The 144179-nt window shown below is 38.6% G+C and overlaps 5 protein-coding genes across 10 annotated transcripts; 2 read left to right on the forward strand and 3 right to left on the reverse strand.

The window, feature by feature from the left end:
• Positions 1–6016: 6016 nt before the first annotated feature.
• On the forward strand, positions 6017–10120 carry LOC132092556 (creatine kinase B-type). Its single transcript, XM_059498837.1, has 7 exons — positions 6017–6257; positions 7650–7804; positions 7887–8019; positions 8163–8334; positions 9237–9360; positions 9455–9644; positions 9722–10120. Exons 1-7 carry the CDS (start codon positions 6065–6067, stop codon positions 9898–9900), a joined length of 1146 nt encoding a protein of 381 aa, XP_059354820.1. The 5' UTR covers positions 6017–6064; the 3' UTR covers positions 9901–10120.
• Positions 10121–11760: 1640 nt separating this feature from the next.
• On the reverse strand, positions 11761–63795 carry LOC132092559 (apoptosis-stimulating of p53 protein 1-like). 3 transcript variants are annotated; one of them, XM_059498839.1, is made up of 19 exons: positions 63443–63795; positions 62840–62927; positions 41890–42037; positions 39815–39934; positions 38462–38532; positions 26258–26359; positions 23507–23681; positions 22648–22844; positions 22157–22297; positions 21782–21971; positions 19364–19513; positions 17673–17797; positions 17118–17598; positions 15507–16243; positions 14206–14343; positions 13979–14112; positions 13716–13882; positions 12621–12820; positions 11761–12428 (listed from the first exon to the last, which is right to left on the reverse strand). In XM_059498839.1, exons 2-19 carry the CDS (start codon positions 62846–62848, stop codon positions 12387–12389), a joined length of 3327 nt encoding a protein of 1108 aa, XP_059354822.1. In that variant the 5' UTR covers positions 62849–62927; positions 63443–63795; the 3' UTR covers positions 11761–12386. The 3 variants fall into 3 exon arrangements, with proteins under 3 accessions (XP_059354822.1, XP_059354821.1, XP_059354823.1); XM_059498838.1 differs by having other exon boundaries at positions 22133–22297; positions 63443–63794; XM_059498840.1 differs by lacking the exon at positions 19364–19513 and having other exon boundaries at positions 22133–22297; positions 63443–63791.
• A 3126-nt stretch (positions 63796–66921) lies between these two features.
• LOC132092560 (protein RD3-like) lies at positions 66922–71857 on the reverse strand. Of its 3 annotated transcripts, none has more exons than XR_009422235.1 (4): positions 71056–71856; positions 69727–69999; positions 68109–68817; positions 66922–67424 (listed from the first exon to the last, which is right to left on the reverse strand). XR_009422235.1 is itself a non-coding variant. In XM_059498842.1 (4 exons), the coding sequence occupies exons 1-4, from the start codon at positions 71097–71099 to the stop codon at positions 67387–67389; spliced, it is 522 nt and encodes a 173-aa protein (XP_059354825.1). In that variant the 5' UTR covers positions 71100–71857; the 3' UTR covers positions 66922–67386. The 3 variants fall into 3 exon arrangements, 2 of the variants coding, with proteins under 2 accessions (XP_059354825.1, XP_059354824.1); XM_059498842.1 differs by having other exon boundaries at positions 68651–68817; positions 71056–71857; XM_059498841.1 differs by lacking the exon at positions 66922–67424 and having other exon boundaries at positions 67952–68817.
• Positions 71858–85453: 13596 nt separating this feature from the next.
• Positions 85454–118941, reverse strand: LOC132092561 (reticulon-1-A-like). 2 transcript variants are annotated; one of them, XM_059498843.1, is made up of 9 exons: positions 118481–118941; positions 102806–103525; positions 101203–102003; positions 88014–88221; positions 87807–87945; positions 87121–87190; positions 86947–86993; positions 86788–86846; positions 85454–86360 (listed from the first exon to the last, which is right to left on the reverse strand). In XM_059498843.1, exons 1-9 carry the CDS (start codon positions 118692–118694, stop codon positions 86318–86320), a joined length of 2301 nt encoding a protein of 766 aa, XP_059354826.1. In that variant the 5' UTR covers positions 118695–118941; the 3' UTR covers positions 85454–86317. The 2 variants fall into 2 exon arrangements, with proteins under 2 accessions (XP_059354826.1, XP_059354827.1); XM_059498844.1 differs by lacking the exons at positions 101203–102003; positions 102806–103525; positions 118481–118941 and adding an exon at positions 95264–95464.
• A 5503-nt stretch (positions 118942–124444) lies between these two features.
• LOC132092562 (protein phosphatase 1A-like) lies at positions 124445–128262 on the forward strand. Its single transcript, XM_059498845.1, has 3 exons — positions 124445–124789; positions 125238–126107; positions 126717–128262. The coding sequence occupies exons 2-3, from the start codon at positions 125250–125252 to the stop codon at positions 126858–126860; spliced, it is 1002 nt and encodes a 333-aa protein (XP_059354828.1). The 5' UTR covers positions 124445–124789; positions 125238–125249; the 3' UTR covers positions 126861–128262.
• Positions 128263–144179: the final 15917 nt, after the last annotated feature.

The raw sequence follows: 144179 nt of genomic DNA on the forward strand, positions 1-144179 counted from the left end.
ATGTTTTAATGCATATGAAAGAAGTCCCTTACGCTCAAGGCTGTTTGTTTGATAAAAAATACAGTAAACAGTAATATTGTAAAATATTACAATTTAAAATAGCTGTTTTCTATTTGAATATATTTTAAAATTTAATTTATTCCTGTGATGGCAAAATAAATGTTACTTACTCTTTAGTATCCTTTGGTAATCTTTCTAATTTGCTGATTTAGTGCTCAGAAAACATTTATTATTATTATAAGTGTTGCAAATAGCTGTGCTGCTTAACATTTTTGTGGAAACCATGATACATTTCTTTTTTCAGGATTCTTTGATGAATAGAGAGTTCCAAAACATATTTTGTAACAAATGGCTTTAATGTGTTATTGCTGTATAAAATAATTATTTAAAAATCTTACTGATCCCAAACTTTTGAATGGTAGTGTAAATAAGCTACGCACTGAGGTGTGATAATATTAAAATCACTTTGCAAAAGAGTTTTGAACGAGTAATAGATTTGATTACATTTGAATAAGTTTTGGTTTTCTATCTGCGCTCATTAAATAGTGCTTATTTGGCCTCTACACAGAGCTTCAAAAAGGCAATTGAGGAGGAGGGGAGAAAGAAAGGATTAAATGCTCCCAAGAGCATTTGTGAACTTCTCAATGTGACAATTAGCATTACATGCTGTTATAGCTGCTGCTTTTTTCTGGTTTGGCATACATGCAGTGCTGTTTTTATCCATCAGTATTCTGCCCAATGTTTTGTATCTATAAAAACGAGTGAGCTAAAGGCAAAATATTCTGCCCTAGGACCTCTATGACATCAGCGTTTGTCTCACCCTGTCAAAATGTGATTGGTGCACACTACGTTGCACTCCTTGAACAGGGGAGAAAAAAAAGAAAGTATGCAGGGTTGAGGGGGAAAAACACCCCCATCATGATACTCATCAGATGCATACTCAGGCTTTATTCGGAAAACGAGTTCTCTCTTATCTCAAATCATTTTGTGTAAAAGAATTTGTAAAATATTTAAACATTTATACTTAAATATTTATACCGGTTATTCAATGTGAAAACATACCGGTTGTTACGCTAATGCTAATGCTAAACTGAACACAAAACATCATGCAAAATCTGTGTTGTACCTTCAATGAGAGTCAATCAATCACAAAAAAGGGTTCGGTCGGGCTGAGCCTTCTGAGATACTAGAGAGAAACAGAAAGATACAGGTTAGCATGACACAAACAGCATTACGTTATGTGATTTCTGACAAAGCAAGAGGTAGAGGCAGCACAAACAGCATTGAAGAACACTAGAAGTCAAGCAGTGTGGAGATGACATTATCTTCTCCTTGAGCCCAAAGTTAAGCTCCAAGGTGAGCTTACTGTACACAGAAGACTACAGTTAAAGCTGTGTTTCTAGTAAAAACATAGCTCAGACTAACAACGGAAACAACCTCACACTTACAGGAGCAGTATATCATTTCCTTCACAGCAGGTGGTCCCTTAAATCCAGAAGGTTATCATTAGCAATATATAGAGAAGACTGTCTAAAACAAGCTGCAAAGGTCCAAATTCTGGTAACATCTTCATGCTAAATTCTTACACAATACTACAGCTATACGGCAGATAACAAAGTGTGGGATCAGTATGATTTTTTTATGTTTTTGAAAGAAGTAGTTATAGAAATAATTATACTTGTTAAATACAAAATACCAAAAGTAAAGAGAGTACATTCGGTGGACAAGTGAAGTAGCAGACATACCATTGTTACATTTCTGGACAGCAGAATGAACATCAGTTCCCAGCATTAAAGGTCTGATTAGTGATAATATTCCCTAGGAACAAAGACCATAGTCAATGTAAACAATTTTAAATCATAATGAACTGGGGTGCGTTCTCCGAAACTACCTTAACGCTACGTCGTTCTTAAGTTGTACCTTAAGAAGTACCTTATCGTTAATACGTGGTTTCCGAAACCTTCTTAGTTAAGTATACCTTCTGTAAGTCATGCGTTCGTAAGGTTGGTCTGGAGCGCTCTTAGCTATACCTTATCGCTGCTTACGGTTCATACCGCTAGTGGCCACCACTACGCAAAAAGATTTTTTACATCGCAGTTTAATTACACATAGAAAATTTTATATGAACATTTAATATAAAATCTGATTTAGTATTAAAATTATATTTTTACTTTACTTTAAAATTATACACATAAAATACTTAAGTTGTTATAGCCTACACCCAGTGTATGGAAGTGTTTTCATTAATAAAGTTTCCATACACTAATGGTTGTTAGCTTTTTTATTTACTATCCTAAGGCACATCAGCTGGCGAACCATTTGACAGAAAAGGCTTAGGAGTCTATATAAAGAAAGATGAGTTTACACAAACTTTATAGCTATGGCAGCGAGACAGCGAGTACTTGTTTTAAATCAAAGACGGCGGCGTCCGCGGAGCCAGTTAGTGTATGTCAACTACTTTATAAGAGAACATTTTAGTTTACAAGAGACCATTGTAAAAAAAAAATTGCCTGCCACGGGAGCAAATACTGCAGCTCTTGCATCTTGTTGGCCCAGATTTGTCAAGACAAACTCGACGGAGCTACCCCCTCAGCCCCGAAATTCAGCTGCTGGCGGCTCTTCGTTTTTATGCCTTGGGGAGTTTTCTGGAGGTTGTTGGGGATGGATATGGGCTGAGTAAGACCTCAGTGTGGCTGGGCGATCTCTTTTTGCTGACTTTTTTCCCCGACATAGTGAATGTCGGTATGTCTCTCATGTTTGCGCTTTTATTGAGGAAATCATCCAATTACAGAAATGAGCGATTTACGGCAATAATGTGATACGGCTGGTGGATAATCAGCATACGTTGTGGAGAACATTAACACACTTATGGCCGTGAGGGTTTGGGATTGTACACTTGCTAAATTATAAACACATACTCATATTTATTTCTGCATGTACTTATTTCAATAAGCCCCGAAAAATGCAGTTTGTACTATTTCTAAAACGCTTCTTTATAAAGAACATTGTTTTCTCAATACTTTACCTATACCCCTGTGAAGGAAAGAGCGCACAATCGATCATCGAGGCGTCGATATCAACCTATTCAGCACCTCCACCATGGACAGCAACTGCTAAGGTCGAACTTAAGAAGGTTTACCTTAAGCAACATCCTAAGGTATAGTTCGGAGAACACACGTAGCAAAGGTATACCTGTAGTTAAGGTGTGTTCTCCGATAACGTTGTCTCTTAGCGCGCTACGAATACTCAAAAGGTACACCTTAACTACAGGTATACCTTTGCTACGTGTGTTCTCCGAACTATACCTTAGGATGTAGCTTAAGGTAAACCTTCTTAAGTTCGACCTTAGCAGTTGCTGTCCATGGTGGAGGTGCTGAATAGGTTGATATCGACGCCTCGATGATCGATTGTGCGCTCTTTCCTTCACAGCGGTATAGGTAAAGTATTGAGAAAACAATGTTCTTTATAAAGAAGCGTTTTAGAAATAGTACAAACTGCATTTATCGGGCTTATTGAAATACGTACATGCAGAAATAAATATGAGTATGTGTTTATAATTTAGCAAGTGTACAATCCCAAACCCTCACGGCCATAAGTGTGTTAATGTTCTCCACAACGTATGCTGATTATCCACCAGCCGTATCACATTATTGGCGTAAATCGCTCATTTGTGTAATTGGATGATTTCCTCAATAAAAGCGCAAACATGAGAGACATACCGACATTCACTATGTCGGGGAAAAAAGTCCGCAAAAAGAGATCGCCCAGCCACACTGAGGTCTTACTCAGCCCATATCCATCCCCAACAACCTCCAGAAAACTCCCCACAGCATAAAAACGAAGAGCCGCCAGCAGCTGAATTTCGGGGCTGAGGGGGTAGCTCCGTCGAGTTTGTCTTGACAAATCTGGGCCAACAAGATGCAAGAGCTGCAGAATTTGCTCCCGTGGCAGGCAAAATTTTTTTACAATGGTCTCTTCTGACATGGTAGTCAGTGGACTAAAATGTTCTCTTATAAAGTAGTTGACATACACTAACTGGCTCCGCGGACGCCGCCGTCTTTGATTTAAAACAAGTACTCGCTGTCTCGCTGCCATAGCTATAAAGTTTGTGTAAACTCATCTTTCTTTATATAGACTCCTAAGCCTTTTCTGTCAAATGGTTCGCCAGCTGATGTGCCTTAGGATAGTAATTAAAAAAGCTAACAACCATTAGTGTATGGAAACTTTATTAATGAAAACACTTCCATACACTGGGTGTAGGCTATAACAACTTAAGTATTTTATGTGTATAATTTTAAAGTAAAGTAAAAATGTAATTTTAATTCTAAATCAGATTTTATATTAAAAGTTCATATAAAATTTTCTATGTGTAATTAAACTGCGATGTAAAAAATCTTTTTGCGTAGTGGTGGCCACTAGCGGTATGAACCGTAAGCAGCGATAAGGTATAGCTAAGAGCGCTCCAGACCAACCTTACGAACGCATGACTTACAGAAGGTATACTTAACTAAGAAGGTTTCGGAAACCACGTATTAACGATAAGGTACTTCTTAAGGTACAACTTAAGAACGACGTAGCGTTAAGGTAGTTTCGGAGAACGCACCCCAGAACATTATGTTACTGAAAGATTTGATTTAGGGTTGAGTTACACTTAAATCTAAAGCATAGCAGATTTCTTTACTTTGTTTAAAGACTGAAGCATTTTGTTAATTCATATTCATTTGTATATGGATACTGCCAAATGTATCACATAACAGAGCAAAGAGATTGCTTTAAAAGAGTAAAAAGAAACATTTGCATAAACAGTGTTTTGTTTCACAAGGCAATCTACAGGAAGACAAAATTAAGCCAGAAATAAATGAATAATACATTTTTCGGATTCGCATTATTCGGCCAGAACAATAAGCCATAGCTTATGGGGGTCTTACTGGGGTCTTAAATCTTACTGACTTATTCTTGTTTAGTTCAGGTTGGTGCTAGACAAGAGTCCGATAAATGCATGTGATCGAATTCCACATTGTTAAATTTTGTTGTCAATCATGACAAGGAGAGCCGTCAAGGAAAAAAAGATTATGTGATCAATGTAAGCAAATGCTGGATGTTGTGGATGTGATGCGACGCCCTGTCCAATAGAATGAATGGACTCAAATAGCGTCCAATCAGAGGAGGGCTCGGGCTTGATATAAAAACCCCAAACAAAGCCGCTTATTTCTGGACACCATTATCAGTCTTTTGTGTGAGTTCTGGTGGACTTTAGGAAGGATTAATTCCGCTTTCCCAAAGAAAATCAGTAGGCTATAAGGTATGGATTTTGTTTGAGATTATTAGATCAAGCCTTTATTATTATAATAGTCAGAAAATATCATCTCATGACACTACCAGATCAATTTACAAAAACATACATTTGTGCGGTGTATTAATGATTAAAGTATGATCAGGAATGCATCGACATTCAAACATAAATTGCGTATTTAAACTCCGATGGCAATCTGCAATGCGTTGTTTATGTTTACCTGAACTATCTAAACGTGTCGAGCTTATGTCAATACAAAGACATTTAAACGCTTTAAATGATATGCTGGCCAAAAAATCGCGGATTCGTGCATGACAAGGTGCTTTGGTCCCAAACATCAGCAACGACCTTCCAGTCAGCCTCCTCTTCTGCAAGGTCTTCGGAGAGGTTGCGCATTACGCATTCGCATGCTTCAGAGATTAATAAATGATTCCCATACAAGACCTTGTGTAACGTGCATAATAATCTGCATGCATCTGAATGCATTTTGCAATGACGCGTCATTTATCGGACGCGCGCTCCACATTCCATCATCTTTACTGCCAGTATGACATCATCGAGAACATGTCGTCATACCATGACCGTTTAGTTTGTCGCTGTAACGGATCAAGCGAAATTATGAATTCCTCCGCTGTGGAAAAGTAGCTTTAACGTTGTTACGTCATTTTTAATGCAGCTGAGGGGCTGGCTTTGTCCTCGTGCTTGAATCGGATTTGAACTTGCCTTTAACGTGTCCTTGTTTGCAAAAATCTGCACCAGGTTGTCTCAATCATGCCTTTCGGTAACACTCACAATCAGCTGAAGATGAACTACACTGCTGAGCAGGAGTATCCCGACCTCAGCAAGCACAACAACCACATGGCGAAGGTGCTGACGCTCGAGATGTACGAAAACCTGCGGGACAAACAGACTCCGAGCGGATTTACCGTGGATGACGTCATTCAGACCGGAGTAGACAACCCAGGTAAGTGACCGATGTTCAGGGTGCAGGGTGATCAAGTATCCAAGGATTTGATTTGCAAATTTGAGCTCTTCTAAATGCTAGTTTACTTTTGAATGTCAGTAAAGGCGCTTAGCAGAAAGTGTCCAAATGACTCATCCTGCACTAGCCTACTCTGTATTTTTGACCAATCATATGCGCTTTAGAACGAGAATGCCCCTCCCCCTAATACCACCTGCAGCCACCTACCAAGGTCTACCATAAAATAAAGAACAAATGCACATTTTCAGACTCCAATAGTGGAAATAATTGGCACGTTTACGAATTCTAAAACAAATTGCATGTTGACAGTAAATTAAAAAGAATGGCACAAGTTGAATGAATTTCTAGTTGGCTGGTCTTTGGAAAAATAAATTGAGCAAGTAAAATCATGGTTACTGGCTGTGCTGTAATAAAGCAGTTTGCCAATAATAAGCAACTCTGTGGGTCTCTAAACACTTTGCTAGTAACATATTAAATAATGTGTAATGGATGCAGTTTTTAAATGACCGCAATCATGCCCATGTGATAAGTGTAGATTAATTGGATGTTAAAAAGACAAAATAAGCTTGTCTCCATTCTGCATCTCTACTATGGAGTATGGGGACTCTTGCACTGTGCTTCCAAAAAGCGTGCATTGACCGTTCTAAGCATTTTTGGGCCTGATGTGTGCAAATTGAGGCCCTGAACCTAATTGCACTCTGCCTCTGAATTCTGATTTGCATCCATGATTTGCATCACTTGCACAGTGCTGCTTCCTCATGCCTGCTGATGTAATTTTGCTGGATAATACATGTGATGCAGGCGACGTCTAAAAAATTGGCATCGTATGATGTCTACAGTGAAACATTGAGATGGACGATGACATCGCGGTGGGTGGGGGGGGATTTTGTGCTGGGTGAATGTTGAGGCCGAGCGACTCAAGTAGCTGACACTGCGCATATGTCGAGCCTGTCTGTCCGTGCTCAACATTGTGATGTCTGTCAGCCATCGGTTATGAACTATGGCATCGTCTACTGGCCCAACCCCATTACACACCATTTTCCCTCATGCATTTGACTCTGCAAAAACTGAGAGAAAGTTGCAACGACAATCTAAGGTGTAATATTGGTGAAGCCCAACAGAGGAGGAATTGTGTTCTTGAATCTCATGATTACTGCAAGACCAACCATGCGATAAACATGACATGTGGCTATATTAAGCAGTTGCTTGTGACCATCTGTTTTCCATGAATGAATCATTTATATAGTGCTTTGTGTATTTCTGTACACCCAAAGCTCTTTACAATCTTGAGGGCCATTAGCGTTAAAGTTTCCAAATTCTTTGTATTGTCACCACCATGGCATATTGAAGAACTGCTGATCTTTTGTGTTCTAGGTCATCCTTTCATCATGACAGTGGGCTGTGTTGCTGGAGATGAGGAGACGTATGAGGTGTTCAAAGATCTTCTGGACCCCATCATTGAGGACCGCCATGGGGGATACAAACCCACAGACAAACACAAGACCGACCTGAACCCAGACAACCTCCAGGTACACCGCGACTGTTTGGTGCATCTAATTGGGTTTAACCTTTTAAAATGGTCTGCTGTTAATTTGGTGGTGTTTTTAATAGGGCGGAGATGACCTTGACCCCAACTACGTTTTGAGCTCCAGAGTGCGAACTGGCAGGAGCATCCGTGGTTTCTGCCTGCCTCCTCACTGCAGCCGTGGAGAGAGACGGGCCATCGAGGGTCTGTCTGTTGAGGGTACGCTCATATAGGCCCTTGTTTTCATAGGATGTACATGATTCATGATTGGTCGTTCAAGAGGAGTGGGTGGAAACGAGTGATTGAAGCATCCACTCTGTAATGATGCAGTTGTGTTGTGATCTATCCTGTGGTTTTCACAGCTTTGGGAGCCCTTGATGGTGATCTTAAAGGAAAGTACTATGCCCTCAAGGACATGACAGAGGAGGAGCAGCAGCAGCTTATTGATGACCACTTCCTGTTTGATAAGCCTGTGTCCCCACTGCTGCTGGCTTCTGGGATGGCACGTGACTGGCCCGATGCCAGAGGGATCTGGTGAGTGAGAGCAGCCTTTTGGGTCAATTATTCTTCTCTTCATATAAAGATATGTGTTTTTTTACTCTATGGATATCATTATTTTAATGGGCAATTCCAACTTGAAATGAAAAGTCATGTTTTTTGTGTATTCATTTGTTGCCATCTTTAATATTAAAGAATATCTTATCAATTTATTTATCCTGTATGAAGATTTGGTATTACAACTTTATATGAAAATAGCCATGTTGATGCTACTTTATAGATTTGTATTTTATTACAAAGTGGATCCATTGGGTGCCATCACAACTAATATTGGTTTATTATACTTTATATCCAGTGTGTAGGGAGGGTGGGTGGGATTTTTATTTTTTTTTAATCCGAGAGCTTTCTTACCATGCATAGTAAAAATTTGTCCATGTGACATCAGTGGTTCAACTGTAATTTTATGAAGCCATAAGATTACTTTTTGTGTGCAAAGAAAACAAAAGTGACTTTATTCAACAATTTCTTCTCTTCAGTGTCTGTCAATGCACATTCACAAGAGGTGTTCTGACATGGAACCCCTTGTTTGCAAGGAGAGGAATGCACATGTGTTTTGTGGTACTGTTGTGAGACTGACACAGGAACGACAAAATTGTTCTCGTAGCTTAAAATGAATGTTGAACCACTGATGTTGCATGTCTTATTTTAACAATGTCTTTACTACCTTTCTGTACCTTGAACGTGGTATGTCCCTTTGTATATGTAGGGTGAGAAAGCTTTCGGATTTAATCTTAATTTGCGTTCTGAAGATGAACGAAGGTCTTATGCCTTGGAATGACATGAGGGGAAGTAATGTCAAATTTTCCTTTTTTGGTGAACTATCCCTTTTAAATGTTTGTTTATTCCCCTCCCCCTCCTCGTCTTGATACTCTTAATAGGCACAACGACAACAAGACATTCCTGGTCTGGGTGAATGAGGAAGACCACCTTCGTGTTATTTCCATGCAGAAAGGTGGCAACATGAAGGAAGTCTTCACTCGCTTCTGCACAGGCCTCACAAAGGTCTTTTATTTTCAAAAAGCAATCTGATACCTTCCACATTGCCAGTAGCTCCAGTGTTGGCACACCGTTAAATCCAAACCTGCTTGTCTTTCAGATTGAGGAGTTGTTCAAAGAGAAGAGCCATGAGTTCATGTGGAACGAGCACTTGGGCTATGTCCTAACCTGCCCCTCCAACCTTGGCACAGGGTTGCGTGGTGGCGTTCATGTCAAACTTCCTAACCTCAGCAAGCATGAGAAGTTTGGCGAGGTCCTCAAGCGACTGAGGCTCCAAAAGCGTGGAACAGGTATATATTCACCAGAGCCATAACTTGTTATCTGTACAGAATGTAATCTCAAATCCTAAACTTGCTCACGTGTCCAGGTGGAGTTGACACCGCTGCAGTAGGCGGTGTCTTTGACATCTCCAACGCAGACCGTCTGGGCTTCTCTGAGGTTGAGCTGGTTCAGATGGTGGTGGATGGAGTTAAGCTGCTTGTAGAAATGGAGAAACGCTTGGAGGCAGGCCAGTCAATCAATGACCTTATGCCTGAGCAGAAGTGAACACTTCATGACTCCTAACTTAACTCCGTCCCTGCCTCCACCAGTCCTCCCTGCCTCCAGTACCAATAATCTACATCAAGGAACATGCACTCCACCCAAACGGTAGTGGCACTAAAGTTATTCGAGTCTTCCATCAGTGTGAAGGATTTTGTATCTCAAACGTCCTGCAATGTTGAAGATGGAGCTTAACACCAGAAATAAAGTCTCTTTGGCCCATGGATTTTCCTGTGTGCATGTTATTTCTAAAAGGTCAACTAAATTTGTTTGCTGTAGTCTTGAATAACTTCATTTACTACTGTTCAGCATGTGACCTTTCTGATGTCTTTGATTTGGTGTTTGTAACCTGTAGGATAATTCCTGTGTTTGAAGATTATTTTATAGGTGGACAAACAAGGTCATTACTTGCTATCTCAAGGGCTCTTTTTTTTTTCAAGAGACTGTACTGTACGTCTAACCGGTTTTGAGTAAACTGACAAATCGGTCTTTATACTGCCACCTAGTGGCCATAATTATATTTACCTCCAAAAGAACTGTTCTTGCATATTATATGCGCTTGTTTTGAACGCTTTTGCTTTAATCCTGGAAACCATGAATTAAACTTTCCTTACAGACATCAACTGCAGTAGTTTACAGGTGTTTAGCCAAACGCTGAACTTGTAGGAAATTCAGTATTTGTCTCAGACGTTAGTACAACGAAGATGAACTCTTTTAGCCATTTTAATTGCATGTATATTTTAAGCAAAAAGGTAACACTTCCAACATTGAAACATCCCAACAAACTCTAAAATGAACTCTTATCCAGTAATAACAAACGACTGTAATTGGTCAAGCCCGACAGCCCAGAGAAAAGTAACGCACACCATGTGACCACATCTTCGGGCCCCATCATTAATTTTTTTTTCTTTCTGAATAACAAAATCTTTGGTTATTCAATTTGAAATTCACTATTAAGAAGCTATATATTATAACTTCGACCCTCAAATTCTGTAAGAGAGATTTAGAGCAAAGATTAATCTTATCTATTTAGAAATGGAAATCTATTCTCTATGTAATTATAATAGTTAGAACTGGAGTGCAAGGCTGAATTTGATGTGCCCCAGGTACAGTGCTTTGCCTTTCCCTTTAGAACTTTTATCTAATCTTCCTTCAATATAATTTATCAGCTATCAGTTGGTTTTGTTGTCAACTGGCTTTTTTAGGCCTCTAAAAAAAAGACATCGAACCAAATGAAAAAATGTATTTAGCAAAAACAGAGGGAGAGACTGAGCAATAAGCATAACACAAAGGAGACATGATTTCTTGCTACGACTCATTTCTTTTTATTGTGCACATGTAAAGAACACAAGGTGCGAGTCACTGTATTTCACAGAAGCCCACACGGGCAGTTTAGTCTAACAGCATCGAGTCAAGCATGTCTCCTCTCCCGTCCTCATCACAGTATTTACAAGGTTAAACTCCACAATAAAGCTCTTCACTGCCTCAACGGCAGAATATAAAAGTCATTTCACATGGACTAAAAACTGGAGTGGAGAGGAATGGGCTGGTATAATAAAGAAACATGAAAAAAAAAAGTGTAAAATATATGTTGATGCAGAGAAAATTTTCAACTGGATTCATCAGAGTCATGGCACTCCAGCCAACAGACTGACAAAAACGTCAAGCATCAGTCCCTGTAGGCTAAATACTTAATGATGCTTCTGATGGTTCATCTTAATCTCTCCACACACTTCATACACTCTCTTCAAAACACTCTTATGCTATGAAAAACACTTCTCAGCACTTCACACTTCTTCATGATGCTCACTGCAGTTTAAAAGAAAAATCACACTCATACATAAATCCCACACGCAACACATACGCTCTCACTTATATGCGCCTTTATGAATTATATACATGCCCATCAGTATATGGGATTTCTCAGTCATAGACCAGAATAATCGTTTTATGCAAACTATGTATATTTTGTTCTCTGCTCTCAGATACTTCCAGTTTATACACTCGTTTTGTAGAAGAACTATAAAATACAAGCACAAGTCTTTTGTTTTAAACTGACATAACGGTTCTCATTCATCCAGTTTGATTTAAAGTATATAGAATCTCTCTCTGACAAAGAGCACTGTCTGCCCTGGTCTTCTAGGCAAAGCATCATGGGTAAGCAACTACAAATAAAGAGAAGCTCATCAAAGCGATTGATCCCCAAGGTGTGATGTACAGCTATAATACATTTGAGATGATACAAGAGAGCGTGTGAGGAGTGGAGTGGGAGATCCGGAGGCCTGGGAGCAGAGCTGATGGGGGCAGACCGAGAAACCTGAGGCTGCTTGTTTGGCCTGGTGTTCACTGGAGAGTGTGTAGTGCGGGGTAATTGTGCCTCCAGGTTCAGGGTTTAGCAGCTTCACCCCTTCTATGGTCCAAGTGGCACAAAGAGGTGAAAAATGGAGGTTCAACCCTCGAGACATCAGTTCAGGCGGTCACCCACGAGAGCGTTACGCCAGAGACCTCTGACGTGGTTTTATTCTGGGGTAAAGCTACAGAGAAACAAAAACACACAACTATTAACACATCATTTCTTCAATATGCACAACTTTTCAAATGTTTTTTTTTTGTAAGAAATTAGCACTTTTATTCAAGAAAGATGAATTAAACTGATCGAATGTGAAATATTTATAATGTTTGGAAGGAATTAGGACTCTGCTGTTATATTCTGTGTGTGCACCTACCCCTAATAGGTTACGTGGCACATAGCCCTCTTTGTCATTGAGTTTACTCCACCACCACTCGGTCTCGGTGTCGTCCTTCCTGTGTAGGACAGTAATGGCGTCACCCTCCTGAAAAGAAAGCTCATCTGCGCTCTGAGCCTCATACTCCCACAGTGTGTACACGACTCCCTTATTCATCACTCCCAGCTTCTCCTGCACTCCTGTAAACACACAGAGAGAAAATGCTCTTTAGGCGTGGAAATATCGCATTTGGTATGATATTATGGGATTAACATGAGCAACACACAAAAATAGTTGCATTTTATTATATTGGTGAGTGTTGAGTAATACTATTGATTAACGTACATTACTGTTTAAATGTTTGGGTCAGTACGATTTTTTATATATTTATACAAAAGTATCTTATCCTCACCAAGTCTGCATTTATCCAATCACAAATATAGAAAAAACAGTAATATAGTGAAATATTGAATTGACTGCTTTCTATCTTAATGTATTTTTAAAAGTAATTAATTCCCGCAATGGTAAATTTTAATCGTAAAAATGTTAGTCTTCAGAGTCACATGATCCCTCAGAAATCATTCTAATACGCTGATTTGCTGCTTAAGGAACATTTTTTATCATCAGTGAAAACAGTTGTGCTGCTAAATATTCATACTTATACTCTTTTCAGAATATAAAGTCCAAAGGAGCAGCATTCATCTGAAATGGAAATCTTTTGTAATATTATGTCTTCACGGTCACTTTTTATACATTGAATGTGTCCTTGCTGAATAAGAGTATCTATTTCTTAAAAAAATAAAATAATTCATACGTATCTTACTGACCCAAAACTTTTGAATGGTAGTTAATGGGACTTCTGGAGAATTCTTACACCGATTATGCCTAAAAGCCCGACAATGTGTATGTAGTGATGGTAGAAGTGATTCGTTTCTAAGAGCTCTAAACTCTGTATTTTGAGGACATCTGCTGGTTAAAGCAGTGCACATGCAATGAAAACTCAGAAAAAAACGTTCATTCAATGACATTTTCTAACAAGAGATCTATAACTTATAATATTCTGAGCCCCACAGAGGAAAAGAAAGGCACTCTTACCATAGAGAAACTGTGAGCACTGTATGTAACCCTCCTCCATCTGCTCACATTTGTCTGCTGCCGTCTCCACATCACTGATAGTGGTGGCAAAGATGGCAGCACCAGACTCCACCAGCAGCTTACACAGGTGCACGCTGTTACAGGAGGCGGCACAATGCAAGGGTGTCCTACACACACAAACACACGTCAGCTGGTCCGTCTGCTCAACACCTGTTAGACTGAATATATCTTTCACACTGACAGAGCCAACAAAGTGTCCTCACCAGCCATCACTGTCTGCTGCATTCACATTAACACCAAAGTCCAGCAGGAACTTGACGATGTGATGGTGCCCGGCACAGACTGCGTTATGGAGAGGTGTGATGCCCTCATCATTAGGGGTGCTGGGATTGTCAACCTACAAAACGAGATGAATTAAATAAGAATTCGTTAATGAAAATGTGTGTAAGTGTGTAAAGTGTTCTCATGGCATAAATGTTATCATACACACCTCATAGATTATCCTTTGTACAAGGTCAAACTCGCCCTCCAGTGAGGCATCCAGCAGCAGAGCGAGTGGGTTGAACTTCACTCTAAGGCCGTGACCCGTCCGCTCTGAGTCGGGTTTCTTTAGGTTAGTGCGTTTGCCCTGTTGAGGACATGGACCATTAGCACACAATCTGATTTGCTTTTCAGATCTGCTGTTTAGGACTGATTGTCCGCACTGTTGCAAGCTACATGTATATAATCTGACTGCTTTGTTCAGTCGATATCTGATGTAAACGCATTAAAAATGTCAACTTAATGTGACTTTCCAATATAGCAAATGAGAGCAGTTGTCAGTTTAAGAGGAGACGGAAACTAGAATTGAAAATGTGAAACATTTCATATATTTATACTGCTGTATTTGGACAGATGATGTTGCACACTTATACCACGTTCAAAAGTATAGGGTGAATTCATTCCTGTTTTTGAAAGAAGGCTTATGATAACCAAGGCTGTATTTATTTGATCAAAAATACAGTACTACAGTGAAATATTACAATTTAAATTTTATTTCAAATATAATTTATTCCTGTGATGGCAAAGCTGAATTTTCTGAAATTAATTATAATATGCTGATTTGATGCTCAAGTATTATTTCTTATTACTATCATTCCTTATTATAGTTTTGCTGCTTAATATTGTGAAAACCATTTTTATTTCAGGATTCTTTGATTAAAAAAGTTGAAAAGAGCAACATTTATTTGAAAAAGAAATATGCTGACCCCAGACTTTTGAATAGTGTAGTTTGTGCATTACCTATGCACTGTTACCCAAGATATGAGAAAACTACTCAAGAATGTGACTGAAATAAACATGAATAAATCTCAATGAAATATCTGTTTAATCAAATATGTTGTCTTTTGTAATATTGTTTTTTCCCCTTCTTTTTTTGCTTTTCAGAGTACAAAAGAAAAATTTACTGAAGTCATAACTGCTGACATTTGAGATATGAAATGAGATATGAAAGCTCACCAGTTGGTGCAATTAATAACTAATCTTTTATTGCAAATGGATAATTTATTGTCTAATTACATATTATAATACAACCTAAAAATATATAATATTAAACTTTTTGACTATTGTAACATACTATCTAAATTACAATATATTAATTTCTAATAACATATTGATGTTGATGATAATGGTTATATTCAAAACAGTAAAATACTAGGTAACAACTGCAGTGCTGGAAATGAAACCTAAATGGATTGGGATCTAAAAAATGATTCATATACAAGGCTTGAGTTTGTGTATCAGTAGACTGACCGTGGGCTGGGATGAGGGACAGGTGTCTGCTTCTTCAGGTGTGCTGGCCTCAGCTACAGGGCTCTGCAAAATCGCTAATGGTTCTGCAAGATTATTGTTACGGTCTTCTGCCGGTTCTGGTTCTGGAGGGGTCAATGCCTCAGCTGCTTGCTCTGGGGGCTCATTATCATTGGCATCACTTTGCGGGACATCATCCTCAGCAACAGCACCCCCCGAGGGCACGATGGATGTTTCTGAAGGTGCATTCCCATTGTCTGCATCAAAGAGAATTTCACCTGTGGCCACGGATGGCTGGTAGAATGGAGGCACACCTCCACTTCCACTCACACTGCCCATTCCTCCTTCCATCCCTCCAGCCAGGGTGTTGAACCGCTGATAGAGAAGTTTCTGGATGTTGGGCCCATTAGGACCCTCTGGTTCTGTAATCGAGCTGCGTTTTTTAAGCGGTCGTGGAGCATTGGCCAGTTTTTTGCGCAAGGTCTCCAGCTCAGCATCGCTCTGGTAGCGCATAGGGGAGTGCACCATGGGTGTGAGTTTAGTGGGGCTGAGAGGTCGCGGGATGTGGTCCACGTTGGGTGGGGGTGGCTCAGGAACACCCATGATTTGACCGTCAAGGTCCAGCTCATAATCCAACATGTCTCCTCCTAGACCCTGCAGGGCAGGAAAGGCGCCAGAGCCCCCGAAAGGTAAGGGAGAAGGTGGCATAGAGCTGGGAGGCAAGACTGGCTTACCATATACTACAGAGAAAAAGAAGAAAATACTCAATTATACTGTACTAATAAAACAATCAAGAAATAAACCACATGATTCACAAATGCATCGGTCTGTTTTTTAAATAATTTTTCTAAGTGCTAAAAGGACATTTGTTGACTGCAATGTTTCTAGCTGTTTTTCAGTCAAGTTAAAAAGCACAGTGAGGCACCAGCATTCTGTTGCACTGTATCTTGCCGTTTTTAAAAACAAGAAGCATCCTGTACAAACATGGACTATAAAGATTTTTAGAATCCCAAGAGCGATCTTTTATTCTATGCACATTTTTTTTATGGCACATCCAAACTTTTTTCTACACTATAGTTTTCATGGGTGTTTACTAAGTGCTCATTAATTTCTAATGTTATAATATATTTACAGATTATTATAATAACAGTTTTAAACAAAATTACATTTAAAGCTGACTTCAGCTGGTATTACTTTCATAATAATAAAAAACTGCATTACACGCGATAAAATAATTGCCAGCATTAATCAATGAATGCGTTAACGTGATAACGTGTTAACTTTTAACTAACTAAAAAGCATACATATACATATACATACATATATATATATATATATAAATAAATAAAACACAATTATATATTTTTAATGATACATATAAGTATATAATTTTAAAATATTTTAATATATAAATAAAAATATTTTACAATATTCATTTTATTCATATATTTTTTATAGTTTGCCTTTAAAATTGTACACACTTAGATCAGCATCAATACACGAACCTGATGTGAACACCTCGTAACAAATGTTAAAAGACTGTCCAATAGGGGAGCACAAACTGCCAGTGTAAGTAGTAAATTGTTGAAGTTTAATATTGTTTCTGATGTGTACCTGCTTTGACGGCGGGCTTGACGTTCAGAGGGTAGTTCTTGGGGGCTGCTTGTTGTAGGTACATATGGTAGATGGAGCTTGAGTTCATGGTGGCTGGGCCTTTTCTGGGTGACTGCGGTCTGGAGCCCTTATCGGGGATGAACGGCCTTACCGCCACAGCCAGAGGAGGGTCTGGCCTCTCACCGGGAGGGAAAAAGTGTGGGCTGGGCTGGAAGGTGGGACTGGGGGGCACAGAGATGCGCTGCTGGATCTGCTGAGAGGAAGAGCCGGTGGGTGCTGGGGGGACACGGGGCCAGGCCGGCTGTGGCGGTGGGTTCGTAGGTAAGCTGGGCGCCAGCCGGAGAGGAACATCCTTGCGTCGGTCCAAAGAGCTGGTAGAACCCGAGTGGACAGATGAGAGGGGGTGGTTGCTGGTATGGGTTCCGTATGGGGGGGGATGGGGCTTACTGAGAGGAGGAGCTGAGCCCATTTTACTGGAATCCTGAATTTAAAAAGGATATTGTAAAATAAAAGGACTGCAAATCATTTGTGAGCACAGCTGTAAGACAGAAATACCTTATCTCCAGGAGTTCCTGCAGGTGATGCCGTTTTACTGGTCGTGTCCGTTCCAGACTCCTTCCAGTCAGATTGTTTAACTGATGTGTTGCTCTTGTTAAGGGTAGGCCAACTGGTGTCATTTGCTGAAAATGGAAGAAAGGGAGCATAAGTACAAGATCAGATATGACAGAACCCCTCACAAGCACATTCATTATTAGAACAGTATGACAAACTGCATTGCTAATATACTAGACATGACTTCTAAAGATGTCTAGGTATGTTCTTGAGTTAGGAGACATGGAGCATAATGGAAAAGAGAGGGGGGCTCCTCACATCTACAAGAACAGCTCAGATGACCCAAAAATTTCAAGAAAATGCTGTTCTGCAAAGAGTTTACAAATGTAGTCAACTGCATGATATCTTGACATCTCCAACAGAGCTTAAAGGTCAGTCCTTATGAAACTCAAGCCAAATAAAGAGGAAAACTGATTTAAGTTAGAAAAAGCAAACTGACAGAGCCACCACTCTTACATACTTAACTTTTCTGTCTATTATGCATGTATAAGTAGCTGAATGTTAGAGAATGGTGAAATGGAGCCAGCAATTTAGTGAACTTAAAAGTAGAGAGGAAGAGAGCCCAGTGAACCTTATCAGGGTAGAGTTTCACATCCCAGCCAGCACAGACACTCACTTTCTCTCATGAGTCCTCACACAAATCTATTCTTATACACACATACTCCCAAAAGACAGGATTAGCAGCTTTCGACCCATACTAAATTGCAGTAAAGAGCAAATAAACAAGGGCAAATTTAATTGAGCAGACAGAGGGATCTAGTATATCATTAAGGTACTGATGCTCATGAAAAACTTGTGAAAAACAACAATGTGTTGTTGCCATGTTTTGTCTGGAAAATTGCACCTCTGCAGTTTTTAAAAGTGGATCTGAAATTGAGATACAGTGGAGTCCAAAATCTGAGATCAGTGGAAAGCTGAGCAGTAGTGTAATGGAAAAAATTAAATTCTCAAATTAATTCAAAGTTTTTTTTTAATTTTTTTTTTTTTTAAGAAATTCATATTAATTCAGCAAGCATATATTACACTGAAAAAGGGACAGTAAAGACGTTTATAATATCACAAAAGATTTTCATTTCAAATATATGCTGTTCTTTTGTACTTTAAATTCATCAATGAAACCTGGAAAAAGTATGATTTCCACAAAAATATTACAAATATTATAAGTTAATAATAATATTTCTTGAGCACCATACCAGCATTTTAGAATGATTTCTGAAGGATCATGTAAGACTGGAGTAATGGCTGCTGAAAATTCAGCTTTGCCACAGAAATAAATTACATTTGGAAAAAAAAAAATTAATAGAAAACGGTTATATAAATGTTGAATATTTTACAATATTACTTTTGTTTTGTTGTTTGCCACATGGGTAAGCATTCAAATTTTATTACATTTTTATTTTTTAAGTATCTTTATAAAATCTTACCAAACCAAAATTCTGAACAGTAGTCCCTTTTCTAAGCTTAACAATGGAGTAAAATTTATAAAAAAAAAAATAGTATTCGGTTTGTCCAAATACTTGGTTTGTGTGTAACAAGTCTCTAAGACTTGGTCGACTGCTTTGATCCTGCTAACTACACTGAATAAGGTTCATAGGCCATTCTTCCTGCCCTCTATCAGACACCTTCCCACTCACGAGAAGCGCCGTCCGACCCTGCCGCAGAGCAGGTGACTGGGGGTGGAGCCCCAGGGCCTGGGCAGGACTCTGGAGGGGGCGGAGCAATCTGGTCCACTATGATGTCTAAATCAGAGACCTTCCACAGGACAGGAGGCTTTCTCAATCCATCTAATCTCCCCACAAATCCCACAAGATCAAAGTACAGGGAAACCAAAGAGAAAAGAGAAACACTCACATAAACATATGCACAACACAGAGCAGAAACGACACAAGAGGTTAGAAGTGAAGAAATGAAAAATCAACTTCATAAACAAACAGTAATTGAAGAGAGGGAACTAAAGGAAGGAAGTGATCGGATACATGCTGTGGGGTCTCTAAAAGAAGTACCAAACCACTTTATTTACATTTACACATTCAGCGTATGCTTTTATCCCAAGCAGCTTTCTTTCTAGCTATATATTTAATTAGGTTATAGATTCCCTGGGAATCAAAACCATGACCTCGGCATTGCTAGCAGCATTCCCTACTGTTTGAGCTACAGGAATGCTGTAGAACTTAATGTTAGAGCTAGTTTCAGCCTTATTTAGTCCAAAGAATACTTTGGTTTTAAATCATACACCAGGGAGAGCATATGATGTAAATATCGTTTGGTCCACAAGGTGGCAACACTAGCCCTGGCCGTCGTTTCACAGTCGAAACAGAAACTAAAGAATCAGGACAACAGCAGAGTACAAAGACATTTTCTCAGGCAATACTTCTAGAGAGACAAAGGGCAGACAAAGGACAAAGATGAAACTCACTAGTGTGCATGTGTCGAGTGCCTATGTTTTTCCAAGCTATCAAATGGAGTATACTTTGAAAGGGTATGTGTTGGGCTGTATGCATACACTAGGTGTTAAGGTCAAAGCTTAAGTACACTTTAGGCTTTAGTCACAAATCACGCTTTCAAACTGATCTACTGGCTGCTACACAGTCCATCACAAAACAAGTCATGTTGACATGGGACCAGTAGATGAAAAAAATTATTTTAGCAATAACTGGTTGTTGAATTTGTCAAAGTTCGAAAGATCATCAGGGGCCGGATTCACGAAAACCTTCTTAAGAAATAAATGAGACATTTCTTCAGATAAATTGAACAAAGTTCATAAGAATGTTCTTAAGTGCAATTCTTGAACAATTCTTAAGAAGTTCTCAAATATATTCTTAAGAACATCTAAACTTTTTTCTTAAGAAGAAAATAACAGCTGTTATCTGAATGAATACATTACGCACTGCTAAACTCAAACGATTGTCTTCTTGCGCTTCCGGTAGATTACCCTTATAATCATAATAAGCATGCACCACAGACTGTATATTTTCATTGCAACTTTGACTGGCGCTCAGCTTCACGGTTTTTAATGCAGCCTGTTTTTGAACAGTTACTTTTAAAATAGCCTGTCTCAAGCTGCAGCGAAAGGTTTCATTCATTTTTGTGCCGTGTTTTTGCGCTCTCGTCTGAGTGAACTATTCCAGTATGTGAGTCTGCGCTTCTACAGCAAATGCGTCCTGCGCATTCATATGTGCTGAATACTGCCAAAGATGATGTATTTATAAGCTCAAATTAACGGCGTTCATTTAAAGCTCCCTATCTGAATGGTTTTAGAGTTGCTAATGAGTTTTGGAGAAAAAAAAAGCAGCGTCACACACAGGCTAATCATGAGCGATCATGTTTACATGAACAGTTATCGCTGTCCCTTCAGAAAACTCGTGCACATCCCTAGTCGTCCTATGTATTATATGTAGCTGTTGTTGCAATGCTTAAATATAACAATTCATTAATTCATTAATCATCAATAATTATTATGGTTTAGGATTTAAGACAAGTCTGGGGCTGTCCTAAATTTAAGAAGTTATTTACGATGATTTTTAAGAAGATTCTTTTCAAGAATTTGAATTCTTCTTAGGTTTTGTCTTAAGAATAATCTTAAGAAAAAAGATAAGAATATTTGGGAATACAAAATATTCTTAACTTTTTTCTAAAGTTAAAAAATTAGAAGAAATTTCTTCTTAAGAATGTTTTGTGAATCCAGCCCCTGATCCTCCAAAAAGTGTTTTGTTTGAGGCAAATGAAGGCAGTGAAGTAGATATACATAATTATTGTTTTATGAGTGGTGTCTGTCAAATAACTGATGCTTATTACTTTTAGGTGGTCAAATGCTCTAAGATATTGTTGCATCATTATTGAAAACACTTCATTGATCAAAAACTACCACTGATCAAAACTGACCAAAGCAGTGATCATTTTCAATCCCATGCGGATAAAGAGTTCATATTGTGTGCTGATTCACAATGTACTATTCAAATACACAGACAAAAATGGTACCCTTTTTTTGGCACCATTTCATTCCAAATAAAGGTTTGAAGTTATCATGCAGATGTTGGTGTTTAAGGACTGACCTGATTTGGAGCGGGCAGGGTTGGCTGGGGTGTTTACACCCAGTGACTGAGGTTTGAGAGGTTCAGGGGGCACTACATAACCCTCCTGTCTGCCTGGCACCGGGACCTGGATGTAGGGTCCCACAGCTGCCACACGGCCAGTGTTTCCTGAAGCCGGCTGCGGAGAGGGAGGACCATTTATTCTATTCAGCTGCAGGAAGGGGAAAAGGGAAAAAAAGTATTTAGCTTGGTTGAAATTCGAAATCTTTCACAAGCTCCAGATTTGGTCTCTAGATGTCAGAATGGTTTCTGAACAAGATCGCTAAATAAATTAAACTCAGAAGCATGAGTGATGCACACTCCTGGCCTTACTGGAAGATTTTCTTTTTGACGTGCCTCAGCTTTTCTCTTGTACAGTCGATCTCTGAGCTCATTGATACGCTTGTCCATCAGTGTTACCTCCATGTTTCTCTTATTCAACAGCTCTTTCTGCTGCTGAAGTTTACTATTCTGCTCCTGATTCAGCTTATTGCGTATCTGATTGGGAAAAAAAACAGCAAAGTAATGACCATTATTATCACTGATAGAAATGACAGGGACATACACAGAATATGATCGATGGATATGGCAGATTCCATGTTTCTATACAACTAATGTCATAAACTCAACAACTGTGGATTGATATACAAATAACTGTAATAAAAGCAGAAATACATTTTCACACCCTATTTGTGGAAAGTGCCCGATTATCAAAACCAGCAAATTTTGTTGCAATATACAACATATTAAAAAAACTGCATTATTAAAGGTGGTCAGTGTTCTTTTATGGTCAAAAATCATAACAATTCGTGAAACAACGCAAACTTAATTCGAGTGTGTTCTCGTACCTGTAACTCCTGGTAGAGTTTGCGGAGCTCCAGGGCAGCGGTGCCGGTGACGTGACCCCCGAGGGTCTGCAGGCCGTTTAGTTTGCCTCTCCTCAGGTCCTCCAGTTGCTGGCTGAGCTGATCCACCCTCAAGACGGCTGCTTGCAGCTCTGCCTGCTTCTCCTGGAACAGCCCGCTGATGTGCTCGATCTCTGAGGCTAACAGACCACAGCAGAGTAACACGCATGCAAACTTGCGTGCAAACACAGGCATACATGAGGCGACATACTTTCTCCATTACTATAGGATTATTATTTAATGTTCAATAAAAATTTAATGTCATGCACATGTTGTATAGGAGCTATTGCAAAATGCGAAACTAGCAGGCTGAACAGATCTATTCTATTCAGTAAAATCGACTTTTATTGTTCTCACAGTTTTTCAACAATACAATATATCCTAAATGCTTGCACAACACGAGCAAACCACCCAGCTGAGGGTTAAAACTGAAGGAAAAGGTTAAAGTGCTGATAACAATCTACAAAAATATAATTTTAAACTCCTAAAAAGACTCATCTCCAGCAGAAAGGACAATCCCATCTGGAGTTGCGTGTGTGGGAAAATTTGGCATTATGTGAGATCATTACAATTTACAAACTGGCACAGTCCAAATTCTGACCTTATGGCATGTGTTTTTATGTGTGCATGTGATCACAGTTGCAGTTGGAAGCTCAGTGCCCTCTCACGCAACAGCTTACATGAAGCAATCTGGCTTAATACAGCCATGCAAAAAAGTGGCATCACAATCGCCAGCAGTTAGCGATGGTGTTCGTACTTGGATGAATGCAGAAGTCTGTGGTCAAACAAGTACTGTACATACACAGGTTGCCATTGATGACTTTGCTGTAATCCACTTGGCCCCTCATGGCACGAATCTTCTTGAGTTTGGTTTCCTGACTCTCCACCCTCTCCTTTAACCTCTGTAGTTTCTCGGTCTCAGACACAGCCTGCTGCTGCCGTCGCTCCTGCTGCTTCAAATAGCGCAACCGTTGCTCCTACAGACAGAATACATACATGAGCATGCAATAGGAACTTGGGAAAACAAATAAAACAATAACAGTAAATTGTCAGGGACATTTCAAGTATCTACTGGACCACTAAGCCTTGTTGTCATTCGCCACTTTTTGTCCATCAAACTTTCGAAACACAAAAAACCTCCTTTTTGGCAAATTCCCAACATTATGGTAAGACAGTGTTTCTATGGTACATGTATTTTCAACCGTAGGGATCCAAAGAGGCTAGTCAATGGAGTTTTGTTTGTTCTGTTTTCAAAACCAGCAGCAATCTTGAAAAATGTAAGCATTAGATAAGCAGATCAGATGATCACATGAACACGCTTGCAAATGTTGAATGATCGTCCACAAGCAAAAAAAATAAAATCTCTACACCTGCACAGAGCAAAGGAAAAGTAGAATAAAGTATGCTGGAACATTTTAGAAAGGCTGTTTCTTTATGACACTTTTCATTTTACACATGCGTTGTCTCCATTAACGAAGGAAAACGTTTTTGCATTTAATGTCTATATATATATACACATACACACATATATGGGGGGGGGGGGGGGGGGGTAAAGTCATTGCCACCAGATTCCCAGTTCATCCTACTGGGCTTATGTATAAAGGGCCTTTAGGAGCAGTGCCATTATATGAAGCACGACCTGTTTAAGCCTAGAGCATGTGCAGTACCCCAAACAGAGCAAAGTGTGTTCAGGACAACATGAAACAATCCTGTCTTTTAGCTGAAATACAGACCTTAAACAAGATACACAACCTAGTGATTTACTGTCAAATGTCAGGCATTGAGGCATTTGCTATTTAGAACAACCATATTACCTTTGGGAAAAGATGCTGCTTCCAGTGCTGACTTATTGAGTAACTAAGTGAAAATAAAAGCAATTAGTCTCTTCTTTTAAATCATTTCTTTCTCTATCTTCAGGGAACACAAACAGATGCAGTGAAATGGAAACAGTGTCCGAGTTAGTGATAAAACTAAAAATAGCACATGGTGGACTTTCAATGACTGGAGGCTTAGAGTCATCAGAGCACACTGAATCACAGCAATATCAATCCAAATAACTCAGAGATCAGTGTTCTCGTTGGGTCTGATCCTGGAACAGTCTGTAAGTGTAGCCACTTCTAGATTCCACACTTTGTTGAAGACAGAAACAAAGCTAGTATGCATGGAAAATGCCTTTCATGGCATACAAAGCATGTCAGAGTTGTCTGCTACATAATTGGCAAATTTTGGTTTCATTCAGCTTCCCGGCTCAGCCTGTGGTTCCCGTGACTAACACCCCTATAATGGTCAGAACAACATGCTGTAATGACCTATAAATGGCGCTGAGGAAAACAAAAATGAGGTCAGTAACTTTAAACCACTAATAACAACACTGCACAATGATAATAAAGAGCTTAAGCTGCTTCGTAAACAAAGTTGGAGGTCACCCAACAAGCAGCTGTGTTTTGAATAATTACAGGGATACTAAACCCATTAATACCCAACTTTTTTTTTTCTCAGAAAATGACTTAATTACAGTTATTTGCATAACATATGAACAAATAGTGCAGTTTCCTTGCAATGCTGAAGTGTTTTATTTTTCCCACATAAAGGTAATTTACATTGGGCTAGGTAAAGTAAACTGTAAGAAATAAGAAAATGAGTGTTTTTCTCAGGTGCAATTATGAGTAAACACCCAGAAATTGCAATATGACTTAAATCAATTGTTTTTATAACACCTAGAGTCACGTTCACAGAATGACCAATGGAAGACCCTTCCGCATCTTCAGTTGCCTGCAGGCTTAAACTTACCGTAAACCATTTTAACAGCAAAAAGAAGCATGCTATCTGAAAAACAACATTTATGGTACTCAAGCGCATTTCCTAAAGATACAACCCTTGGTTCTAGCAAGGACAAATGTAGATTGTTAAATAAAAAAACTCAAAATTATTTGCCAATTTTGGGTAAATGCTACCATGCAATGATCGTCGGCTTAGAGGCTAAAGAAAATGATGCTCAACATCCACAATGTTAGGTACATCATGCCAAAAAAAAAAAAAAAATGGACAAAACAGTGGAGTATAAAAGCCTGAGACCACCAGTGAAAATGATTTTGCAACATTTTCTAATAGTAATAATAATAATAATAATAATAATAAATAAACCAACTTTTCTATCTGAAAAATAAAGCCAAATGCGTACAATTACACATGGTACTCAAGAGCCTTTTTCCAAAGATATGATCCTACCGTTCACCATTGCACAACTGCAAGTTCAGTTCTATCCATGATAAATGTAGACCACTGAACAATGAAATTAAAAAGTTACATTTATCTGCCAGTTTCTGGTAAATGCCACCACATAGTCAAAACGAATAGGCATGGAAAACATCCATAATAGCAATAAAATCTAAACAGAAACCATGCCATTTCAAAGTCAGTGAATTATTTATCACCAATCTTTGATTCAGCAGCAAATTCTAACTGAAGGAAATACTTGTGTCTAGTCCCCACACAGATGAAAACAATGATCATGAAAAAGACACCCATCAAAGGACACATCTGAGCGTGTTACCTTTGCGACAAGCATCTGTTGCTGGGCCTCAATTTGCTGCTGCTGACGAGTGGCCATCTCCTGCAGCTCTGAGAGAGTGAGCTCCACGCGAGGGTTTCCCACCTACACATGGAGAGAGAGAGAGAGAGAGAGAGAGAGAGAGAGAGAGAGAGAGAGAGAGAGAGGGGGAGAGAGTGAGAGTGAGAGAGAGAGGTAGAGAAAAAAAAAAAGGAGGGGCAGTCAGACCAAAAATGAAATATATGCACACAAACAAGGATTCAAAGATGACTGGTTTAAATCTACAGCCATAAATGACACCGCAGACTTGAGAAACAGACACAACTGTGTATCTGCAGGGCTCATTGTAGGGAGAGCGGAGTGTGAAATGACCCGTGGCAAAGTAAACACTCGGAGCTTAATTATAACAGGAGCCCTAATCTTAGCGTAGGCCTGCTGAGCTCATTGAGAAGAGGAATGATGACGCTTTTAGCCGAAAGGGTCTAAAACAGGCCTGTGCAAGAAACGCATCCCAGAATCCAACTTTGTCACTCTGCATTCTGGAAGATAAGAGCAAGTTGTCCCTCACTGCGGATGTTGCCAGGGTGTCACCATGGCAGCAGAGCAGAACTGTCGTGCAGCGAAGATTAAAGGCACTAAAGCACTCAGATGGCAACTGTGGTGATAGACTGCCATTTAGAGCAATAAAGCAGAGCTGAGGTCAATTCAAGGCAGCACAGTACATGAACATAGTTCTGAAATAAAGAGAAGCCGTGTAAGATGACTCACATAAACCTGAAGCAGAACACCATTAACAACCTGGTTCATGCTGTGCAAAAGTTCCCCTTGAAATTCAAATCTTCTATTGTCTGTGGCAATACAGCAATCCTTCCATTTCCTAAAAAGCCAGCAGTCTGTTTTGACTCTGGGCTGTCCTAAGCGAAAGCCATACAAGTGCACTCGCACTGTGTTTCAGGTTGAAGCTGGGTCAGTCATTAAGGTTATGTAAGGACTAGGGGCAATCAGGCATATCAGTTGGAGTTAAATACATTCATCAATTCTGCCAACTTGTTAACTATTACACGTCAAAAGTTACATTGGCTGACATTTAATTAGCAACCTAGAAACCTAAATATTTCAAGTTTAAGAATTACACTATTAATTCCCTTTTTCCCCCCAAAATAATGGTCTTCCATGAATTTCTTTTATTTAAAAAAACACTATGCACTATTTTCCAAAAGTTTAGTGTCAGTAAGAATTTTGTTAATGTTTTTAAAAATCTATTATGCTCACGGAGGCTAATTATTTAATCAGAAATACAAAACAGTAACAATGTAAAATAAAAATTATATTTCACATTGTAATTTATTCCTGTGATGGCAAAGGTCATTACACCGGTCTTCAGCGTCATGTGATCCTTCAGAAATCATTCGAATATGCAGATTTGCTTTTCATTATTATCTACATTGAAAACAGTTGCACAGTTGGAAACCATGCTACATTTTTTCTGGATCCTTCGATGCATAGAAAGTTTAACAGAACAGTAAAAAGTTTGCTACAGCAACACTATGTCTTCAATAGCTAGCTTTTCTCACTGACAAAATTTGCTACCCACATCGATACATCATGGAACAGAATTCAATGACCATCTATCAACATTAATACTAATATTAATATGAATGAGCACACAGCATGAGAAAGATACTGTGGCGATGTTTGTGTCGTGGTATTGCCAGGTCACCTACAGCCTATGGCTACATCTATTCTTATCCAAGTTAATACCATGATCTATTTCCATAATTCATGGGTAGTATTTTTCCGACCACGATGTGATGGATTAAAACATGTCTGTAATTATCTCATAGTCCATCAATGCTCATGTCTCACAATTTCTTGTTTTTGTTGATCTCCAGGCTTTAAATCACTACATGTGAAAATTGCTTTCTAAATCAACCTGTGTTTTTACAGTCACATATAAACACAAAAAGGATTAAGATAATAGTGGTTTTAGCTAGAGGTTAGAAAAAGCAGAAAAAAATAGTGTAAATACAGTAACATCTGACATCACAAAAAACGTTTACGTTCTCTTCTTGGAACATTATTTTTTTCTCAAGCTCACCTGCTTTTGTACACAGAACCCGTTTCCACATAACAGACATAATACCATGTACAAATACATATTTAACAACAGAGATTGATAATAATAATAATAATTATTATTATTATTATTTTAATAATATAATATAATATAATATAATATATTTCTGATTTCTGAAGGACTGTAGGATCACATGACACTTAAGAATAAAGTAACAGCTGCTAAAAATTTAGTTTTGCTATTACAGGAATAAATTAAATTTGAACAGAAAACAGTTCTTTTTAATTTAAATGTTTTCTAATAAAATATTTTTACTGTTTTTATTTAACCAAATAATAATGCTCGCAAATATTATGCACATAAAATATTTGATGTATTTAATAGATAAAACACTTTTAAATGGTAACACATATATTTATATTTGTCTGTTGTATTTTGCCATGTTTACCTTTGGCTTTGTAATTACATGCTTTTTAATCTCACAAAATAAAAGGCAAACTAATGTCACTGTGTCACTGGAAGTGTTCCCCTCTTTCAAATTCAGAGATTGTGCTCATGCTCAGTGTTAATACAAAACTGTTCTTTCCATTCAATTAATTATTAGCAACTGCTGAGAAAAAAAGTGGGCTTTGCCTGGAGCAGAAGGCCAAATCACACCTGGATCAACTCATTTCACATCAGAATGAGGGAATTAACTTTTTCCCAACTGCCATCGCTTTTCTTGATGAAAAAAACAGGCTATATGTCAAACACACTTAACAGTACAAACAATGGCTATACTTACAGTTCAAATGTGATTGAAGACACCAGTTTAGAAACAGCATCATTTCAGTACTTTAAACGATCAACTCAAAAATAGCTCTTTATAACAAGAAAGCATTACATATCTTAGCTCAACACCGCGTTATTTATTTTTAATTTTTTCAGTTCAGCTTCCGTTAGCACAGAATACTCCAGACTTGATCAATAACGATGCAGAATTTTGTGCAGTTCTCATAAGCACGAGCTCCATTAAAGTTGAAATGACTTGACTCAGTTTGCTAGGGAATGATTCATGGCTTAAAGGCCAATTGTGTCAGGCTCTGTTTACCCACACAGGCTCCGTATGGCCACATCACATGGGTTATAAAGAGCCCATCTCAATGGCAATGTGGCACAAGGAGTGACATACAACAGACTGATTTGATTATCAGTTTCTGAGGTGGTACAGTGGAGGGAAAAAAACTGTTCAGTTTCCTCTGACATTCAGCAGAGGGAGTTGTCGGCCACCATTCAGACCCCACAGCATGAGCTTTCCTGCTCTTATCCTTTTGTATAATTTTTTTACCAGGCACAGTTGTACAAATATGGCCGTGGATCTCTAAAGAAGGTGTAAGAGATCATTCAACTGTGTGGCGAAACTCAAATGATTGTTAAAACAATCGGCCCTGAGAGGTCAATTAAGTAAAGATGGATTTTATTTAAAGAGCAGGCTTAATATTTCCTGGGGCCAAGCTGAAGAAGAGGAGGCAGTTTCTTTATTTCTCTGATAAATTATTACCAAGAGAGCAAAACTGAAGACTTTGACCGCTGTTTTCTTGCTTTGAAGGTAGGCAGAACAACAATTTCTATGAAGCAGTTCATTCAGTACAAGACAAAAGAAGCAGGTCAGTGGGTAATAACTTGGGACTCTAGGGCCTTGTACTATAGATCATGAGCTAAAAAGCTGCTACAGCTCGTATCTTCCAGACATTTTAAATTCTGGAGTGATGGAAGCCTGGGACAGTCCCTTTTTCTTTTTGTTAACTTAAACCCCACACTGGTCTCTTCAATATATGCCTGCATAAAAACATCAGAAATCCAGAAAAGCGCTAAATAAATGCCAAGCACAGAATGTTTCTGCTGGACACTTTTTTTTTTATTATTGTTGTTGCAGTGACTAGGGTTTTTACAGAAGAAGGTGTATTTTCCATTTCGGTGGTGCCTGTCATGCTTTAGGGACATTTTATGCATGCTTAAAAAAAAAAAAAACGCTGTTGCTGTTGCTGAGATTCCATACACCCCAAACTAGAATCGCAGGACAAACTCTGGCATTAAAAACTGCATCTCTGCAGGGCAGCATTTCCCAATCAAAGCAGATTTGGACGCAATGTTCCAAACTGCCAAAGCACATTAGCCAAAGCTGGCTGATGAAATATCACAAAGTTAAGCTTGTCTTTTGACAGAAATATTATTTTGATATGATTGTATGGTGCACAACCAAAGAGTTTTATATCAAGTCAAGCGATATAAGTATCCATCCTTCATCACTTCACAGACTGCACCCATATGGACAGCATGTTGAGCTGTGACTCTTGGCATGGAGGAAACACAATGTGTTTTCCACACTAAGATTTAGACCGGCGCTCATTTATTGGCACTGGCCTGAAAGCTGAACTTAGAGAGGATGTAAAAGTCATTCAAACAATGTTAACTTTCTAACTTTGTACATTATAAACATTAATAACAAACGGGGCCCAAATTATACAATAATTTATTTAACAGATACAATAAATCAGATAAAAATTGACAAATTTTATTTGTTTTGATTTTAGGATGAAATATGGGATAACCGTTTGAGAGTTCTTAAAAGATTCACTTGAGGATGACTGACTTGTGGCGCAGTTTTTACATTTTGGAAAAAAAGTTTAAAAAAACAACCTTTACACCATAATACATGATGGTTTCAACAGAATAAAAATGAGGTAGAAAATACAAGATCAGCAGACTATTTTAAATACTTAAATTCATGACGTAAAGCATGAAAGGGAGTGAAGAAACAGCAAAACCTGGAACATGTGAAGCCCTGGAGAGAGCCTCTACCCACACACAGGAACAGCTTCAACTTTATAAAACATGATCTGCCCACACAGTTCAGTGTTCTGGAGCTCATAACTCTGCATTCGTGATGGACAGACACGGTCTTCCTCTAGAAGCAGCAGCTCTAGCGCCAATATATACCATAGAGCAGCCTATTACACACTTAATCTATAAAAAAGACTCAAAAGACTGACAGCTCTTATTACTTTTCAAGTACAATGGACCACACACACTGAGTCAACAACAGCTGGTTTAAACCATTAACAGCCTATGAATGTTCAGAAATGTATCATTGAAAAGAGATCTTGCGTAGGATGGTCACATTCTGCATGGAGAGCAGAGGCAGCCTTACCTTTTAGACTCTCCCTGGGGGCACAAAGTCAATCCCGGCCGTGTAGATGAACGAAGTGTGCAGGGATGGTGTGATGGGATGAAAGAGGAGACAAAATGATGGACAAAAAGGACTAATGATGCACTGCAACGCTTCACTGTAGACAGGGCTAGGTTGACCCTCTGACAAACGTTTAGAAAGGAGACTCTCGCTTATGAAAACAGATGAAGTAACAGCGAGAGGAATTGAGAGAAAGGGGGCCACCCACCATTACATTAGGAGAAAAATGTTCCCTTTTACAGGCTGGCCACACATTCAGGGATTAACCCTACTGTGAACGCTGGGCGTGGTTGTGTGTATGTGTGTGTTTATGTGTGTGTGTGAGAGAGAAACATCCTTCAGAGAGACAGAGAAGTCAAAGCAGAGAAAAGGGCCCTGCTTTAAAACCACAGGGATAATAGTCTTAAAAGCGGTTATGTCACGAAACGGGGTGTAATCCACAAAATAATATAGACATAACAGAAGAACAACACAACAGAACTTGTTATGAGGGTTCAAAGAAAATTACTTTGACACACACACGCATACAGATGTCATGCTGCTGAATCAGCACAGTGTTTGTGTGCCTGTAATGACTTGCCTAGAATCCTGGGTAGGGAGAGATATTACTTTAAGTACAGGGATGGTCTTCTTCTTTGGGATTGTTCATGTCTAGAAGTAAACAGGCTAAGATGAGGCCAGAAGGAGAAATCCGATTAAACAACAGGACGTCATCACATACGAGGAGAGTTATCTGACATTAGCTATGCACAACAGGTACCACATACTATGCAAAATGACCCAGCAAAAGTGGATCTTTATTTATGCTTTGATGCTAATTTACAAATCTCCACCCAAAAATAAGTCACTGCCAAATCAAGAGGCTTGTTATAGGTTGGTGCTACAATTTTTGAATGTATAAGTTCACCAACTTTCGCAAAATTCGCATAGGGAAATTTCTTTGCAACAGGAAGTCCATTAGGCGAAATTCTTCAGTGCACTGATTGCCTTTGAAATAACTGGATTTATTTTGCAAAATTTCATCCAGCAACGTAAATCTGACCCCACCTTAACTTTAAAACACAGGAACTTTCCAAACTGCCAATATACAAAAAGTGTTCATATCACGCCGTGAACAGCATCTATATATCTATCTATCTATCTATCCATCTAGCCATCTATCTATCTATCTATATACACACACACACACACACACAAAGTCTTTATAGCAGGGGTCACCAACACGGTGCCCGCGGGCACCAGGTCGACCCCAAGGACCACATGAGTCGCCCGCAGGCCTGTTCTAAAAATAGCAGTTGGGAGCTGCGTCTTAAATTAAAATTGAATCTGTTGCTATTTTTTTTTAATCACACTTGCATTTATATATATTTAAAAATGAAAATATCTTAAAAATATGTTCATTATACATGAGTTTAGATAAGTTTAGGTGAACTCTGACCTACTCTAGTTCAAAAATATTTTGCGTGAGACAAAACCAGTGCTGAGGGTGCGGGCGCGACGAAGATGGTAGCTGAAAAACATGGCAGAAAAAAGGAAGAAAACTTATCACTTTCACAACGAATGGGAGGAGGAATTCTTTTTTACGACTGTGAAAGAAACCTGCGTGTGTCTCATTTGCGGGGCCACTGTGGCGACGGCAAAGCGGCACAATGTGGAGAGACACTTCACTACGTGTCACAAAAGCTACCATGCTAACTATCCACCGGGAAGTGCACTACGGACAGAAAAAGCCCGTGAGCTAAAGGCAGCTTTGGGTAAGCAACAGTCTTTTTTCACGAGGCCGATGAAAAAGTCACAAAAAGCAACCGAAGCCTCGTTTAGAGCTACACATTTTCTGATCAAGAAGAAAAAGGCATTTTCAGACGGAGAAGTTTTCAAAGAAGCAATGAGAGGAATTTTTTTTTTGTCCCTTGTTGACACCGAGAAGTACAGTGGAGTATGCACAGCAGCTATGAAGGTTGCTAGCCTGTTTGGTTCAACCTATCTCTGTGAATCAGCCTTTTCTGACATGAACTTCATCAAGAACAAACACAGAACACGCCTCACTGATGCACATCTGAAAGACTCACTCACAGTTGCAGTGTCAAGTTACACACCAGATTACAATACACTGGTGAACAGCATGCAATGCCAGTCTTCCCACTAAAAAAGAAACGGATACCAGATGTTGTCAGTGGCAACATGGCAGTGCCATGGCGAAGATTAAAATAAGGAAGAATTGTGTTCAATTTAAAAGTGTGTTAAAAAAATGCTGATTTGGTCCTTAGTTCAAAATGTGACAATTTATTTAAAAATATGTAAGTAGATTTTTCTAACATTAATAATTGATAACTATTTGAAACAACATAGTTCATGATTTGTTACAAGGGTTTGTCAGTGGATAGTGAATATGGGACATTTTTCCCTTTTAAAATATTGAAGAATTGTGTTCAATTTAAAAAGTGTTTTAAAAAATGCCACAGATTTGGTCATTAGTTCAAAATGTGACAAGATTTATTTCAAAATATGTAAGTTGATTTTTCTAACATTACATAATTGATAACTTTTTGAAACAACATAGTTCATGATTTGTTAAAAGGGTTTGTCAGTGGCTAGTGAAAATGGGACATTTTTCCTATGAAATGTGGTGATGTAAGTGATCATCTAAAAATTTAACAATTACTGATATTAAAGTGCTGAATATTGATATCTGTTTCCCTCCTTAATGTTATTGTTGCTAATTATTGTGAGAAATCATTTACGTGATTAGTGTCTTCACATTGATGATTATTATTAATAATGTATAACTAAAGGCAAACTGAGCAAATTTGTTATTTCAGAAGAGCGTATCAAACTGGTAGCCCTTCATATGACTCCGTAACCATGAAGTAGCTCTCAGTTTTATAGACTAAAGTGCCGGTTACAATACACTTTCCAGCCCATTGATTTCCATTCATATGTATGTGAATGCGGGAGAGCGGAAACATTTCACATTTTGCTAGAAGATCAGCATGAGCTCTTAGCTGAATTAATGTTCTTATAAAAGACACTGCCGAACGTGACGTCATATCATGACCATTGCAGCATCTGAAGAAATCAAATGTCAGAAATCAGATGATCTCAGAGTATAGTAGCCTACGATAGTGGCTTTAAGTCTTAATTTCCTCAACTTCCATCAACTGTCAATTATCCAATTCCTTATTCATCTCTTTATTACAAGAGTCACAGTACAAGGGTTAAAATGAAATTTATGAATATACTTTAACATAAGCATTTCTGCCTGTGCAAGCTTATGGTGGGCCGTTATCGGCGTTAACGTGCTGCGTTAACGGGAGCCTCTTATTGGGCGATAAAAAAAATATCGCCGTTAATCTATTCTCAAAGTTGGGTTGGGAGCTGGGTCTATACTAAGCAAGCTATGATGAATTTCACCTTGATATTTTATATAACTGACTGGCTGAGGCCAGCCTAAAAAGATGCTCAGGACAGTTGACAGGCCACTGCTGCGCATCGTCACGAAAGCTTATCTTTTTCACGTGTTTTTAAGCCTTACCGCTTGTCGATTTAAACATTAAAGCATCCAAAAACAAGATGCGGAAAAGCTGAACAGAGTAGCTGGTTACTCGCGCACTGTGATCGGTGCGCACGAGAGAGAGAGCCGCATATCACGGACAGCGACACTGAACCGAGCTCTCTTCTGCGAAGTTCTCCTCGAAGTCCCTCCTGCACCTGAACGAACATATACAAATCGTTGTTTGAACAAACAAAAAGATGTGCAAGAGCCCAATTCAGTACTCGCGGTGTTCTGGTGTTCAGGGCTCACGCAGAAAAAAGCGTCTCAAAACGCTTGAACAACGAATTTGCTTATTTTTGCTCTTGTGCCGGCGAATACATACAAAATATGTCAAAATATCCACCTTGTAGGGGTGTAACGGTACGCAAAAATCACGGTTCGGTAGGTACCTCGGTTTTAAAGTCACGGTTCGGTTCATTTCCGGTACAGTAAGGGAAAGAAATGCAAACATTAAACTGCAGGTTGTTTATTACTATAAACTTTTTTTTTACAATTTGTTTACACTTTTTTATAAAATACTTTTAAATAAAATATATATAAAATAAAAAAGAATAAGAAATAAAATACTGCTGCAAAGTTCTCCACTAAATAAAATACTCTCAGTCTCAAACCAATATCTTATAATAAAACATAATGAAAAATATAAATAAGTAACTATGATTACAGTGCAGCACTACCAATCCCAGCTTGTAGGCCTGCTCATATTTAAAATATATATAACTTTTCCAAAGTGTAAAGTGCAGCATCAACAGTTTCAGTTTTTAGACCTGCTCAGAATTCGTTATTGCGTTGGACCGATCGGAATTAAGAGCAAAGGTCTGTTTAAATGCCGACGGGAGCTGCGTTTGAATTACAATCGTTTTTTTCCTAGTTGTAGTGATGTTCACACTCGCGTGATGCCTTTTGAAAACACACACTGGCATATTGCACCTGTCAAACATAGTTTATGTTGCCGTCAATACTGTTGACGGTGTCCTTTAACAGTAGGCTTTATATTTATGCTCATCATGATATTGTTGTCGTGAAGACAAGATCCTGGTCTGTCGGCGCCCTCCCTCTATGTCACCTACAGTAGCAGCAGCGCGCCAGCTCTGAGTCAGACAGGATTCTGGTGTGTAAAGACAAAGAAAACGCGAGGCAGCCACCACGCAACTGACACGCAGCAGAAACGCCACGCTACGCAGCCAGTGTGTCACCGCAGGGAGGGATTTGCGCTGAACGCAGAGACTTCTGCCACTTAATAGGATCGTTTGGAAACACGAAAATGTACCCATGTTCCACACACAAAATATTGCATTCGTGCACCGTACCGAAAGCCCTGTACCGTTACACCCCTACCACCTTGGAAATTATGCTAGAAAAAACTGTCAGTTATTTCTTAAGTGAAAGTAAATATTTGAGAAAAAAAAATGGGATGTGTATAATATTGGATGCGTTCATTGTCTCTTAAAGTGACCGCGCCTAATTTAGCTATAGCTGCTGTAATGTTAATCCAAGAAAATTAAAATTAAAATCACTCACTGCTCTTGACTGAATTACTTTGTAGTTTTGACAGTCAAACCAAAAATTGTTCAGACACCAGATATAATTTTTAATAAATGTAGGTTTGATTGAATATTTCATTTTTACATTGAAGACTATCCAGTGCTATTTTACATTTAATTATTTGGTTTCTGTACCTTGACACCAACAAATTTGAAAAAAAATTAAACATTGTGTAAATAGCACAAATAAATAAAAATAAACGAACATACAAATTAAACAATTTCAAACAGGGCCCACTGGTACAACCTTCACCGGGGCCCCGCTGACCCCAGCTACGGCCCTGCTCACGCCTGTTTCACACATACTCCGTCTGCAGTGCGTATGCAGTCCGTGTGCGTTACGTATGTGGTGCAGCACGGACTCGATGTGCTTTTACACAGGACGCGTTTGCAGTCCTCTACTCGGTACGTAAACGATCACTGCACTGCTGCAGATGCAACGCTCCTGGAACGCAACTGGTATACGTTAACATGGGTGCCTAAAAAAATATGCAATGCATACGCACTGCAGACGGAGTATGTGTGAAACAGGCGTAAGGTTGTTTTGAACCTTGTGCAATGTGGAATTAGTTTACAGCTTTTTCAAGCACTTTGAAGCACCTGGCTTGATAAACCCCTTCTCAAAGACTTACTGTTTGTCAATTTTATTTGGGTAGCACACATATTCTGAATGCCTTCGGCAGAATTTGAATGAGCCATTTTAATCTAGATTAATCTAAATTAATTTCAAGATCACAGTGTGATTAATCTAGATTAAAAAAAAATTAATCTATGCCCACCACTAGTTATTACACTCCAAAATGTGTCTGAACATAAATGATAACGGGACGCAAGCATTGTCAAGTTCTCAATCATTATATTTTACAGTCAGTCATCTCTTTCAGTCCAACTACTATAATGGCAGAGCAATTCTCATTCTGTCCTCAACCTCTGTTTCTTCAGTACAGATTGCAAATTAATCCTCAGTGTCAAACTAAACCATTTAATCAAACTATTCCGAGAGCACTCAGGATCATGGGCCAAACTAGCCATTGCCATAGCTATATAAGTTAACCCTCTTGATTCCCCTTCAGAGATTCACAATCAGAGAGTAAAAATGAGAGATATATGGCTACCTGACAAGACGGGCAGACAGCTGTAACAGTCTGTTGTGTAACAGTCCCTACAGTAAGACAGCACCTGTCAGAAATAAGTGTGCGCTAAGCACAGTGAGACTGGAAAGACTTCATGATTGGGTAGCAAACAGCATCACGAATCAGCTCCCACACCAACCAACTACCTGTGCCTTTACTCCATCTCTGAAGACTGGGATGGCAGTACCCAAAAAGAAAAATATGTTCCATATGCTGGTGGTCTACAGTCATCTTTCTCCCTAAAGGTGGAATTAGTTGCGCTTTCTGGAGCCTGGCTTTTCCCCTGTTGGAGTCTGGGCCAGATAGTTGGAGGAGACGAGCGCAGTGGACCACTCTTTGCAGTAACAGATCACAAAAAGAATGAGTGATGTGACAAATGCTTATATGAAAGAAAATGGTGAGTGACTCAGTGACGTGACAGGTCTGGCTGCGTTTGGCTCGGGTTAAGAGAGAAGAACTGAATAACATGATGTGTTTGAAACGCTTCGGTACTGAAGAGTGTCAATTTCAGCCAGAACTTTGCAGCTGCTACTTTGCATTACAGTTATCAAGAAAGCACAAGCTAAAATGACCATGTGGAATTCAACCCCCTAGGATGCATTTGGAATAACCACAATGCTAAGATTAGAAAAGGCGGCACACATTTTGATGAGGATGTGATATGAACTAACCCCATTCTCGTTGTGCGTGTCTGAGCTGCTTCCTCCACTCCTGCTGGGCTGCTCCTGAGACTGCTGGCTCCCTAAGAGCGAAGAAATAAAATATAATGAGTCCGTCAACAAAAAGCACATTCTTTTGTGAAACATAATCATGAATGAACACAAAAAGCATCTATATACACACACTGCAGAACTTTAATAAACCAAACGTGGTTGGCTGAACGGAGGGAGAATCATCACAAGACTGTGGAGGAAAAGTTTAAAGGCCCATTTGTTATTCCCATGTGACACACTGGGAACAGAATTTATGCTTTTAGTGGATTACTGCCAATTTTTCCCCTCCCACACATAGGGGTTTCAGGTTTATACCTTAATCCATGCAGACACTCACTATAAGCTAATCCTGTCTATGATTAGTGATAGGACAAACCTCACTGGGATGTGAACAGAAAGGGTGAAAACAAACAAATGATAGGATAAAGAAAGGGAGAAAAGACTAGCAGTGCTGAAACGGATCACGTACATGAGGCAGCATTACACTGTGTTCAGTGGTGATGCAAGCAACCCAAAATTTCAGCTATACACAACTGTACAATAAGGTTTTATCTGTCTAACATCGTGGCAAAAAAAAGTTTTACCAGTTAATGCTTTTTAATCTGTCCTTCTGTTTTAGTGGATAAACATATAAAAAGAAAACTTTTTAAAATGTATTTATATTTTAACCAATGCACAACAGCATAACCTGCATTCATCTATCTATTTTTGGTCATTTTTTTATCCAATTATTCAAATAAATTGGCAGATTATCAAAAATAAGCTTGAAATATTATGCAATAAACATTACCATTTTGCAATAGTTTCACTATTTTATAACAGTCTCAATTTGAAAGCAGTCACATGACAAGCTGTTAATGTCCAGTAAAGGCAAGTGTAAACGAGCATGGAGCTTGATTATATAACCAGTAACATACTTGATCACCGCAGCAGTAATGCCAAGGTTGTGTTTTTTTGTAGCCTTAACTTACATGCTCATTTTGCTTCCAGTAATATCCCTTCATCTTAAATTTTGACATTAATTTCCTGTGGTAGTCTTTCCTCAAGTCACAATGCCTTGCTCACTGTAATTTTAATGCTCTTGACACTTTCAAAGCTACTTTGAGAGCATTAATTTTGTGTAAAGCACAACAGAACTGAATCAGGAACAGAACCCTGTATTGTTCGGTCTGGATGTGCTTGTCTCTTCTTTTCACATGTTGGAGGCCACTGAAAAGGGAATGCAAAACATTCAGCCACTGTCAGCCAATGAGAGGGGAGTGGTAGTGGGCGAGACATGGCATGTAGCCAGTCAAGTGGGAGCGTTCTCACCCTGATCGCTGCTTTCAGTGGGCGAGTCTTCGTGGCGCAAGTAGAACTTCACCTCCTGCTTTCTGGGGCCCCATTTCTGCAGGTGCTCATACATCATGTGGTCAAAAGGTATGGCTCGCTCTGGACAGGGGAAACCATAAGACATGGCATTAAAACAACAACAACCCATTACATTTTAAAAAGCTCACAAACATAATTTTTTGTTCCTCAGGAAAAAAAAGAAAGTAGGTATAAAGATAGAGATAATATGTTCACACCAAAAAGAGAGCAGGAGATAGATCCTCTCATGCTGAGGAGCATTTCATTCCAATGTTACACACTTAAACCCACACCTGAAGAGAAAGAAACGAGGAACAGACACAGTGGGATCAAAAGAACAAAGACGACGTGAAATTGAATCCAACGTGGCGTCCAGCCAGAGGAATGTGGTGGGGCTGGTTGAGCAACAAAGTATTGGATGTGGTAAAACAACATTTTGGACATTGCTAACAGGTGGAGGGACATCTGGAAGTCAGACGACACGGAAAAACAGAAGAAAATATGAAAGTGGGAGAATAACAGAAAAGCACACAGGCTCAGGGATGTTAAGAAAAAAAAAGTGAGAGCAGACAAATTTAACCTAAAAAAAAACCTGGAGCCAGAAGCTTTAGCAAAATGTTAGAACATACACTCTCTCTCACACAAATATACAAGAACGTTTTATTCAGTTTCACAATCAGCCTTTTAAAACATGAACTACTTTAGTAGAAGATTTTTTTTGACTCCGCAATGATGCTAGGATGGTGTGGGTGGTTGTTCCAAAACAGCTAAGGTGGTTGTTAACGATTCCTGGAGCCGGATGCATAAAATGTTAAGACTAGTCTTAAAAGTTAGTCAGCTAATTTTTTCTTTAAGATAGGTCAGATTGTTTTTTTATTCAGATAAATAAAAGCGTAGATTAGTCCAAGTTGAATCCAAAAATAAGGTTGATTTCCCTTTGGCAAACTGCTAGCTGGTTAAACTTGTACTTAAGACACTGATTTAACATAGAGGCTAAGTTTTTTTGTTGTTGTTGTTGTTGTTTTTTACAAGACGAGAACACTTTTTCTGTGCAAAGAAAAACGAAAAACAACAACTTCACTCAACAATCCGTCTCCTCTACGTCAGCATAGCGCCATTTTGGAGAATATCTGCTCGATATAGCGTACTTTGTTCTGTGTCAGCCGTGCCACAAGGATACGCTGTTTTCATTCAAATCAAAGCATGGACAATGAATCCTTGTTTCTTTCCACAAAAAAAGTGTTCTGGCAAATGGACTATTCTGACGACATCTTTCATACTTTTCTGGACCTTGACAGTGTATTTATCTCGGCAGTAAATGGGACGGTCACAAGCCTCCTGGTTTTCATCCAAAATATCTTAAATTGTGTTCCGAAGATAAACAAATCTTTTGCAAGTTTGGAACGAAATGGGGGTTAGCGATTAATGACAAAATTTTAATTCTGGGCGGAGTAACCCTTTAATAATCAGACACTAATGACGCATCTTGTGCGATCCATCACCTGCTGTAAAATAACTGGGCTCATCACGATTTCAAAGACAAATGCACTTCAAGATGAAAGGACGCAGTGCTTATGGAAGACCGTTTGAAAGGAGGCTCCAAAAGCAAAGATAACATTTCTGGCACACAGCTGTTCATACAAATCACTATCACCAAAGGAAATGGAAAAATGAAAAGAACAAATATTGACCCATCTGTCAGAACATAAGTAGCATTTATGTCTGCAAGGACTAAGTGAGTGTGTTTTTCATTGCAGCAAGATTCTTCAAAGTAGGGAGCGAGAGCGTCTTTAAGAGGATAAAAGCACTGAATGTTTTTATTGAAAGAAAGGGCTAGGTTGGGAAGGTGAGAAAACTAGAGGATATCTCTACAAATGGTTTCAAGTAAAGCGGAGTGCTTTCTCATTGTCAATATTTTTTACATTCAAATTCTGCGACAGGCATTACCTACAATTACTCTGCCTTCACTTGCCATAAACGGCAAGAGGGATGGGGTTACAGACATTTTTGTTATGTGGCAACTCAGAGAATCTCACCATTTCCACGCCAAACCTCGGCCAGGTGGCAGCCGCTCTCTCCTGGCTCCTTACAGAACTCCACCACATCACGACACGTCGTCTCTGGAGTGATGGGCACCTCCGTCAGCGCCTGCTCCCCATCACTCAAATACACCGTTAGAATCATCTGAGAGAGAAAATGAAACATTATTTTAAATATTTTATACCAAAGATGGAAAAGCAGGCATTCCCACTCACCCACGAGACCACTAGGGGGCAGTGTCATTGCTCAAAAACAACTCTAACTACATTAGTAATGGTTTAATTTGCTATTCAGATTTTACCACACAACATCATACTGTGTGTCTTCATTTAAAACATTGTTTTTAAGAGCTTTACCTCTTAAGTAGTTGCATACAGGAAGACAAAGCACAACAATACAGCACAGTATGTTGATGAAATTTCTAGCCTCACCCCTCAAGCTATAACTCACTCTGAATGAGGGAGTAGTCTGGGCCTGTCAGCTTGTCAGTGACTGACAGCTGCGGTGAGCCGGTTAGTGCTGCTCTAAGTGCAGTGTGACACAGGAGAGATGGGTGGTTTGGTGCAAAACAGAGAGAGAGTGCGATAAATACAGAGAGGAGGACCAAAAGAAGTGGTGATGTAAACATTACCTCCCTAACAAGGAGATGAGAGCATGATTGTCTACATGGTACTGCACTGACACTTTCTTGTAAGTATTTAAACAAGAACACCATTCCAAAAAGTGTCCTTTTACCATCCTTGATATTAGGAGTATGGAGTAAAAAAAAGGATACTTCATGAAACGTGTCACTGTGCAGCTTAGCAGAGAGTAGAAAACTAATTCTTTACGTCAGCCATCACGCAATCATCCTGACTGGTCACAACAGAGGTCTGTGATATTTATCAAGGTTGACATTTATCAGGATTACGTAGCTGGGGAAACCTTTATATCTGTTACATAAGTCCCAAGTATCACATTACTCGACATAATTCCAAATGAGAAGTAAGCCTGACCTTTGTGTGGTGCAGAGTCTTAAGAGAGAAGCAAGTATGCCCGAGACAACTTTGGACAAAATAAATTGGTGTTTTTTTTTCATTATGGGAACTGTTAACCCTGAGGATTGGAAGTAGTGTGAGAGTGAAAAATGTGTTTTAAGGGAGTTTACTTTATTCTAGGGATGCACTGATACTAATTAAAAAAATTGTAAAATTCTGCATATCGGCTGATACCGATACGATACCAGCGCAGGTTTTTTTTTTTTTCTTTTTCTTTTTTTAATCAATCAATATAAAATTTCTATACCTGTGCAATGACCTGATCATCACTTTTTTGTGTTAGACTCAACTACTAGAAAAATAACAAATAAAAAAATATATAATCATAACCTATGACGAAAACACTATTAGAAACTAGATTAGTGGATAATTCATCAGCAAAAGTTATTCTAGAAAAATCATGAATGACAAAAAAAAAAAAAAACTTTTTGAGTGGAGAGTGAATAAGTGTAGGACTAAACCTGGTAAAAATGTTACACATTTTTCCTCTGTAATGTTGTAAAATACATTTAGGAAAAACAAGTAAATATTTATTTTATATATAAATATACTATAAAATTAAAAAGCACTTCTTTCAAATGTATAGCTCAGTAATGAGGCAGCAACATATGACAGATAGGATTGAACAAGAAAGGCTATTAATAATCTTTCATTGCGCAAAAGTATTATAATATAAAAGGCTCCAATACAGAGCGGCACAAAGCGCTCCGCATAGAACAGTTCAAAGCACAAAGCAAAGAGATGCATAGTGTATAGGTATGCTGTGCTTTATGCATTTGTCCACTCCTATATTTATGTCATTTTCACTATGTGCTGTGTGTAAAATGAGTGTTACCCTTGCTTTATTTGGAAAAATATGATTCCCAATGCACACAAGCTTCCCAGAATACTGAATGCCCTGTTGGTTACAGTGTTTACTTCCTTTTTAATTACCTTTTGATTAAATATTTATTTATTACTGGAAAATACAAGTATGTTTATTTTACACATTTATTTTTTAATCCATTGTCAAATGATTTCAAATATTAATTCAAATAAAATACAAAATTATATTGGCTTTGTATATCAGCATATTAGATTGATCATGCAACACTGAAGACATTGAAAATTGAGCTTTGCCATTACAGGAAAAAATACATTCAAATATTACAATTAAAAAGTTTTAAATAATTTAATCATAATTAAATTTTAATATTATTTAATATCATTACCGTTTTTGACTACTTCTGATTAAATGAATGCAGTCTTGGTAAACTCAAGACTATTCATTCATAAACATCCTTCTTTTGAACACTAATGTGCATAAATGTCAGTTGAAAAGCAAAACAAATTAAGCCATTGTGACTGTATTAATATGAGCTTCATACAACAGACTAAATGTCTTTAACAAGAAAGTTAAGACATGAAAGTGCCTGACGTAAATCAGTCTGAGGTTTTGCATGTCAACTGACTTGTCAAGCTGAATTTGCAGTGTCAACTGGCAGAGCATCACTTAACATTTAATCAAATTTCTCTAAAATCCCAAACAAACATCAATCCTCAATTGCAGTACAATAAAGCACACATTTTTCTATGGCTCACACAAACACACATGCAAATATACATCAAGACTAGACTCAGAAGTTTGATTTAGTCTCAATGATTGCTAGTTGGGTGGGATAAAAACACTCCTAGCAGTATTAGTGCACTAATGAATACTCCAATACGTCATACCCAATTCTTACAAAACCCATGTAAATGCCCTCTTCCCTTAAAGCATCCAGGAAGGCCAAACCTGCATTATTTTCTCTTGAATGGAGGGCAGTTCAAAACACAGGTGTGTAGGAGAAGAAAGAGCTCTTACGCTGAAGCAAACTTGTCAAATGTAGTAACACCATACTGACATTCTTTTGTGCATGGAGTTGAAAGCAACAATTGGATCAGGTCAGTTTCAATGAACTCTGTGTGAAGCAACACTAGGACAGAAATATTTAGGCCACACAAGGTTTTTCGAAACACCAAAATGACTCTTTGGTGCATTCACCCAACAACGGATTTTGTGTGCAGCAACACTAGAATGGAAATATGTAGGCTGTGCACAAAGAATGTGTGTGTGAAGGACAAAGAGAGGTGCAAACTAAAACTGCAGGGAGAACAAAACACACAAGTGCAAGTGGGTCCAAGTGACCAGCTGAAAAGCTGGATAATCTGAGGAAAGTCCCTCCGAGAAGATTTAAAACAATGCAAACACAAACAGGGAACATGGATATTGGGTTCACAAGAAAAAGTCAAACAGGACTACTACTTTAAGACCTAACTATCTTTAAACACAAACCAAAAACAATTTAAGCCACAAATCTACAAAGAAAATGTCTAACTTGGTCTAAACAGTACTCACCACTCAGTGAATATACTGCTTTTTATTTTTATTTCTAGACTCAATGTTTGTGTCAAATGACTGTCACAAATTGGCACAAAGACAAATACATGACCACTGCATTTTTCTCACTGACTGCATGCAAAAAAACAACCAAAAAAACCCCCAACATACTAGCATCTGATTCAAAGTGCTTAAATGCTGCTTTTTTTTAATAAATTGGTCGGAAAATCTAACAAACTCAAGTGGATGTCAACTCATTTATCAAATTTATTTAATAAATGGCGCATATATATATATATATATATATATATATATATATATATATATATATATATATATATATATATATAAACAAACAATAAATTAATAAACATATAAACATCCAGATTAATAAAGTACACAGTAAATGACCAATAGGAGAAAGAGGGTGCAGGTGCTAGAAAAACAATTCTGTAGAAAACACCTGTCAGCAATGAGTCTGCATTACAAAAGCTTGTGTGGGAGAGAAACACACTTTTGTTCAGCTTATTTATAAATTCACCATGCCTGACAGATAATGTAAGGTTTGTCATTATGTCAAGGTCTCAAGCAGTGCAGAGAAGCACAAGAGACAAACATGCAGGGTTGCATTTTTGTATTCAGCGTATGCATTGCAATGTCACTGCATCAAACAGAACGACATTTATCTGAGCCCAAGCCCCGATCGCAGCTAACTTCTGCTGAAGTTACACACACACAGAGTGCTCAATTCTCAATGAGTTATATTGTCATGTGAGAAAGATATGAAAAGTAGGTTTTGAGGTTTGTTTGTTCTTCTAAATTCCACAGTCCTCTGATCTAAAGTAATGCCATTAAGAAAAAAAAATAATTAGCTATTTATGAGGATGAAGACAATTAAAGAAAGAAATAAGTCATGATGGAATGGATAAGATTCAGGAAGCTATAGCAAAAAAAACAGCAGATTTCCGCAGAATTTAAATGAACACAATTTTCTACACATTCCCCATTCCACATGCGTCTATTAAATATTTATTTGGTCCAATACAGACAATAGTGTAGCACTCAATCAACTTTTACTTGACCTTTTTATATAAAAGAGATCATCGTAACAAAAGAATATCTTATAAGTTTCAGAACTGAAAACATCCTTCTTACTTAAAAGCTTTTATTGATACCAGGACCAGCGAACGTCAGATCCTGGAATGTGCCCAAGACGTAATAGATAGGCTAAACACTGCCTACACACAAGAATATCAATGCCCCGCCCACTGATTCGCACATGACATAGTAGGGAAATAACATAAGTGGCGCTAAACCGGATCGAACAATCAAGCAATAAACAAGACACTGAAGATCACAAAATACTGTGTAGTGCCTGGTTGTGAAAGAACACAGTCACTGCATAACCTTCCTTTGGATTAAAATATTATTACTCATGAGTAAAACACTGAGCGTTTGTTCGCTTCATTTCAGAGTGAACTCCTCTGTAAACAAGACACAGGTCGACACTAGATTTGCAGAGAAAATGAGATTGAAAAGCAATTCTGTGCCATCTATATCGGATCCGACAGGAATGGCCCAGCACACTTATGGGAGTAAAAAATATTTTCACTATAGACCAATTCAGAGTAGACGTCACAGTTATGTCACTTGCAGCTGCGCATACATAGTGGTTGTAGAAAAACACTGGGAACAAGTGGAGGTAAATGGGTTAAATCCATGGAATAAGAGAAAAAAATGTTTTTGTGCCTTTTAAATGTCAAGATTGGAATGCTAATAATTTATATAGAATGCTGTCATCAAAGGTGCCATTCGAAACTAAACTCAGCCAGAAGAGCTGAGGAGGAAAGAGAGAATGAGGAGTTGTTGTTTTCTTATTAGAATTGTGAGATATAATTTCAGAACTGCAAAAATAGTCACCATGCCACCCAAAAAACCATCATCCCTGTTTAAGATCTGTAAGACTATCCCACTTTCTAACGTCAATTTCATTGAACAATTGTGCTTATCGCTGGGTGACAAGATCTTGTAATATGTGGAGAAACATTTTCAAAATTACATCCAATCAATATTAATCTGTAATCTTTTTAAACCTAACTATTCTGTACCATATCCATGTAATTCTCTATCCATAAAACTATCTCTCCCGCGTTTTCTGCAACCATGATGCACGCACATCCTCAATGTTTACAAACCTATAATTGGTCTATTGCCTTGTTTGACATCGCTTGATATGTCCCGATTATGTTTACGTGTCTAACCAAAGTCACAGAAGGCTCCAACTATGAAGGACGCAGCTTGTCATACAGACACAAAGAAAGTTAGTTTACTACGCAAAACTATTATCCAATCACAGCAGTGGGCATTTACTTCCAAGTCTTCAATGCGGCACACCCATAAAAACAGAGTGTTTCTCGAGCGGCCTCAAAACCAGGGTAGAAAATATGATTTTGATGTTTTTGAATGTTAAAAACCATGCAAACATCATAAATGGACCTCAGACAATAGTATAAAATAATTTTAAAAAGCCAGTTCATGACCCCTTTAAATCCTAAAATTACCTTAGAATTAGAATAGTACTGACAAAAGACAGACAAGGGGAAAAGGGATATGAATTTCTGGATACTGAGCACAAAACCGGCAGAATCTGGAAGGACTACAGTAGAAGTATGAAAACCACAAAATAGCCCAGCTTGAAGAAATGAACAGATGTCCAATATGAATATGACTGTGGATGAAGATACGAAATTTCATTGAAGGACTGAAATCATGATTAGAATATTAAAGGGATTGTTCACCCAAAAAATGAAAATTCTGTCATCATTTACCTTCATACTTACCTGGTTGCCATTGACTTCCATAATAGGAAACAAAAATACTATGGAAGTCAATGCCAACCACCAACTATTTGATTGCCAGCAATCTTCAAAATATATAAATATTAAAGATTAAGTTCAACATAAGAAAGCAACTCATAGAGGTTTGGAAAGACATGAGGGTGAGTAAATGATGAGAGAATTTTCCTTTTTTAGGTGAAATATCCCTTTAAAGTGATGTGGTTTTCTATTAAAAATAACAATCAGTTGAGTTTTGAAATCTGATCTTCCCAGCTAAGTGATCTGTTACCCAGTTAAGATCAATAGAGATGCAGAAACCCCCATCTCAGTCAGTGTGAAGAATAGCATCAGTTCTTGGATGTTGACTGTATGACACACAAAAGAAAGTTTTTCTTTTCATCATAGGGGGAAAAACTTGTCTACTTCTTGATCTTACTGCTTTTACAGGATTACTCCCGCTCTAAATTCTGTAACCGTTCGCACCTCACAGAAAATAAATGGTGTCCTAGAAGGTCGAAGTGATATCACAACAGAAATGGGAAAAGTGTTAATACCCAGTCAGAGAATTATGGCATATTGTTTTGTCACACAGCAAACCATGCTTAATTTTAAAGGAAGATGATTTTTCTCCAAAAAGCATGAAATATACACGGACTTAGCAGCATCCAAATGTAAAAATCCTCTTGGTGCCACCAAGTGATCAAAACCTTAAATCAGAGAAATGCGGCGAGATATGCACCAAAGTACATTTGAGGTCATTTTTGTAAAAAACATTAACATGGACCATCATAAATATACTTTAAGCTATGCATAGTACATCAACTTTTAAGCTCCAGGCTACATCTAAACTATCTATCTTCAAACCCTTCATCTGTGAGTATCTGTAAGAACCAAGTCCTGCAACATTATCGTCAGCTGCCTTTTTTGCAATTGTGAAATGGAGAGATCTGCCTGAGTAAACATCAGTTTTAGAGCTCAAAATTTGAATACATTTTATATGAGATTTGAAACCAGTATCTCATATAAAATGTCTTCAAATGTTGAATGCTAAAGCTGATTTCACCTGAAATACTTAAGCAGGTAAAAAATATCACAACACTTCAGCACTCCAGCAAATAAAGCGAAAACGAAAAAAACCTGCATGTCACAGTTCATAATTTCAATCTCTTGAAAAGTTAATAATTGTTACCTCAGAAAACTGAATTCTTCCTTTCAGCAAAGGAAAGGGGCATAAATAATTCAGATGTCCAGACAGTCAACTCTGACTTGATTAATCACCGCTTCTGGCAGCTGAGATGAGAACATCTAGAGAACATCCCCAAATCTTTGCAGGCCCCACAACTCCCCTCCCTTGTTGCTATCTTAATATATCCAATCAAGATCCATAATACTAAAGCAATTCTATTAAAGGGCAATATGACAATGCCTAGCAGACAGAGATGGAGAACTGAATCCAATGACTGTCTTGGCACAGGGTGTATGAAACCATGCAAGAGATTGGTTATTTTTTGGCAGAAGAACTAGACTACATTTTATGATTAGAGTTATAGTCTCATTGAAAGGCTGTACTATATACACTTTACAATACGGTCAGCAACAATTTTGGATTAATAAAGTAGCTCATATGGTCATCACTTCTGAGAAGAATAAACAAATTGCTCACTAAATTAATATATAGACAATGCAATGTGAAATGTTACTAGCACTGGCTTACTACCTGAACTACTTGTGATGAAAATTTCATGAAAACACCAAAAAGAGTTTTCTGTCCAGCCGTAATAGAGTGGCACAGGTTAGTATTGTCATGCTCCGCCTCTCATCTCTAAGCAGGACATCTATTTGCATCACCTTTCCCCACTTAGATGCCGTCCATCGTCTCCTGGCCTCTCTCTTCAGCTGCCGGGCATGCTCCTTCCTCCAGGTTTTATCTTCAGGTTTGATAGACAAGCTGACCAGGCCTCGAAGAACAATAGTCACAAACTTCTTCATGTTGCAGTAATCGCTCGTAGCGCTACAGCAAACACATCCTTTGAATGGGTCTCATTTGAACCCACTCAGCAAACAGCAGCAGGCAAAGGTCCTGCAGCGAAAAGCCTTCAGTAGTCAAGCAAGCTGTGTGACTGCTGAGAGCAAGAGAGCGTGTGAGTGAGAGAAAAAGAAAATCAGAGGAAGCCAAAGGAGGGAGGGTGCTTCTCTCCTCAGAATCGTGAAGGGTGCGTCACCAAGTCCCCTCCAGAATAAGGCTCCCTTGAGAAAGCGGATGGCTGCACCCCAGACCAGAGCCAGCTGATGTGTGCATGAGGTAAAGGATGGGACAAATATCAGATTACCATGCTCTGTACATTACAAAGGTTTTTTTTTTATTATCATGACCTTTAAGAACCATGAGTGAGAGAATCAACAAAACAGCTTAGAACACACATAATTCCGTGACTAAACTAAAGAGATTTTGTGGGAGTTTTTAAGAGATTACAATTGCCCAGTTTGATAAAGTTTGAGCCAATTATAAAATTGCCAAACTCAATTATACTGCAAGAAAAAAAATGTTATGAACACACTTAAAGTCTTCTTAAAATTGGACCACTGTGTGTTTCACTGACACAACCTTCTACTCCCAAAAACGGGGGGAAAAAAAGTTGCATTTATGTATTATTGATGCTGCCATATTAAAAGGCCAAGAAAAGATGGAATACTTGAATCATTAAGATAAAAATAATGGAAATCGAATGAGAGACGAATTTTAATAATACATGATAAAGTGGATTTTAGTACCTGGAATTATCCTCTTTTGAGAATAAAATCAGTGAAACTCAAAAGCCATTTGAAGCCCTCGAAAGACAGACCCTAAAAAGACTGGCTTAACTTAATTTTTATACTGGCAGAGAACTGACATCATACATTCACTGTGATTATTTCCCTTTATGTTTTAGGTGTGACTATAAATTTTAATCAGCAGACCTTACATTAAATGTGTGGGGACCCTCACTATGACATCACAGTTACCATGTTCACTGCAAAAATATAACCGTAAATTGTGTAACATGAGACCCAAATGGAGTGCTGTATTCAACCCATTATGGATAGGGTTGTGTGGACTAAAGTCTTGGATGTTTGTCGACATCAATGATGTATGATACTCTGGGTAACTAAAAATCCCTCACTGTAAATATACGACCTAAAACTGATAAAAAAAATACTTACAATTATGATGTTCCTGCAAGACAACTTTGTCCAAAAGCTGAAATACCAAGTGCTTCCATGAAAGGCCCCGATATACTTCAAACGAGGTTAGTTTTCGTTCTTCGTTAGGGGGCAAAAAGAAGTTTGAAAAGGGTCGTCCACACCAACCTTCATTGCAATTTCTTGCTAGGAATTAAATGCTTTCTCTGAATTTTTAAAGTCTGTCCGCAAGCGATCGTACAGGTGCGGATATATTTGTGCAAGCTAGGGCTGCACAATAAATCGAATGCAATTAATTGCGATTGTCATGCACATTTTGTCAGTAAAGCCGGTTCTGTGATTAGCAGTAAATCTCCGTCACCTGTTTTCAGGTGGAGCAGCATTTACTAGACGGGGCCGTAGTTCTCTGACAAGCTATGCAAAATCGCATTCATAATCGCAGACAATATAATCGTAGTATTATGAAATCGATTTGCGTTGTTTGCGTATCTTCTCAGTGAACTATGGCTCTGTTTAGTAATGCTGCTCCATCGAGAGCATGTGAAAATACCACATTTAAAATAAATAAATCCTTCTGTGAGATGATGTGGCTTCTTAAACAGAATAATTAAGGCAAACAATATTTAAAGGGATCATATGATGCGATTTAAATTTTTCCTTTCTCTTTGGAGTGTTACAAGCTCTTGGTGCATAAAGAAGGTCTATAAAGTTGCAAAGACTAAAGTCTCAAATCCAAAGAGATATTCTTTATAAAAGTTAAGTGTCAACCACACCAACCTTAAATGGCTCATTGTAACACGCCCCGACATCTCTACATCACTATGTGGGAAGATTTGCATTACTGCACCCAAATGTTCACGCAAAGAAAGAAGGCGTAACTTTTATTCTCTCTGTTACCGCTGCTGCCATGTCGTGGAGTTGCTGTGTGTTTCGTTGTGAAAGTGAAACTACGTGTTTGGCCTTCCCAAAGATGGCACAACTAGAAATCAGTGGATAAGTTGTATTTCAACACTGTTCCAGAACACTCCAACCTAAATATTTAGATGTGTGCTGCGCATTTTATGGAGGATGAGGACTGTTTCCTGAACCAGTAGCCTGCACTGCGTCTGTGGCACAAGAGCTGTTTCTATAAAGTTGGCCAGTTCAAACGTTGCAGGGACAGTCTGGAGCATCTGACTCACAGCCTGTAAGTACGTTATTTATATTTAAATAATATGCCAATGCATAATTCAAATGTGAGTTTTAAGCAGTGTAGAGTAGGCTTGTTTGTTGTTTCTTTACACAACGCGCATATATATATATATATATATATATATATATATATATACACATACACACACACACACACACACACGCTGGCATCTCGATTTTTGCTTTGTAAAAATCGACGCGTTTCAGGCATAGAGGAGGAACAATTATGTGCATTATATGGAAAATAATGTGTTTTTTAACCTTAAACCTCAAACACATTGCATTACACCAAATACACAAAATTATGTTCTTTTTAGCAGCATCATATGATCCCTTTAAATGTATTCTAAGCATTGATAATGGCTATGTCGATTAGCATTTAATTACAGATATACTTTATTATGATGAAAATTATAATAATAAGAACTCCGATAAACCATATACTGCCAATTTCTTCTTCAGGGCATATCTGTATTTTCAGCACAAGACTGCTCTCTGGCTTACGAATGGAGATATACTGCTGATCACAGAACTGTGTTTCACTGAAAGATACGCACGACAATCGCAGCTTCTGCCTAATCACGATTTATTGCCTTTGCTATTTAATTTCGATTAATTGTGCAGCCCTAATGCCAGCTCAGCTATTCGACATAGTGTATTCAGGAGATGTTGTTCTATGCTCTGACCGTCGTAGAATGAGAAACGAACCTGGGGAAAATTAAATCAATAAAAATCGCATGTCAAAGAAGTTTCAGAACACATCCACCGATTAAATAAACGCCACAGACCAATGGAAGCTCATTTAAAATTTAATGCCTGCTACAGGTCTCAAAAAAGTTGGCACGGGGGCAACAAATGGCTAAAAAAGCAAGCAGTTTTGAAAAGATTCAGCTGGGAGAACATCTAGTGATTAATTAAGTTAATTGATATCAGGTCTGTAACATGATTAGCTATAAAAGCTTTGTATCAGAGAAGCAGAGTCTCTCAGAAGTAAAGATGGGCAGAGGCTCTCCAATCTGTGAAAGACTGCATAAAAAAAATTGTGGAAAACTTTAAAAACAATGTTCCTCAATGTCAAATTGCAAAGGCTTTGCAAATCTCATCATCTACAGTGCATAACATCATCAAAAAATTCAGAGAAACTGGAGAAATCTCTGTGCGTAAGGGACAAGGCCGGAGACCTTTATTGGATGCCGTGGTCTTCAGGCTCTCAGACGACACTGCATCACTCATCGGCATGATTGTGTCAATGACATTACTAAATGGGCCCAGGAATACTTTCAGAAACCACTGTCGGTAAACACAATCCGCCGTGCCATCAGCAGATGCCAACTAAAGCTCTATCATGCAAAAAGGAACCCATATGTGAACATGGTCCAGAAGCGCCGTCGTGTCCTGTGGGCCAAGGCTCATTTAAAATGGACTATTTCAAAGTGGAATAGTGTTTTATGGTCAGACGAGTCCAAATTTGACATTCTTGTTGGAAATCAACCTCCGGGCTAAAGAGGAGGGAGACCTTCCAGCATGTTATCAGCGTTCAGTTCAAAAGCCAGCATCTCTGATGGTATGGGGGTGCATAAGTGCATACGGTATGGGCAGCTTGCATGTTTTGGAAGGCTCTGTGAATGCTGAAAGGTATATAAAGGTTTTAGAGCAACATATGCTTCCCTCCAAACAACGTCTATTTCAGGGAAGGCCTTGTTTATTTCAGCAGGACAATGCAAAACCACATACTGCAGCTATAACAACAGCATGGCTTCGTCGTAGAAGAGTCCGGGTGCTAACCTGGCCTGCCTGCAGTCCAGATCTTTCACCTATAGAGAACATTTGGCGCATCATTAAACGAAAAATACGTCAAAGACGACCACGAACTCTTCAGCAGCTGGAAATCTATATAAGGCAAGAATGGGACCAAATTCCAACAGCAAAACTCCAGCAACTCATAGCCTCAATGCCCAGACGTCTTCAAACTGTTTTGAAAAGAAAAGGAGATGCTACACCATGGTAAACATGCCCCGTCCCAACTATTTTGAGACCTGTAGCAGAAATCAAAATTGAAATGAGCTCATTTTGTGCATAAAATTGTAAACTTTCTCAGTTTAAACATTTGCTATGTTATCTATGTTCTATTGTGAATAAAATATTGGCTCATGTGATTTGAAAGTCTTTTAGTTTTCATTTTATTAAAATTTAAAAAACGTCCCAACTTTACCGGAATTCGGGTTGTAATTATACTTAATTCAAGTTTTTTTTTTACTTAAGTAATTAAAGTAAGTGTATTGTCTGGTGCATATCTTAACATAGAAAAAAAGATATTTCATTTTATGCAAGATGAAATGGGTTCTATGAGAGCTTTAAGAAAGTCAGCCTCTAGAGAAAGTGCTTGATAAATCATAGACAGTCCCCTAAAAAAAAAAAAAAGTATCTTTAAAAGCACAGGAGTGTAGTAGGTTTTTCTTCAAGAGGTTTAAGTAGGACTGTCTCGATATAGTACCTAGCTCCTCAGTCCTCCCGGATTCAAACCCTTTGTGACAGACACCATTCATATTTCAGGAGCTTCTCTATGCAAAGTATGACAGTTAAGCAGGAAACATCAAGGAAAAAAGTGCATTTGTAATGCGTTTAATGGCAAGACAAGAGGGAGTAGGAAGAGAGACAAAAAAAGGATGACATGAAACAGCAACAACAGCTTTTGAATAATTACAGACTGATTGTTTTATCTTGTTTTTAAAGCCAGACCGGTCAAGTTCCACACAGTATGTCAGGCCTAGGCACCTGTAGCCAAATTAATGCTAACATTGAAATGAACTGATTTTAAAAGAACCGTTTCATTTCTATACATAGTTTAGTTGTTAACGAAAAATTTTTTGGATTTAAAACAGTTTGTAAATGTAAAATGTAAAACGTAAAAATAAAAATTAGAAGAAAAAAAAAAGTAGAAATGCTTCCCTGAAATAAAACAAGTTTGAGTTGAAACACTAAAATGACTAAACCTAAAACTGAAGTAAAATTAAAGATAAACAAAAATATTTCAAATAAAACTACAAACACACATAAAATTACTAAAGTTAAAAGCAAAATTAAAATAAATATGAATTCAAACTATTACAAATTACTACAAAAGCATATAAATAATTCTAAAATATCATCAACATGTAACAGGAACTGAAGGATCAGTCCACCAATGAGAAAAAACAAAGACATTTCTGGAAACCAGAAGATGATTGTAAAAAAGCGCTATAAAACAGCATTAGAACAAATGCTTTACATAGTCAACTTAGAAGAACGGCTTATTTGATATGACATTTCATAACTCAAAACATTAGTGTAAGTGCACAGTTTCCTGCATTTCTAAAACATTCAACACATGATTCTGGGGGTTAATCAATGCTCTTAGCTCACACTTGTCTTTCAAAAAATAAAGTGAAAAACTACAGAAAAGAGAGCGGAAGATGAGGCTGTGTCTACTAGTTCAAATTGCCCCAACACCAGCGTGTTAGCAGCTCAATACACTGGTCTTCATTGGCTGCCTGAGTCACACCCACAGAGAGGATGAAATGAGACGAGAAGGGCACGCTCTCTCGCTTACAGAGGATGGGACACTGATGCCATTACAGAGCTGTGGGGCAACCCGACATGCAGGGTAACCTCACATTTCTGACAACACATTCATGTGCCACTAACACAAAAGCTTATAAAAGGACAGTTCCTCTGTTTGATCAGCACTGGTTACTCCAGCTCAGGGAAAAGTCTAGAAATATAAACATGAATGTGTCCACATGTCCCAACAGAAAGTGTCAAAACAATTCTAAGAGCCTCTAAAGACCAGATTTAATAAGACACTATATATCAACTACTGGTATCAACTACTAGATACCAGAACACAAAACCCAATTTCAAAAAGAAACTAGTGGGTGATAATGTAATATGACCAAATGGCACAATATTCATAATCATTATAATGACTATGATCAGAATTCATTTTACAGCTTGGAAACTCCCAGTTCAAAGTTAAAAGAAAACGAACAGCTGCATCTGAGAGCACTAAATGAGAATGCAGAGGGGCAGGACCGGGATCATGATCAACATGCCCTAATTAAAGCAGACACCTACTGTGTGAAACACTCCAGATTAGATGTCAAACCCCCAGTAAACACACATCCAGGACATGTGCATACACACACGGGCAGAATGGCAGACTGAGGAACTGTGGATCAGCCCAATGCTTTGAATTCATAGTGAGTAGAGCACTGAGGTGACGCGTTATGAATCTTTCTCCAAACAGGAATGCTATCTAGCACAACAGACACATTGGGTTCAGCTGAGGTTTGTCCACTCTAAAAAAAAAAAACACTGTTTTTTTTTTTTTTTTTTTAAACCCAATAGCTGGGTTGAGCCTGTTGGGTTGTTTCTTCCAGTGCTGGAAAGTTTTTATTTTATCCAGCCGTTGGGTTAGTGGCTGGGTCAAGCTCACTGACAGCTGAAACTATACATTTTTTATTTCTAAAATGCTTGTTAAATGAGTTTAAATGTATGTAATATTTGTAAACTGCTGTATTCACCATAATGAATTCAATTTGTCTTATATTTGTGTCCATGGGTGTTCTTGCTCATTAATAAACGTTCATATTTTCCTTATTGCTGTTGCATCTAGTAATGCGGTGTGTGATTTTTAATTTCCAGCCAGCAATATAATAATTTTTAAACAACAGTTGAGTTAAAGTAAACAACCCAGCATGTTGGGTAACATTTAACCCAAACAGCTGGGACAAAATAACCCAGCATGTGTTCAGTCCAACATTTACCTAGCACTGGGTTGCCAAATAACCAAGCAAATCAGATTTTTAACCCAGCATTTTTTAGAGTGTTTGTGAGTTTAAGCCATAGGTATAACTGACAAAAACAACACAGAAAAACCAAGGACTTCAAAACCCTATTTAAAAAAAGGTGAGCAATAAGCAGCAGTCTTGCAAACAAACTTCTAAGTCTGCTTATGTTAGTTATTTCCTCATGCTAGTGGGGAGCTCAACACTACAAATGATCAAAATAAGCCCTTAAAATTGCTGTCCTTAATTAAATTAAACTATAAATAAAATAATGTTTATGGGGCTGGAAAAAATACATACTTTAAATATTAAAAATAAACTTATAATAAACTGAGAAACAGGTTTATAAACAAAGTGTTCATTTATTTAGAAATCATTTAATACTGTTTGTAACCTATTTTTTTCATAAAAGAATTTCCTCTGCAGAGGGTGTTCGGTCATACCTGAAAGAATAGAGATGAGTGCAGGATGACATTTAAGGATTTTATCTTTGATTATGCAACAAACTGCTGCAATAACAGACTATCCTCATTCCTTTCCTTTCAGACACACCCATTTACACTCCCTTATGTTTAACAATACTGTACATACTATTTAAAGTAATTGTGAGTGTAACTGACAGAAGAAAAAAATTCCGGGGCATTTTTTTGTATACTTATATGTATAAAAGTATGTGTCATCTTATGTCAAATTCTTAAATGTATTGTTACATCACATTAAAATAATAAGACATTATAGGAACGTTACCTATCAAATGATACCATAGCCAACAAAAGACAGATTTGTACTGCATCTGAAATGTCATTTAGAAGCATTTTATCTGTTTAATGCAGCTCAGAGGTCCTTAAATAATACTGAGAGAAGTTTTAAAAATTTTGAATAATAAAATACTGAATGATATTTTTAAAGATGAAACTAAATCTTCCAGCAAACAGTGGCATGTTTCTGTCATAATGAGTGAGTCATTGAATCATTCATTCTAATGATTCATTCAAATCAGGTGACTCATTCAGAAATTAAGTGTGACTGTCTTGATGAATGGTTCATTGAATCATTCACTCAATGATTTGTTCAAAACTGCAGATTCATTCAGTAACAAAACACAGCTTTGTGTTGCGCTGAGATGCACAATGGTTCTGTTTCTCTTTATTTGGAACTGTTTTCACAGGCAGTGACAATGTCCTCTCACGCATCATTAAAACAATTACAATATTATCGCAGACTATCACACACCCCTAATTGACAACAAAATCAATGAGCACTATTAAGTGTTCAAAATGGTGCTACTGATCTGCACTCTCTCTTTCTCTCTGAAAATCCCTCTACCAAACCTTATATCATCGAACTAAAGCATCAGAGCTGCTGTGTGTGTGTGTGTGTTCGCTATATTAATATCTAGCACTGCACCGATGTATCAGAGCTTGCTAAATTTACCCACAGGAGTTATTAACTTGCGTGGCAGGTAAAGGGAGTAAACAAACTCATCACTTATCCACAAGGCCAACCAGCACTCTTAGACAATCCAAAGAGACTGTGGCGCAGGTTCTGAATGCATCAGTGACCCTGTTTTCAGCGCACCAGTGTATGGCACTCTTCAGTAAACAGTAGACAAATTAAGCACTTTATTATACACCACAGGAGCGTGTGGGGATGTGTCTCTAGAGTCTGTGTGTCTTTGACCTCTACTGAGGTTTGATGAAGTATGCTCTTAGATCTTCTCATCTACTCAGATTCTTGGCTTACACGTTGCTCTAGTTCTCAGATACAAATAGCCACTAGGCAGTACATATGTAGGCATTTCCCATCATGCATCTGCATTCCAAGCAGGATACAGTAATCTAGGTCATGGAGGAGGTCTCTTGTGATCTAAACGACATGTAGGCTCTTCATCACAGTCTCAAACTAAGAGTCCTTTACAGTTTCTAAGAGGCTGACTATGGAAAAAACTGCTTTCTCATAGTTCATTTATGCAGACTGAAGATGTCTTTAGTATTCTAGAGAAACTAAAGAATAAAAACACATTCCATTCTTCATCACTCATTCGGTGTAGCAGTTATATGCACACCTGTGTAGCCCCTGAGGTGCAATCTAGATGGTTTTACAAAAAGTACATTTACATAATATAGGACCATAATATAATGCACAGCTCTAACCTTATGTTGAACTCAACCACACCCTGCTGTGAGTTTGCCGTTTACCCCTCGTTTGGTTGTTTCCATGGCTCTCAGCCAATTGCAGCACAGGCAGCTTAGAGGCTGTAGCTACACTTTTACATTGCCAACATCAGCAAAGGGAGAAGGTGCAGGGGCTTCAGCAAACTGGAAAACAGGAAACTGAACCTAACATACTTTGTTTGAAAGCTGCTGCCGATAATCAACAGTCAACAATTAAGCCTATAGTTTGAATGGTGTTGTAAAAGCAGTTTTGCAATTAAGCTATTAAGCTAAAAGCAAACAAATCAAACATTCTAACAACTAGCTTGTAAAAAGTCAATTTAGACCATCAACAGTTGACTTAGTATGTTACATTGTTAAGGCGGAGTCACGTTTACCATCCTGTTTTTTTACAAAATCCTGCCATTTCATTAGGAATCCTCCCAAATGGGAGTTTTGAGTAAGGATGCGAGTAAAATACCCCCACTTATATTTTACATCAGGTTCAAGTTTGTTATGTGAACTCGCTGTGCTGCTTGGTTTGAAAGTGACTTCTGTGTGTTTCTTGCATCACTACAATAATGAAAATGGACCTTTCTTGCCCGCAAAATTTTGTCCAAATTGATGCAACCTCACCTTTATATTGTTGCAACTTGCATCTTTCCCTTTTAAACATCTTGGAAAACATGTGCAGTTCAAGAACATCACAATAGTTGCAAAAACTAAACTTCTGGCTAAAACAATGTTATAAACTCAAACCACCCACAAAAGAACAGTGTTACTGTCCCTGAAGACCAAAGACTTTTCCACATTCTGCTCCAGATTGCAGACAGTCCGAGTTCCACGTACAGCCCCAATTTTTGGGTAAGCAACTGAAAAGAATGGTCCACTAGAATAGATCATCCATATGTTGTCACAGTCAGAATGTACTTTGAAAGGCTTGCATGCTCAATTGAGACATAACATGAAAAATGAAGTATACGGTACCTCATAGTCCTCCTACCTGCTGCCTACTGCTGAATAAAAAGTGTGTACTCTTTTCACTTTATAGACAGGAAAGATACCGAAATTAGGCTCTCATCCAACAACAATGACAATAATAAAAAAACAATTTTATTTATTTTTTTAACCTACAAGTGTGGAACTGGACTTTTTCTCAATAATCCATATTAGTACAATCACATTTTACTCTATTCATTTACAACCAATCAGATCCCTTCAACACTACAGCAAAACAGGATATTAATCAGATGTCATCAAAGGACGGTAATCATGACTAAAAATCTGCTTTCTGCTGATAAATTCAGTTTGGGGACACATTAGAATCGTATTACAGAAGAAAACTGAAATATGAGAATACATATAGAATTTGACAAGGTGATTGGGTTACTAGGTTCTTGTAATGATTTTATATTAATTTATCAGTGAATTAAAGGGGGGGGGGGTACAATGGTGTTTGGTGTATTCAGAGTTGTTCACATTGTTAAAGAGATGGATTCTCATGCTAAACATGGTCAAAATTAAAAAAAATAATAATTTGGAAGAATGACAGAGAATTTTTGTGCCGAGAATTTTACTTCCGGGTTGGTACAAGTTTCGGCAGTTTTTTTCCATCGTAGATTTAATGATGTAGATGATGGTGGAACTCCTTATATGAGCATTTCTCCCGGAAAAGCGCGCCCGCGTGTTCAGTTTACCGTGTTCAGCTTCCCCAAGAACCCAGTGTTACATGAACAGTGGATGCAGTTTGTTTTTCCGGGGCAGCAACGGAGTGTATCAATGCCTTTGTGTGCTCTGGTCATTTGAGTGACGAATGTTTTACGAGTGACGAAGGCCCAAGTTGACACTGGATTTGCACATTGTTTTACTATTAAAACATGGAGCCATCATCAAGTACAACTGCATCAGATTTCTGTATTTTGTTGGAAATCAGCACATAAGTGAATATATGTTAATGGAAAACAACACGAAACATCAGTATTATAGCTCCGCTTTTCCCAGAGAGAATCAGAAAGCTGTATTTTTCTTTTATAAATATGATAAAACTAAAGGCTTTTTTGATATATGAAGGATGCAGTACTACTCTATAGGTACTCAAGATTAACATGAGATTAGGTGAAACTCTATGTTATGTACCCTTTAAAAAAGAAAAACGGTAGGGGCTGCTAAAGCCCTCCAAAACTTGACACGGTTTACCCCAATTACACATACAAGATTTGCCTTGCACCTGAATACCACGAGGATTCTTCTAGTTAAGGTTTGCATGGTAGGTAGTGATTAATTCCACTGTGATAACCGAATAATTACTCAGATGATCCACATCTGCAGAGAAGGCAGTAAAAGACTATTTTATTGATAAATGTAAAATTCTGTTAGTTAAATGTGCGCAATAATGTTAATGTTTAATCATACAAAGCGTCCTTTAGAGTTAATGTGTGATCTCAGAACAGTTCACCTGCAGAGTCTCTTAGTACTCATGACAACACACTAATTTTCTGTTAAAAAAAAAATTCTTAAAAGCACAAAACTAATAAAAAAAAAAGACCTGATGTACTGAAGTTTTTGCAAACAATTGTTTACTCAAAAAAGGTTGCCTTAAAACAATTCTCATATATTTAGATGGATGTGCATCCTTCCCTTCTTTAGTTCCTACAAAAATGGAATGGTGTTCAAAACTGAAAAAAAAAGAGCAATAAAAACATGAACGCATTTGTATGTTTTCCGTGTTGCCAAGCATCAAATACCAAAACCCTTTGAGATCTGAGGGAGGGACACAAAGCTGTCAATAATGATTTAGCATTACTGAAACTATTAAGCCATTAGGCGGAAGAAAAAAACACTCTCTTAACAAGCAGAAGCACATTAGCATCATAAATCTAACAGTTTGACATTAGTGCATGGAGAAAAAAGGAGCTCTTCAACAGAGGATTGACAAAAGACTTGTCACACAATAACGTTCTGTTTTGATACTGTTCTGTAATGAAAACTGGTTGTTTGCCATCTCAAACAGACGTATTGTACTTAAAATCAGTGAAACCACAAACAGCACAGCATGAGGTACAGACAGTGTATCTGCACTCTGGATATCCCATCCACAGCTTTCCGAAAATTAACCCCATTATGGATCCCCCGCAAGGATCTAGGCAGCCCACAATACCTCTCTCTCAGAAATGAACAAATCAAAGACTTTCACACTAGTGTGAAACCAAACCAAGATACTGTGTACTTTCCAAATGAGTACGTTGTTTATAAATACATATAAATACTATAATCACACAGAAATTTATAAGAATCAAACTGATGCATAACTATGTGAGCAATAAAGACACAATAGGCATTGTTTTGGCTCGAATGAATACTTACAGGCATCATTTTTGCTTGTGTCAGAGGAACATCTGGTCTTCAGCTTCACTTTTTGCCTTTCACGACATCCACGCGAGATCACAGCCCTCTGTACATCAGGAAGACAACTTCATTTGCTCAATCACTGACACATGAAATAAATGTCCACAACACCTACAAACACAGGCCCAATCAGGCCACGACTCCGTGAATCCTGTTCTTTTACTGTAAAAAAAACGCTTTATCGTTACAAGCAACGTGTCCTTTAGTTGACCACAATTAAAGAGAAGCTTTAAAAGACTCGCTAAACTGGAATAACAACTGTCTGTGAAATGGCAGATGTTGGATGTTTCTAAACACCCGCTGAGATGCCGTAACTCATTCTCTCCTCACTATAAATCGCTTATATACATCGTGTTTTGAATCCAAACTGAGAGCTTTAAACGTTTGTCACATTTAAAGCCGTTGGTTTTAACATCTATCCGCCCTGTTCGTTTCAACACGACTCTCACATCAGTTAGCCAGTTAGCACGAACAGAAAAACATATATCTCTTTGCAGTAACGTAAATGTTAACAAACATTGAGACTACACATCGTCGATGGATAAAACTACTTATACTCACTTGTCACGTGTAGATATATGCCATAATGTTTTAGAAAAGACACATGAGGTATTCCTCGTATCCTTGTGTAGTGAAAGCAGCGGAGTATCGATTAACTCGCCAGATAGCTAAATGAGTTAGCCTGCTAGCCGAAGCCTGGTGAAACACTACGATACACGAAGCGAATGGGAGAAAACGAAATCAGAACTCGCGTATTCCTCTAAATGTAGTAGGATATTGGTGTAATAGCTTTTAAAGCACCAAAATAAAAGCGATACAAGTATAGCGAAACAGCCCGATCTGGCTGAGGCGAATTCTTGTGTTGTGTTTGATGGCAGGCGCAGACCTGGAATGACAGGAATGTGGAGCTTAGTGGCTTATGGATGTTTGCATGTGTAGTCATTAAAGTCTCGAAGTTATGAAAATCAGCTAGGTATTACGCCATTAGTTTGACGATGAATCACATTATTTCTTACTAGGAAGCTTTAAAGTATTTATATTTTAGGAATGGCGTTACTTGCAGGTGTTCAATGATGGCAACATGGACTATTACACGCTTATATTTCAGATGTTCAACATTGCGACACTTTCACGCAGTAGTTTCCAGTAATATATATATATATATATATATAGTTTTGTATTATTTCAATTTGTATGTTTAGAGCTTTTAAGTATTTCTAAAAGAGTTAAATCTAAAGGACAGTTCTTCAACACCCACTACTGATCAATAACATGAACTGCATGCAATTAAGCATAAAATTTGTCTAGAATAAAAATCAATCAATCAATCAATCAAATCAAATGAACATTTGGAGTATAAATTTAACATCCACTCAGAAAAAAACACTGATTTGTGTCCTATAAACGATTGTATCTGATATTCAAGTACTGAAGGAATTTGAACACTTTTGGCAGGACTGCTTTAATAGTTTAATTCCATAAGTTAATATGAAACAGTTTCATGTTAGCTGATATGAATTTCCTGCAAGACAGCATGAAAGACTACAAAGCAGTGAATTTTCCATAGTGTGATTCAAATCAAGCAGTTTATTGCTCAGATAAAACACAATACAGATATCCAGGTGAAGTTCTTCAGGGGAAGATTTACAGAGAGGACATGGGGAATGACGCTCCGGTGGGCTAATCAGTGAGCAGGCTCTGTGAGAAAAGGGAAGTCACATTGGATACAGAAAGATTCTTTATATGTCCCATAGATTAGCATTTTCAACAATGCCTTATACTAGATTTTAGACCAGGGACTTTCAAACCCCCATTATGACCTGATGGTGATACCTATAGACCTTTTAAGGTAAACAGAATGTTAAGAATCAGATTGTTAGGGAGAAGGAAAAAAAAAAAACGTATTTATCAATCTGCATATGCATTGGCTATGATCATTTTTGGTATCTCCTTTGAAGGCATCTTGAGAAAAACAGCTCCATATTTAATGAAGCACAGTTAAAAAAAAACTGAATCGGAAGTGACAACCTGTTTTACAGAATAGAAAATATAACATAACCCTCATTTATACTGTGAAAAGTTATTTTAAAAAAAAAAGTGTACAATATTATTTAATAAAAAATATCTAGAGTTTCTCTTATTTTTTTTATCATGTTTACTCTGCTTTCTCTAAACTTTTCCTACCTAACACCTAAAACTCCCTTGCGGAGTGAAGTTTGGAAGCCTCTGGTTTAGAACTTTTGCTTTTTCAAAATCACATTCCAAAAGAAAAAAAAAAAGAAAAAAGTAAAAACTGTTTAAAAAAGAAAACTTTATGAAAGTTTCAGCTTTTTCATGTCACACCCAAAGTTGAGAAAGAATCATAACACTAAAACCGCTTATACTTACTTGACTGCACTGCTTTCTTCTTTCCTGCAAAACAGCAATATTATTATTAATATTTTAATAATAACATTAGCAAGCTCCAAAAAAAATAAAAAAATAAAAAGTGTGCTGCCTTGTACACAACACGAAAAGTTTTGGTTTCTAAAATATTGTATAACAAATGGTCTATGAATATGGGCAATGCCCAGAAGATGTACATCATTTTGACAGTCACCACTGACAAGCTACTACTAAATATATTGTAGAAACTTAATTTCCTGTGAAGCTTCTTGAAAGGTGCTATACAAATAAACTTTATTGGATTGAAAAATGTTCAACTGTAACCTCTCACCTCCATATGACAGTTTGTAGTACATAAAAGTCATGATTCCTACACCAACCCACATCTCCTGGTAAGCTTTGGTGTAGTACGGGGCCACCTTAGTCCACCAACCAGCGAAAGCACCACCTGCCATCTAGTGATCACAGCATAAAGATGCATGAACATTTGTCTAAAAGCTTTCAAAAACCATGTAACATGAATTTACCACACACGTTTAAACACGATTGCTATTATGTGTCACGTTATAAGAATAACCTAAAGAGCAACATGACACAAACAGTACTTTCAATGACATTACTCAAACATTCAAGGACCAGTTCGGGAATAAAATAAATAAATAGCACGATTAGACTTGAATATAAGTAGTCTTTAAGACAGTGACCAGAAAAAAAATTGCAAAAACATTCTCAGTAGAGTATAAGACGAATTCATAGCGAGCTCTGTTACGTTTAAAGATACTGCGTCTCTTGGAAGGCGAAAGGAACAACAGCTCTTTTCACAGTTTAATATAGAAACAAAATTATTGCAGAGGCTATGAAAAAACGATGTTGATTCATTGAAGTCGCTCAGCAAGGCCTTGTCATTTATGATTCAATGACCGAAACACAATGATTTAAAAGACAGGGAATTTCTTGAAACAGTCAGCGATTATTTAAAACAAGCCAACTGAAAACATATACAATTTACCATAAGAAAACATCTTTACCTCTTGTATGTAAGTGCACTGAACCACTCGGAGAAGGTCACTGTTCAGCGCGAGCTCAGTTGGGACTCAGCGGAAGATCTGTGTAGGTTTCCGCTATGTAATTAAAAGCACCGGCACCAAAATAAAAGTCTTCATGCTAGGAATGTATATTTGTACCGCTTTGTCTCCCTTAGACAAGCTTATTTTTGTTTAAATATTAGCATTTTACGAAAACATTAGCACCACACAGTCTCTTACTTTGCTCTAAAGGTAGACATACAGACAGACAGACAGATAGATAGATAGATAGATAGATAGATAGATAGATAGATAGATAGATAGATAGATAGATAGATAGATAGATAGATAGATAGATAGATAGACAGATAGACAGACAGACAGACAGACAGACAGACAGGCAGACAGACAGACAGACAGACAGTTAGATCGATCGATAGTTTTCTTTGTATGTAATGTATTTATTGTAAAAAAAAAAGTACCAAAAAAAATATTTCAGAACGAGTTTGAAAACCAAAGCATGTGAGATGCTAGAATCAACCTGGTCAGAAAAAAAGACCAAAGTCACTTTTAAAAATTTACTTGGCAACACTGGTGTGAGAAATAATTAGGCTACTATAAAAATACAAATTAGGTTTTGTTCAAATTTAATTTTCACTTACAATTGACATGAAGAGAACAATAAAACTTGCAGGGTTCACAGAAGCAAATTAAACATGTTACATAAATTATTATATTCTGTAGAAGAGGTAACAGCAAAACTATAGGCAGAAAATGTGATGACTATATTTATGCTATATACTATATTTGATTTTGTGGTAACAAACACTCCACAGAAGAGAAACTTCACTTTGTCTGGCCCAACAGTTATTCAGCAGTCAAGAGATAATTACCAAACCTACACTTTGTTTGCCACTTTCAGTCCATGCTACATGACAAACACAGTTCTGACACTATATGATAAAAGACAAGTAAGGATTTTAACTGATATCTAAAAAGCATGGGAGAGGTGAGAGTGTTATTGTTGGTAGTTCATGGGTACATGCAGCAAGCAGAACCACTGATGCACAAAGGCATTGGTGCAATCCTCTCCCTTCAGGCTAAACTCTGCTCTGTAATCCAGAAATATAACTCTGAAAAAGAATGACAGATTAGGTTGGATATCTGGGTTGACTGCTCTGGGTGTATCTGCTTATGTGTGTGTGCTACTTTTAGTTTGATCAGTCATTAGTTGTGGACTCTGGAAAGCTAAAGCACAATAATAATATTAATAATAATAATAATAATTAATTAATTAATTAATAAAAATGTTATTGTAATTAGAAACAAATGGGCACAAATGCAAAAAGGCAATTGTTAGTTTAGACAATAACATCAAAGCAATAGTTCTAAAGACATTCAATTATTAGAATGAAATTTCTGTCATTATTTACTATTGTAACTTTTATTTTGTCTATAAAACACAAAATTATTTTTTTATTTATTTATTTTTTTTTTTGAAGAATCATTATGCAGCTTTTGTCATCAGTTCATATAACCAGTTGTCAAGCTCCAAAAATGACAAAAAAAGTACCACAAAACTATTAAAAAGTAGTCTTTCTGACTATAACTAGACACAACTTATTATTAATAATAATAATATTTATATAATACATTTTTTAAATTATTATTATAATGTAACAAATCTTTTATCGAAAAAGTAGCTACTTCTTGTCATTAAAATCTTCTTTTTTTTTCATTTTATCGATCAATTGCAAAAAGATTATGGCTCATCTTCCAAGTTTTAACATAACATAACACATCCTCATGTTAATTACTTTTAATTATTCTAATTAACTGGAGCAGAGGATTAGATTTTTCAGACTGGAAAGACAGAAAATGGTTGCGTTGACTTTTCAAGCCAATCTCATGAGGAAACAATTATTTTACAAGGTGGCGATTTCATATGAATTTATAGGTGGTAATCTGTATGAAAATGCATTATTAGTAGTACATTAAAGTATTACTATGAAAGTAAACATCTATGGGATGCAAGCCAATCATACAACAACATACCAATCAGATTGTACAAGTTCTTAAGAATTAGCCACCAATTTGACAAAACATAAAACTGTTATGAACTGCCATGACAAGGTGTTGGACTTCTATAATTAAGTGTCTCACAATGTGGTGCCATAGGCCTCATAACCGAATGGATGACAGAAGGGCAGACTCCAATCTCTATGGATAGAGTAGGGGCAGGCGGCACGCAAATGTTTATCCACATAACTAGAAATCGTAGGAATTTCCTCCCTGTGCTTTCCAGACTCCTCTGATAAAGAATTAGATGCATTTTCAACAATGTGGTTTCTGTCATTACTCTCTGTAGGTGGACTCGGAGCAAAAAGAATTGTTGATGGAGCTGAAGGGGCTGGACTTTTCTGTATGCCGTCTTCTTGTCTCCTCAGGAAGTCTCTAAGAACTTGTTTGAAGACACCCACCAGTTCCCAGGGAGGAATGTCATTGTGGGCCATAAGATCATGAAGCCTTGAAGAAGCACAATACAATGTTTAATAAAATATTAAAGCAATATAACGCAAGCACAGTGGTGCTTATATTTAGTTTAACAGAATAATTGTGAGTGAGTGCTGTTTCATGCAGAGCTCTGCACATGATGTATGAAAAATCTTATTAATTTGTTTCCTCATTTTAGTTAAATCCTGAACGTCGCTTGTCGCCACCTACTGACATAATCATGTTACATGCACAAAGTGTCGCGGAAAAATCCCTACATCTGTCTGGAGCACACAAGCAGACTGTGGCGAGTGGGGTGGGGCCGAGGGACGTGGGAACAAGGAGTGAGGCCGGCAATGATTGGGCAAATCAGTGGCACCTGCGGCCCACCACCGGTCTCGAGTCCCACGTAGGAGATGGAAGGATATAAAACTGGAGCGACGACAGTGAAGGACGAGAGAGGACCAGGCCTGGGCTTTTAGTTGTGTTTTGATTTTTATTTGAGCGCAACAGTCGTCCGTGAGGGGCTGGTGCGCTGTTTTGTGTTTATTTTGTATTATTAAAATGTTGTTTGATTGTCTGCCGGTTCCCGCCTCCTTCTTCCGGATGAATACTAAGGTTAATTCATTACACAGACAAAATCATGAAACTATTCAGCAAACGTTTTTTGGCTTCTAAAATCAGCTGTCATATTCTAGTGTACTTAAAGGTCTATACACTTAAAAATGAATGCTCATTTAAAAATTCTGTCATTATTACTCACCCTCATGTTTTTAAACTAATATGATGGAATGTTCATTCTTTATGTTTTAAAATAGTGAATGCCATCCATTAAAGATAGATTTTTATATACTAGATGTGATTTCTTAGAGCATTTGAATACCATTTTGGAACATTTATAAAGGATTTAAAGAACATTTGAACAATCTTTTTCTCTTTTACCTGGAAAGTACAATGGCAGTGTGTGAGGGTGGGATGCGACCACACAGGCGCTCTAGCTGGCGGTGTTCAGCAGCAGGTATAAGGGCAAGCAGGCTTGGGTATGCTGGGGGGTGACGGTATCCCAGAATGCCACGAGAAATGCAGTACTGAAACTCCTCCTCTTGAACCTGAAGTACTCTTTGCTCCAGCTGCCAAAGCATCTCACGTAGCAACATCCGACCCGGGCCTCCACATCCATTTGTGTGGGGACAACCTACGAAAGGCATGGCTGGACTGCAGTGTAGGAGCAATAAGAAAGCGTGTTGGTGTAACAAGTGGATAAAGTGCTGTATCCTGAAGTGACTTTATTCTTTATGATCATCCTCTATAAATGAAATGTGACTTTTCATAAAGAGCTTGGTCTTCAGTAGACAGTCTTTCATACTGTATTACATCAAGCTGTGTAGTCCACATCCTGAACTGGCAGTGAAGTTAATTCATCACCATAGAGTTCCCCCTTTTCTAGCTAATGCTAGTATCTGCAGGACATTCATGTTTGTTTTATTTAAAAAAAAAATAATTGTCAACCAGCACATATAACTTTGATTATGATGTGTAATTATTTGAATTAGCATTATTTGAGTCATGTTGAGAAAGGCTAAAAAAGCACTTATATTTGAAAAGGCATGTTCAAATCAAGCTAGCCTATTTGATGGTCAGGCATAAAATGCACTTCACATCAATTTAGCATAGTATTACAAAGCACTTGACATTTGCAGGCAGATTTCAAATCATGCTCTGATAGGCTAAAACATGTTAATAAAGTTGCTGATTGTGTTTCGGAAAATGGTAGCTGGTGGTCCAAGATGTTCATTTAAAGGTTAGCTAATCGACCAGTGATCTTGTCTAAAAAACAAACATAGACAAGCTGGTTTGACCAAGATGGTTTGTTGGTGGTCCAAGATGGTCTATCAGCTTGAACAAGCTAGCTAATCACCATCGTGTGCCAGTTAATCAGCTTGGACCAGCTACCAACTAGCTTAAACCAACTGCAAATAAATGTGCCATAAATAAAATGAGAAAAGTCAAAATGGGATAAACAGAGATATATACAAATGGTGCTCTGAGAAAGACTGTTGAGGAGACAGAAATACATGAACTGAATAGACAGGTACAGAAGAGGACAAAAAGTCGGGCAAATAGAAACAGGAGGATGCAGACAGAAAGGTGATGGCTGGAGCAGAATTTAAAGGAAATGATTCACCACAAAGGATATAGGTTAAGTTTAGCAACAGAGGTGAAGAATACAATGGAAATTACAAACACTGACATTGAAAAGGACATTTTTACCTTGTGGCTCTTAGAGGTCGAGGTCCATGATGCTTTGACTCCATCTGGTACCACCAAATTGCATTAGGTTATGCAAATAAAATATGTAAATGAAGCCAGATATTGAATGAATGGATACAGTCAAAAATGGGAAAGATGGACAGTTAATATGAGAAAAGCAACCTAATGAAATAACTCTTCTGGTAGAAGATACTAACAGAAACTAAAATGAAGTGTTTGATCAAGAAGAATGGCAATCAAGCAAAATCAGAGTAAAAGCAAAGAAAGAAAGTAAGAAAGAAAGAGTGTACCAGTGACACACAGCAATGTACAGACGACTGCGACAGGCAAAGTTGAGATGAAGAATGTGAATTTCTCTCCTGTCCACTGCAAACTGCCTTCTGTCTCTCTGCTCTGATAACCCAGCCCACTCTGACTCGCATGCCCTCAAACATGCATTAATACACACACAAACACACACATTCACACAGACCATTTTGATTCATATAACAGAAATAACTTGACACAAACAATGACAGATTTGGTTTGAAATGTGCATCCTGCTTTTCATCTTTCAATACACTGTCACACATCTTGCGGTCTTATATTCAGCTTGAATTTCATGCCTCAAAATCTGCGCAGGGTAAGTCAGTCTGAGGTTCTTGTTTTCTACAGTAAAATGGTTAATGCAGTGTGACAGTCTGAGTAAAATTATCTGAAAAATTGAACCCTATGTCAGCATGTAACGTGACCCAGTGCCAAGGGGAATTATGTCAGTATACAAGGGAACAAAATTAGAGTTCCTGCTCTCATACTTTACATTTGTTTGGGAAACATGGTCATGCAAATATTAATTAGGTATACAAATATATACAAATATTTACTACACTTGGTACAACCATTGTATTTTCATTTATGTGGATGAAAAGCGCTTGTGCTCATAAGAGTTCATCACATATAACAGTTGGTGTCCATATGGTGGATTCGGGGAAGGCTGGAGGCTGGATGGCCTTCTGAGACTCATAATCACAGCCCCAGCACCTGGTTCTGGTTCTGGGTCAGGTCAGGTCAGGGTAAAGCTCCAGACTGCTGGCCATGCCACCTGCCCTATGCACATGCCATAATCCCAAAACACAACTAGATTACATGTGTGCATGTTAATACTAAAGCAGTGCAAACTGAAAAACAGCCAAAACTTCATCAACATTGTTGGCAGCATGTACAATCACAGTGTCACACACCTGGACTCATTTTGTGTGTTTTTTGCCCCTGTGACCCAGTTTCTGTCTCTATGTGGTTTGATTAGTTCCCAGGTGTGTCTAGTCATTTCCGCATGTGTTCCATGTCTGTGTTAATTTAGTCATTCCATCCACCTGTGTTTTCCCAATTATCCTTTGTATAAATGCCTTGTCCTTTCAGTTCTGTTTGGTCGGGTCTACTCGTCTACTCGTTACTAGTTGCTTGTCCATTTGTCACTTGTCACTTGTCACTTGCCACTTGCCACTTGCCACTTGCCACTTGCCACTTGTTACCTGTTACCTGTTACTTGCCACTTGCCACTTGCCACCTGTTATCTGCTACTTACCTTGCCTATGTTTTATTGAATAAATCCTTGTTTCGTTTATCCCTCGGCTCCGTGTTCCTTCCAGCAGCGTAAGCCGTGACAGAAGACCCGACCTAAAAAGTTATAAACTGCGTGTTTTCCCTCCGTTTTGTTTTCCGTTTTTTCACTGTCTTTTTCTTTCCGTAGTGTGTCATGGATCCCCTCTATCGCCCCGAATACCTCCTCCTCCTGCTGGAGCAGGAGGGACTGTCTCTCGAGGACCATACCAGACGGTTTCTCTGGATAGCTAATGCCACCAGCTACCCGGACCACGCGCTCTGCACCTTTTATCACGCCAGCCTGAACTCCAGGTGCAGAGCGTTGTCGCCCGAAGATGGTCCTCGGGAGGATTTCGCCGCCTTTATAGAGTGGAATCTGGTGAGAAATGGGTCACCTCTCACAGTCGGCCCAATGGAGGATCTCGCCAGGTCCACTCTGGACCCAGTGCCCAGCCTACAATCTCCCCACGGTACGAGGCATAAGCCCGAGCCCACCGATGACGGAGAGCCAGAGAGCAACCCGTCAGACCAGGTGCGAGAGCCGGCGACACTGCCCACCACGAGGGAGCATAATGTGGAGCGCCAAATGGGTCAAAATGAGGGGGTTTCCAATGCACCTATGCCAGATCCTCCTGTAAGCCCAGGACGGGCTCCTGATCCTCTGTTAAGCCCAGGAAGGGCTCCTGATCTTCCGTTAAGCCCAGGACGGGCTCCTGATCCTCCTGTAAGCCCAGGACGGGCTCCTGATCCTCTGTTAAGCCCAGGAAGGGCTCCTGTTCCCCCGTTAAGCCCAGGACGGGCTCCTGTTCCCCCGTTAAGCCCAGGACGGGCTCCTGTTCCCCCGTTAAGCCCAGGACGGGCTCCTGTTCCCCCGTTAAGCCCAGGACGGGCTCCTGATCCTCTGTTAAGCCCAGGACGGGCTCCTGATCCTCCTTTAAGCCCAGGACGGGCTCCTGATCCTCCTTTAAGCCCAGGACGGGCTCCTGAACCCCCTTTAAGCCCAGGACGGGCTCCTGAACCCCCGTTAAGCCCAGGACGGGCTCCTGAACCCCCGTTAAGCCCAGGACGGGCTCCTGAACCCCCGTTAAGCCCAGGACGGGCTCCTGAACCCCCGTTAAGCCCAGGACGGGCTCCTGAACCCCCGTTAAGCCCAGGACGGGCTCCTGAACCCCCGTTAAGCCCAGGACGGGCTCCTGAACCCCCGTTAAGCCCAGGACGGGCTCCTGATCCTCCGTTAAGCCCAGGACGGGCTCCTGATCCTCCATTAAGCCCAGGTAGGGCTCCAGCCCCAGAGCTTACTCCAATGCCTGCTCCTCCAAAATTCCCACCCTCCCACCCACTCCTGCCTCCTCCTCCGCTGTCGTCTGGCTGCCCCTCTGCTCGCCCTCAGCCTACCATCATTGTGGTGCGAGCTCAGCGGGACCGCCATCCTCCAGCGACGCCTTGGTCGGCGTCTCCCTCACCTCCGCCTCCAGCCTCTGAGGCCTGGACTCCGCCTCGGCCCGTCGGCTCCACCATGGCTCCTAGCTCCTTCCTCTCCGCCGTGGCCCGGCAGTCCGCAGGCTCTGCCTGGCTCCCTCGTCCCTCCGGCTCCGCCTTGGTCTGGCGTCGTCCATCCTATGCCTCGGGACTCCACTCCTCCGGCTTCGCCTCATCCCTCCATCCCTCCGGCTCCGTCAGGCTCCTTCATCCCCTCGGCTACACCTCAGTCCTCGGTCACTCTGGCCTCACCGCGGCCTTCCGGATCCACATCGCCGCGTCAGTCACCAGAGCCATCAGTTCCGCCTAGGACCTCCGGCTCCTCCCCGTCACCCTGGTTCTTCGGCTCTCCGTCTCCGCCTCGGGCTCCTCCTCCACTTGCTCCGTGGCCGTGGGTCGAGTCCCTGGAGTCGGTGACCATTCCTCCTCCATGGCTCCTTCCACCGTCGGCCCCACCTTGGGCCGTGATGGCTCTGGCCTGGGTCCTGCTGGGTACCTCCTGCTTCAGATCCTTCCTGTCTCCTCCCTGGCTCCTCCCTCCGTCATCTCCTCCCTGGCTCCTTCCTCTGTAGCCCCTGTCTGCTGGCTCCCTCCTGGGAGGCTGTCCTCCACCGGAACCTCCTCCCAAGTTCCCACCCACGCCTCCCTTTGTTGTTTCTACGGTGCGAGGACGCACCTACCGGGAGGGGGGAGTACTGTCACACACCTGGACTCATTTTGTGTGTTTTTTGCCCCTGTGACCCAGTTTCTGTCTCTATGTGGTTTGATTAGTTCCCAGGTGTGTCTATTCATTTCCGCATGTGTTCCATGTCTGTGTTAATTTAGTCATTCCATCCACCTGTGTTTTCCCAATTATCCTTTGTATAAATGCCTTGTCCTTTCAGTTCTGTTTGGTCGGGTCTACTCGTCTACTCGTTACTAGTTGCTTGTCCACTTGTCCATTTGTTACTTGCCACTTGCCACCTGTTATCTGCTACTTACCTTGCCTATGTTTTATTGAATAAATCCTTGTTTCGTTTATCCCTCGGCTCCGTGTTCCTTCCAGCAGCGTAAGCCGTGACACACAGACATTCTAACATATTTTACATATTTAAATAGGATATCATATGTTTTGAAAATGCATATGAGAAATTATTCCAGTGTTTTCCAATATAAAATAACTAAACAATGATATCATGGTTACTATAATTATGTATATACCCTATGCTCCTTAGTAGATTCCTTTGTTCCTTAACATTCCTATGTTCCTTTAATTATAAATAAATAAATACATGCATATTTTATTTTTTGCAGGGGAATATGCAAGAGAAATCATCGTCACCATCATCATCATTTATATTGATAATATGTATGGCAGCAACAACTAGATGTGCTTTAATTTACTTAAAATTAATAAATTAATCAATCAATTAAATATTTTTAGAAAGATAATTTATTTATTTATTTAAGTTAAGTAAAAAAAAGTTCAGTAAAAAACTGTCCCTTAAACACTTTCTTGAGGTCATTCAACATACTGTCTGTTATATTTCCATTCCCGCTCCCTAAATGTGAGAGATGAGTGTGACGAGTGGGGCGGGGCCGAGGGACGTGGGAACCTCCTTAAAAAAGGGAGCGAAGAGAAGTCAGTGTTGCTAGCGACGGCGGATCTCGGGCCAGAGGCGGTCATTAAAGAATAATCCCTCGCCCTGGCCCCGGGAGGGGATCACCTCTCGCCCTCGCAGCTCACTGACATTGGGCAGTTACAGTCCGAATTTGCAGACGTGTTTTTGCCTCTACCTGGTCGTACTAATCTGATTCAGCACCATATTGAGACGGAGCCGGGCGTGGTGGTTCGCAGCCGGCCATATAGATTACCTGAACACAAGAAAAAAGTGGTTCAGACAGAATTAGAAGTGATGCTGGGGTTAGGAGTAATCGAGGAGTCTCACTGTGATTGGACGAGCCGGATTGTTTTGGTCCCTAAAACGGACGGCTCGGTGCGATTTTGTATGGACTATCGCAGGGTGAACGCAGTGTCAAAATTTGATGCTTATCCAATGCCGCGGATTGACGAGTTGCTCGATCGGTTAGGTACGGCTCATTTTTATTCGACATTGGACTTGACAAAAGGATATTGGCAGATCCCCTTATCTCCCATGTCTAGAGAAAAAACAGCCTTCACCACGCCGTTTGGATTACACCAATTTGTGACACTTCCGTTCGGCTTGTTCGGGGCCCCCGCTACGTACCAGCATCTCATGGATCGAGTGCTGTGTCCGCATGCTGCATATGCCGCCGCCTACCTGGATGATATTATCATTTATAGTGGGGACTGGCGGCCGCATATGGAGCATGTGAGGGCAGTCCTCGGAGCGCTGAGACGAGCGGGGCTAACGGCCAACCCGAAGAAGTGTGCGGTTGGGCGGGTGGAGGTAAGGTATCTGGGCTTCCACTTGAGTCACAGGCAGGTGCGTCCCCAAATTGACAAGACGGCAGCGATTGCTACTTGCCCCAGACCCAAGACCAAAAAGGAGGTGAGGCAGTTCCTGGGGCTGGCGGGATATTATAGGAGGTTTATTCCTGGTTATTCGGACCTCACTAGCCCCCTGACTGACCTCACTAAAAAGGAGGTACCAGATACGGTCCAATGGACGGAGCAGTGCCAACAGGCCTTTACCCAAGTTAAGGCTGCCCTGTGTGGTGGACCGCTCCTGCACTCTCCTAACTTTTCTCTCCCCTTTTTGTTGCAGACTGACACGTCGGACAGGGGGCTGGGCGCGGTCCTGTCCCAGGAGGTGGTGGGGGGGGGGGGGGAGGATTGCCCGGTGCTTTACATTAGTCGGAAGCTCTCTAAGAGAGAGACTAAGTACAGCACCATAGAGAAGGAGTGTTTGGCCATCAGGTGGGCGGTCCTCACCCTTCGCTACTATCTCCTGGGCCGGGAGTTCCTCCTCTGCTCGGACCACGCACCCCTCCAATGGCTCCACCGCATGAAGGATACCAACGCGCGAATCACCCATTGGTATCTAGCTTTACAGCCATTTAAGTTCAAGGTGATTCACAGGGCGGGGGCGCAGATGGCTGTAGCCGACTTCCTCTCCAGGAATGGGGGGGTCTCCTTCCTTCTCTGGTTTTGGTACCAGTGTATCAATGTTCGTATGGCAGAGAAGGAAGGAGACCAGGGTCGGCGTACTGAGGCTCGTGGGAATTTTATTTACTCAAAATCAAAAAGAAAACAAACTCGCATCACATGCGCATAATCAACAATATTCACTTTGATACTCTCAATGGCTTCTCGCGCTCTGTCTGCTGCTTCCTCCCACGAGTCCTCAGGTCTCTCTCTCATCTCCAGTTAGCGGTTGGCTTAAATACTGCTTCCCCACGCCAATCACTGCAATGAGAAGCAGGTGTCACTTGTCTCTCACTTAACCCACCTACCACCGCTGATCTCTTCACTCTCTCTCCCGTCGCAGACCTCGCTAAACCACGCCTCCCCTGCCACAATGAGATCATATGTACATATGTGAGTTGCAATGCAATTTGTAGTTCTCCTTCACAGCCTAAGTATGAAAAGGTAGACCATGTCGGCAAAACACTTCATATCAGATTATTGTCGAATTATTCCTCTTCTGCAGACTCTTACCTTAAGACATGACATCCCCAATTATTTCTGTCTACTGTGTCATGTTGTATTATTTTCAAGGAGTGTTATGTCTCGCAGTCTTTCTTTAGCTGACTTTGCTCCTCTTTCTAGCAACAAAACACTTGGGCCAAGGTTTGAAATAGCTGGGAACTTGCTGTTCATGAACTTTCGAACACAAAACTAAGACCAGACATTTTTGTGGCACTGTTTGAACAATTTCTATCTTTAATTATGAGCTGTGTATTTACCTTTTGTACAAAGGAAGAAAGAATTTCTCTGGAAATGGCACAGGACCTTTGACTGCCCTCTCTAAAAACCCTCTGTACCCAGAGGAGATTCAGTCGGTCTCAAGTCGTAAGACAAAGTGAATGTAGCAGCCCTGTCACACATTCTGTACCTACACAGAGCAAGGCTAATTGTGAGTGTCAGGCTGTGTTCTGAGGTGAGTGATGCCATTGCCACTGGCAGGGTGCCTGTTCAGGGGCAGTGATGATTTGGGACATGGCTGGTGTGCACACACACTGATACACCAGAGGATGGTGTGAATGCTTTCATAAAAATAGGCTTTGTATTTATTATAAAAAAAAAAAAAATTAATGAAATTTTCTTTACTTCATAATGTGCATGCATTATTCATCGAAAACGCATCAAACATGCATCTATAAACCACAATATAGTATAAATATGAATTATAACTACAGTATTTAACATGTAGATGATACTTGAAAGTTTGAAGTTTGGGTTCAGCCTGATGATTTTGGTATATTTAGCTTATTTTGCCCTTCATGACAACTGTGAGGGGGGTGATTAAATTATAATTTTTTTTTATAACTCATCCGTATTACATTTATTTAATACACAAGTTTCACAATTTGAGTTGAATAACTGAAATAAATTAACTTTTCCACAACAACATTATTATTTATTGAGATGCACGTATATTTTTCAAATAAATGCTCTTCTTTTGAACGTTCATTAAAGAATCCAAACAAAAATCACAGCTTCATCAAAAACTATTAAGCAGCACAATTGTTTTCAGCATTGATAATAATAAGAAATGTTTCTTGAGGATCAAATCAGCATATTAGAATGATTTCTGAAAAATCGTGTAACTCTGAAGACCGGAGGAATGATGCTGAAAATTCAGCGTTGCCATCACAGGAATAATTACATTTGAAAATATATTAAGAGCTATTTTTTTTACAGCTATTTTCACAATATTACTGTTTTCACTGTATAATAAATGCAGCCTCTGTGAGCATAAGAGACTTCTTTTAAAAACATTCAAATCTTACAGACCCCAAACCTTTGAATGGTAGTGTACACTTCGCTCTTTTGTAGGCTCAACAAAACCGTCTCTTCCATCATCTCAATCTTATCAGTTTATAGACAGTGATAGAGTTTTGTTTAAGCTGTCATCCACTGTACACAAACTGGATGTGATCACTGATTCCACTCTGTTTTAAGATAGAGGTATTATGAAAACTTTCAGTCACTGCCGTAATACTGTCTCCCTCTCTCAACATCAGTGATGCTGAAACTCATTAGATCTCGCTTAGATGCTGGAACTGAGTCATTCCTGATATGCAGAACCTTTTGAACTCAATAATATAAAAAAAAGAATATGCACATATTGTAATTTAGGAAGCATTTCTATAAAAGGGAAAACCAGACTTTCAAAAATAGCCTATGCTGTATCAAGCTCAGACCACAGTTTGATTTTTACTAATTGCTTAGTGTGGGATTGAGAGAAAGGGTGTCAAAATTATATGATTTAATTTTTTTTTTATAATATCCTGCATGTTTATGTTATTTTATCAAACATACTAAAATTTTACAGTCAAGAAAACCAATTAATACCACAAAACATTACACAACAAGTCAAATCCATTGCTAACACATACACGGCTCTCCTCAACCACCACCAGTGTGCAGCATAAAGATGCATAAACATTCCTTAAAAGCCTGATGTATCATTGATATTCACATTTTAACATTATATATAGTACAGTACAGACCAAAAGTTTGGACACACCTTCTCATTTAAAGAGTTTTCTTTATTTTCATGACTATAAAAATGGTAGAGTCACACTGAAGGCATCGAGGGCTGTTTGACCAAGAAGGAGAGTGATGGGGTGCTGCGCCAGATGACCTGGCCTCCACAGTCACCGGACCTGAACCCAATCGAGATGGTTTAGGGGTGAGCTGGACCGCAGACAGAAGGCAAAAAGGCCAACAAGTGCTAAGCATCTCTCGGGGAACTCCTTCAAGACTGTTGGAAGACCATTTCAGGTGACTACCTCTTGAAGCTCATCAAGAGAATGCCAAGAGTGTGCAAAGCAGTAATCAAAGCAAAAGGTGGCTACTTTGAAGAACCTAGAATATGACATATTTTCATTTTTTTCCACACTTTTTTGTTATGTATGTAATTCCATATAGAATTCCACATGTGTTAATTCATAGTTTTGATGCCTTCAGTGTGAATCTACAATTTTCATAGTCATGAAAATAAAGAAAACTCTTTGAATGAGAAGGTGTGTCCAAACTTTTGGTCTGTACTATATATATATATATATATATATATACATACATATATATGGATAATTAAGTAAACCTGCTTCGGTCCTCTTGAAATGTTACTAACAACATAAAATATATTCTTGTGTTTACTTTACAAAAATTACTGAAACCTGAAGATGTTTTTATAATGATATTAAAAGGCCTTTTGCTTGCAAAAAAAACCTATCAGAACAACTATCAGAAGGCATGTAGTACAGTGTGTACAACAGGTTTTTCGGCAAAGTTTTGATCATGTTGATAATTTGGAAGCCTCAAAAATTTAGAAATTCTGATGCTTTTTGAGATCTTTTGGTTTGTGAAAGGCACAAAAGAAACCAAATCTATTCTGTCTGTTATCGGAATGGGCAGTGGTCTGTTAGACAGAGAGAGCCAGAGGGAGTGAATGTGTGTGTGAGGGAGACCGAGTGAATCCATTAGGCCTGTCTGACTGACTGACAGCCGCATGTCCTCAGGTGAACAGAAAGGTACGAGTGTGCATTAAGAGTTTTATCTCTGACATCTCCGCCGGCTCTTTTATGATTACCAACCATTATGCCCAACAATCTTCAAAAGTCTATTTCACTTCAAAGTTGTTTTTTTAACAGCCCTTTATTTCCACCCTTTTCTTGGTTTTTCCGTTCTGAATCTAATTGAAACTAAGCAATCAACCGAAATATAGTGTTTGCTCTCATACTGTGGTAGTGACACAGTCATTTGTGAGGTGTTTCATGAATGTTAAATACTGTACTCTGACTCTGCTGCATGGTTTTGGGCACTGCAAGCTTTTTCACACTGTCATGAGGTGTATTTGACAAGGTGACATTGGTCAGTCAGGCCTTTGGCAGTTTGTGTTTATGAGGGCACATTTGACATTTACTCAGGTACAGTGAGTTCTCAACATACAGGCGGGCACCTCAAGGCCATCTTGCCAAATGTGTCACAGTGTAGGCAAGGTGAGAGAAAGGTCATGAGATTTTAGAGACATGAAAATAAAGTAAAATCTATGGATAATTTATTTATATATTTACCAAATACAGTAGCACCAAAGGCTTCACAAAATTCCAGTACTTGTCAACTTGACATTTGGTTAATTCTCTGAAATCCCATTGTTGAATGTAATGTGAATTTTTTTTTTTTTACCAAGTTGCATTTTGACAATAACAGAAACATTAACAATAGCAATTTAAGACTTTGATTAATTCTATTAGGAAATGTTTGAACATCAACATATTAAAATGATTTCTGAAGGATCACGTGACACTGAAGACTGGAGTAATGCTTTCAAATCAGCTTTGTATCACAGGAATAAATTACATTATAAACATTTTCAAATAGAAAACAGTTCATTTAAATCGTAATAATATTTCACAATTTTACTGTTTGTATTGTTTGTATTTGATCAAATAAGTGCAGCCTTGGTGAACACAAGATACTTAAAAAAAAAAACTTTTTAAAACATGGAATTTTTAGACTTTAACTTGTCAATTTGACATTTGGCTAACTCTCTGAAAACATGCTGTTGAATGTAATGTATGTGGATTTCTTTTAATATTTTTTTATTTTATTTAATTTTTTTACCATTTTGAAACTACTTAAATGAAGGCCAGCCCATAATTTGACTTATTATTAACACGTAAATATCATTTTCACTTATTTGGCAGCAGAGGGCCCCCCTTGCTCACATTAGCTTTTTCACTTCTCTAATGTGAGCATCAACAAGACATATGAAATCTTGTTGCTTCAGTTTTTCTCAGATTAATGATTACAGAACTGAATGACCATGAACCTCTGTCCTCTGAGAGGAAAGCTACAGACTCAGTTGGGGCATCACTGAGTTGGAGGTCATGTTTATAAACGGCTCTTCACATGCTTTTACCCGTACTGATAAGATCCATGTTTCTGCATCAAAAAGCTCTGTATATTCTTGGGTTGATCTGCTGTTTGTCTCCAAGAGCTCAAATGAGAAGACAAACCGCTAAAGAAAAAGATCTATTAGAAAACAAGACTTAATAGGTTATTTCATCTTGCTTGTCAAGTAGGCTACAGTTTAATGTCTCTTGATTTAAGAATGTTTAGATAGTTCCTTTTGTGGCCTAATGAAATATAATAATAGAAACAGAATTCCACATATCCTTACAAACATTACATAGCCTACCATCAACTATTAATCATAAAATCCTTAAAAAATTAAAAGAAGAAAATGGTTTGTAGTGTGTATAGCAAATCAGCTAAAAGGGGAAATATGAATAATCAATCATAACTAGTTATGATTAATTATAAATATTTAGATCCGCTCTAAGTATTTACTTGACCTCTCAGTGTCAACTGTCTGTCAATTCTAAGAAAGTTAATTTCCTGGTTAAGGAAAATAACTTTCTTACAGTACAAAACTACTCAGAGCATGTACTGTAGCTAAAATCTGCATGATTAGGGACTTCAGTTATGAACGAACAATGAACAGCCTCAAGTGTGATACAAATAAGACTTTATTAACAACATAAACACTTAAACTAGTCTAACACACACACACACACACACACACACACACACACACGTGTGCGTGCATATAGTTGGCATAGGAAAAGGGTTAAAGCTTAAGCAGTAAATAGATATTCAGCCTGAAGGAAACATCAGTTTCTTAGTTCAAACACACCTTTGTAAAAGGTATCAGATTAATGTTCAATTAATAAGACTAAGTTTGATACTTGCACGTCCCGCCTGTTTGAAAAAGAGTCCTGATGCACTTTGGGGCTCCAGTTGGTCTCTGCTGAAGTAAATAGATGAGACCAGTTTGAATCAGAGGATCTTGATGAATGGAAAGTTAAGGTCGAAGGCCTGGCACAAGCTTGGTTTTTAATGCTCTCGGATTAGCATCTTCTCCTGGAATTCCTGAATCTAAAAACAACCTCCCTGATCTGGTGATCAGTGATCAGTGATACATGGTGACGATTTCACACCCTCAGGATTCGAGTGAGCCAATGAGGAATGGTAACTTTTGGAGGGAAGTTTTACAACCTTTTGTCCTCAGGCATATGTTTCACTTCTGGTCTTTGATTGGATGTTGATGAAGAACTATTAAAGATTCTGGCAACACAAATACCTTCCATAGGTTCCAGCATATGATATAAATGAACATTTAGACCATTGAAAATACAGCTGAAAGATACCATACATGGCATACCTGTGAACTCTGTTAACAATAGAATGCAATTCTAAAATGTTCATTTAAAAGAGTTTGTATCAATACATAAGAACATGAAACACTTTAAGAGGAAAAATAATGAAATGGGGAAATTGGGTACATGTTCCTACATTTCTCAAGTGGTTATATCCAGAGGGAGATATAATTAGGATGGTAATTAGGATTTTACCATGGTAACCAGAGGCCTGTTCTGCCTTTTTTGAGCTCATAGTTGCATTTCGGGGGAAGGTTCCATAGACCCTTTGGTTAGATGAGGGGACGTTAGATATTATTTGTTAAATATAACAAACAGTTGTGTATCTGATTGGTCCAACTGCTACAAGTGTGTTTTTGGGACATATTCCATTAGGATTTAGTGGCTAGGCTACAACAAGCCACTAAGGTGACCAATTACCAATAGATAGCCACAGGTACCACTGCGGTTTTTATTAAAACCAGTACGATTCCCATTATAACCAGCATACATATAAGCAGCATACTTTTTGCAGAATACTGATCTTGTCCGTACAATGAAACAACTTAAACTTCTGTCTGCTTTATAAAACTAGTGTACAGGCACTGCAATTTATTACTAACGTTATCTGATAATATGCCAACCATTAAGAGGTGGTATCAAATTTGATTTGAACATTATTTACAAACTAAGAACACACAGCCTGGGGTGGAACAATCGTTTGCTGTTTTGGGGATCACAACTCTTTACAGATGCATTGCTGAGCACCACACTCACTGTCAGCAAATTCCCTTTTGTCCCTCCACAATGATGCTACTACTGTACCCCACTCTCCCGTTTCACCTCTTTTTCAGAGTGCGACACTGCCTTTCTCTGAGGTGCAGCTGTCTGTCTCACCGGCAGAGGACGAGGCGAGCTCGCGCATATCAACAGAGACAGCTTTATCCTCTTCTATACCGCATCAGCTGTTATTGTTCTCCTGAGTAATACAGAATTAACCACACAAGACAGAATTTTAAATGATTTTTAAAACCTCAAAAATCCATTATAGTAGTGACTGTAATGTAGAAGTGAACTAGGAGTTACCATTTGTAAATATAAGTCAAATATTAAAATAAAGTAAATACTGAATTTTCTGTTAGTGTTAGCTTACTGTATTTCTACCTAGCTTATAAAAACAATAGACGTCTACGCAGTGTCTCCAGTTAGATAGATAAACAAATGTGTGTTGCAACTTGCAAGTCATGTCTGCGAGCGGAAACAGCACTGTTGTTCATGTCCGTCCCACCTGTTCCTGGGACGAAAGTGCAGCTTTTGGACAATAGACAGGTACTAGGCACACCCAACAGTGCCTGCTGACAGATGGGCAGCGTCCTAATTCAAGAGATTCATTATTCATATATCTAACACAACAAACATCACTAACAGGCAGTCTAAATTTTGTAATTCTTGAAGCTACAGTAATGTTTTTCCCCCACATCCTTTGTGTTATATGTTCTGCTGTCCATCTGTCAAGCAGTCGTCATATTTTAACTGCTGGTCATTTTACTTTAGCATGAAAAATAAACCTTAGAAGGGACAAAATGCACGGGCAGTCCTCATATTGTTAGGCTACTGTAGGCCAGTGGGGATCAGTTCCAGTCTCTGCATACTTTGCACGTCTCTCTTTATTTAACAAACCTGATTCAGAGAACCAGCTCGTGGTGGTTCTTTGAGAAACAAAAAAAGGGGTAAATAAAGGGTTTATGATACGATTGTTGTAAGCTATACTTAAAATAAAAGTTTGATTATGAAGAGTAGGCTAATTTTCGTTAACATGATTAAACAAAAACAATTTAAGTTTTGTCATTTAAGTTTAAAACAGTTATCCTTATATTAGTAGAAATTAGTAAAAAGATGCTATTAAATATTATTTACAAATTCGGAGTCATAGTATTTTCTAATGCCATTAGCGTCACTGGTTATGAAAACATTAAAATATGAATGATGAGCCATGAAGAAGTACATTTAAGAACATTTATTTTCGCATTCAGTATTGAGTACATCTAAAGTGCAAATAGTTAAGAGTCAATGGCTAAAAGAATGAACAACACTTAACAGTACAAAGATTGACAGATTCTACCTGGCAATCACTCACTGAAGCTTCCTTCTCCTCCCTCTCTTTTATTTTGTATCATTTTCAAAAAAAAAAGAAAAGATTAATGACAGCATCTAAAAACATTAATCTCTGTAGCGGACTCCTACGAAAAATAAACATACTGTACTGCTACTAGTGAGATGACCATATCTAATTAGAACATTTCTAAATAGTTGCGTTTGTGCCCAGACATCATGAATCTCATCAGATCCATGCGTCTAGCTGACAATGATGGCTATGTTAACCATGTTTACAGATATAGTGATGGAATAGGAAAAGCCCCACCCAACGCCCAAGACACAAAAAAGCTTTTTTTTTCCAAGAAGAGAGTGTCACTGGAGAGCAATAAAGCTGCAGAGATCTTTCACATACTAGAGATTTGCCAAGAAAGCACACAAACTTAAAAGATAAAAAGAGAATTCATCAGCACTTAAGACTCTTGACTTCATGCACTTCATAAGCAACAAAAAAAAATTACTTCTACAATTCATTAAGTAGTTGTAATTCTGACTAGATCTTGATTTGAGAGAAAGCACACTTCGTTTTTTTTTTCTACAGTTACAAAGCGAGGATGGGACTTCTCCTGCACAGCTCAGCCTTTGCGCTAGACGTCACAATGTGTACAAAGTAGAACTATGTTCCAGTGATGTTTATTTGTGTCTGATGTGTGTTTGTACAAAGAGGAACCCTTCAGGTGCTCACAACCTCCTCCAGATAGCCCTGTGGGGCCTATTCAGCCTTTCGTTTGGCCCCAGGAATCTTCTCCTGGATCCTGGATCCAAAACAAACATTCAGATTATTATATTAAATTATATTATATTATATTTTTTTATTCACCAAGGATGCATTAAATTGATCAAAAGGGACAGTTAAAGACATTTATAATGTTACACAAAATTCTATTTCAAATTAATTCTATTCATTGAATTTTCAATTTAGTAAAGAATCCTAAAAAAAACTGTTTTCACAAAAAATATAAAAGAATACATCTTTCACTCATGTGATCAGTGATTCAATGCAACTTTACCATCACAGGAATTAATTACATTTTAAATTAAAATAGAAAACAGTTATTTTAAACTGCCATAATATCACTATATGGATCAAATAGATGCAGCCTTGGTGAGCATATGAGACTTGATTAAAAACATATAGTATACTATATCATATTATATTATATTCTTAAAGGGAGTACTTACTTCCCTACCACAGAGTTGACTTGGGTTCTTATTAGGGCCATATACTGATCAATCTGTGCCTAGAGACAGAGAAAGATTAAAAAAGTGAGACATTGTAATCATAGTGTTTATGAATTATACATGATTCTTTAGTCATGGTAACAATGGTGCCACTCTGACCTGGTATTTCTCATAGACCACAGGCATCGAGAACATGGATACCACCGCTGAAGCAAGATGTAAACAGGACAAAAAAACACATAATCAGTAAATGCAGTACTATGGCATTGAAAAAGCATACTTTCATCTATATTGCAAATTGCAGGTGCATATGGACCCCAAAAAGATGCTCACCCATAATAAAAAGAGTGAGTCCATTGAAGAGGGCTCCCACATAGGTCAGCAACCACATCAGCACTGCAAACTTGAGTCAAACAAACACAACTAACAGTTCATAGACACGCATACTCAATGCAGGTATCATATGATTTATGATGCATTAATGTGTCAGTGCTGTGAAAAGCTGAACTGAAGCATTGTAGAAGTTCATAAAGTGTGAAACTGCCCTAATATTCTGTATACTAATTACTGCTACCAGTATTTATGTAGATCAGATGTCATCGATTTGCAAACCATGATTAGATTTCTTACTTGAAAAACATTTGTTACTGATAACCTGAAAATGTACAATAAATATAGGTGAAATGCATACATACACTGAAGTTTAAATTTGGGGAAAGTAAGATTTAAAAAAAAGAAATTAATATTTTTATTTAGCAAGGATGCATTAAAATTGACGGTAAAGACAAAAAAAAAATCTTACCAACTCCAAACTCTGTTATGGTAGTGTACAGGCTGGAAAGTACTGTAAATGCTTTGAAGTGTCCTGGCATTTATGTGAGAGCCAGCTGTTTAAATCCAGTTCAGGTAATTTCCTGATCACCTCCCATCTTTTCTATACTTTCCTATTAAATATAACTTTCAACAAAAATGTATAACTGAATATCCCCCAATGTAGATTCAATTGAACAGAGGGTCACCTTCAGTGAGTCCACCAGATCCTGCACCAAAAACAGCCTGCGCAGTTCTCTCAGTGTGCTGTTGATATAGCATTGGGCGTTTTCTGCGTACTTCTGCATCTGATCATGGGACAGTGACATCTCCACCTCCAGATATGCTCTGCATCCATAATAAAACATTGTTAGTAACTTGTTGAATGACAATGAGCACACACAGAGCAGGCTTACTTGAAGGGATGTCCCTCGTCTGTTTTCTGCACAGCCTGCAGCACAGACTTGTAAATTCTGAAGCTGATGGTGGCAGAGAGGGCGGCCAGAGCCAGATAGGCCACCACGCTGACCACACTGAACTGCGTCAGAGAGAAAAGCAGCAGCAGTAAACTGCCAAACACCAGCCCACTCTGCTTCAGGTTCCGCCAGTACAGCAACTCCATCACTGGATAGAAAGAGAGAGTGAAAGAAGTTCAGCTGGGGTCAGAATCACAGATGGGATGGGTGGGAGTTTACAGTATGCCATAAATCTGTTTGTCATTGATTGTTTTAGGATTCACAATTCAGCATCCACTGAATGGCATGACCTACAATGATGTAACAACCATTGAATCACCCTGCGTTAGAGCTGAGTCAGAGATAACACAGTTAATAACGATTACACAAACAGACAGGAGTGCATTCAAAATCAGAATTAGACAGAAGGCCTATGTCCAAATATGGGTACATTCCTGCTTCATAATATGCAAAAAAGTAGTCGAATGAACAGAATGTCAGATTATGAGTATGACAGAACAGGCAAAAATGTAGTACATGCTTCAGATTCTGAAGTGTAAACCATTGAATACTTTGTTATCCCGTGAGACAATGGGAGCATTATAGGGGTAGACCACCCAAAAATGTATTTACCCTCCTGTCATTCTGATGTGACATTCTTTCTTCTGTAAAAAAAAAAAAAAAAAACTTAAACTTAATGTACACAAATCCACAAAAGTCACTGTCCATGCCTTTTCATCCCTGACTTTCTCTGCATGTCTTTAGTCAATCCTGACAACAGTTTACAAGCGGTTATTAGATCTGGCCCTAAGATTCACATTTCTGCTCGTCACTCGTCCAAATACTGGCCCTTTTTAATTTTAAGTGCCTCTAAGTAAACTCAGTTTATTCATCATCTACTGTCAGAACGATGCATGTCTTTCCATGTCCCTCTATGTCTCTGTGGCCTTCTCACAAATTCTCCGAAACATTAAATTTTGGCCAAGTGACAGCGTGGTGGCCATGACAACAGACTGAACCCAGGTGCACAAATCTGGCAGTGCATGGTGCCTCTGTGAAATTGTTATATAATTTGATGTCCGTCTTTAATCTCCCAGACCAAATGTGACAGTAATGCTATAATTGTGTCTGAAGCCTTATGTCTGAATGCTACTAATCATTTCATATTACACCAAATATGCTTAAAGACAGTTAACCCTAATAAATGTACTCACCCTCATGTCGTTCCAAACTTACTTTTCCCTCCGTAAAAAACAAAAGAAAATAATTTGAGAAAATTTTTTTTTTTTTTTGGTAACCTAAATGGGTTGGTTACAAACATTTTTCAAAGCATCTCCTTTTGTGTTCTGCAGAAGTTTGGAACAAAATCTTGGTGAATAAATGATGACAGAATATTAATTTTTTTTGGTCACAGGGAGAGCGCATATACTAAATGTGTGTGTGTTTTTTTTTTGAATAGGTCTTAAAACAGTTTAAGCTAAACACACTGCTAGACACAGTGATTTACAATGTGTGATTTAATTGATTTGTAATATCTAACTGACATGTCAATAAACAACTGGGGGCAAGGATTCTGTCATAGTCGTATAGCATCAGTCCACTGTTTTACCACACCCTTTCCAAAGCTCTTCCCTCTGGTCTTTGTTTTCCACCCAATTTAAAATGATGCAACATCTCAAGAGATTACAAATTAAGCAGCGTATCTAGCTCATAATTATAACCCAATAGCAGCTTTTCACTCTAATCACACTTATCTGAGCTAAGTGGAGCTTCAGGGTCTAGACAGAGTTCTGTGATCATTTCCTTGGATGGCTGCCTGTCATACTCAACACCTGGGTGGGATTCTTTGTCTGCATTATAAAGGTGTGGTGAGGACACTCCTTTATGCGTCATGTATAATTCATAGGCGCTATAATTCTACAGCTCATTATAGCCAATGATAAATATTCAGTCATTTTCTATGTATCAGAGTGGAATAACAAACATATCTCCATTTATTTTCAGGTGGAAATCAACACACAATAGGGTGCTCATTGCGCCCACTCTTTCACAGCAAACACTGACACACGCTTGTTTATGGGGTCATTACGGTGAGCGTCGTACAAAATGTGTCGGCGTAAAATTGAGCTCCAAGATGAAGGGAGCGCGGTTGCCACGGAAACAGGAGAGATGGGCGCAGTGGAGTGAGCAGTGATGCAGTTTCCATAGCAATGGAGCCTGCCCCCCCCCCCAGGCGCTGCCTGCCAGACAGAGTAATAAGGTGCTGATGAAATGATGGGGGAGGGGAACAGGGGTAACACTGCTATGACAGACACTCAAGCAAAGATCCGCTTGCTAAAACACCCCACTGCTGACTACAACATGCTCCTCGTTAATGCAAGACCTTTTTTTTATCAAGCTAAAGCACAACAACCGCTAATAACCGTCCGGTCCTTGGGAGCAAGAATAGCTAAAAATAGCTATCACTGCGTGACTGCACTGCAAATAATTTTCTTAATAATTTTTGTCTTGTTTTCCAGTGTGTACTTGAGAAGTAAAACTGTGTAAGATATTAAGACTTTAATATCTTTCTTTCTTATCGTTTCTTTTAGAGTATATCCTGAATTCGGTTCATTTTGCATGCTGTATTGGGAAATTGCATTAAAGTTTTAATTGTAATTAAATGTAAGTAAATTTACAGTAAATTAAAATTGGCTTTTAATTTATATAAAATCAGGTTTATGCTCAAAACAAATCTTAGCATCTTACTATTTTGCTTCTGAAGTAAATTTTTCTTATTTCAAGGATGTTTTGGTATTTTACTGAAAAAAAAGAAACACTGATTATTATTATTATTATTATTTAATGAATATAATTTACATTCATTCATAAATAGATTCAAGTTGGTTTAAGGATGCTTACATATTTGTGGTGCAAAAAAAGACAATAATACTGATTAAGAAAATTATTTTTAGTATTATGTAGTGTGGTAAATAAATTAAATTAGTTAAATAAGTAATACAAATAAAATAAGTACATTTATGATAACAAATGTTAATTTCTGAAACAAATTTTGCTTCTTGTATCTTATGGTATTATCTTATTGTTGACCAAAAAAAAAAAAAAAGTACTGATGTTATCAAATAAAATAATTTTAATTAATTTGGGGGAAGCTATTTTTTTTTACAGGAAATAAAAGACAATAGTATGTTCTTTTTTTTCTTTTGCAGTGTGGTAATTAAAAAGATGGATACCTGCAAATACTAAATAAAGACTAAAAACAGGAACCGGAACTTCATAAGAAATATGTGGCTATCATCCCCTGTAATTGAGTTTGAGATATAGCAGAACAGAGATCTAAACCTAACTCAGCAGATACTATATTTATTCCAATAAACCCACGTTGTCTTATATTGTATAACTTATCACAAATAGAACTACACAACAGAGCATGCTGTATAGTGTACATATACCAGTAAAGATTATTTACAGACAAGCATAAACAACTGGCTTATGTGTGTATCCTACAAGCCTGAATGCAGACTGTATAGTTCTTTTAGAGTCATGCTCCACTATAGACACATAGCCTGCTCTTGACATCAGTGGATCATACTCATAAAACAAAGAGATCACTTTAGACAGCCTATGACTAACATTATAACACACTAGACACTAATCTGGATGACAACAATCTTGGCACGGGACACGCAGCTCCATAAAGACAGAAGGCAAGTAACATCTCTCTACTAGAAATAATGAAAGCTCACATTCTGTGACATGTCAAACAACCCCCAGATAAACATAAAAATGGGTCTGCAATGAAGAAAACATTATGGATGCCAGATTCAAAATCCAGCAGTAATTAATGGCTGTGTTTAATCACTCCTCTAGACTGATTCATCATACTGCCCTATATGGGACAGCACAAGTCTATAGGGCATACATGTATACTCTTAAAATTATAATACAAGTTAGATTTGAAATATTAGGCAAACTTAGGGATGTAATATATATTCTTGTTTGAGCAACTGCTGACCAGCATGATAAACTCTGCTGCATAGGGTCCTGTCCCGAATGGTGCCCTAAGCCTTATTGCCCACCTCTAAATCCACTTCATTGATGTCATGTTGCACAGATTATCGGGTAGGATAGAGCATGTATATATATATATATATATATATATATATATATATATACTTATGTTATATAACTTTAGCACTCACTATTCTAATTCTATCCTTTAAAAAAAAAATCTAACTACCCTTCTAATCTTTTTGTATTCTATTTTCTCTTAATTTATTATGCAATTATGTGTGTGTGTGTGTGTGTGTGTGTGTGTGTGTGTGTGTGTGTATATATATATATATATATATATATATATAAGACCTCTAACACTAGCTTGCTCTATTCTTTTTCTATTCGATCTGTTTTCTTTTTATTTCTAATATTATTTAAAAGCCCATACTACGTGTACTGTGTTAACCTAACTGAAACTTGTTATAGCACTTATATATCATTGCTCTTTTTGTTGTTTTTGATTGCTTCCACTGTCCTCATTTGTAAGTCGCTTTGGATAAAAGCGTCTGCTTAATGAATAAATGTAAATGTATATGTCATTTAGGATGTGGATATGATATTATGAACTGGTTTATTCAAAAATGAAAATGATGTTATCATTTACTGGCTTTCATGTTGTTTTCAAACCTGTATGACTTTCTTCTGTAGAAAACAAAAGAAGATATTTTGATAAGAAGATATTTTTTGCAATAAAGAATGTGGACCCCACTGACATTCATTATATGGTCAAAAACATTCTTCAAAATACATTTTTTAAAATATTTTTCACAGACAAAAGAAAGGTAAAAGTGTTTGAAAACCACATGAGGGTGAGTAAAAGATGACAGAATTTTCATTATGAGTGAACTATGACCTGTAAGTACTGTTGCTAAGATACCACACATGTACATTGAACTTGATGAGCTTCTTTATTATTATGGGATTTACTATGATTTTTGTGAGGATATTCTGATCCACAGTAAGAATCACGAGAAACAACTGAAGAATCAACTCCTACCATCTTTCAGAAAATTAATAACCACATACTGTAATCTCACCAAGCAAATTGGGTTAAAAGGGGATGGATACTCAAAAATAGACCTTTGACCTACATAACACTGTCGTTGAGGGGACACCTTACAAAAATGGCTGCTAAATAGGATGTCCTGCAACATCCTGCTCTGATCACAATCTAAAAGATGATATGGATCCAGGATCGGTAAGATCATATGACTCTGTGCTAAGCCGGGCTGTCAAACGCCTTTTAGATCCTCTGTTGAATAACCGCTAGTATTTACCACATCTTGAATTCCAGGTTCAATATTTCCAGAGTAGGACTATTCTAAGTCAGAGATCCAAAATTAGGACTATAAAGAATTTTTATGAATTTGGGGACGTAAGCTGGATCATTCCATTCTTCCCAGTTTTTATTATTAAGAATGGCGCTATAACTTATAAACACCTTTGTCAGTGTGAAGTGATGAAATCTGTTTTATGATTTGTAATAGAAGAACTGGCAGAGATCATTTTGGCCTAGTACCAAATGGCCATCAAGACTAATATGGCGACTCACGCCACAGTTTTAACTAAACCGCATACTGTGAAGAGAAACAGAAACTGCTGACTTAAGAAAAGCCAGCACCTGCAGTTTGACTTTACAGCATTGAATCAATACCTAGGGGACACAGATATTAGCAATTCTGAGCAGGCAGGCATGACTAAAGGAAGAAATGGCAACAAAATACAACCCTGTGCTGACACAGGCACATCGTCATCCAATAATACAACATATTTGGCATTTATGGCATTAGAAAACCAAGAAGCCTTTGTTTTTATCATCTTCATATCTGTTTTCATTTTTGTAATGGCTGTGCCAACAGAGCACTTTACCAGAAATTGCACAGAGTCTTCTCCACTATAATGAGGCAATATCCTAACTGAAAGGGCTCAACGAATCTTAATTCAGGTGTGTATTAATGACAAGAAGTAATTAAATGATACAATATATATTAATGACAATGGACAGACAGACATATAGACGGACAGATGATAGATAGATAGATAGATAGATAGATAGATAGATAGATAGATAGATAGATAGATAGATAGATAGATAGATAGATAGATCATTTATAAACTTGTTACATGATGTTTTATGAGTGAAGATGAATTAAAAATGAACAATAGTAAATTTATAAATTACCAACACTACCCTACATTAATAAAGGCTGTAAAAATGTTTTCATTGTTAGTTCATGATACCTAATGTGTTAAATAATCAAACCTTTTTAAGATATGAATAAAACAAAGACCAAATGCCATGAATATTTAAATACTCTCACACAAGGAAGCATAACATTCATTGAAACAGATCTATTTGTGCTTATAAGCCCTTGAACAGTCAGAGATGCTAAATGTTCAATATATAAAAAGCCACTACCAGACACCCTCCCTCTTAAATCGTTCTAGTTTTCTTCCTCCTGCATGAGTCCCTCTAATATGATTGTCTAGGCATCGGATTGATTAAAAGGATGGATGCAAAGTTGTCTTCCAGTGGATAATAAATAAACTCACTATGACACATACAGATGTACCCACATCCATTCTTTCACAGAAGAAACAATTTTCAGGATAAATAGATAGCACTCTGAGCTCACTATACAGTCAGGTAGCCACACCCCACACATCTCTCTTTCTTCTTTTCTTCTGTCGCTTTCTGTTCCCAATGAGGCCTGAATGCTTTTATGATCAACACAAGCAAGCCAGACGTGAAGACACTTGAAAAGGCATTTGACAGCTCTTTATGGAACTATCCACATCCAAATGCGCATCTGACCTGAAAATGAGGCAGTCATGCACATCAATGCCTATTAATTCTAATAAAACACACCCAGGGTCTATGAATTCAGGATGGACCCCCTAAGTACAACGAGGAGGGAGGAGAGGAAGGGCGTGCCCAGCGGTCTCAAATCCCCCCAGTCTGGTGCTCATACACCCATGATGGTGGTGACCTCGATTGAAAGAAGAAAATTAAATGCGGGTGTGTGTCTGAGCATCTTCCAGAATCCAGCAGCCTCAATAAATCAACCCCAGACATGCACATGCATCCTCTTCGTCCCACCACATTCAACCTCATCTTTGCATCCCTTGTACCCCACGGACCCCCTTCCTCCTACCCTGGCACTTCCAGTTGCTCCAGAAACCTTCCTTCTTGGTCGAGTCTGCGGCTGCCATGGTGCTGGCCTGCATGCTAGGCTGGGTGAGGGGAAGGACTGCGAATCGCTTTCTACTAATGCTACTGTTACAGCCTCTTCACTGCTTGTGCTCTATGTCGATTTCCCTCTCTCTCTTTCTCTCTCGCTCACCGGTTCACACCAGTGCATGAATGACCCATAGGAGGAGGAGACAGATAGGGGAGGGGAGGCAGGGATGAAGGAGAGGAGGACTTGGAGAGGTGGTGACAGTGCTGCCCACTGGTGGAGAAATTGAGAACTGATTTTGTTAAAGGCAGACGTTTGGGGGAGGGGAAAGCATCATGATTGACAACTTTAAAGGATGTTAAATAAAACACACACAGTTTTTAAATTTTTCGAGTCTGGCAGTCCATTCACTTTCATTGTATGGAAAAGAGCAGCGTGAACATACAGCTAAAAATCTCTTTTTGTGTTTTACATTAAAAAGTAAGCCATACAGGTTTGAAATGGCATGAGGCAAAACTGCAATTTTTCGAGTTAACTGTCTTTAAAAACCCTGCAGATAGACTCTAAAGTGGGAGGATGAAATATTTGTTTTCCTTTTTCATTTTATATGGGAGACTAATCCTAACTAATCCTTTTGAGGAGGCTTAAATCTGGTGGTAAACATTGCTGCAGACTCAGTTTGCTCATTCAGTGCAAAGGCTCATTCTGTACTCGATGCATCATCTCTGACAAATTTCACTCTAGACTGTTATAACACTGAGTGTGAGTGTGTGTATATATGTATGTGTGTGAGGAAGGAGACTCATGGGATATGCAGAATGACTCAGCGCTCTCGGTTAAAAGAAATGGGATGAGCTCAGAAGCAAGCAGACAGTCCTGTCCAGCGGTCAGGGATGGACTGGCCATATGAAATCAACGGGACTTTTTCTGACCAGGCCAACCTGTGGGCAGGCTGTCAAAACTAAATCTATGTAAAAAGTAAACATTATTAAATTTAAAGATATAAAGGTTTTCCAAATTTTCCTATGACACATCCCTGAATTGAAGTTGGCAAAAAAGTTGGCACGGGGGCAACAAATGGCTAAAAAAGCAAGCAGTTTTGAAAAGATTCAGCTGGGAGAACATCTAGTGATTACTTAAGTTAATTGATATCAGGTCTGTAACATGATTAGCTATAAAAGCTTTGTCTTAGAGAAGCAGAGTCTCTCAGAAGTAAAGATGGGCAGAGGCTCTCCAATCTGTGAAAGACTGCGTAAAAAAATTGTGGAAAACTTTAAAAACAATGTTCCTCAACGTCAAATTGCAAAGGCTTTGCAAATCTCATCATCTACAGTGCATAACATCATCAAAAGATTCAGAGAAACTGGAGAAATCTCTGTGCCTAAGGGACAAGGCCTGAGACCTTTATTGGATGCCCGTGGTCTTCGGGCTCTCAGACGACACTGCATCACTCATCGGCATGATTGTGTCAATGACATTACTAAATGGGCCCAGGAATACTTTCAGAAACCACTGTCGGTAAACACAATCCGCCGTGCCATCAGCAGATGCCAACTAAAGCTCTATCATGCAAAAAGGAAGCCATATGTGAACATGGTCCAGAAGCGCCGTCGTGTCCTGTGGGCCAAGGCTCATTTAAAATGGACTATTTCAAAGTGGAATAGTGTTTTATGGTCAGACGAGTCCAAATTTGACATTCTTGTTGGAAATCACGGACGCCGTGTCCTCCGGGCTAAAGAGGAGGGAGACCTTCCAGCATGTTATCAGCGTTCAGTTCAAAAGCCAGCATCTCTGATGGTATGGGGGTGCATAAGTGCATACGGTATGGGCAGCTTGCATGTTTTGGAAGGCTCTGTGAATGCTGAAAGGTATATAAAGGTTTTAGAGCAACATATGCTTCCCTCCAAACAACGTCTATTTCAGGGAAGGCCTTGTTTATTTCAGCAGGACAATGCAAAACCACATACTGCAGCTATAACAACAGCATGACTTCGTCGTAGAAGAGTCTGGGTGCTAACCTGGCCTGCCTGCAGTCCAGATCTTTCACCTATAGAGAACATTTGGCGCATCATTAAACGAAAAATACGTCAAAGACGACCACGAACTCTTCAGCAGCTGGAAATCTATATAAGGCAAGAATGGGACCAAATTCCAACAGCAAAACTCCAGCAACTCATAGCCTCAATGCCCAGACGTCTTCAAACTGTTTTGAAAAGAAAAGGAGATGCTACACCATGGTAAACATGCCCCGTCCCAACTATTTTGAGACCTGTAGCAGAAATCAAAATTGAAATGAGCTCATTTTGTGCATAAAATTGTAAACTTTCTCAGTTTAAACATTTGCTATGTTATCTATGTTCTATTGTGAATAAAATATTGGCTCATGTGATTTGAAAGTCTTTTCATTTTATTAAAATTTAAAAAACGTCCCAACTTTACCGGAATTCGGGTTGTAATTATACTTAATTCAAGTTTTTTTTTCCCAACTTTTCCGGAATTCGGGTTGTATTAAAATTTTATAATTGTTTTAATATTACCTATGTTATGTTAAAATCTTACACTACAATGTATCAGCTATAAATCGCCTAATCTCTCTAGTCATTGTGTGAAGACAGACTGTAATGAGACAATTCAGTGCACAGAAATCCTCCACCATGATCCCACGTCTCATGTAAAAGATAACAATAACCTCAACCAATCAATTTATCATGCAAAAGAACTTGCACATGCAGATGCACATTCAAACAATGGCAATTAGCATATGTGTAATGTCTATGCCTCAGCTTCCACTGAACTCTTGACACATGAAATGCCAAGGGCCTTTAAAAGATAAATGATTGATAGAGAGTTGATAGAAGTTTAATACAAACAGTTTAATAGAAGCATAATAGAAACAAGAGCGCCATAAATGAATATCTGCTTGTGTTTGCCATTCTAAATGTAATGACTAATGATGGGTTTACCTAAAAAAATGTGGAATGACCTTGCTACAGAGTGAACTGTTAATTGACCCCCTCCAATAATTGTTTTTAGTGTGGGTACAGAAGCCTATAATAAAACCGAATCCCACATTGCATAAACTAATACAATGTCTGTTAAAGAATTTAAGGGAAACTGCTTTTTCATGAAAAAGTTGCAGAGGAAATTGGAACATTTATATTTTTCCAAAAGTCAAGCATAAAATCAACAGTTTTTTCATCAAAGAATCTTGAAAATATATAGATATATTTGTAGGGGTACACAAAAAAATCAAGTAAAACTAAATTTCTGAAGAATCATGCAACAGCTAAGACTGGAGTAATGGCTGCTGAAAATTCAACTTTGCCATTACAGGAATAAATTACATTATATATATGTTAGATGTTTTACTAAATTATTTTACTTTTTGATCATATGCAGCTTTGGTGAGTATAAGAGATTTCAAAAACATTAAAAGAATCTTACTAACCCCAAACGTGTAAGCAGTAGTAATAACACAATGAATTACCACAGGAACACATACAAACAAGAAAACACAGTTTTTGCCCTTCACAGCTCAGTCAAAAATCTCTAATTTATACAAATGCACACAAACTGATAATGCATGACAACCCCTGACAGCAAGACAAAGACAGCATGTGGTAAACTGAGCCCTCTGCTGGAAGAAAATTGCATTTTTCTTGATACCCATCTTCAGTATGTGTAAATACAAAAGCCATCTCATTTCTAGAGGATTCGGTGAGACACTGAGCTCAAGAAAGGAGGGGCGGTGGGGGGGTGTAGCCAAACAGACTGTGGCACCTTACCTAATTTAACAGAACACCGCAGACACCCACATAGATTGGTTAGCAAGCACCAACAGTAAAACTGATCTGTTTTTACAAACAGTTATCCAAGGTTCAAGGTTATAAAGAGGAATACATTCACTGAGATGCATCATACAAAACAATGATTGTATTAGAAAAGGAATTGATTAAAAGACAAACATGATTTGAAATAAGACTTTGTCAAATTTTCAGTTACATTAATACTGAAAGAGGATATAGAGCTATCTGCAGCCACTTGCCAAGATATACTTAAATGTTCATCTGTCAAGAATGGAATGAGCCATTTTATCTCACTATGATTTGTGCAATTCTTTGTTCTGCCATTTTGCAGTGTCACAAGAAGGCAGCACTCACTGGTCACAAATGTAGCAGACAGAAACGGACCTGAACCACAGGGGGATGCTTTGTTCTGAAATCTTCAAACAACAGTCCAGCCTGAAGCTAGAGCATTAATAAAAGATGGCTACTGCCTTCAAAAGACACAAACAAATGACCTACCCATCTACTAATACAAAATGCAGTCTAATTATTTATTTAGACAAAACTATCATTAATAATTGAAATTATTTTAAGAATTAAACAATGAATTAATTAAAAATATTTGTTTTTATTTTAAAACTATATTCACACACACACAGTGTGTCTCCTATGTGTGTCTCCTGCCTACCCTGTGTAACCCCTGGTTTTTTTTCTGTTAAAGACTGTGTTTCCTGCAACTACTACGTCTCTGCATTCATTGCTCCTACACAGTAGACATCCTAACAATATTTGTGTGTGTGTATATTGTAAAATTAAATGTTAAATCAATTTTTTTTGCTAAAATACAGCAAAATAGTGATTAGGTCCATATAAACCTAGTAACACGCTCATATAATATATATATAATTTTTTAATTTTTTTATTATCTTTTACTCACTATACTGTGATATGTTCCCATCACTGAAAGAATGAAAATGTTTTCCATAAATCATAGGGTTTTACAGTGCACAGACTGCTGTAGGCCAGCCAGATCTTCCATGGTTTTTCACAGTTTCACACATGATATTTCCACTGTGCTCTGCTCAATCCTGAAGACACAAACAACAGATGCAGGGAGCAGTCAGGTGTGAAATAAAATCTAAAACATTAGCCGCCCATCTAATGGCTCAGGGGATTGTGTGAAAAATGTGTCTTTTAAAATTTATATTTCATTTGCATGACCTTCTGGAGCTCTGGTGATGATTAGAAATGTCATCTAACAATGTGCTGTATTTCTCTGTTCCACTGCTGTATGATGAGGAAGAAAAGCAATGACAAATGTTTTGTATAAAACATAATTTGTATAAAGTCTGAACAATCTCATTATCTAGACAGGTTACCTTCAAAGTGCATGCAAACACACTGATATCTAAAAGAAATTGTATTAAATTCCACATTACCAAATAACCTGCCTTTATATAATATTAGGAAAATATTAGATGGAAGCTAGCCTGTGCATGCTCAGTACTGACGGATTCTCAAGAGACTGATGCATTGAAATGTTTTTCTTTTTTTCCTGCTGTTAAAGTCAAAGGGAGTTCCCAGGGTGATGCCAGTGAGTATGAGTCAGTTTTTATTTTAATTTCAGTGTATTTAAGCCTCTCGTCTTAAAGGGATAATTCATCTCACAATCTTCAGAACATCTTATTTTATGTTTCGCCGAAAAAAAATAAGGATAGCAAACAGGTTTGTAATGACATGAGGGTAAGTAAATGCTGACAGAATTTACATTTTTGGTTAACTGTCCCTTTAAGAGAAATATTTCCTGATAGTGAGACTTGAATTACTAAGAAAGAATGATTCCTATTTAAGTAGTTTTAAATTTGACAGTTTATATTTATATAACATTTATATAACAGACCTAGATATTGTGATTGTAGCTCGGCATCATCTAGCATGTTCACACGTTAATCGGCTACAACTGGCTTGATGTTGCACCAGCTCTGAAAGGCTAATTAATCCTTCAAATGTTCGATTACGCACTGAGTCAGGCAGCTCAACAGTAACTGTGCTCAAATGGAGTAACTCAAGATAGTGACTGTCAGAACTTGTGTCTTGAAGTGATTATTAGCTTTTGGGGAACGTGTTTACCTTTCTCCCTGGTTAGACCCTGGAAGACGGCGGGTGGTGCAGTCGTTCTCTCAGAGCCCCTGCGGGCTTGACTGGACCGTCTCTTTTCTTTCTGGTGCACCTCTCCAGCAGGATGCTCCACCTTCAGCTCCGCCAGGACTGGGATGAGGGTTGTGCTGCTGGGTTCGGGCTTCTCCTCCATGGTGGATGTCATCTCTGTAGGAGCACTGGTTGGGGCTGGAATGGTTGGAGGAGGTGCAGTGGGAGTCATGATTGGTTCTTTAGTTGGTGAAGTCGGGGCTGTGGTTTTTTTGGCTGGCTGTTGGGTCTCTTTGAGACCATTTGTGGAGTCGTGGGTCAATCTTTTGGGACTTTCCTGTCCACAGGACTCCAGAGCCAGTTCACTGTCCAGCTCTGCTTCACGTTCCTCCCTCAAGATGCTGTACTGCATTGCAGTGCTTAGGGCAAATGCAGGGGCAGAAGATGGGATGGGTGCTGTGGAAGGTACTGTGGTTGATGAAGTTGTGCTGGGACTCTTATTGAAGCTCATGTAGCCAGTGCTGGGAGATCGTGGACTAGGCTCTTCAGATACCATCTCAATCTCAGAGTCGCCAGATTCGGTACTGCTACCCTCAACATCCTGGGGGGAAGGAAGCAAGGTGGGTTTTGGGGCAGAAGACTTCACCTCCACTGGGGAACTATCCTGCTTGGAAGTAGGTTGAGAGGGTGTGATGGGAGATGTTTGAGTCTTGTCTTGGGTGAAGCTCATTATTTTAGTTTCACCAGGCTGGATGTTTGGATCCAAAGGAGAGTCAGACTCATCTTTAAAGAAAGAGAAGGAGAAATAAAGGACAAGGAGTAATGTAAGGTGACTTGTGGCCATCTGGTCTGCCAAGGCATCCCACAGTGTAAGCATATTTGTGTTATTATATTACTAAAAAGGTATAATGTACAGCCAGTAAAGTAAATGAGTCATCAACTATGGGCACCTCTGACCTGGTTGATTTCTACAAGATCAACTCTGTTCAAACGCACTTTGGGCCTGGAATAAAGCTACAACAATAGAATCTAAACATGAAAGTAATTTGAAAGTTGCGAAATAAATGATAAAGGCATAGAAAAAAAGCTTCCTAGACAGCTTTAATGTCACAAATAAAAAGGCTGCATTCTGTTTATTTTAATTAAACTCCTTAATCCCAAAGACATAAAGAAGTACCTGAAGTTGAAGAATCATTAATTTATAGATTTTTCTGAACATTCACTTTCGATACCTCAATGACTTAAAGCTGGTTTGTCTTGTCGTGGTGAGCTTTAGAATGGTACTCTAACATTTACTAAACTGATGTTTCACCCGTTTCTTAAAGTCCTAACTTTAACTTCTCCAAAATGTTTGGAACTTGTTTCGCTGCTTTATCCACCAGATCTGTCTTTTTTATATCATAGATCTGCTCATTTTTCAGTCACTTTACATAAAAATGAAGTAAATAAATCCATTTAAATGTAGGGAAGTTTCCAGATTGACAAATACACCTACACAGGAGCAAAGGGTCAGCTAGCAGAGGAATTTTAAGTGGTGAAATGGATAAATTACATTGAAGTGCTTGTGTGGGATGGTGATGCCCACCTGTAGGGGGGGTGGATGACTCAGGGCTTTCATCCTCAGGCTCTGAGAGGGTGACGGTTGGCACTCCCTCCAGCCCCAGACTCAGAATACTCTCCTTCTCTGACGCTGTTAACGTAGGGCTGTGCTGGACTGTGCTGGGCGATACAGATGTAGGTGAAATTTCTGTCAGGGTGATTTTTACTGGGCTGGAACTACTGCCAGTACATGGAGATCGATAGGGCTGGTAATCAGACAGCTCTTCATCAGATGGTTCCTCTACATATGGGAAGGTCTCAGAGTCCAGAACTGCAGCAGAGCCAATGTCTTCAATGTCCACTTCTACTGGTGATGGGCTCTTCTCCAGTTTAGTGTACTGGATGGGCTCTGAGAGGCCACTCATCCTCCACTCCTCAAAGGGGCGCTGTGAGCTACAGGAGTCCTCTTTACGACTGATGTCCATGTAGTTGTAGGAAGAGTCGAAAGTTTTCTCAGAGTCATGTATCTTGTGAGAGCTGTCAGTCTGGTCTGCACTGGGGTTTATCTTGATGCCGGAATCTGAGGTCAACTGGCAATGGGATCCAGAGGTGAAGTCTTCCCTGCTGGATGTATTTTTGTCACCAGATCTGCCAGAAAAGTAGGAGGTGTCTTCATGGGAGGCATAGCTTTGATTGGACAAGAGAGAGGTGTACAGGTCATCCCTGTCATCAGTGGATGACTTCTGGAGGATTAAATTTGACTTATCTGCATGAGAAGAGAGGAACATGAGCAAGAATTATAACTTATTTTAACATTCTTAAAGTGACAATGTTTAAACAATGATTATTCTATAAAATTAGTGTTGTTATTCAGACTCAAATCTAGCCACATCAAACAAAAAACCTTATTGTTTTACACCCTTTTCCAATATCATACTATGGAGCCCATAAAGGGACGTAGTGATGAAAAAAAAAAAAATAGTATCAAAAACTAGTATAATGTCAGGAGAAAGCAGGCTGGATTCAGGTGCGGGTAAACCCAAGGCTTTATTCACAAAGCGGAGACAGAGAAGAAAGAGTCACGTTCCACAGGTTTCACTCGCAGTGACAGGATGAACAGCAGATGAGTCACATTTCACAGGTTTCACTCGCAGTGACAGGATGAACAGCAGATGAGTCACGTTTCACAGGTTTCACTCGCAGTGACAGGATGAACAGCAGATGAGTCACATTTCACAGGTTTCACTCGCAGTGACAGGATGAACAGCTGAAGCTAGGAGCTCTGGGCTTATAAGAACTAGAGCAGAGAAATAAGCCAAACACACTGGAGCCTGAGGACAAGACACGACAGGGTGAGTACAAAGAGCTGCTAGATGATCGGAGCTATTGGAACGAATAACAACAGTCTGACAATAGACAGAGAAACACAGGGAATAATAAAGGGGAAAAAATTAGAAGGACATAGAGAACAGGTGGCGAGCAATTATGGTTAACAACGGGGAACAAGGGAGGCGGGGAAAACACAAACAGGCAGACGTGGTGAGCTGTCAAACCATCCCAACACACACACACACCCACACCAAAAAGACAGGTGATTAGCCCCGAGACCCGACAGTACCCCCCCTCCCAGGAGCGTCACCTGGCGCTCTAGGAAGGGGCCTACCTCGATGCCGCCGGAAGTCCTCAATCAACGAGCGGTCCAGAATGTCCCGGGACGGCACCCAACACCTCTCCTCTGGACCATACCCCTCCCAGTCCACAAGATACTGAAACCCCCTGCCGCGGCGCCGCTCATCGAGTAATCTCTTAACCGTATAGGTAGGAGATCCATCCACAAGACGAGGGGGTGGGGGGGTGGGGCGACTGCAAGCAGGATTAAGGGGGGAAGAGAACACAGGCTTGACCCTGGAAACATGAAACACCGGGTGAACCCGACCAAGAGTAGGAGGGAGCTTGAGCCTGATCGCCACCGGACTAACCACCTTGGTGATGCGGAAAGGCCCAATGAATCTGGGTGCCAGCTTACGAGAAGGCGCCCGGAGAGGCAGATCCTTGGTAGAGAGCCAAACCCGTTGACCACACACATAGGTAGGAGGAGAGGACCGGCGACGATCAGCTGCAGCCTTGGTTCTGTCAGAGGCTTGGACCAAAATCCTCCTGACTCTCTCCCAGGTGCGACGGCAGCGCTGGACGAAAGCCAGGGCGGATGGAACCGCTGCGTCGGGTTCCTGTGATGGGAACAGAGGTGGATTATAACCAACAGCACACTCAAAAGGGGACATACTTGACGCGGCCGCAGGAAGGGTGTTATGGGCGTATTCTGCCCAGGAGAGCTGCTGACACCAGGAACTCGGATTGTTGGATGCTAGACAGCGGAGCATTCTTCCTAGATCCTGGTTGGCCCGCTCACACTGCCCATTGGTCTGAGGATGAAAACCAGATGACAGACTAGCAGAGGCCCCAATCTGTCTACAAAATTCCCTCCAGAACCGGGAGACGAACTGGGGACCCCTATCAGAAACCACATCCACCGGTAACCCGTGGAGACGGAAGACGTGATCCACCACCAGTTGGGCGGTCTCCCGGGCGGAGGGTAGCTTGGGCAGGGGAATAAAATGAACCGCTTTGGAAAAGCGATCCACCACCGTGAGAACTACAGTGTTTCCCTTCGACGGAGGAAGCCCAGAGACGAAATCAAGGGCAATGTGTGACCAAGGACGGGAAGGGATAGGGAGAGGATGCAGTAGACCATCAGGAGGGCGATTGACAGGCTTACTTTGGGCACATGTGGGGCAGGCCAACACAAACTGTCTAACATCTGCGGCCATAGTAGGCCACCAAAAACGCTGTCGGATGGCAGACAACGTTCTCCGAATACCTGGATGGCAGACTAACCTGGATGAGTGACCCCACTCAAGGACCTCAGAGCGCAGCGCAGCCGGCACCAGCAACCTGCCCGCCGGACACTCTCCCGGCACCTGCACCCCTCGACCGGCGTCCTCAACTCGCTGCTCGATACCCCACGAAAGAGCCCCGACCACCACCCCCTCAGGAAGGATGGCCTCGGCCGCAAACTCCCCCCCCCCGGAGCACCGAACAGGCGAGAGAGGGCATCAGGCTTGGTGTTCTTTGATCCCGGCCGGTACGAGAGGGTGAAATTGAATCTGGCAAAGAAGAGCGCCCAGCGGGCCTGACGCGAGCTCAGCCTCTTGGCCGAACGGATGTATTCTAGGTTCTTGTGATCCGTCCAGACCAAGAAGGGCTGCGCTGACCCCTCCAACCAATGACGCCACTCACCCAAGGCCAATCGTACCGCCAGCAGCTCTCTGTTGCCGATGTCATAGTTACGTTCTGCAGGGCTGAGACGACGAGAGAAGAATGCACAAGGATGAACCTTCCCATCATGGAGGGAACGCTGAGATAGAACTGCGCTAACCCCAACGTCAGAAGCATCAACCTCGACAATGAACTGGGCCTCCGGATCTGGAACCATCAGAATAGGTGCAGAGACAAAATGGGACTTTAAAATGTCAAAGGCTACCTGCGCTTCCCGGTTCCACCTGAAAGACACCTTAGTGGAGGTTAAGGCTGTCAGCGGTGCAGCGATCTGACCAAAATTCCGGATGTAACGCCGGTAGAAGTTAGCAAAACCCAGGAAACGCTGCAGAGCCTTCCGGGAGTCAGGGACCGGCCACTGGGCAACAGCTTCAATCTTAGCGGGATCAGGCTTGATCCCCTCCGTAGAAATAATATGGCCAAGGAACGTAACAGACTCAGCGTGGAATTCGCACTTCTCCGCCTTGACAAACAACTGGTTCTCTAGTAACCGCTGGAGAACCCGTCTGACATGCTGGGTGTGTAATTGGAGAGAAGAAGAAAAAATCTAAATATCATCCAAATACACAAAGACAAATTGATTAATCATGTCACCCAACACGCTGTTGACGAGTCCCTGGAAAACGGCTGGAGCATTGGTCAGACCAAACGGAAGAACCAAGTACTCGTAGTGTCCCGAAGGGGTGTTAAATGCCGTCTTCCACTCATCCCCCTCCCGAATGCGCACCAAGTGGTAGGCGTTGCGCAGGTCTAACTTGGTGAAGACCCGAGCTCTCTGTAATAATTCAAAAGCAGAAGACATTAAAGGTAGGGGGTACCTGTTCTTGATAGTAATGTCATTCAAACCTCTGTAATCAATACAAGGGCGCAGGGAGCCGTCCTTCTTCTGAACAAAGAAAAACCCTGCACCAGCGGGAGAGGAGGAATGGCGGATGAGCCCAGCCTGAAGTGACTCACGTATGTACTTGTCCATGGCCTCTCTCTCTGGACCTGAAAGGGAATATAAACAACCCTTAGGCGGAGAAGAGCCCGGGAGGAGATCAATGGCACAGTCGTAGGGGTGATGCGGAGGTAGCGAGGTGGCCCGGGCCCTACTGAAGACCGCCCGAAGATCATGGTACTCCGCCGGAACACCAGTCAGGTCAGAGGGATCCTCCTGAGGAACACAAGACACAGAGACAGGACAAAAAGCAGCACCCAAACATGACACGTTACAAGACTGACTCCAGGCTAAAACAGAATTATAGACCCAATCAATGTGAGGATTGTGCTTGTGCAACCATGGGTGTCCCAGAACTAAAGGAGCCTTAGGGGAATCAATAATAAACAGTTCAATCCGCTCATGATGACTGCCAGCAATATGGAGGTCTATCTTGGGAGTGACGTGGGTGATGGTGGTAAGGGGACGGCCAGCTAATGACCATGCTGAAACGGGGCTAGCCAAAGGAACAAGCGGGATCTTCCAACGTTGAGCAGAGGCAGCATCAAGGAAGTTCCCCTCAGCCCCCGAGTCCACAAGGGCGAGTCCAGTGTGTGAATGACTCTGGAAGGAGAGTTGGAGCGGCAGCTGAGTGCGTGTTGCAGGAGAGCTTGAGCTGAGAACCGTGCCCACCTGGACGCTCCGCCTCACTGGTGGACCCTGGCCCTTTAATGGGCACTGAAGGGCGAAGTGGCCTCCCTTGCCGCAGTATAGACACGCCCCCGACAACAGACGCTCCTGCTTCTGCCGTGGTGTAAGCCGTAGACGACCCAACTGCATGGGCTCCTCCTCCGAGGGCTGTTGGCTGGCTAAACTGGCTGAAGAGGACTCTAGGTGGCGCCACGGGGCGGGTGTTTGCCGTTGTTTGCGGCGCCGGCTGAGACGACCTTCAATGCGGAGCGCGAGACTAATGAGCCTATCCAATTCCCGCGGGAGCTCTATGGCCGCGAGTTCATCCGAAATGGCGAAATCCAACCCCTCAAGAAAACGAGCGCGCAGCGCGCTCTCATTCCAGCCGCATGCCGCAGCTAAAGTCTGGAACTGGATAGCATAGTCAGTGACGGAGCTCCACCCCTGAGACAGTCGTGATAACTGGGCCGCCGCCTCGTCACCCTGAGCAGAGCGATCAAACAATTTGGCCATCTCTTGACTGAAAACCGCGAAAGTGGCACAACAGGGAGCCCACGATCTCCAAACGGTGATTCCCCATTCGCGGGCACGGCCCGAGAGGAGTGTAAGGACGTAAGCCACCTTGGTCTCTTCATTAGCGTAACGCCGGGGCTGCAGAGAAAACACCAGCGAGCATTGGGAGAGAAACGCTTGACAGGCGTTAGGATCGCCATCGTAGACCGGCGGATTGTTGGCATGGGGTTCGGACTCGTGTGACATACCGGTGTGAGAAACGGGACCCCGGCTCGTTGCCTCTTGCTGAAGATCGTCCACCTGTGTGAGGAGTTCGGAGACTCGGGCACTGAGAACTTCCACATCCAGCGCGGTGGTGTTGAGCTGAGTGGCATGCTGCCCGATCAACACTCCCTGTTGAGCGAGAGCCGAGCGAAGCGGACCAGATCCCGCTGAATCCATAATATGGTCAGACTGTTCTGTCAGGAGAAAGCAGGCTGGATTCAGGTGCGGGTAAACTCAAAGCTTTATACACAAAGCGGAGACAGAGAAGAAAGAGTCACGTTCCACAGGTTTCACTCGCAGTGACAGGATGAACAGCAGATGAGTCACGTTTCACAGGTTTCACTCGCAGTGACAGGATGAACAGCAGATGAGTCACGTTTCACAGGTTTCACTCGCAGTGACAGGATGAACAGCAGATGAGTCACATTTCACAGGTTTCACTCGCAGTGACAGGATGAACAGCAGATGAGTCACATTTCACAGGTTTCACTCGCAGTGACAGGATGAAGAGCTGAAGCTAGGAGCTCTGGGCTTGTAAGAACTAGAGCAGAGAAATAAGCCAAACACACTGGAGCCTGAGGACAAGACACGACAGGGTGAGTACAAAGAGCTGCTAGATGATCGGAGCTATTGGAACGAATAACAACAGTCTGACAATAGACAGAGAAACACAGGGAATAATAAAGGGGAAAAAATTAGAAGGACATAGAGAACAGGTGGCGAGCAATTATGGTTAACAACGGGGAACAAGGGAGGCGGGGAAAACACAAACAGGCAGACGTTGTGAGCTGTCAAACCATCCCAACACACACACACACACACACCCACACCAAAAAGACAGGTGATTAGCCCCGAGACCCGACAGTATAACTCACTCACAAAACTGTTGCGTTTCCAAGAAAAACTTAGCATTCGATCACAAAATGTTTCGCACTCTTTTGAATGCAATTAGTTTTTTTCGCAAACATTTTATGTTCGTACGCAATATTTTTTCTTTCGTGTGCTTCACATATGCGTTCACTAGCAAAACCTTTGCATTCACATACCTGGAGAACAAATGGGCAAAAAATGGAAACAAATGCATAGTCTCTCTGGGAATGCAATATTTTTCGAAAAGAAAAGCTTTTGCAAAAAGAATGCCAAATTTGTTGTGAATTTTTTTTAAGAAGGAACACAAAAGCAATAAAACAAATGTTCCTCCCATCTTATATTTTTACATAACCATGTAAAGGGAGGTTTTTGTTGAGCTCAATTAATACTTAATTTAATTGTTGTCTTTTTATTTAAATGTCCCTCTTAAATGTATTTCATATTACTTGTCTCAAATACAGTGGATTTCATATTTTTATTTGTTTGCATATTTTTATAAGCCATATGTTATGTCTCTACTAATATGATTATATATTGTTGCACTGTGCTTTTGCCATTTTATTATATTGTTAAATAAATACAGTATCCTAGAAGAGAGATGCACAGCAGAGCAGCAGTTTGATCTTATCTATAACGGCATGCTCTGTACGTCACAATGAATTCGACAGTGTGCATGTGTTGTATGTGAAATTCAGATGCTAGAAAGACAATAGCATCTGTGTGTGTGTATGTGATTCAGGTGGTAATTTTTCTGAAGTGTCCTCAAGAGGGCTCTATTGGGGTATGGCAGTGACAGCTCTCTCATCACATTGGCCACTCCTCCTTGTCTCTCTGCCCTTCTCTCTATTACTGCAGCTATTCGTGGCAAATGACAGTTTTCCAGTTCAATGTTTATATGAAGGTCGACTGCAGTGGTGTCACAAAAGGGCTCGAGAAGCACAAACACACACACACTCACACAGGGATCAGAAAATGAGCAAACTAGTGGTGACACCCGAGTATCTCCCTGCCTCAGCATACAAAAACAAGAAAACATTTGATAATTTCTGTAAAAACTGGAGCATCTCCAATATGTTAATCTTTCCTTAAATTTGAAGTTTCATCTTGTAAATGTTAAAATACAGCATAAAATCTTTTAAAAAATCCCTATCGTATGTTTTATGTGCAGAGACCAGGGTCAGAAATGATCCAGGCTTGAGGCAAAAATTCTACTGAAAGTGATAATTATACCCCAGATACAGTACAGACCAAAAGTTTGGAAACATTACTATTTTTAATGTTTTTGAAAGAAGTTTCTTCTGCTCATCAAGCCTGCATTTATTTGATCAAAAATACAGAAAAAACAGTAATATTGTGAAATATTATTACAACTTAAAATAATAGTTTTCTATTTGAATATACTTAAAAAAAAATAATTTATTCCTGTGATGCAAAGCTGAATTTTCAGCATCATTACTCCAGCCTTCAGTGTCACATGTAACATCCAGTCTATCACATGATCATTTAGAAATCATTCTAATATTCTGATTTATTATGAGTGTTGGAAACAGTTCTGCTGTCTAATATATTTGATGGATAAAAGGTTAAAAAGAACTGCATTTATTCAAAAAAAAAAAAATTCTAATAATATATATTCTAATAATATATTTTCTTTAATATCACTTTTTATCAATTTAACACATCCTTGCTGAATAAAAGTATTGATTTTATTTAAAAAAAAGAAAGAAAAAAAATGACTGATCCCGAATTACTGACCAGTAGTGTATATTGTTATTACAAAATATTTATATTTTAAAAACATAGCTTCTTTTTTTTATTATTATTATTCAGAAAAGTATCCTAAAAAAGTATCACATGTTCTGAAAACATATTAAGCAGCAGAACTGTTTCCAAATTTGATATTGAATCATCATATTAGAATGATTTCTAAAGGATCATGTGATAATGATCCTAAAAATTCAGCTTTGCATCACAGAAATAAATGATCATTTAAAGTATAATACATTTTAAATTGTAATAATATTTCACAATATTACATTTTTTTCTGTATTTTTGATCAAATAAATGCAGGCTTGATGAGCGGAAGAAACTTCTTTCAAAAACATTAAAAATAGTAATGTTTCCAAACTTTTGGTCTGTACTGTATCTAAAATGTGTAAAAAAAATCTCTGTAGTTTATATATATATATATATATATATATATATATATATATAAATAATATTATTACTTAGAATATTCCATTCTAGCCTTTACTCAACTTGACTTTAGTGCTATAAGTGAATGGCTGAGAATGAGAGATGTCAGGAGATGAGATCTTATTTCAGTTTGATTTAATCCAATTGTTTGTTCTGAAAATGGCTTTCATTTCATTCAAAAGAAACTGCTGCACAGACTTAAATAATATTAACAAACTACCTTCACAGTTTAGTTTTATTTCAGTTTTTAGCTCAAACTCCCAATTTTATTTTATACAACATTTTTTTTTCACTTTCAGTATCAGGTGTGTTTCCCACCACACCACAGATGCATAACTGTGGATATTTGCATGAGTTGTGTAAATCGTCATACTAACATGACCCCACTCAATCTCTTTCTCTGTGCTGCCCTACATTCACTGGGCAAAAGTACTCCACTGGGACTCTATTTTTAACCATCAGTAGCTAAGAAGTGTGAGGATTTATGAAAAAAGTGCAGATATAGAAGAGAGTCACTGATACTTCAAAAACAAAAACCACATCAACTCACACCCTTCTTTATTACACTGCTAACTGATAACCTTGAGTACCTGCAACCATATAGCAACAGGATCGTCTCAGTGACTGTGACAGAAATGTTTCTGTATGTGACGGACAATCCTGCATGTGCATCAGTGTTTGCACCACACATTCTCCAGCCCACACCTCTCACCGTCAACATTTCAGCAGCGTGCAAGCTATGACTCATCCTCTCAAAAACACAGCGATAACGATAGCGAGGACTCACGGTGGCCTTAAGTGCTGATCTTTCATTTAGAGTCTGTTACTAAATTGTCTTTCACCTGAAAAAAAAACAGTGCTTAGTGAAATATTATTCCAACATAAAATTAACTGTTTTCGAATTTTCAACACAATTACTTCAGACTTCAGTGTCACACGATCCTTCAGAAATCATTCATATATTCTGATTTACTGCTTGAAAACATTTCTTATTATCAATATTGAAAACAGTTGTGCTGATTAATATTTTTATGGAAACCATTCTACTTTTTTTTAGGATATTTTTGATGTAAGTTCAAAAGACATCATTTATTCAAAATAAATATTCAAAATCTTTTGTAATAATGTACAAGCCTTTACTGTCACTTTTCATAAATTGAATGCAATCTTTTTAAATAAAAATATCTAATAAAAATAATAGTACTTAACCTCAAACTCTGGAACAGTTCAAACAATCAAATTCACATTATGAAAAATAAAGTCAGCTTCCTGTTTTAAATATGTCAAAAAAGAAAGAAAGAAATCTGCATTCAAGCCATTGTAATTGGGTATATATTTACTAAGCCACACTGTAAAAAAATGTAATTGTAATTTAAAAAATTAAGGTGATAATTAAAAAATAGTGTGTATATTTTATAAGTGCTGCTTTATATGTTTTTGTGGGAAGGTAGACACCTGTTAATGTTTAATTTTCAGTTATGTTTGACATTTGAAAGCTTTTCTGTTGTGTTAAAATCATGGATTAAATTATTTAGGTGATTTTAATTGATTTATTCAGGTATAGATTGCATTAAAGAAACCAAGCTTTAAAAACTACTCAAAAATAGTATTGTTAGTTACCATATTTTTTTCTCCATATTTCACTTTTTTTTTACAGTGCAAGGGCAGAAAAACATACTACTTGAACAACTTAGATTTGCACAGCAAGCATTCAGTACAAAATATGGATGATGTGGAAAACCACACCTGGATCAGGTGTATTGCTAAGCCTTTCATAAAACAAGCTTTTGTTGTTGGTGTCAACAAACAGCTCAGATGGCCACAGAAAATTAACAAAAACATTTAAAACATAACCCTGCGGTGACCGAATGAAATGAGAAAGACAGATTACATTTGTCTGTTTTTATTGCATTGTTGGCGCTGGCTCTGGAGCTCAGAGTAAAGCTCATTTCCTGGTGTGGCAGAGTGGGTATGTTCCCTCCCCTGTAATTAGAACGACAGCCTATCAGAACATGGTACTGCTGATATAAAGGCTGCAATTAGACTACATGGGATGCGTCATTTGCTAGCTCTGCCCTTGGTGTGTGTGGGTTCTGCTTAAAGGTATGTTGTTAGCCGTTTGGCTAATATTGCAAGAGCTCTGGCATATCAATTAACCAAATTCATTTGTTGTAGCTGGAATATCATCTGCTTTGCGGTGGTGTGTAAGGCTGCCATTATTCCCGGGTAGGTTTAGTTTGACTTAAGTGTTTGCGTGGACTTTGGACTCGCTGTAACTTCCATGCTCTCATTCCAGCTGGGTTTGAGTTCATTCATCTTCAGATAAACTGAGAATTGTGCTGTGAGCAACTGTATAACTTGTGTCTCCTGATGACCAAAATCTGCCATGTATAGTTTCACTCTTTCTTAATGAGTAAATTTGACAAGTTAATGAATCATTGTTTTTAGCAGGACTATCTTTGGGAGCATTCCGTCCTGTGGGGGGTTGGGGCAATCACTTCCTTCATAAAACAGGATTACGACAAGGTTGCTGTGTGTATTTGTCCTTCCCACTCTTGGTCGTAGCTGCTCCAATTAACTCCACACTGTACGTGTTGGGCTGGGCGCTTCGGCCTGCCCTCCATCCTAGAATTACCAGCTTCGTATAAGCGTGTTTGTGTGGTTTCTTTGGTTTTGGAGTTTGCCTGTTTCCTTTTATATTGTTTTGTTTATTGTATTTGTTTCTTTATTGATTTTGTTTCTTGCTACGTTTGATTTTGGCTTATTTTGTAATTTTACTTTTATAAACCCTCTGTGTATCTTTTGCTCTATTATTATTTGTAACTTAAGAATGCTAAATGTCTCCAATCAGGCTCTGGTATAACTTTTGTTTGTATTTTGATTAATTGTTTTCTCTTGTGTTTTTAGGCTTCTGAGCAGGGAGGCTAGTTCTAGTACCCTGGTGGTGGCGTTTGGAGCACAAAGTGTGGATTGCCGTGTGTGATCACTTATCTCACAGTGTGTGTGTGCGCGCAGGTCAAGAATAATCGCTCTACGGCTGGCCTACCCTGCTACAGTTAAGCCTTCGTCATTCTAGTCATGTATGTGGTGTACTGAGTTGTAGTTTAACCCATTGAGTTATATCTTAGTCTGGTCGTTTTAAAGTGTCTTATCTGATTATTGTGAAATTAATAAACATTTTGTATTCTGATGCCCATGTCTCTGCCCTCCATGGTAACGAACGTGTCAGTGTTTAGTTCCCCTTACTTGAAAGGGGTGGCGTAGTCAGCATTAAATCCTTGTTTAGTATTCATTGTGCCATTTACTCCTCTGTGTCCATGCTACACTGGCAATGTGTTAGGTAAGAGTTGGGCATTAGCCATGGCGCTAACACGAATGCGCTAAAGCTAATCACTCCTCTGCTTAGCTCTAAAGAACTTGGAGAATTAGCTGGATCCACAGTACGAGTTAATCAATAGATCTAAGACCTACAAAACCGCAGACTCGTCACCATTGCACAGATGTAACATGCCTATTGTTGCATGTAGCTAATAGATTTACTAAGTAGAAGAAAAGTCAGCTAACAGGTCAATAAATAATGCGAAGAGCAAGGCTACTGACATTTTTCACAGGAAGAAACCGAAGCAGCACTGCAAAAGAAACAAGAGCATAATTATGTCCCAAAATTTCCCCTTTTTTTTTTTATACAAAAAAAGCTCTAAGCCACTAAGATGGGCTTTATTTTAGATCCCCATCTCTGTTGTTCCACCACCAGCATACATCTCTGCAGAACAGTACATCTGACAGATAAGTTAAAGAGAAGAGCAGGAAGCCACTGACAGGTTTTTGATGAGGACTTGGTACCAGCTTCAAGTCACTGCAGGTTACTTTGTGTGCATATGTATGAATGCACCAGATTTACTACTTCATCAGAACAGATGCAGAAGGCAAGCCAGAGGCAGCTGTTGGAGGTACTTCTCTTGTACCTGAAAACCGACTGTTCCAGCATGCCAATATCTGTTGTAAAAAAATCGAATCTGAAATTTGATAAAGAGCATGGTAATGTTTGTGAACTAACTTATTATTTATGGAACAATGTATTAATTGTATATCATTTAATGCAAAATATACAACCATCAACAGTGGTTTTAAAAATCAGCAGCTTCTGAAATCCACATTAGGCTGTAAATTCATTTTCTGAGATTTTTTTTTTTAAACATAACCATTATTTTCTCTGCATTACTAGGGTCAATTGCCATGAGAAAAGACAATAATCTGTCTGCCTCATAAGGCTGGACAAATGAGCATATGTTTAGAGCTTTTACATAATCACTTTAGTTTGTGATGCAATATGCTTGCTGCATTGAGATTCATTCGTCACAATAAGTTTGTTTCTAGCATTTTTGCTACATGTTAAAATTATCCCACAATGCTTGGTGAAAGATTGAAACAAAAGTAAAGAATAAATATGAAAACTAGACAAACAATATTGTATTTAAACATGGTTGGGGACTCTTTTCTTTTTAGACTCAAGTACCATTTATTTATGATTTAAAATATTTAAAATCCTGGCAATGTTTTTATCTTTCTTTCTTGTTTTAAGTATATTACGATGATTATATATACATTTTTCAAATGATATATAATGTGGTTTAATAACTTTATTATAAAATATCAGTATATAGAAAGCAGTTTCTGAAATATACAAGCATTTTAAATTCATGGCAGCAAGTGCTGAGTCAGGGCTAATGAGGTGAATGTGCTACCGCAAAGGGAAACTGATTCTTTTAATCTTGTTATGTTCCTTAGTACTTTTTGATGCCCATGAGATATTCTGCAACCAACAACACTTTCTATATGTGTGTAAAGAAGAAAGTAAACTTGCGTTCCAGAGTCCCTAATGAATCACGCTTCACTGAAGCGAAGACACTAAAAACAATGAACTGCCTGTCTGTATACAACTAAAAAGGCTTTCTGATAAAAGGCTGTACTAAAGACAACACAGTGGGGTCTTTCCAGCACCCAACCTATACATGATATATAATTATTCATTATATGCCTTAAATCAAACAGTGTTGCCAGAAAGCCAATGAACATGCAAGATGTTTGTAGAGAAATATATTATATGAGGAAACTATCAGGTGTAGCTGAACTCCAACCTAAAATGGTCTTATCAAAGGAGTAATGGAGTTACTACTATGTGATCTCTCCTAAATAAATTCATGTTAATATCAACATAAAAAATGAGTTTATCAATGTGCTGTAAATGTGATCTAATAACTGGTTATTAAAATGCCAAATATCACATCCTCTCTGAGTCAGTATTGTGGTTCAGTAAACATTGGAGTATAGGCTGTCAATCAGCTAATGAGAGATTCAGTCTGATAAGATTTTACTCTGAATTTCATTCGCTTGTCAACATCAGCCTGGTGATTTAGACACACACAAAACTTCTACAAATTTTGTCTGACTTATGATGCACCTTTAAACTTACCAAGTTATTAATTTGAGCTCATTTATAAGTGCTTTAGTGTCAACAGGCATCACAGTGGTCACAAGAAACATCACTGAACCTCACATTCAGCAGTGCTGAATCTGCACAAGAAGTCTTATATTAAAAAAGGTTTTGAAAATGTTCCAAATGTTTTTCCCCTCATCATTTTCCCCTCATACCATTTCAACATTAGCTTACTGTTTTATAGCCCATAGTTAGGTTATTTGTTTGTTACTCAATGATATCTCTCTTTCTTACTGATATGTGTAAGACTATTATAGAATATCGCTCTCACTCACACGTTTACAGCATTAAGATTAATCAAAAACAGAAAAGCATACCTGTCTAAAGATGCAATTGAAAAAGAAAAGCCTTTTCTAGTTTCATAACAAACATGTGAAGGTTTAAGAGACACGCAAACATAAAAAAGCTTATTTTTGCATAGTATTACCATTACTTATCTCTTATATTTTTGTCTGGTTGTAAAGACTAATTTTGGACTGGTGCTTTATAGAAATGGAGCTACAATCTCATCCCACAAAGAGAAGAAAATGACTACTTGACGAAAGACCATAGTTTGAATAGCTCTGACGGTCCTTCGTGGGGCTTCTATTCTACCTACCAAAATAATGTCATAAAACTCAGAGTTTCGATCCAAGCCTGTGAGATGTTCAAATGGCAATGTCAAGTATTGATCCCTATGCAGTAAAAGACCTGTAAAGGTTACTGTAAAGTGTCTGGTCTGAAAAGCAGCCGAGGCACCACGAAACAATGACAACAAAGATAAAGAACCAGCTGTTAAAGGGAAAAGAGAGTTATACAACATCTCACTAACAGTAATATAGCACTTGTAGTTTTTTATGTTATGTTGTAATGTATAATTCTATAAACCATATTAAATTAAATCATTTTTTTTAGATAGCATTTAAAGAAAGGTCTCAGATGTGAATATAAACTATAGATTTATGGAAAACAAATTAATTTTGTGATATTGGATGAATATAGTACTTACATCTATTATACTAATGTGGCACATTTTTTGGTGAATAAATGCATACATTTTATAAATATATAAATATAATATATTTTTTTTACAAAAATAATTTTACAATGTGTTTATTTTTATCTTTTTTTTGATAAGTGATCAGTGTCTATTAATCATTTTATTAGAATATATATTTAGAAAATAAACTTTATGCCACCTCTAATAAGTCTGTGTAAACACCTTGTAAATAAAGAAATGTATTTCCTTACTGTTACAACTGTACTAAATTTGAATTACATTTCTTACGATGTCCATCCCATATATTTTGATTAAAAACTTCCTCTACAGACAGGGCGACCCAGTAAGCCAGGGTTACTTCTGCCTGATGACGAGGCCCATGGTCCACACAGAAGTTAAAGGGTCGAGGTATTTCAAAGCATTGCATTTATGACGACATACATCAAAATCACCGTACCTGTGGAAGCAGTTTCCATTACAACAGGGAGCGGTTGCCGCTCGCTGGAAAACTGTTTCTCTTCACCTGACTCGTCCTCCCAGTTCATCATTTGCCGCTCCACTCCCAAATCGTCACGCCTGGTGGTGGTGGAGGTGCTCCCAAAGCGGTCAATCTTCTCAAAATCGACCTCGTACCAGCTGCCCTCCGAACCTGCCTCCGGCTTCATAGACATGTTGAGCGTTCCGTCTGTGTGCGATGCTCTTCAGAGAGACGCGATCACTGACGGAAGGAGAGCAGGCAAAGCACTGTTTCAAGTCCTCGGATCAAATGCTGGGTAACTATCAGAAGTGTTTTGGGCACTAGCCGGGTGCTCCGGCAGAGGCGCACGCGGCTGAAAATCGCTCGTTTTGTGTTTTGTGTTTCGGCGCTGACGTCACCGTGTCTGGAGCTCATGCACGCAGTATTTAAACTCACAGAGCTGGAAGTGGGCATGCAAGACGACTGATAACAAATGAAGATGGGAATTTTTAGAATCGTTTGAGGGGAATAAACGCACTCTTTGGATTGAATCGAGATTCAATTTAAAATTAATTTCAGTAAAAAGTTGGCTAGCTAACACAGCGCGACACCTAGTCTGTTCTATAATGTACTAAAGGTGGATCTGAGCATTGTCCTGAAAGTTACTCTCGACTCTTAGTGCGTAGTCATGGGTCGTATTCGTTTTTAAGGAAATAGTGTCATCTTGTGGTTTCAGAAGTAATTACAGCAAGGGCTGTAGACATGTCAGGTTAAAAATATTATAGGTTGTAGCCAGTTCTTAACTAAATAAATCACATGGATACTTACAATACCGAAGTTCTTTATATTTACTCTTCTTTTATTTAGTTTATGACTTTCATCTAGTTGCTTAGTCCACAGACTGCATGCACTAATCCATAAATTGTCTATTCATACATGATATGATATGATTGATGTTGCATTTCATTTACTGTGCAAATAAAAGTGAAAGGCAATTCAATTAGAAGAAAAACCATCCAATTTCTGCCTAATTTCAAAGTTATCATAGATATTTTGAAATTAGAAAACAGCTCTGTCCGCTTCAGTGACAAATCTGTAATTATTGTGTAATATGAGGATATTTCTCATCATTAGAAATTATCCCTTAAAGAGAGATATTTTCGGTTTTCTTAGTTTTTGCTATCACATAATTATTTTAGTTCTTTGTGTCACATTGCATGTTACACACAGTCACAGTTCAGAGCACTTGAAATTATGTTTTATTAACAAAGTTCAGGAGTAGAAACTAATTCAGCTCAGGTGGAGCACATATCATTAACATGATAGTGAATAATTTGCATGATAGTAAATATATATACAATATATATACAGCTAACTTACCTCTGTCCCACAACAATTTTTTATGTCATCCCTCCTCTGTCCCAACTCCTCACGCCTCACTGCCAAACATGCATACTATTGCATAATATTATCTTATTATATGTAATTGATAGCCTGAATGCACTGTAAGTCCCTTTGGATAAAAGTGTCTGCTAAATGCATAAATTTAATTTAATTTAAACTTTGAAAATGTTTTCTGGTTGTTATTAGTACAGTGCAGATTTAACTTATGAAGCAAATCAGAAAAAAAATGTCCTCATGTCATTAAATGATGTAACTTAACTTATTTGATTGCATTCATTTTATAGGTGTATCCGTATATTTCATATATATTAAAAGGTATATTCATTTATTTTTTTATCTATTTGTTTTAGTTTGTTTATTGCATTATTTCATTTAGAAATCATTCATTTCATATATTTTATTATTAGAAAAATTATAATTCTACATAATGAAATAAATTGAATAAAAAACCGTTTAGAGACATAGTATTTAGTATTTTCAATACATTGTCACTAGGTGGCATCAGATAACATAAAACATAAAATCGTGATAATGCCTCGTGATCAGTGTAGTAAAAATAATAATTACTAAAAATAGATGGATTTCCACATTTGTTCTACTATTTAATTAAAGTGCAATGTTATGGATGTAGTTAATCATGCAAAAATGCATTGACAGAAATACAGCATCTGTCATTTTTAATAAACACAAATAGCACTGGGGCTGTCAGCCATATGCATCAGTAATAATTTCACTTTAATTTTCAATAATAAGTGCACTTTCATTTTTCTGCATTAGTGGGTGTGTGCCTATGGAAAATGGGAACTCAGGAGTCAAGCCCCCTGATTTGTTCACCATTCTGATTATGCAGCCTCACATCAATGGAAGCAGATTGCCAGTCAAGTGAGAGAGTCCAAAATTAATTCACATATGCATGCCTGCACATATGCAGTGCCAAGCAGACTATATAAACACACAAACACATTAGTTTGTCACTAAGCTATTCAGTTGGATAGAATATGATGTGTGAACATTACATTTATTATATGTAGGCCTATATAAAAGAAACATGAAAAGGGAAATAAAAAAATTAAGAGTTAGAACATTGTTACAATTACATTATAGTGTTTCAGTAGTTCTCAGCAAAATATATTTATTTGATAAAACTCTGATGTACTGAGAGATTTCATTGTTTAACAATCATAAAACAGACATTTCATGTAGATAAAAATACACAACATAATGTTAAAGCGAGAGTTTGTCATGAATGATAAATTATTCTAAGGTGCCATTAACAATGTTAATTAGTTATTTATAAGTAAATAAATGTGTTTTTTTGTGTGTGTATTTGCATTTTTAACTCATGTAGTCTAAGCTATATTATTTCAAATGCATGTATTTATTGAAATATCTAAATATAAAATATAAATAAAAAATTGAATAACATATCCTACTAAGCAATTTTGGGAAAATTAAAGGTTATATGTGATTCATGAAAGACACCTTAGCAACCACAGCACAGTCCAGCTGAAAAAAGAGAAGCTAAGAAGGCAAGACAAGAACAAAGGGCGTTAATCCAAATAATTTATTGTTTTGTTGTTATCATCTTCACATAGAAGTAAACTCATCTGCTCAAAGCACAAACCATCAGACCGCTCTGCGTCAGATTAGATTTACAGCAAATAAGCAAGTGTAAAAATTAGGCCATGGATTTGTGTGTGCCATTTCACTTGGGACAGTATTACAGCAGAGCTAAATTGGTATTGATAATCCACAGTCTCTTTAGATTGTAATCTCTTGTTGGAATTAGGGACACTGGAAAGGATTTTTACACAGGAATAAGACCAAAAATGACTTTATATCATTAAGTCTTCTAGATCTAATATTTTAGTTGTTCATTTGGGCAATGTCCATTTGGTTGGTCTCGCAAGGGTTCAACAACAAAAAGAGCTTAGATGTCTCCTTTTGTTGTTTAAACATTGTGGAGCAATAGTGTGGGGTCATGTGAAGATTGAATATGGAACATTAATCTCTAATCTTAATGTTAGTTTTGCAATATTAGCAAAACACTTTAAAATAATTGTTTTGGGTTTTTTTTCATCACTGATCATCAGGATTTTGTATTTTTTAATAAAATAAAGCATCTTATTACATACTGGTCCTAAATACAGACTGAGCAATATGTGTTGCGAATTTATGAAGAGTGAAAAGACAGACAATTTAATAATAATAAATAATACATAACACAAAAACAATAAAAGTTAATCATGCAAAAACATGGCCATGAGGCAGAAACTTTTTTGTTTGCTTGTCACACAAAGCAATAACAGTATCTTTATTCAGGGCTTTTCAGAGCGTAAATGGACAGCAATGTGGCTCCTTTGTCCTTGAAAGAAGGTGGAGAGAAGAAAAGATGAAAGGGGGAGATTGGCAATGACATTTAAATTACTGCTTGGCAAAGAACATGGCAACATCCCATCACAGGTGCAGTTTCCATGATCTAAGTGAAAAGCAGAGCTTGGAAGAACAAGAGAAGACAGAGATAAACTGTGTTATGTTATTCAACTGTACTGAAAATGACCTGGACTTCAGTTTTAATTTAATATATAACTGTTTATTTGTATTTTTTCTAGGCTGATGCTTTTTATATCAAATTTTTCGGGTTTTACCCTGTTTGTATGATCTCCTGAGACAGAAGATGTTTTTAAAGAGTGATGGCTCACTTGGTTTGCCTCACACATTGCCACTTTCACTGCTGCAGTTATTGTTATTGCTTTAGACTACAGAGTCCAAATACACTGTCTGGAATTTGGAAAGAGGGCGTCATTGTTGTGGCATGTTACTTTGAATACTTCACCTGTGGTTGGCGATTCGGCAAGCAGTCTGACAATTGCGTGTTTGGTTCCTAAATCCCTTCTTCTGTCATTCATTTAAATCATTCTGTACATAACCTTCATACTTGCTTCATATCTGACATGCTTCAAATGGCCAGAGAATCAAGAAGAGTGGCATTTTTATAGCTCATTCCAGTGGATCTTTACCGGTCGGTTGCAACCCAAAACTGGTCTGTTCTGATAAAATACAGCTAAACATAGTTAAGAAAGCAACAAAAAATATTTTTGTGTAGTGAATGATCGGCTGCCAAGAGCATGACACATTTAGAAACTGAATTTGTCACTTCTCCTGTTCAGCTTATATTATATTAATAATTTCACATATTGTTGGGCTTATAAAATTTATGGTCAAATTAATTACTCAGTTTAATTTTAAGTGCATCTTGTTTCATTTTTTGTATTGTAAAATATTTTGGCACTGTGTTGATGTCCAATGTAAAATATCAGTGCTGAAGCAAAAACAGTTAAGAACAACTGCATTATTCTATAGCCATTAAATAATAGAACGGCATAACCAGAGAGTATAGTGCAAAAGCTTTAGGGCATTTTTTTTTTTTTTTTGTATTGATATATTATAAACAGTGCAATTCAGCCTCCCGATGGCAGTCTAAGTGGAGGTTACCTCATTCAGGTCTAATGCTTTTGGCTTTCAGAGCAAGAGGCTACTTACCCTAAGTGCATTGCATTCTGAGCAACACACTTAAGTCACCCTGCAGACAGCATATATTTAATTTAAGAAGCTTTTAATTTGGATTAAATTAATGATTTACCTTCGTTCAATAGCCTTGTATATATCATGATACGGAAACATGGTGACAGCAACTATACATTCTGTGGAATCCTATTTATTGTTAATGGGTAGCCATAAATGACGTAAACATTGCCACATTCCCTTTTCTATTTTAGACATGCCATTAACTGCAGATAGCCAAATGAAGGGCTTACATTATAACTCTGTTTATAAATGTCTATGATTATGACGTGCACACCTGAATTAAACCTGAATAGTCCACATGCAATATAATTTCTGTGCAAAACATGTAGCATATTGTACACAGCAGCATGAGTAGTTTACTTCTGGTGACCTCAATCACAGTGTTTAACAGCAAAAAAAATTCTAATGTATATAATTGTCTTTGCGTTGCATGTACAACCAGCACAATCCACCTTATTTTAAGTGTGAAGCCATTTCCTGTGACTGGATGTGTGTGTGACATCCAATTAATTAGCCACTATAAATGTAAATAGAGCAAATAAACTGTAAATAAAGACTGGATTACAGGCCTAATTTATCGTATTGATTGTGTCAAACTTTAATAGATTTACTTTTTATGCTTTTTATGTTTTTTTTTTTTAGTTCCATCTCACATTTGTCACATTTTCAAAAATCATACAGGTCAAACTCGATGATAATCAATAAATTGTCTAAATGTATTTATAAATACCATTATTTATGTCGGGTAACGACCCTATGGATTTACACGACAATGATCTTTTTGGTAAACTTATAATATAATCATCAGAAGAAAAAAACTGCTAAGCACAGTTAAACAGCCAGAGCTTCTGCTGTCTATAACATCATTCTCATCAATGGATCTATTTCCAGGTGGCAGTGACGTAATAGCGAGAGCGGGACGCGCGCTATCCGCTGCAGCATCCGGGTCCCGCACAAACCAATCCGCTCGGAGAGAGAGGTGTGCTGAGCGCGAGGCTCCGGTAGCCCCCCCTTCGGGAAAACAAAACAACCGGAGCCAGAAATGCCCCACCGCCCAGCTGCTGACTGCCTTAACGGGCTCATGTGATGCATGTCATATATTTATATAACATTTTTTTTATCGTAATCGATTTCTGGCTGTTTTGACGTTAGTTTACTTGCTAATTGGCTAGCCATCGATCGATTAATGGGTGTTGTGGCTGTGAGCGCTGGTTTATAGTGTTTACTATCTAGCTCATCATACTGATATTAAGGCTCTTACCCGCGGCTTTGGTGCCTCGGTGTTTCTTCATTCAGCAAAAAACACGAAGAAGCTGGGTAAGTGGTATTATTTCCCTCTGACGTACGTTAAAGCTAGCCTAAGAGCTAGCCTCTTAATGCTATCTGGTTGTGCAGCGGTTCGCATCTGCTGCTAAGGGCAGTGGCTTCATTAGTAAACGCATCACAGTTGCTTTAACGTCATTTGGGTTTGTTAATTTTGCTACGTCAGCATCTAAAATGCTTTTAAAAGGAAGCTAATATCTAAACAATAGTAGGTTTGTAGGCAAAGAAGTTTACTCTGTTGACGTAATAACATAAGCATTTATCTAAACCGTTTACTTGCATCCTAGGAATCCTACTGAACTTGTGGCTTAAAAATCCCCATACCATATCCATCATATGTGTGAATATGTTATCACTTTGTCAGTTTTGAGAGAATGAGAGTCACTTATGTTATAATAGAGCACCTTTACTCACTTAGTTTTTGTGGTTATATTTGTGTCAGAGCAAAATAAGAATGGGTGCATTCCTAGACAAGCCAAAGATGGAGAAGCACAATGCTCATGGTGAGGGGAACGGCCTGCGCTATGGACTCAGCAGCATGCAGGGCTGGCGTGTGGAGATGGAGGACGCACACACGGCTGTGACTGGGCTGCCTTACGGCCTCGGCCTGTGGTCTTTTTTTGCCGTCTATGATGGGCATGCAGGCTCTCAGGTTGCTCGTTACTGCTGTGAGCATCTGCTGGATCACATCACCAGCAACCCGGACTTCAGGAGAGGCTGCTCAGGAGGTGGGGATTTAATTAATGCTGATCCCTCCGTGGAGGGTGTGAAAGGTGGAATCCGCACAGGCTTCCTGCAGATCGATGAGCACATGCGGGCCATGTCCGAACGCAAGCACGGGGCGGACCGCAGTGGTTCTACTGCGGTGGGTGTGATGATTTCTCCTCATCACTTTTATTTCATCAATTGTGGTGACTCCAGAGCCTTGCTGAGCCGCAAGGGTCACGTTCACTTTTTCACCCAGGACCACAAGCCGAGTAACCCCCTGGAAAAGGAGAGGATCCAGAACGCAGGTGGTTCTGTTATGATCCAGAGGGTCAACGGCTCCCTCGCTGTCTCCCGTGCTCTCGGCGACTTCGACTATAAGTGTGTGCATGGGAAAGGCCCTACTGAGCAGCTGGTGTCTCCGGAGCCAGAAGTGTATGAGATCGAACGCTCTGAGAGTGAGGATGAATTTGTGGTGCTGGCCTGCGATGGCATTTGGGATGTCATGGCCAATGAAGAACTGTGTGATTTTGTGCGCTCACGCCTGGAAGTGACAGAGGACCTGGAGAGAGTGTGTAATGAGATCGTGGACACGTGTTTGTACAAGGTAAGGTCAATTTTTTGGGTCAAATTTAGATGCAAATGAGCCATTTTTACCTGCATCTATTAATAATAATAATTAAAATAAAACACATTAAAAGTGCGATTCAAACATAAAATTACTTAAATATACACAATTATGGGAATATTTTCCATTTTTAAATTTAAATTGATTTTGGAAAGAAGCATTAAATTAATAAATTTGGCATCATTTTTATTACCATTTCTCAGGTGAAAACATCCTGCTTCACTGCTTATTAATATTTGAAAAGCTTTTGTCCACCAAATCAAATTCATGTGGTGCAACCAACATGCATAAGCATACACAGAAAAAAGAAAAAGAAAAAAATCCTTAAAAAAGGAAATATCAGACCCCTGTAGCTCCTCATATAAAAATATCAGAATCATTGACCTGTTAATTTTTATAAAAGTAATTTTTTAAATAAATTATTTTATAAAAAGTATTGTTTACTTTATTAAAATCATATTTTTATTATATTATAAATGTTTATACTTTTTACTTAATGGTTATGATATTTTAGAATTGGTTCTAACATTGCATCCTGTTATTAATCTAACTTGAGCATACTATCTGTGTTTATTTGTTTATCAACAGGGTAGTCGTGACAACATGAGTGTGGTGCTTGTATGTTTTCCTGGGGCCCCAAAAATCAACCCAGAAGTGGTGAAGCGAGAGGCGGAGCTAGATAAGTACCTGCAGAACAGAGAGGGTGGAGCATGTAAAAAGGCGAATAAATAAAATGTAGTCCAAATACGAAGGGAGAGTTCTAGAAAGTGAGCATTCTTACTTAATTAGGTGAGTTTGTTAGATGGCAGTTTACACTTACCAATTAAGAATACGTTACCGCTAACGTAAAGTTTCCAATTAACGAATCCCCATATTGGAGAGGAAAGACTCACTGGTACTGTATTAGCAAAGTTTGGACTAATAAGAATCAATTTTAACCAGAGAGAAATACCACAGTGTGAATTTATTTGAGCTTATATTGCTAATTAGTGGCCTTTATTTATTGCTTTATTTATAGCTCTTACACAATTTAGAGGTAACCTGTAGCTTTACCAGAGGTTTTATTTTAGTGCATCCGAGAATCCTCCAAACCAGTGCATATTACTTGGTATATTATTAGCTGCTAAGTGATGGTGAGTAAGTGCAATTGTAGTTGAGGAAAAAGGAGTGATGAAAACCCAACATTTGGCTCTGCACTTTTTCATTAAACGCTGCTATTCTTAAAAGCATCTTCTATTTATAAGAGAGAGACCAAATTTGAGATCTCAGTTAAAGTACAATATGTTCATGTGTTCGAGCAGAATTAATACAAAGTGTAGTTTTGCATTCTGTTTGTGACCGTGTGTTCTTGAGATAGTTGTATTCATCCACTTATACAAGCATGTGTTTAAGTCTGGCATCCGTTTCATTTGCATCTTTCTGAGAAGTCGATCTAAATGAGAGTGAATGTCATACCTCCACTGCTGATTACCTGAAATTGTAGCTGAGACTACTGTTCATGGCCTGATGGTGCAGTTTCGTGTCTGTAGTAGTGGCCACGAGCATTTTAATCTGCATGATTACTGTCATGTAATATGGAACATTGTTGCCTTAGGCCTAATTTACAGTGACTACCTTGATTAGAATCGATAGGTTAGAATTTGGTATCAACCCCAACTGCTTGGAAGAGTCAAATTAAATCCAATGGACACATGGTACTGAAAGCATGCACTGTACCGATAGCACGATAAGTTGTGTACACCTCCTGCATGTAAGCTACATTAAGAAAAAACAGGGATAGGTCTTAGAGTAAGGTTGGTCTGACAGAAGTCTTGTACTTTGTATAGTATATATTTGTAACCCCTGAGCAACAGCTTCCGTGTGAACTCAACAAGATTGTGTCAATGTTTTACAATCCTCTCCGAGTTGTTTACTACTTGTTGCCTCAAACTGACACTATGTCAATCCTCTGGTTTGTCTATAAATATTAAGAAAAATCATTTAGTTAGGGAATTCTTGGTGCATAGAGTGGTATTCAGCCTGTTTGCACTTTTTGAGATGTAGATCCTTGTTGGTACAAAGATTGCACATTTATATTACAATGGTACACTGCTTTTGTGTCTGTAAAACCAACAAGATTTGGCTTTTTTTCCCCCTTTACCTACAATTTTGAAAGTGTCTCATTTAAATTTCATATTTTTAACCCCATGGACTTGTCCTAACATGGCGCGACTCAACAAGATTTTAGCGACAAGCAATTTGTCTAATGGTTACGGTAGTTCACCTCAAAATGAAAATCATAAAAAACTCATTGAAAACTTTGGATCCCATTAACTTTCATAATATGGACAGAAAAACGTAAAAGTATAAAGTATCTTCTTACATAGAAGAAAAAAAAAAAAAAACGTCACTTTGAGATTACATTTGAGGTAAATGATTACATTTTTGGGGAGAACTATCACTAATGTAAAAGTGACGTGACGCAGTGCAATCAATCACAAAACCTGGCCAATCAGAACAGCTCCCACTGTTTCAGAACGTGTGAATCCATTCCTCCTTGTCCATGTTTGATGTTTAATATATATGAAATCAATATACTTGAGCAGTACTTTAGTCTAGTGAATTTTCAGTGTGGACAGGTCTACCAGTGCTCAACAAGAGAAAAAGAAACCATGTTTATGAAAAAATTTTGTGTTTTATCAAATCGCACCTTGTTACAGAAACTGACTTTTTTTTTTTGCCTTCATTAGTAAAGCATAGTTCTTTTTACTTAGAAAAATTTCCCCTTAGAACCAAAAGATCCCACATGTTCTTTGTTTTACCAGGAAATTTATTTTAGCATTAAGATGTGTTTAACTTGATGAAAAACATAGTGTGCCTGCTCAAGAGAACTCTTGAGATTAAAATGATTGTAGGTTGTTCCTGTACCATATTGGTTTCATTTTGCTTGGGTTTGCTGTTGTATCTCCTCCTCACTGTGTGACATCTTGATAATCCACTGTTTATTAAATTAGCCTTAAATATTTTCTTCCATAATAGCACATCTGAGACCTGTATGCTTTGATGAGACGTCATGTGTTTGTATACCTACACAGAGTGACAAAGTTCTTTTGGGAGAGCCTTTAATTGTGCCTATGAGTGAGTCAATGGCCAGTTGTAGCATTCAGATGAGCTTTCTAAATCTTTTATGGTGATTTTTGTTATTTTTGTAACATTATTCTACTCCAGTATAATTTTGGCTTGTGCATTCGGTAGCATTTGGCCCCTTACAGAAAGTACCATGCGAGTGATTTTAAACCATTCAGTTGAGATCATTGCTGCACATACCACAACCTAACCTAGTGACTCAAACATTTGGTGGAAATATTGCCTTACTGACAAACAAAGCAGGCATTATATGGTCCATAAAGTATTGTAGGAGATTACCTTGATTTCTAACACTGTAGCACCATGAAATTGAGATGTACAGGGAAAGAAAATGTCAACTACAATTCTGTCCTTCTACAAAGTTCATTGCATTTCAAGTGAAGCAAGCAACTGCAAATAAAACAGGCCTTTGTAACATTGGATAATTTCAAAATGTATCTTCTGGAATATTAATCAGAAGGGCAAATAGAAGCCCACTTATTGTCATATACCTGCGCTGTGTTGTGATATTGGTCCCTGTGTGTCACTTCTGTCTTTATCTCTCAGGTCCAAACTGACAAGCAATAGAGGACACTATTTATTTGAATTATTTATTGTCTTTATAGTATTTTGCCTCTTTTGAATGAAACTGTCCATGCATTCCATTTTCTTTAGCCAAATAAGCACTACTAATGCAATGAAAATCTTATATTCTTTTCTCCTTGTATTGTTATACATCTGTCATGAATAGTCCATGTGAACTGAAAGCTATGCGAGTAAAAAATGCATCATGTCTTGGGTTCATCTACACAAAGTAGTTTCTTCACTTGCTGTTCACGCTTTTCACTGTTCTGTCAGAGTAGATCGGTCCAAGGTTGACGATGTGTAAGGGTTGCATTCTATGATCACCCCTTTCTTAACCCAGCAGACTGTTTGTGTCTGTGTTTGTTCAATTTTACCTCTCAGAAGGTAACCGTTTTATAAAGCTCATTTTGAAAGATTTTTCAAATACAATTTCATAGAAAAGTATTTCAATATTAGAGGGTGAGCACACAATATTTTCTTTCTTTTAGTTTTTATTTTTGTACGTTAGCTCCCGGGTATTAGCAAAGTAGACAAACTGTGATCTTGTTATTCTTGGCTGTCAAATATGATTCAAATAAAATTATTTATGGAAAAACCTTTGATTTTGTGATTTTATTTTATTTTTTTTTTCAGTTAAATTGAAAATGAATGTGGTACATATATATTAAAAAAAGAAAAAAAATCTGTGGCAGCTGTTGTTACCATAACTTTACCATAAAGATTGTGGTAGCAATATTTTTTTTAGTAGTTTTACAATAAAATTATATTTCATTACCTAATTTAATTAACTGAAACTGTATAAATATACCTTTAATAAACCAAATTACCTTTATAATATACTAACAGCCACCCTTACAACACAGGTGGGTAAAAATAAAACCGCATGATGAATCAAAGTTCATCACAAGTAGCTTTTCCTCAAGCTGAGCTAAATACTAAGAAAAGGTGGACAGTGTCATATGTACAAACACAAATCACCATTGTGGTAACACACATGACCCTAAAATACTGCAATAAACATTAATTTAACAAAAGATGTAACCTGAAACACTAATGCACATGACTAATTAGAAAAAAGAACATCAAATGTGAGCTGTCACAGGGAATTCTGGGAATATCAGTTATGATTTAAGATTACATTAAATGTCTTATTACATAACATTTTTCCCTGTATATAAAGGAACTTGGCATTAACCAGTTAACAGGTTTTAATGTTGTTGTTTTTTAGACTTTTTCCATTCAAATTATGATTATTTTTTAAAAGACCAACAGAATCTGAATGAAAAACTTGCTTTATTTTTGGCACAGAGTATGAGTCATGGAGGATGTTTAATAGGCTTCCAGTAGTGAAGAAGCAGTGACTCACATATTGGCTGCTGTTTTTTGGCACTCTTCATCATTTCAGTATCTCTCCACCTAACTTCTAGTTTTGTTAAATGTGTTTTTGCATAAATGCTGAAATAATGTTTGTAGTGTCTGATTGACGCAGTTCATGAATAAACTGCTTTACCTAAGAAATCTCTCTGCTGGAGGACTTTCTTGGGTGATCCACATTTCTTGTGTGTAGCCTTTTTATTATTTATATACTTTTTAATTATTTATATATGTCTATTATACTTATAATAGACATCATTTTTCTCAAACCCGAGATGCCATTCACTCTAACTGTATTACAGAGACTGGGTGTGCTTTAATTTTCTGTTTTTCTTGTATTCACTATTAAAACCTCATGCCAACACCTTAAGATAACATAAGAAGTGTTTAAAACTAAAAACCTTTACACGTGGTCTTTCATAAATAAGGTAGGAGATCTCTATTCAGCACTGTTTGTGTTGAGATAAAGACTAAACTGGGAATGCAAAGAATGACTCTTGGTCTTGCTCTTATTGTCTGACCTTCCAGAGACCAATTATGCAGTGATTTATAACCAGGGATTGAATAATATATGAACGAATGACTACCTTTAGACCTGCCTATTTCATGTCTGATGGTTAATAATGCAGCACTTTGTGACCGACTGAATCATTTCAACTATGAACCTCATATTTAAACATGGTGATATTAATCTATAGCCATAACATCCTTTGAGTCCTGCCTGTCTTCCTGGTGTCCCTATATTATTATTTTGCACCTTCTGAATAGGATTTTGTCTGCACTGTGTGAATGTAAGAGTAAAAATTCTTAAGCCAAGACATGTATTCATTCCCATGAAGGTCTCAGTGTGAATTAGTGGATGGTATTCATAAACCTGTCTATGAGTGTTTTATTGTGAGATGTTTCTGGTGAGTTGGAACCCTTTTCTTGCACAATATTTTAGTTTTTACATATAATGGAAACTTTTCAAGAGGTCAGATACAAGTGACTTTGAGTGACTGTTTTTTTGCTTTCAAAAATTCATTTTAAATTTTAAAACATATATTATATTTTGACTTGTCTATGGCTTATCCTCTATGCAAGAACATATCATAAATTATTTTCAATAATAATTTCAATAATTTTGTTGCATCAGTTTCTAGATTCAACAGAACTCTTCCTATTGTTAGTGAGTTATATTAACATTGCTCAGTAACTGTTGGCTGCCTCGTCAGATTTACTGAGAGCTGGTCAGTTCAGAGCATCATATGAATCATGCTGTATCTGTTTGCTGACCCTTTTGCTTTGAGGATCAAAAGAAGGGTCCCTGATACAGAGAGCATAAAATAGAATCAGCTTTGCTTTGAAAGTGTCTGGAGATGTCTGTCTGAGGCTTAATACTGTAGACACCTTTTGCTTAAAATGATTTTTAATTACATAATAATATACATTTCTACTAAACGTTTGTCAAATACATATACACGAAAAAGGTGAATAATTACGTAAAAATTGTTATTATGAATTTGCTTGTACAAGTCAATTGTACGATAATTTACTAAAAAATAATAATAACTATAGGAAAAGTTTGTGTGTGTGTGTGTGTAATATTAATTCCCTGCAGGTGCACTGTCTAAACATCATCAGTATTTGGCATTGCCTGTTGGATTGTAGACCAAAGATTGTTTTGGCATGCTCTGGCTCTCATTTGGCTGTCTGTATAAGGACGATTTTTTTGTTTGGATCCATCAGAAAAGTACACAGATACACAACGAAGCTCTGATTCAGAGCCTGACACTGGGGAACAAGTATCAGTCAATCAGCTGTGTCCTTGAATAAAATAGTTTTATCTGTCAAGCATATTTTCAGCATTGCATGTACACTCATGTTTCATATAACCAACCAAGAGAACTGTGAGAATTCATGTGTCCATTCATATTATTTTTTTTATATGTAATTAATGAACATTACATTATATTTATGTAGAATAAAAATTTATGATCTCTGTTTATGTGTAGGCGATGTACTTATTTGTCTTTTATTTTAATTTTTTTTCTTGAATGCATTGTTTTCCTGTTAATCTGCTTTGATATTTCTGCCATCATATCACAATACTGTTTTTATTGTATTGTTAATCAAATAAATGCAGCCTTGGTGAGCGTAAATTTACCTTTAACATAACTTTAAAAAAATCTTACAGACCCCAAACCTCTGACCAGTAGTGTGTGCTGAAGTTCATCGAGCTCCGTCAAGCTGTGTTATGGTGAATAATGAAGGATTTTTAATTGAAGTATTGTTCTTGTCACAAAGCACGGATCATTTTTAGTTTAGGCTGTATTAGCAATTTATGCACCAGACCAGTCTTCATTCCCATAATGTTCTGAATGAAATACATCTCCCTTTTTATTTTTGATGCTCAAGTTTGTCAATGGACAATTGTTTCAATTGTTTTCCCGATATCATCTATTCCTGTAACATCATGTACAATGTTAAAATCTGACTAGAAAGGTTAAATAACAGTGAGATAAGGCCTGCTGTAATGCATTGCTCCATACTTCTGCCTGGTGTCTCCTGTCATGTTTCATCAGCACAAAGCCAACTGGACATCCAGCAAAAATGTAACTGTTTAACTGTTAGTTAAATTGACATTGTTGACCTTCCATTATATCCAATGTGCCGTCTTGAGTATGTAAATGGGGCCCCTGGGTTAATATATGTGTGGTGCTGTTCTCTGAGGACCCCTTTGTTTTCAGTATCACTAATGAGGATAAGATCATCAGGAGTCTCAACCATGCGGATCAGCTGACTAGCTTCACCGATCGCTCGTGCATGATACGCCATGCTATCTGGAGTTCTGAGCTCCTAGGCAGCCATATGGCGTCCTAGTGAGGGGTGGTTAGCTCGACTTGGCTCTCCCCTGGAGCGATCGGAGAGAGAACATGTGCAAACAAACTCGCACAAACACATCTGGTGGCGTTGAAGAATGTAAGTAGGCCTTTAGATTTTATTACCACATCTCACCAGATTTTCAGTTAATGGGGGTATGAACAGAACGGAAATCGATTTTTCTTTATTTCAGCCTACATTATTTGTATCCACCTTATTTTTGACCTGAAGGGCAGATGCAGCCATTTTGTATGTGCTTCCAGTGTCATGGCTTTCAAATATTTTAGATGTCCAAAAACAGTCAGTTATGCTGCTTGATATTGTAAACAGTTTTTTTTTTTTTTTTTTACCATATTATTTTAATTCATTATCATAATCATAAACATGCAGGTTTGTAGTGCAAAATAGTTTTGCCGTTTACTGCACTTTGTTATACTTCTAGCTGTTTAAACAGTGACTAATGAATAGGAAGTCTCACACATTCAAAGAAAAGGTAATACTTCTGTGTTGCAGAATAAGATGGATAGAATAAAATAAAGTAAAAGAAATATAGTGTGTTCCGTACAGAAACGGTCATAATTATTGTTATTATTATTATTATTTTCCTTTATAAATGCCTTATAGTATGCATTTAATCCATAAATTAGGCAGAAATGCACATTTCTCCTCCCACATGTGTATCAGGAGCTGTCAGACATCACTATCATCTTCTGTGGCCAGAGGGCGCCAGAGATTTTCTCATCATTGGCCTGTCTTTATCTTTTCACCTGTACTCTTATTAAACTGATATTTGCCTCTTTATGTGTCACTGCTCCGATTTATTTTACCTTCTCCTTGACATGCGTAAGTGTTTTATGTTACGATAGCTTCTGGAGTGCAAATGAGAACAAAACCACGCTTTTCCCTTCTCTCTTTCGTTTACTTTACTGTTTAAATAAGATAGGCCTCCTTTCATGGCTTCGTGTGATTCAGTATGGGTTTTATGTGCTTGTATAGATATGTTCAGCCTTGACAAGTTTAACCAAAAAGCACATATATGAAGACTATACAATAACACCTCTATGCCTTCTATTCTAATATTTATCAAGAGTCAGATGGTTGACTGTAACCTACACTGAGACAGGGTGAAGTCAATAAAAGGATGTCCAATTTACATTTCACATAAAGCACAGAGAGAAAATAATAATATATATATATATAAGATATTACATTACTGCTTTTTCCTGGAGGTAACATTGGGATTGAGAGGGAGAGACACATTAGATTAGTTAAGGCTAGCACTCTCATTAAGCTGAACTGCTGAGAGTGGGCGAGAGAGGCTAATGCCTTATAATTGATGTTTACTCTACACTGTTGCTGTTATATACAGGCCACATAGGTCCTTCGTTAGCTGCAATGCATTTTGAGAAAATGGAAGTTGGAATTCCCTTATCTTCGCCATTGGATGTATGGAATGGAAGTTACTTGGAACACATTTCTTTCCAGCAGAGTGTTTAGTTGTTTTTTTTCAGTGCAATGCTTTGCACTAAAAGTACCATATCGGTTGGTTTAACCTTTTAAATGTCTGTATAATCACTGTATAACTGCATTCAACCCTTTTAATCTCAGATTTTTCCCAGTTTAATGAAAAGCAGAGAAAAGTTTGCGTCATTATATTGCCTACTATACATCTTTCCCTGTAGGAAGCATATTTGATGATTTATATGCTACATCACTAATTTCAACTTGTTCAAATTAGTTTATAAACACAACACAGATTTAATGTAGCTAAATTAAATGGTCACTTCCTTAAATTTACTTAATATATATAATATATAATTGTAATTATAGAATGAGATAAATTAATTTATCTGCAGTGAGTGTGCAGTGTCAATTCGGTTTATTGTTACTCCCATTTATAACTGGAAAATGTGTGAACACAACCCACATTAAACAGTGTGAAACAGAATTGATAACTTTTATTTGTTGATTGATGTTTGAACTTACTCATAGTAACTTTATCAAACAACAACAGGAATTTGAATTCATTTTTTTTTATGAATCTCTATTCATTTGAATCACTCTCTAGATTAAGTGGGGTAAACCTTATAATACTGTATTATTTTGGTATTGTAGTCAAAAAGGAAAAGAACAACTGCAATGCACTTACAAATTAAGATTCTTTATATCTCAAAGAAGCTTCAGAGCAGTTTATAAATCCTGCAGAGATTGACAGGCACTGGATCTTATCATTCATTTCATTCCATTAGATGAAAAAAATACATTTTCTTTTCAATTGCACATCAACAAACCATTGCTCTGTGGCTGCACTTCTGCTTGGAAAAGTCAAAGTTTGGTGGGGTTATACTCCCCTGCACCTCGCTCTTTAAAACCAGCCGTATCAGAAGAGCATTGGCCCTAGCTGTGGCTGCATGTGTTATTTATCCCATCACATCATGCTCTGTTTGTCTCACTGAGGCCATTAAGTGTGACTAACACGGCCGTGCAGCAGTTAGCCTGCTCCACCCCGAGGCCCAGAGATCTGATGTCAGCCCTCTCTCCTGCAGTTTACTTCCAGTCTTGGGATACATTATACCATTGTAATGAAGGATGGGATGAATCTGTATGTTAGTGCGTGTTATTTACAGTGTATTTTGCCTAAATATGTGCCTGTGTGGCTATTGATTGACAGTCAACTGGCACCCGCCTCCAAGTCAAACATTATCAAAGTCCGATTCAAAGTCAACAATGAAAATGTTACGACTGCACCCAAATATGACCTTTTTTACGGTGGTGACCAGCAGCTTGCTTTGCTGAACAAAACTTGTATGTATATCCACATGAAATGCCTTCAAAAATGTGACAAAGACATTCAAACTGTAGCTGGTGGGAATTGTTGCCTCTATCTTTATTTCTGCTAATGTTTTTCTTTTATTGGCATTTTTATGAAACTGCCACATCCCAGCCTGCAGCTTCACCAAGATTATTTAAATTACCTAGTTCATATTTAATGTCATTTGACCTCATTTTGTACATAGGCTGCATTTCTTAAAATCTTCTCTATGATCGTTTACATCCACTTCGGCTTCCTCCGCCCTCTCTAGCCGCCCTCTCTAGCCGCCCTCTCTATTTAATATTTGACTTGAGGCTAGCAACAGCTATTGTTCCGGATGATGGCCCATGTTACACGTCGCTGAATGAAGTCAGGCACATTATTTCCACTTTGACTTCAATTCTTCGTCTATTCTAGCTTTCCTGTGAATGAATGTGATGAAATAATCCTGACAGCGACGTGACTTTTGCTCATTGTGTTGGTGAAAAAAACAATTCAGGTGCTTTCGAGCCTCTTGTCATCCTCTCGGAAGGTTATTTGGTGAAAATGGAGGCGTCTGCTACAGTGCTTGCTAGGTAAAAGAGCTTGCTCTATGTTTCCCCTGAGTCACTGGGTTGCCATTAAGAGCCCTCCTCTCGCATGAGATATATGGAGAGAGAGTGACTTGCGTAACATGCGGCATAGCTGCAATGCAGGCAGCTGACGAGGGCAGTTTGTCCACGCTCCACTGAACCACAGCTGCGGTCCATCTGGAGCTGGACTGGCATTGTCTGCGCTGCCTTCATGGGCCCGCTTGAGCCTGGCTGTGACTGACAGGCCACGAAAGGGTTAAAGGCCACCTTATTCAGCACTCTGATGAGCTGGAGACGAGCAACACATATTGCTGTTAGCTGCAGGTCCTGCTGAGTAACATATATGGGGCACATAACATGTTGACATTCATTTGGAGGAACTTTTTAAAGACTTTTTAAATTTTAAACTTTTTTGGCTCCATTTCAAATTAAATTAAAAAAAATGCAATTCAGTGATAAAATGAGCATATTTTTAATTTCTGAATTAAAATTAATTTTGATATTCTGCATAAAGTAAAAGAAATAATAATTAAGCTGTCTTGATATCATAATGAAGAAAGTAGCCTAATTGAAAGAATCAAAATTCATAAAACAAAAGTTGACTGGCATAATATTTTCTTTCTTATAAAACTAATGACAATCAGTGAAGCAGTTTTTTTAAAATATTAATCTGTCTAGTTTTTCAGAGTGCGAACCATCAACAGTCTCTTCTACATTTTACTGGTTTTCACGCACCTGGACTTACAACTAGCCTTCATCTGAGCGCAACAATATTCCCTTGTCCTTAAAATATTAATCAAAATCAAAGTCATGTGGTGCAAAAATTACATCTATTAATTATTAAGTGAATATATTTATTTTTAAAAATTCTTATTTTGAAAAATATATTTAAAATGCTTAAAAATTTATTACGATGTGTGCACTTGTAACCTATTCAAAGTGCAAGTAAAAATATGTTGGTTTGACTTAATGTTACACCACTACAGTAAATGTAAACTGTTAAAACAAGAATGTTAAAAGGAAAATAATTGGTTAATTTTTAAATGATAATTTTTTTTATATCTCATGCATTTTACACATGAAGAAATTTGGAAGTTCGAATGCTAAACTGCTTCATTAGTTGCCATATCAAATACATTGAAGTGCCTGACTTTTCTTTCACCATCTTTTTATATATCTTTGAATTTATATAGCTACCATTAATTTTAAAGGTGCATATGATTTGTTCACACTCCTATTCTAGGGCAAATTATTGAACCCCAGTTTTACAGCAGTGCTGCGTTAAGCATTGCTCTGGTGTGTTTCCTTCCACCACTCAGGCATGAACTCAATACTGATTGGTTCCAGTTAAATGCACAGTCTGAATGGTTCTCACACCACACAAAAAGACAATCTCTTGTCAGGGTTGCTTTGGTCTGGTTTATTCTTGGTTATGCGGCAGAGCCCAGACACTCGTGCATCTTCTTGTCTTTCTGTGAGTGTGCAGTTCAATTTTGTTCGGGCCATGCACGCTACCATCTATGTGTTGCCTCGGATCATGTGTTCTCATTGGCCACATTTTTTTTTATATGTTTTTTTGTGAGCACATGGTTTGTTTTGTTTCTATCTGCCATGTGCTCCCATGTCTATTGTTTATCCGCATTAACCCTACCAATCTTGTTACCTGATTATTGCTTCAGTTGCTCCACCTGTCCTCCCTTCTTACCCTTCGTGTTTTCTTCCCTATTTATTCTCCCAGTGTTTTCTCTCCTGTCCCAGTTTGTCATCTTATGTTATCTTCATGTCTCATCCTTACTGTCAAACATGACAGTACGAACTGGCCACAAAGACGACTCAGCAGAAAATGGGTATCTTCCTGTTCCTGTCCCCTGGCTTCGGTCCCTTTGCTCATGAAAGATCTGAAAGATTCAGCAAGTTCCTTTCTCTTCAATAGAAGAATGCCACCATCAATTAGTTTGTACATAAGTTTCTGACATCAGCGGAGGGGCTTGACCTCAACAATGCTGCGTTTAAGGACATTTTTAACAACAGCCTTAACAAGCCTGTCTGTGCTTGGCTGATCAGAATGCTGGTTATTTTAACATTATGGCAGTTTGTGGGCTTTGTGTACCACTGTGAGGGAGAGGGTGGCCTACCTCTCTCCTCAATGTCACCTCACTCTTGTAAGCAGAGGAAGATAAAAATTTCCTCCACCCCACAAACTCCAGTGGTCCCAAGTTCAGTGGTCCTGGAGGACCCGACTCCATTGGCTCCATGTCTGATGGTCCTGGAGGACCTGACTCTGGTGGTCCCAAGTCCAGTGATTCTGGAGGAGCCAACTCCAGAAGTCCCATATTTTATGGTCTGGTAGTCCTGGAGGACCTGACTGTGGTGGTCCCAAGTCTAGTGGTCCTAGAGGTCCTTAAGCAATCTTCACTCCCTGTCACAGCCACAGAGGCTGCCAAAGAGCCACCTTCTAGAGCCTGCTCCAGTCCAGGGGTCCTCGTAGTCCACTCCAGAGCCCACTGAAGCCTGGGAGCACTCAGAGTCCATTCCTGTGTCCGATACGGTCCGGGAGCCCTCAGAGTCCACTTCAGAGTCCGCTCCAGCCCAGGAGCCCACAGACCCTCAAGTCTGTTCCAGTATCTGCCCCAGATCCAGAGCCTCAGGTTCCTGCCTGGTCTGTTCCTCCGGCTCTGCCCTAGCTCTCAGCCATGACTCCAGACATGTCTGAGCCTTCCTGGTCTATCTCTCTTGCTCTGCCCTAGCTTTCAGCCAGGACTCCAGACACGTCTGAGCCTTCCTGGTCTATCTCTCTGGCTCTGCTCTAGCTCTCAGCCAGGACTCCAGACCCGTCTGAGCCTTCCTGGTCTATCTCTCTTGCTCTGCCCTAGCTTTCAGCCAGGACTCCAGACACGTCTGAGCCTTCCTGGTCTATCTCTCTGGCTCTGCTCTAGCTCTCAGCCAGGACTCCAGACCCGTCTGAGCCTTCCTGGTCTATCTCTCTTGCTCTGCCCTAGCTTTCAGCCAGGACTCCAGACACGTCTGAGCGTTCCTGGTCTATCTCTCTGGCTTTGCTCTAGCTCTCAGCCAGGACTCCAGACACGTCTGAGCCTTCCTGGTCTATCTCTCTGGCTCTGCTCTAGCTCTCAGCCAGGACTCCAGACACGTCTGAGCCTTCCTGGTCTATCTCTCTTGCTCTGCCCTAGCTTTCAGCCAGGACTCCAGACACGTCTGAGCGTTCCTGGTCTATCTCTCTGGCTTTGCTCTAGCTCTCAGCCAGGACTCCAGACACGTCTGAGCCTTCCTGGTCTATCTCTCTGGCTCTGCTCTAGCTCTCAGCCAGGACTCCAGACCCGTCTGAGCCTTCCTGGTCTATCTCTCTTGCTCTGCCCTAGCTTTCAGCCAGGACTCCAGACACGTCTGAGCGTTCCTGGTCTATCTCTCTTGCTCTGCCCTAGCTTTCAGCCAGGACTCCAGACACGTCTGAGCGTTCCTGGTCTATCTCTCTGGCTTTGCTCTAGCTCTCAGCCAGGACTCCAGACACGTCTGAGCCTTCCTGGTCTATCTCTCTGGCTCTGCTCTAGCTCTCAGCCAGGACTCCAGACACGTCTGAGCCTTCCTGGTCTATCTCTCTGGCTCTGGCCTAGCTCTCAGCCAGAACTCCAGGCACGTTTGAGACTTCCTGGTCTGCCCCTCTGGCTCCTTCCTGGTCTGTCCCTCCGTCTCCACACTGGTTATCTTCCACAATTTCTGATTCGCCGGATCCCCCCTGGCTCAATGCTCCCATCCCTCTATGGTCATCCGCATTAATCCTGAACCATCCTAAGACTTCCTGGGCTGTTCCTCCAGCACTGCCTGGGTTTCCCTTCCTCCACTTCTTGTATTTGTTGTCTGACCCCTGTCTTTTGTTGTCATGTATTGTGTTCTGTGTCCCTCATTGCGGACGCGAGGGGGGTAATGTCAGGGTTCTATCACTTTGTTTCAGTTTATCCTATGTGCGGAGCACTTGTATCTTGTCTTTATTTGATCATGTACGTAGTCCGAATCTGTTTGGGCCATGCACTCTCTTGTCTGTGTGTTGTCTTTGTTGTGAGCGCACTTGTTTAGTGTTCATTTCCTCACTGTGTGATCTTGTCTTGTGTCTTCGTTGGTTGTTCTGTTGTCATGTTTTAGTTGTAGTATGCAGCTTGTGAGTTCTCATTTGCCATGTGCTAATGTCTTGCTAACCACTAGTAACTGACAAAAAGTGTAAAAAATATATTTTTAGCATATCTTAAGAATAAAAATTAGCACAATAAAGAACAGTGGCCTTGATATTTTCATAGTAATTGTAATATCTTGCAATTCAATGAGTTAGGTATTCATTGAATTTCTGCATAAGAACTGTTTGACTGAAGATGACTTCTACAGAGATGCTTTTGTGAAGTTGAAATAGAACAAATTCGTTAAAACATACAAAATTGTCAATTTGTGCAAAAATTATACCATTCTTAGTATAAGGTTTGTAAACTTCCTCACCACTCAAAGTGCTTAAGCAAACTCAAATCAGTGTTTTAATGATTCCAAGTGGGTTCTGAATTCATGATTTAGAAAAATTAATAACCTGCTAGCCATTGTTAGACAAATGTTTATTTTTTTTTAACTATTACTCTGCTCTCTGGAATACTTGATTGTGATTTGTCAATTGCGGCACAAAGCAATCTAATATTTCTTAATATTTATCATTGTCATGAGAATTCTAGCTTTCAGTCTGCTTACTTTGAAAATGGCTTAAATTTGAAAAGTATCACACTGCAGATTCACTGTAGTTTAAAACAACATGCTTGCCATCTCACTTTTCGACTTAAAAATTTAAATACACTGTAAGACTATTTTTACCTAGCTAAAGCTTTAAGATAATAATTTCAACCAAAATTAAATGTATTATGCCACATTCATAAATATATGTACGCATGCATGTTTAGTTGTGTTACAGGTGGGGAAAAGGCAAGCCAAAATTTTTTGCTAAATAATTCCCTGCATTGTTACCTAAAATAATTCTCCTGTTATTCGATACATTTTCATTTGTATTACAAAGAATGTTGTTGCTTTGTTTTTTAAATCGGCAACAAATATGATAAATATATGTTGTCCTTGAACTGGACCACATCACTGCATTATTTTGGTTGCATTTGAATGGTGTCCTTGTAAAAATGTGTCTCTGTGTGGAAAATTGCTGCCACTCCATGTCATGCTCTCTTTTCTTTATGTATCATACAGCACTATTGATTTCTGGAATCTGGCTTTTACTTTTCAATCAATTCTCTTCAACAATTAGATTCGTCATGCCATTCCACTGGTGTTTGTTTTTTAAAAGCTGACTATTCCCTCTCACTAACCTTCATATATATATCTGTACTGTAAGTACAAAATCTTTGTTTCACGGGTGTATTGAGAGTTCAGGCTAAACAGAGGTACTTTTTCTCTCAAGGCCCTAAACTGTGGCTTCACATCCTCTGTTTTGAGAGCTTTGTTTTTATCCCTTTTTTTATATTTGAGGGAATGTGTGACCACTATGTGACAATATAATGTGATGTTTAAATGCCTGAACTGATAAAGAGTAGCAACAACTCTGAAAGACACAAAGATGAAACCATAATCCTCTTTATCACTGAACAAAGATATATTTTATTATTTTCAGATATGTTTCTCTTCAAGGAATACATAAGTGAACAAAATGGGCTATGAGATATAGCTGATGTGATTTATTTTATTTGAATGTCTGTTGCGTTACCATATTTTCAAGGATGGCCTACACTTGTGCCAAATATGTATACTTACATATGAGGTGCTGTTTTTGGTTTTTATGGTTGTTTACATAAAAATAAAAAAATTCAAATGAATCTTCTTTACGGTTGAATGTATTAGATGAGACCCTTTATGAAGACATGCATCAACCCACCGACACACACGCATACATTGACAGGCCAGGACGCAGCTGTGCAAGAGTGTGTTCCCATTCAGCGTAATTCTAAAAAAACGTAGTGTTTGGAAGCAAAGCCTTGGTGAATGTTTTATTTAAATCCACAATGGGGGCTGGCTGATTGGACAGACTCTTGCAATTTTTATGGAAAGCATTGCTTTTTTGGCAAAGGTCACTAAAAGCATTAATGAGATGACTTTAAAAAATAAAAAAAAATTCTCTTTCATGGGTGATTAAAAAGTAACCAAATTAATGTGATGTGATTCCTTTCATGTTGGTGCAACAAGGTCAGTAATAGTTCTTACCTAGAGATTTAGATATTTGCCTCAGCTGTGATTCTAACACGCTCTGTGACCTTGGATGTACACATGAACAAAATTACCATGATCTTATTTTATAGACACTGATTCTTGCTAGGTTGAATGTAAAGACCTCCAAATATACTACAGCCTATCCTGTATTTTCCTCACATTTACTATTAATATGCCCAGAAAATTCTAAAATGAATATTACATTTATTATCTTTTTATTCAATACTTTCATTCAACAATGAACTAGATACTTCTATGTCTACAAGTATCAAATAATAATATTAAATATCTTACTAGTAATTTCAGAATCATTAATCTAAAGAAATACATAATCACATTATGATGAGAGCAATCAGTGCAGTAATTCACCATACAACACAAAGTTCAGTGACATTACAGGCCTAATATTTTGTTTAACATTGGTTTTGTCACTACTTAAAAGCAAAATGTTTTAATTTTGACTGATTTTATTTTCACCCACTGCAA

Source organism: Carassius carassius, chromosome 18 (genome assembly GCF_963082965.1).
Source record: "Carassius carassius chromosome 18, fCarCar2.1, whole genome shotgun sequence".
Lineage (NCBI taxonomy): Eukaryota > Metazoa > Chordata > Actinopteri > Cypriniformes > Cyprinidae > Carassius > Carassius carassius.

Excerpts from the sequence above, each read along its gene's own strand:
- LOC132092560 (XM_059498841.1), bottom strand. The coding sequence starts at position 71,099 with ATGGAGTCAAAGCATCATGGACCTCGACCTCTAAGAGCCACAAG. Across the intron at positions 70,000-71,055 it reads CGACCTCTAAGAGCCACAAG|TCCAGCCATGCCTTTCGTAG; the intron begins GTAAAAATGTCC and ends CCTACACTGCAG. Across the intron at positions 68,818-69,726 it reads ACTGCCATTGTACTTTCCAG|GCTTCATGATCTTATGGCCC; the intron begins GTAAAAGAGAAA and ends TGCTTCTTCAAG.
- LOC132092556 (XM_059498837.1), top strand. The coding sequence starts at position 6,065 with ATGCCTTTCGGTAACACTCACAATCAGCTGAAGATGAACTACACTGCT. Across the intron at positions 6,258-7,649 it reads GACCGGAGTAGACAACCCAG|GTCATCCTTTCATCATGACA; the intron begins GTAAGTGACCGA and ends TTTGTGTTCTAG. Across the intron at positions 8,020-8,162 it reads CGAGGGTCTGTCTGTTGAGG|CTTTGGGAGCCCTTGATGGT; the intron begins GTACGCTCATAT and ends TGGTTTTCACAG.
- LOC132092562 (XM_059498845.1), top strand. The coding sequence starts at position 125,250 with ATGGGTGCATTCCTAGACAAGCCAAAGATGGAGAAGCACAATGCTCAT. Across the intron at positions 126,108-126,716 it reads TGGACACGTGTTTGTACAAG|GGTAGTCGTGACAACATGAG; the intron begins GTAAGGTCAATT and ends GTTTATCAACAG.
- LOC132092561 (XM_059498843.1), bottom strand. The coding sequence starts at position 118,694 with ATGTCTATGAAGCCGGAGGCAGGTTCGGAGGGCAGCTGGTACGAGGTC. Across the intron at positions 88,222-101,202 it reads GGGTCTAACCAGGGAGAAAG|TGATGGAGTTGCTGTACTGG; the intron begins GTAAACACGTTC and ends CTTTCTATCCAG. Across the intron at positions 87,946-88,013 it reads GACGAGGGACATCCCTTCAA|AGCATATCTGGAGGTGGAGA; the intron begins GTAAGCCTGCTC and ends TTATGGATGCAG.
- LOC132092559 (XM_059498838.1), bottom strand. Across the intron at positions 38,533-39,814 it reads CACTGAAAGCAGCGATCAGG|GGAGCCAGCAGTCTCAGGAG; the intron begins GTGAGAACGCTC and ends CTTCGCTCTTAG. Across the intron at positions 23,682-26,257 it reads AACAGATGCTTGTCGCAAAG|GAGCAACGGTTGCGCTATTT; the intron begins GTAACACGCTCA and ends TTCTGTCTGTAG.